The sequence below is a fragment of the Diadema antillarum genome, unplaced genomic scaffold, assembly GCF_040938485.1.
Source record: "Diadema antillarum isolate AM-2024a unplaced genomic scaffold, OU_Dant_1.0 seq00001187_RagTag, whole genome shotgun sequence".
NCBI lineage: Eukaryota > Metazoa > Echinodermata > Echinoidea > Diadematoida > Diadematidae > Diadema > Diadema antillarum.
The window spans coordinates 203989-348167 of record NW_027271986.1 but is presented as its reverse complement, the minus strand read 5'-3'; the positions used below and the strand labels follow the sequence as shown (position 1 = coordinate 348167).

The 144179-nt window shown below is 38.8% G+C and overlaps 3 protein-coding genes across 3 annotated transcripts in view; 2 read left to right on the top strand and 1 right to left on the bottom strand.

Annotated features, from left to right (window-relative positions):
• The window catches only part of LOC139744546 (uncharacterized), a 14003-nt gene extending 10414 nt beyond the window's left edge, over positions 1-3589 (top strand). The window contains exon 2 of the mRNA XM_071654977.1: positions 2806-3589. Coding sequence (XP_071511078.1) covers positions 2806-3589 — 784 coding nt within the window. The remainder of the gene's footprint in view (positions 1-2805) is intronic.
• A 73910-nt stretch (positions 3590-77499) lies between these two features.
• Positions 77500-106171, top strand: LOC139744544 (uncharacterized). The gene is made up of 14 exons (XM_071654976.1): positions 77500-77518; positions 78317-78409; positions 91536-91652; positions 95365-95484; positions 98134-98268; positions 98829-98960; positions 99536-99703; positions 99939-100457; positions 100962-101093; positions 101722-101844; positions 102539-102718; positions 103331-103517; positions 104322-104566; positions 105274-106171. Exons 1-14 carry the CDS (start codon positions 77500-77502, stop codon positions 105588-105590), a joined length of 2487 nt encoding a protein of 828 aa, XP_071511077.1. The 3' UTR covers positions 105591-106171.
• An 11862-nt stretch (positions 106172-118033) lies between these two features.
• LOC139744534 (carbohydrate sulfotransferase 14-like) lies at positions 118034-135739 on the bottom strand. Its single transcript, XM_071654965.1, has 2 exons — positions 135122-135739; positions 118034-119209 (listed from the first exon to the last, which is right to left on the bottom strand). The coding sequence occupies exons 1-2, from the start codon at positions 135737-135739 to the stop codon at positions 118379-118381; spliced, it is 1449 nt and encodes a 482-aa protein (XP_071511066.1). The 3' UTR covers positions 118034-118378.
• Positions 135740-144179: the final 8440 nt, after the last annotated feature.

Genomic DNA, 144179 nt, shown 5'->3' with positions numbered 1-144179 from the left:
ATGGCGTAGCCGCGTGGCGCGAATCCGGTTGCTATGGAGATGAGGACTGTTAGGAAGACTCGTAAGCACGCTAAATAATATCAACGTGGTGTCTGTGTATCGTAAGTTAATTGTTTGTTTGATTTAAGAACACGACATGTAAATCCCACACCATTCATACTGGAGAAGAGAATGAAACAACCCTGTTAAGGTAATGTTTCCTTCCTGCGATCTTGCAGTATAACGATCGAAGTATGGCTCCGCCCACATGCACAGGTGTATCCAATGCGACAGGTATCGCAGTCCCGCCATATCGCCATGGCTTTTGGGAAGTATTTACACTGCTTTCAAGTCTAATACCTGGAAATCCTGTGAAAAACACGCATTAGTGACCCACAGCTTCCTACATCTCACGTCAAATCATCCATTCATGCTCGCTGTTATTCTTAGATGTCTGGTTAGCATGGAATCATGACAGAGGCTAAAGGGAAAGGTGTTATTTTGACCCCGTCGGCAGACAGGATGTTGTACAATCACTATATGTGACAGGATATTAGGGAATTCTAGCATTGAAACCACATGTTTTGTCTCAGAAGGTGTTCCAAACTATTACCAGGTGAAGTGAGGATAATGATTACTATGGTCTACTAAACTCTCAAACATGACTACAAAACTTGGGAGCTTGGAAGACCTCTCATTTTGAAACCGTCTCTGTCAAGCTCGTATAATAGCTTGCAGGGGATATTAGATACAAAGTATGTTTATCATATTGAAAAGATAAGACAAATCTTGATGCAAAGAAGTTATCATTTACTTTCGTTTTAGTCTTTGAGTTAAAGATATGTCCGCCTACTCAGTAGTACCTCTTGAAATACAGGAATGAAAAGAATGTCATATGGTTGTAGTGTTTATCGCACGGTACAGTTTCCAGACGGTTTAAATGTCTCCTTAACATCTATCTCGATCGTCCGATAAAGTGTGTTTATTTGTAGAAAGCAGGGATGGAATGCCATTATGACATGTCTGTCATATTAAACTATGATTTAAGATATTCTATTAGAGAATAACAAGCTCAGAAAATATCCTTCGGGCTGCTGTACATCGGGCTGTGTCGTACGTGACATCTCAAATATGAAAAGCACGTTACTATTCAATTCAGTGACGATAACCACACTCTCCATAGGACACTGTCGAAGTTCAGGAACGCACAGTGTACCGACATGTAGTGCTATGCATCTGCATATAACTTTGCCAACACAAATGCTTACTGCATTGTATAAAGAGTACATAAAAACTTTGAAGGGTTAAACGGAGAAGCACACTCTCTTGAATGTGGTCATTCCAAATCCTCTGACAGGTTTCAATTCGACTCTCATTATTAACCGCCGAACTTAACACTGCTTAAAGTGTGTCCTCGATTTAGAACGAGTTGGATCTATATGTACTGACTGTTATCCTACAACGTGTTGTCAAAAGTTAGTGTTGCATCAGTATTGCAAGATCAATAGGCTTCTGGCTCTTACACCAATCAATCCGTATGCGTAGATAAAGGTACCTAACCTATGCTTACACTTTATGCCGCGGCTACAACCAATGTCTTTACAGATTATTTTTGTTGGAGCCCTCGAGCCTGAAGTCAGTGAAGACAGTCTTATGTTTCGCCCTTATTGCCACATAAGAAGAAAAGGTTAATACACAGGACAACAAATGACATCATAGAACCAAAATTAAAACGTTTAAACAAGAAATGAATGCCCATATCTTTACATAATATGGGTTTCCTTACTGATATAGTTCAGTAAAAGCCAAAGAAATAATATAAAGCTAAATAAATCAATTGACCATCCTTCCCTCTGTTAATGATCACAGTTTGATTAGTTGGCAACCTTGCCTTGAAGACGAAGGGTTGGGATCTTCGGGGATTGTTATAATGGCAACTATGTTTCGTAAGCCTGTAGAATTTACCGAAAAATTAGCATCAATTCCCACAACTGCGATCTGAAACCTACACACAAGATAACCAAAATTCGTGAGCACCTTCGATTTAAATTTGAAATTTCCTCCGACTGACTGGCGACCTTGTCCCGGGGGATAGACGGGATAGGAGATCCGCGTCGTCCGATACCTGACAGGTGGATTTTGCTGCATCTTTGCTAAATTTAGTCCGTGATTACAAGGTCTCTTCATTCCATGGTGGGCGTCTGACAATTTTTAGTTCTTCATTCCGGAGAGAAGTTTGAATACACGACAATTATTTTGCTTTTTCTGTGTGTGTGTATGTGTGTGTGTGTGTGTGTGTGTGTGTGTATGTGCGTGTGTGTGTGTATATAGGTGCGTGTCGACTTTCTAGGAATCGGAACACGATTTCGTGCTTTCAAGCTTGCTTTAAAATTTCATATCTGACCATTCTGTCAATAAGTTCGGTTCATAGGCGAAACTATCCATACACAACTTACAAAGTGTTACCAAACCTTATAGTCATTACTTACTTTTTGTATTGTGTTACATATTCTAAATTTTCTCTACATAGTTGTATTTTCATCATAATTTGTGCAGAATTTAACATAAAAGAAGATCATGCGAGAGTTCAGCGTTGAAATAACATACGCAATGTATACTCTCCGCACGAAAGCAAGTAACAACTTCAAACTTTGCTAGTGTTATATTCGCTGCTGTCAAACAAATTTTCTATACAACATTAATGGAGGGTTGCGCATTAAAAGACATAGACAGATAATTCAGTTTTGGTATAGGGCATGTGCTGTGGTAAAACACAGAAAAAGATACTTAATCTTTTTTTTTCTTCAATTCTATTCTTTTCTCCAGAGGGACGCAGATACATGCCCCGTTGGATACTAAATATCCGGACATAAAAGGAGCACTCAGTGGACAGAACAGAAATTCAGCCCCAAGTGCACATAACTCATTGCCAAGGACAGGAGTTCCAGGATCTCAGGTTGTGATTACCAACGGGATTCGGAGACCCACCATCGCAGGGTCACGGACGTATGTGGTGCCAGGGGGTCAAGTTCCCATCAGGGGAAGACAAACGACAGGTGTTATCGGACCGAGACCACAGTCTCAAGGGGGTGTGGTGTCAAGACAAACGGGACAAATTGGCGTCGTTTTAAGTCCACAGGTTCATGTTAGGAACCAGCCCAATGGAAGACCAACCCTGGTTAGGACGTATCCAGGAGGGCGTGTCCCTACAGGGGGTCAAACACAGCGCCAGATCCCAGTGGTGTTTCGACCACAGGTGACAAACACTGGTAGGACCCAGGTCCACACCCCGGTCAGGTCATCAACAAGCGTCCGAGTTAACAGCAGAATATACCCACAAGGGAATACCCCCGGTAGGAACCACTTGACACAGTCGCGTACCCCTGTCAGGTCACCGTATAACACGAGAACTCATCACCGTGGTGTGTCGTATTCGCAGACACAGGTGTCAAGTTCTGGCTGGAGGTACCCTACGAGAGGTACCATCCCCCGCACCAGAACCCGTGGAGTGTGTAGATATGTTGGATACTACCCTGCCGAATGTTGTTCCGGCTGGAAACGGATAGTCAACCCATCTCAACCCTGGACATATTCCTGCGAACGTAAGTAGCCCCTCGCATTTCCTTTTTGATTTCTTAGATTCATCTTTTAGTCCAGGCTAGAAGGCACCCAACCTTGTTTTTTGATATATACAATGTTTTTTGATGGTTTCTTGTCAATTCGAGGGTGCTGATTCCAAATCCGATTGATGCCACTCGCGTAACCTTGAGCATTTTCGACAAAATGCAAAAATCCAAAATGGCCGCCAGATATGCTAATTCGGCCGTGATAAACACAATAATGTGCATTATATGACCAATTATTCCACCAAACTTTGTACATTTCTGTTCCTAGAGTTACTCCATCTGCATTTGCAAGCGAATTTTCATTTCATATAGGTTCATTTAGCATTTAAAGCTCATTTTGTTATTCAAAATGGCCGCCATTCCTATGCTTATGTACTATATGAATGGCAAAACATATGCATGGAAATATAGAACAAATTTACTGTATTTCCAGTCCCGTACCTACGCTATCATAAAGTGTTGCATGTGCAAAATGTTGGGTGTCACTTACAATATATAGGGGGCCTACATATATGAGCATTTAATATTCATAAACCTTACGATGTTGAACACATTTTCTTATACATTTCATTTTGTCTCAACAAAAGTCTCAACAATATAAGTTCACTAAACGTCTCGCAAGGAATCGATGTACCATCATATTCTACATGCCGGTTGAATATAAAAATGTAATACTAACACAATATATTAAGGAGCCTAGATACATGGTATTTATCAAATAATGTTAAAAATGGAGAGGAAGCTAGAAAGCAAAGCTTGTAATATGCATTCCCCTAAAACCATATTAACAAAGTACAAAAAAAAATCCTATACAGTAAGTGCAGAGATACATGGTTGCGGACAAAAACACATCGGACATTAATGACACAACTAAAAACCCTTTACACTGTAGATTTTTTTTTCCAGCAAGGAGTTGGGGGGGGGGGGGGGGGAGGGAGCAGTCCTGAGGCGAGTTCGAAATGGATCATAACCTCCATCACTTTGATATGACTTAATTTAGGAGTGCCGCCTTGATATTATCGAGCAAACCTGATTTTCTTCTTGAATTAAAACAACAACAAAAACTGTTGAAGGCATAAACGAAACTGTCCTAATGCAATACCGTACAAACTGTTCATTAAACATCACCCAAGGAGCAATGTGAGATACCTCTTTCAGTTCTCTCACAGTTCCTAGGTGTTGATAATATACACTTTGACATCATGATCTCATTCAGTCTTGTCTTAAAACTAAAACTGTCATTTTTATTGTCTTTAAAGAACCCTTTAATTGTATGTTTAGCAGCAGGCGACATCAGCCCCAAATGTGCAGAATTCTCAGGCTAAAGATGCATATTAGTCCTGCAATTGTTTTCATTGCAACCACATCTGGTGATGTTCAGCACTTCCTCAGGGGTTAGAGGGCGATTACTTGCCATAGAAATAGGATGAAGACATGAAGACTTGCTTGATCACCACCCGTTGAAGCCCTGTGGCTTTGTTGCAAGGCCAGAGACAGTGTTGTAGGTAATTTGGGTGGTATCAGAGATGACATCAGACCAGCATCTGCACCAACTTGTTTTGGGGTCAATGTTTTCTAGTTACAGTAGGGAAATCTAGGCTTGTGGGATTTCAGGCGCATTGATGGCAGGTTGTTCAAGGGGGCATTTCATGAAGTGTTTTGTCAGATCTTTTCTTTTTGACAAACTGTTATAAGCTATTAAATCCTTGCATCTGATTGGCTGAGAGCAAATTTGTCAGACAAATTTGTCAGACAAAACGCTTCATGAAATGCCCCCCCCCCCCCCATGCTATCGTGTTTGGAATGTCAGGGTATGCGTTGACGGCACTGGTGACACTGGCCATCCTTTCCTTCCAGTGTGAGGGAGAGTGATCGAGTGTCAGTGAAGGAGGGTGGACTTCCTTAGCCTATGCTTGGAAGGCTTGCCACAGAGAGCTACCTTGAACATAGCGTTGGCAAGATGGTTACTAAGATGGAAGGCATGGGTCTGATGATAATCTAACAAAGGTTGGGGCAAAGTCTCCAGAAGATGATGTACTCCACTATTGTCTTGAAATGGGTCAGTACTCGGCTCATGTCATCCAAGGACTTTCTATGAGACGTAAAGGCAAGATCATCTGCAAACTTCCTACGTGAAGTGAATGTAATGTCACCACATAGCCTATGTTCAAAAGACCTCTAGTGGAGTTAGTTTACAGCCACAAGTAAGGAGGCCATCTTTCCGAGTCCTAACACAGATGGTCTGGTTACCGAGAGCAATCCTGAATCTGCAAATGCTGAAGATTAAAGACAAGCAATGTGAAGTTGTTATAACACTGCTTTCAGAATGAGGCAGCACTGTACAGATCTCAGAGTCTCCCTCGACATCATAGGCCTATACTCAAACACATTCACTCCGAAAAAACGGTGGTAAAATTCATCTACCATATATAATTCATCTGGGTTAACATTAAAAACTTTGGGGCATTGTTTTCATTTCAGAGATTTGACAACAGGAAGTGAGGTGGTCCCTTTTTCCAATTTCCCCTGCCTCATGTTCTTTCTCGGATGAGGGGACTGAAAAGTTTGTATAATATCGCTTTTAGATAATGTAGAACAGGACAGTTAATTGGAAATTTCATTTGTGTCATCATCTAGGATTCAGCCTTTTAATTCAGTAAATCAGAATGAATGATTTAATGTTGAACATCTCAAGGCAAGTACTCTCTAAAAAAATCGAGTGAAAATATTCACTCTTAAAGGAGTGAATAAAAAAAGAGTGGATTTAGAGTGAAATTGGAGTGCATTTTGAGTGAAAATGTTCATTTTCACTCGTTTTAGAGTGACCTCAGGGATCACTCCAAAATCTTCGAGTGATCCCTGAGGTCACTCCAAAATGAGTGAAAATGAACATTTTCACTCAAAATTCACTCCAATTTCACTCTAAATTCACTCTTCTTTGTATTCACTCCTTTAAGAGTGAATATTTTCACTCGATTTTTTTTTTTAGAGAGTAAGTATCAAATGTTCATATCTAATAATTCCTGATAAACGATCTTGATGTTGGCGTCAATTCAAGTTTTGGTGGATTTTTCCAAATACCTAGGGAAAAATTCAGATTGAGGTAGCAAATTTGGATGTTTGCATAAAAAAAAAAATAAAATAGCCTTTATTAGTAACAACCTTCTGATTTATAATCAGCACACAAATTGAAAAACAGTGTACCTGAGTGACAGAAAAAAAAAAAGATTATTTTTTTTCATTTCACACGCTCTGCCGTTCATATTGTGCAGGGGTATATGAGTGGCATCCATTTTGAAGTTTTGTATTAAGAAGAATATAATAAGCCTAAAAACAATAAACTTTCTGTTTTTTTGCTTGTTTGTTTGCTTGTTTTGCTAGTGGCACTCATCAGATTTGCATTGCACAAGCAAAACTTGATAAAAGCGTAGGTATGTGACTGAAAATCTATTTCTATGCATATTTTTTGCCATTCATATAGTACATGAGTATAGGAGTGGCGGCCATTTTGAATTGAAAATAAGCTTAAAATACTAAATGTACCTCTTCAAATGAAAAATTTCTTGCATGTGCAAGTAGAATTACTCAAGGAACAAAAATTTAAAAAACTTTGATGGAATAATTTGTCATAAAATTGACATAAATAGGATTATCATGGCCAAATTAGCATATCTGGCGGCCATTTTGGATTTTTGCGTTTTGCCGAAAATGCTCAAGGTTACGCGAGTGGCATCAATCGGATTTGGAATCAGCACCCTCGAATTGACAAGAAACCATCAAAAAACATTGTATATATCAAAAAACAAGGTTAGGTGCACTTTCTATGGAGCCTAGCCTGGACTATTTGGCCTAACATAGTCAGGTGCCATTTCATACTTGATAGAGCATCGTAAATAATGACTTGGTGTCTGCTGCCTAACATTTTGACGCTTTGCGTTACAGTGTTACAGTGGTTGCACTTATCTGTGGTGAGAGCGCCCTCCTGCAGCTCGACAGGATAGGTCCATCGAACGGGATCCAAAATTGAAGTTGACACCACAGCTCTGGGTCTCATTGCAAGGTCTATCGGTCACGCCTTCTTTATGCGATTACCTGACCACGCACTTGACTGGCTCGCTCGAATTTCTAATATCAACTTTTAGTCTGACGTTTGAAGGTGTCGGTGGACCTAAAAGTAGGAGGCGGATCGCATAGGTTATCACTTACTGATAAAATACTAATGCAGGATCAATCTGTGATTTACAGCGAGGTAGTGAGTTAAAGAGAATTACAGTTGCTTGAAACCTTGCCTGTTACATGCACAGCAAACGTCAAATAGTTTTGAACCCTAGCTTTTATTTCAGCATCGAAATTGTTAAATTTGCTTATTTCAGCACATCAGTTTATTAAGTCAAAGCAGTTTATGATGGCAAACTGTTATACTTTTTGTTTGTTGGCTTTATGCGTAATTCATGAAACAAATACATCTTACCTATGGTTTGCAAGGAAATTTTTATAACTTTCTAGGTCACCTTGTATATTGGGATGACCTTGGGTTCCGTTTATAGAGGGAAGTCTGCTTCCTTAGACTACACGGTCACGGACAAGTAATTATCCACTGAAGGAAATCCTCTAGAAGGTATCATCTGTCTATGATTGTCAGCGATAGATGAGATGACATATTTTGAAGGAGTTGACCACACAGAATGATGGACAGATATCGTCTTCGGTGCTGATGGGGAGTTACCTGTCATCTGCAATATCATCTTTTAAATAAAGTTTTTTTATGGGCTAATGATGACCAAATAAGTGTTTATGATGTCAAACCATGTCGTTTGCACTGATTCGATCGGACAATGTTATTTCTCATGACGTTGAAGTAAAGGTTCCGTGTGTTTTGGGCAAGACTTTCTTCCTACCGGACGCAAAGTGGCAAATAATCTGCATAATCCAGAGGACGGTGTGATCAGAAGTTTGATCTCATATTTACTCGTGATCAAGTCAGAAATCATGCGCGAGGACTTTTTGTGATCCCTGATATTAGCAAATAATATATATCACTCTCAGAGATCATGCAGCTTCCTAGAATCCGTCGGTACTGGTGGAGGTAGATCAGAGGAAAAATCTTGTCGAACCTTTGTTAACCAACATCCACAAAAAATAGGGAGTGGACGGGGACCAGAACTGAGTAAGGAAACGATTATGTGAAATGTGTTGATAAGAGCAACGATGACCTACGTTAGCATTCGCCATTTGACATTTGTCTTTTTTTGCCATGACGTATAGGCCTTTTTAGTAATCTGGTTGAAGGACCTACATAATCTCTAGTTGTAGAGCCCTGCTGATATTCCTGTCAAATTTTGTCAGTATGACTTCGGTTATTCACAAACATGGCAGCATCGCTTTCATCAATCTAGAAACCTAAATATGAAAACAGTATTGTTAGAATAGAGTTCTGGACCTCCTAGACGAAAGGGTAATTCAAATAGGAGACAAATGAAATGCACAGAGTTAATATTCGTGAAACTTTGACACTTTTATCAGATGAAAATATGGATTTAAAATGAAAGAAAGATAACAAATTTAATGTGAAAAGTAACAATCATAGATACACATGCTTATAAGCAGGAGGTGATTTCTCATTATTAGTCCAGTATGTTCAGTACGAATCAGGGTTCACTACGCTATTTTATCTTCAGTAATGATATCAAAAGAGGCAGCAATTTATCCTTAGGTTCAGAAGAAACTACTTAGTAGGCAAAAAGAGACGTTGTAAGAACATGAATGGACAGGATTGAGAGTAGGAAGATCCGAACAACTTTCATCTCCACCAACAAAATGGGTGTTAAAAACGTGGGCTGGTCTTCTTTAGTCCCGTACGTAGCTAAAGCCGTGGAGAGAGCTGCACGGGAAGTTAACTTCACAGCAGGAGTGGAGTCATGTTAAATGTTGATAGATGACTTAGAAATGTGCACGATGACGTCATAATTGGAGCTTTCTTCACAAGCGCACTTCCATCATCCTGTTCATCTAATGTTCATTGTCAAACACAGTTGTCGGCATTCTTGAAACTCGATTAGCTTTTTCAAAAACCCTCAACATAGCGCAAGCTAATTGCAAAGAAGGCTTCCTTCTGGCAAAACCGGAAACAGTATCTAAGTGCTACTTTTGAATTTTACTGCCGTGGAAATGGCGTGACCCACAGTAGGACAGGCAGTCAAAAGCATCATGAGGAAGGGAGGAAAGCTATGGTAACATTAAACAGTCATGTTGCTTGACGTTGACGAAAGAAACATAGCAAATGTTGTGACAATTCATTCGCTAGGACACTTCGGGCGAAGGTGAACGAACTAATGTAAAGACGAACAGAGCCAATCAATGACTTTCTTCTTTCGTTCACTTTTTAACATCAGTAATCACCGTGGTCATCAAAAATTCCAGCGGAATTCATGGTTGCAGACGAGGTCTTCGAGAATCGAGGATCGTTCTTCTGTGACCTGCTCAGGGATGTATACTGCAGAGTTGTTGTCATGTAGACTTCGTACTCCGAACTTGCTGTTTGGCGTTATCCTTGTAAAGACTGATGCACCTTGACATCGGTTAACAAAGCATGGCAAGTGTCCAAAATGACGTGTACGTCATATTGAAGAAATCAGAAAATGCAAGAAAGAACTTTTGATGTTTTACGATCCAAGTGTTTATTTTCCGAACAATCTTGGGGCAAACAAGATGCAATTCTTCTGTCAAGATGTATAAGGGCGGTTAGTTGAGTTGTGTTCTCTAAAGTGACCGAAGCGGTCAAACGGGTCAAACGAATCAATGCTCATATTTGCAGTAACCTGTTTATGATTATTTGGCAGTGATCAGGTTATGAGTTTTATGCCAATCAGTGGGTTGCAGTATTATGATAGAAAAATTGTTTATTAGTTTGAGCATCAATTCGCTGTTTTTAGACGTCAGTGACTCGCTACTAAAATCAGTCAGTGAAGATTTGCGAGAGTCATAGTTTCTCCCTTATATCTATCTACAATTTATTCGTTTGCCTTTGATCTTATAAAGGAGATAGCCCTATACATCAATCCCAAGTTCGATTTGTGTGTGTGTGTGTGTGTGTTACGCACACGCGCCTGGTTCCAATCCACGCTATAACAAAAGACTGTAACATAACTTCGTTACTTTATGCAATTCAATTTAATTCAATTCATTTATTTTGTCATTCTTCTTTTTCCAACAAAAACATAACGCATAATAACTTTGGAATCACATCATAAACATAAACATTCGACTTTGCAATAGATAAATGATACAGATAAACAAAAGACAACCTTAGCTTCAAAAGAGAAAGAAATAACTCAAAATATGATCATCTTATGATCTCGTTTTCAAGGAGTGCAAAAAAAAATTAGAAAATAAATAGAACAAATGATAAAAAGAGAATGAAATTAGAAATATGCTACATCCATATCATGTCTGTGTATTTATGATACAAGGCATTCAGCATTTACTGACAGTAACGTTTTGCAGTAATTCTTTATATCATTATCAAGAAGCATATGACCCACACTAATAGGCCTGAACCTACGGAGGTTTATTTTCAGCTCTGACCCCCTTTCACGAAGGAGCTTCTCCTCCATTCGAAAGGAGATGGCTGTAATGCGATGGAGCGTTATCCACTGGTGGCAGTAGTCCCCATAGAGGAAGCGATAGAGACGGTGTGTCCGACGGGTAATTGGGAGGCAAAAATGGCTATAATCCGGCTACAGGCATCAATATCGTGGTTGTTGCTTTTTGGTTAGATTAACCATATTTTGAAATCTCCCTTCTTTAAAGTCGGATAATTAATTTGTCGGTGAAATTGTCATTTTTGTAGATGAAGGAACAGATTGGACATGAAAGATACATTCAAGATTTCGAACATCGCATGATCAAATTTACTTGGTCTTGCACGTAAGATGTACTAAATTCGGTTATAGCTCGTTATTCCGAAGGTTCGTTATTCCGAAGGATCTTTATTCCTAAGATTCGTTATTCCGAAGATTCATTGTTCCGAATTTCATTTTCGGATTAACCAATCTTCGGAATAACGAACCTTCGGAATAACGAACAGCACCCCTAAATTCATAGCAACAATGAACTGTCGTATGTGAAGTTTTGACGGAAAAACAATCCCCTCTCCAGTCCATTCTTCATCTTGTTAGAATGTTGGCATGACGAGTTAATGTCAAAGATTAATTGATACTAATTCTGATTAACTTACTTGCAAGCGTAGAGCTGAACAATAAATTTCTTCACTATTATTTGCCTTCCACATCAATTGAGTGTTGCGCGCCCATGAGCACTGGTGTAGAAAAAAAAGCCTTCAATGAAATCGTCTGTGAATTGAGCTCACATCCATGAACAGCAGAGGCACGATTGTTAGGTGTCAACATTGAAACGTGTTTCGAAATAGTCTTGGTAAATAGTGCAGGTGCCGTGATGTTTATGTAGGAAACAACTGAGGTTTACATTATGTTGGTAGATTGTATGAGTGACTGTGAAAGCCCACGTTTAAAGGAGGCATGCATGTATCATAGTCACGCTCGAAGAAGAATGTAGTATGCTGTAATCGTGATTAAGCAGGATATTCCCAATTCGAAGGCACGTAAAGGCTGAAAAGACACAATGCTTGTTTGGCAAACCGATTCATGCTGTTTCAATGCATCGCCAACATAATTTCAGCAACGATCGCTCATCGAAGGATTAAGTAACAAGTTCGCAAGTAATCAACGGCAAGGAAGTAGGATCAGCCATCATGGACGTGGGCTGGAACGCGCTGTGCTAGAGCTCAAAAATTCATCCTCGTAATGACGGGTCTCATCTTTGTAGGTTTCGAGTTTTGGGCCTTCCGAACTTCCAGGCATGTTCCTGTTTCGGTCTCGGGCCGGGCCCACGCTCGATGGATCGGAAAGACCCTCGAGAATGAAACAAGTAAAGGAGACAATGGCAAAATCCGTCTTCCTCGATGCGAGGGCTAAAATATTGGGAGAAAAACCCCTCCTACTAAAAGTGTATTTTCTTGGACTGAAATGCTTTGCTGATTAGCGCGGTCATCACACTCTAAAGAATGTTTGAGCACTAACCAGCATTCTTCAAGCTGAAAAAAAGTGCAAATGATCCGTACGCCTATATAAAAATAATATGAACATTATCAATAATTAATCTCAGAAACGAGAAGGAAATATTTCCGTGGTATCCTGTCTTCCAGATGATGTACAAGATGTTCGAGGTTCACTAAAAACCAAACATGCTTGTTGGTTATCAACTCATCTCGCTCGAGCTTTAATACCACCATATCTACAAGCCCTCCCGATCTCTGTTCCCACACCTCCCCCCCCCCCCCGCAGGAAAGTGAGGTGCTTATTTTATGTGTGTATAACGTGCCGATGTCTTCACAGCAGGTCAGAAATGTAGACTGAAACTAAAGTGCTTTACTTAGTTTCAGAAGGCGCGGTGCTATTCTAGAGGTTAAAGCAAAGCATGGCACGGTGAAAGAAAAAAGGAAGAAATAAAAAATGTCCACCGATGGGACAATTTTGGTCACCATGATCGTTGTCTTTAGAGGAGTTCTGTCGCTGGACACTGGTAGATATTTGTAACCATTTGCCACAACGAAATGGCGATTTGTCCCTTCTTTAATTCCATCGGCCGTTCGTGGTTCAGCGCAGACACGATCACCCGGCAATAATTACATGACGGATTTTACACGTTGTTTAGTAACACACCACTCTATCAATCTGACAGCCTCAGAAAGAGCTATCGGCGTTATAATTATGCTTAGCATGCGACGAGGCGTGATTCTCCAGGTAATTTTTCAATTTGATGGGTATTATGGCTAATGCTTCAAATAGATTAATGATCTGTCTCTTTTGACAATTATTTCCGTCCCGTCCGTCACTCTCGCGCGCTATTTTCCTATTTTCCGTAGTTTTCCGTCCTTGACCAATTTACACCAGAACTTTTCGTTGTTTGTCGTTTCTCCTACAATTGTAATTCAAAGAAAGCTGGACTGATGGATCGATTGCCCTTGAGTCTGAAAATTTACGGAATGTTTTTGAGTCGTTACTCAGTGACAAGCAATTAGGGTGCGGCCGGCCAGAAGACAAAAATGATGCACTGAGACCCCAACGTATAAAACCAAGTACATGTATCAGAGGAATCTTTCACAGGGCTGAATGTACCTGACTCTGGTGATTCGGGACACACCTTTGTACTGCTATGGTGCCATATTCGTTGAATGTAATGCATTGATTCTAAGAATGTAATGTCATTTATTGGTAGTGGTACAAATTTGTCAGTATGACCAAAAAAAAGCCACATTAGTCCATTTTGTGGCAATCGGGGAAAAATGATTGTCCGTTTGGGTAGTGTTCAAATTTCAGCTGTCGTTTAACCACTTTGCGGCGTTACCGATGACCTGTTTTCAAGCATTAAAGGGAAGGTAAACCCAAAGAACAATGTGGATTGAGTGAAAGCAGCAACATTAGTAGAACACATCAGTGAAAGTTTGAGGAAAATCGGACAATCGATGCAAAAGTTATGAATTTTTAAAGTTTTGGTGTTGGAACCGCTGGATGAGGAGACTACTAGAGGATATGACGTATGAGTGGACAACAATACAAAGAAAATATAAAGGAAATTCAACAAAAACTCACTTTTCTAGAATTATGAAAGAGCAATGGACCAACCGCTTTCAGAAAGCAGGGGGAATAATTGCTACCCTTAACATATGTCAATATCAATTAAGTTGATGGAATTTGTAATTTTCATGAAAAATTGATTTTTGCAGAATTTTCTTTATATTTTCTTGGTATCTTTGTCCACTCATACGTCATAACCTCTAGTAGTCTCCTCATCCAGCGGTTCCAACATCAAAACTTTAAAAATTCATAACTTTTGCATCAATTGTCCGATTTTCTTCAAACTTTCACTGATGTATTCTACTAATGTTGCTGCTTCCACTCAATCCTCATTGCTGTTGGGGTTTATCTTCCCTTTAAGAATCTTTGTCACTGAGGTGTAAAAATAGGAACGGATACAGGCTGAAGAAAATAACAGGTTTTTACATGGTCAAATTTGCCAGCTATGTCAGCACGATTAAAGCAAATTATGATATTCTACGTACCATTATTCATTGTTTCCGTGTAAATGATATGCAGTATGTGAAGAATTGAAGATGTCTTCATCATTAAGACAGCTACCCGCTCATGAACCTTGTTGACGGTAACAAACAGGTTATTGGCGGGACCATCAAACGCCAAGAAATGTTGAAGGAACTGAAATAACAAAGACCGACTGGTTGACAAAGCTAGTAACAAACAGTGATTCATGAATGCCCGGGCAGGTTGAACCGTGTCAACGATTCAATTACCGCATCCAAGCAATCCATCACCTTAGGCGAAATACAGTTGTACAATCGCTGCTATGTGGTTACACTCCAAACCAAGAATGCACATTAGACATCATAGAGCTGAATAAGCGGCTTCCCTCTTGGAATATAAATAAAGAGGTAAACCCTCTGTAAATATTCCCTGCAATCATTCTATGAATGTCGCAATCTCCTCGTTTAAAAATACCCGAAATCACCGGTGGCCGAACACGGGTCCTGTGTTACCCATTTGCCAACATTTCCCCCCATTCCAATCCTCCTAATAATGACAAAAATGGGGTAAGTAAATATCGAGAGTACACATTCAGGTCGGGATGTCTAAAACTCTCGTAACCTAATGCCTAATGAAAACACCGATCAACTCGTTTGTGATACCGCGAAAAGAATTGGAGTTACTCTCAGCCCAAAAGACATAGATCGCAGTCATCGAGTAGGTAAGCGTTCATCTGACAAGAAAAAAAGCCGGGGAATCATTGTAAAACTCTGCTCCTATCGAACACGTCAGTTACTCATCAAAAATCGTCGACAACTGAAAGGATGCAATGTATCCATACATGAGGATTTAACTGCAGCTAACGTCAAATTACTCCAAGAAGCGAAAAGACATGTGAAAGTCACATCAGCGTGGACGTCAGATGGTCAGGTCTTTGTTCTCATCCCATCACGTAATGGGACATCCAGCGTGAAACACCTCATCAAGTGCAATTCTGACCTGCATAATATTTAATCTTTTTATCGCATGGATGTATACATAGATTTATATATGGATCAATGTGTGCATAACAGTGAAGTAGTTCCATGCTGACATTGAGTTATAATATAGCGGCACATTCTCATTTTTCAGGTTTTTATTGTGTAAATTTTAGGTATATCCTTTGATGTTCACGTACTATTCTCAGTTTTATGTCTTCCTGTTTTTTGTATTAGTATGTCAAGTAATGTTTGTAGTTCGTGTAATAGACAAATAATATCAGGTACTCAAGGAACAACTATATTTGGTGGTAGATGGGTTCATACAAATTGTGTCAATTTTAACGGTCCTTCAGATGGAGATTTTCAAAGCAGTTCTTTACCAGAGTCAGCATATGTAACAGCTAAAGATGTTAAGTCATTTAGTTATGGCAGTTCTTTATTTTCTTATATACATTTCAATGTGCGTAGTTTAAAAAAGAATTTTGAGAGTATGCAAGCATGTTTACAATTGACTGAAACTCAGTTTTCTGTTATAGGGATTACTGAATCCTGGCTGTTTGACCATGAATCACTTGCATCTATTTATAACATTAGTGGTTATACTTTTATTGGTAGAGGTAGAGACACACGTCATGGTGGAGGTGTTGGTATTTATGTAAATGAAGTCTTTAAATATAAGACTAGAAATGATTTATGTGTTTTCACTGATGCTCTTGAGTCTATTTTCATAGAATTGTACTTCAAACATAAACATGTCATTATTGGTGTTATTTACAGACCCCCTGGTAGTCATTCTCTTTTAAATTTCACAAGTCTGTTGGAACCAGTACTTTTTAAAATTGCAAATGAGAAGAAAGAGTGTTACCTCATGGGTGATTATAATATAGATTTACTTTCTTTAGATTCAAATATGGATTCCTCCAGTGTACTTCAACTCTTTAATGCATACAGTTATACTCCTCTCATTTCAAAAGCAACCCGTGTAACTAGTCAGTCATCAACCTTAATAGATAATATATTTGTCAATGATATTGATGTTGTACATGCCTCTGGGGTAATCACCCATGATGTAAGCGACCATATGCCTATATTTGGATTGACTTCTTTGATAATGCCGGAAAGAATGCATGTTAATAAAAATATACGGATAATTAATGATGAAAATATTTATTCTTTTTGTATGGAATTACAACAGGTAGATTGGAGTGATATTTTGAACTCTAATTCCTGTGATGCAAATGGTTTATATGATACATTTTTTGAAAAATTTGTGAAAATATACAATTTTCATTTTCCTTGTAAAAATATTAAATTTGCAAAGAAAAGGAATGATCGACCATGGTTTAATAATGATTTGAAAAGATTATGTGCAAAAAAGAATTGTCTCTTTAGAAAATTTGTCAAAAACCCTACCTCATATCGTGAAAAAGTATATAAGGAATGTCGTAATAATGTTAATAATGTATTACGGAAGGCAAAAAGAAGTTATTACGAAACCAAATTTTCTTCTGTGAAAGAAAATTTGAAGGGTACTTGGAAAGTGATTAATGATATATTGGAGAGGAATATTAAAGATGATAGAATGAGTTCATTTGAAGTAAATGGAAATATAATTGATGATTCTTGTCAAATAGCTGAAAATTTTAATGAATACTTTGTTTCAATTGGACAAAATTTAGCAAACAATATGCCTCATGTTCATCATAATCCAAGTGAATTTTTACACGGAGACTTTGTAAGTTCCATGTTTTTTAGTGCTGTAACACCTGCCGAAACTATCACTATTACATTAAATTTAAAAGATGGTAAAAGTCCTGGATTTGATGAAGTTGATGCTAAAGTTTTGAAACATTGTATTCATTATATTGCACCCCCCTTGTGTCACATTTTTAATATTTCACTTCAGTATGGTGTTTTTCCTGAAAAATTAAATATCGCTAAAGTACTCCCTATATATAAGAATGGAGATAAGTCTCAATGTTCAAATTATAGGCCAATATCAGTTCTTCCTGCATTTTCAAAGATATTTGAGAGATTGGTATATAATAGAATGATGTCTTTTATTGAAAGAAATGATATTCTTTATAATAAACAATTTGGTTTTCGTTCTGGACATTCAACTTATATGGCTATATTTGAGTTTATAAATAAAATTAGCAATACTTTTGAAAATGGTGATATCGCACTTGGCATTTTTTTAGATTTATCAAAAGCTTTCGATAGCTTAGATCATACTATTCTCCTTCAAAAACTTCACTTTTATGGATTCAGAGGTTCAGTTTTGAGATGGTTTCATAGTTACTTAAGGAATAGGAAACAATTTGTGTATATCAATAACTCATATTCTTCAATGCTTGATATTTTTATTGGTGTTCCCCAAGGCTCTATCTTGGGACCCCTTTTATTTTTGTTATACATTAATGATGTGCAATATGCTAGTCAACAAATATGTCCTATAGTATTTGCTGATGACACAAATCTGTTTTTGTCGGGAAAAAATATGAATGATATATCACATATATTGACTTCTGAACTTCCTAAGGTTAGTTTGTGGTTTACTACCAATAGATTATTGATTAATATCAAGAAAACAAATTATATTATTTTCACAAAACAAAAAAAAAGAATTGATCCTAATGTGCTTAGAATATATATAAATGATATGCAAATACATCAGGTGCAACAGACAAAGTTTTTAGGAGTGGTCATTGATAACACTTTGTCTTGGTCTGCTCATGTAAATTACATTGTTTGTCGAGTTTCTCAAGTTATAGGTGTTCTTAGTAAACTGAGACATTTTGTTTCTTTAAGAATTCTGACAAATCTTTATAATACTATGATATTACCATATTTTACATACTGTAACTTAATATGGGGCACCTGTGCCAAATTTTTTTCAGATAAATTAGTGGTTTTACAGAAAAGAGTCATTCGCATTATTACTCACTCCCATCCAAGAACTCCAAGTGCACCTTTATTTCAAAAGCTTAATATACTCACGCTTGAACAACTTTATAAATTGCAAACTGGATCTTTTATGTATATGTTTTATCATGATCTTTTACCACCTGTATTTAATCAAATCTTTTTGTATAATGCATCATTTCATAATTATGATACTAGATTCTCTCAAAATATTCATTTACCGTTATTGAAATGTGCTGTCTCTCGTAAAACTATAAAATATACCGGACCCAAATTGTGGAATGAAATGCCTTTAGAAATACGACAATCACCTACCCTAAAGTCTTTCAAACGTAGATATAGGGATTATTTATTAAAAGCCTGATAAATGTATAGAATGAATAATTCAAGTGGTAGGTTTGGCAGTGTGTGTGGGATGCTCGTTCTTTGATGATGATGTTTTATGCAATATATATATATATATGTAGTTTTACTTTTATATTATTGGAAATAAATGTTTCAATCTCATTCTGATGAGCTCCCCATCACTGCTAGCCATCCACTTAAAATTACTACACTCTACATTGTCTTTTTGAATTTTTTACTTGTTTATTGTTATTTGTATATTGTGATAACTGATAACTTTGTTTGATTGGGAGAGCTACCTCGAAAGGCCAATGGCCTATGTAGCCTCCTCCACACTCATTACTTGTTATTTTTATGTCTTTTATGTAATAATGTGCACTTTTTTGTATATTTTATATTTCCTATGTGTCTCATGTTTGTCATTTGCCAACATGTGATTCTTTTATTGAGATGTGGAAATAAATGAACTGAACTGAACTGAAACCCAACCTGCCACCCCTTTATACCACCACTCCGCTACCAGCTGCTCAGGTGTACTCCGCATCCTCCGCCGGCCCTCTGATGTTACCCGCTCCGGTCCATTAAGATTCCAGAATACCGCCTTGACATGATAATGTACGGCGAAAGTGAAATCCATTCCGTTTTGGTCAATCACCGCTATCAGGACAGCTGGTATTTGGTCTTCACTTGATTTCGATGCTAACGTTGGCAACTTTTCAGTGCGTCTTTGTGCAGAGGAGCCTGTCTTTGACCATCTGAGAAAGTTAGGTCTGTAGGCAGCTACATGGCAACCATGAGTCTCTGTATGTATGTCAGGCAGTCAGGACTCGGTTGAAGGAGATATCACACCACCTTGGTCATGTTTGGTAGAATCAGGAAGTGGGGAAAACACTATGGCGCAAGATTCTTTTTAAAATTTCGGGGTTTTTTTCTCTCTATCTTTAATAGCAAAAACGCCTTTTCCTTTCGGAGTTAATCACTGTCAATGTTTATTAATTGATGCAATATAGAAATACACAGACATGGTATATATGACATAGTAGCCAGAAGATAAACAAACAAAATTAAACAGTGTACAAAGATGAAAATACACAGATACAATGATGATTAACGCAGATGATGAGACTACCATGGCTATTGCTTGAAGAGATATCAGCCCCAAAATGGGTGCTATGTGTCCAAAATGTGCTGGTACAGTGTGCATATTGCTGGGAATCTTATGCATCAGGAATTAAACAAAATCTATCCCCTGTTCATTTCACAGAGACTCCTATTCGTTTTGAGGGAAAAAAATAACTTAAGTGTTCGGTTTCTTCGTTTAAGTGACTATTGCTTATAGCCATCCATAGTGATTGCTGTTATCTAGTTCACTCATCTTAAATTGCGCGTTCTACCTCGTAGGCCTATCTATTGACCTGGATGCTTGAATGGATTTATGGTTTGTGAGTGGAAAGTTCTTTCATTTTCTCAAGCAGCAACATTGATCTATTATCAGAATACTTATGAGTTGTTTGTGATTATGTCTCTCTTTGTTTTCTAGCAAAACCAGTTATTCTAGCAGTCTGACTGATGAAAGTGAGTTGATGTTTCAGTCTTTGTATACAGTCATTCGGTCAAGAGAGAGCAATGACTTTTTCGTATGTAGAAACAGAGAACAAAGTTGCTATTCTGCATGTTTCTAGTTCTACGTCTCAGTGCATTCTTGCTTGGATCTTTTTGATCTAAGGTGGGGTACTTTATCGCTTGTGCGTGACTGACAACACATGGCTTGCAAAGAAAGACACACGCAAAGACGCGCGCACCTGTCTTTCCACCATTTTATACTTGGCGGAAAGAGAGAATTCCCTCTCTTCAACGCCAACCCTTCGAGGGTTGAACTGTCAGTCCAATGTTTTTGGGGATCAAGAGGTCACAATGAACAGTAAAACGGCAAGACTGCAGTAATCATGCATTTTATTATGGCTCTGTATCGAGATTTTGATTTCAAGCAAAATCCTATCTTTGTTCACTTGTAGCCATTTGCCTAACGGTATGCCATCTCAGACGCTCTGGACGACCTTCCGACTTCTCTTGTTGCTGGGACTGCGTCTACTCTAGGGTGACCTAGACGAGAACAAAATATTTCCTTTTTCAATATGAGGAGCCATGAAAACAATTTAGCCAAATTATGATTGTTTGTCTTCTCCTTAATAGGAACGAAAAGAAATCAAAAGAAAACCCGACGAAAACCAGCAGAAGTTCAAACGAGGTCTTTGCTCCCTGAAGTATTTCAATTTCAGTTTCAAACATGGCGCCATAAACTCGGCTAAGGACAAGACACAGCTTTCCGTTCATGGTCTAAAGGTTTCATATCAAGAACACAAATGGTTTAAAAATATATTTTCGTTGCACATTCACATCATATTATCAGATGCATTTGCCTGCATGATAAGCCCTCCAATAATAAGGTATCCCATTTTCCATGTCTCTTTCCTAAGCTCTATAGTTTCTAGAAGGGAGAGTGCGACTCATAATTTTGATGGTATGAACCAAAGCTCCAGTTGTTGAACAAACTTGAGAAGTACAATTGAGAAGCACTATCAAAATGTCCAGTGAGACAAACTGCGACAGACACATTGATTCTGCAGGTAAACTATTCTAGCGTTATTAGTAGAGAAAGGTATTTTTGTAGAGTTACATTTCTGTCATGTACAGCATTTTGTCGATGTCTAGAATAGGACTTCTATCATTTTGCTAAAGTTATTGTTTTCGCGAAAATAGAAGAACGTACGTGGCATGAAAGAAAAACAAGGAGCGGATGCGGTCAAAAGAAAGAACTCGACCCCAATACTCGTACCAGTAGGCGTACATATTTAACTGGGGAAAAGGTTAGTATAAATATGGATATTATATGAAGACGTTCAGCTACTGTCGTTATTCGCTACTCGACCCAATGCAGATGTGTTTATGTGTGTTCCCATTCTCGTGTTATTTGTATAGCTTTGGCGAGAAAAGACCGGAGTTGTTAGCTAAATCCTGCGGGATGGGAGCGGCGAGCAATACACCGTTCCGATCCGCCTCGAAGACTCGCTGACAGATGGGGTTTGTTGCCGAGAACCTTGGTTCGCTCATATGGAGTTTCTTTTCACCTCCGGACATATCTACCTGACGATTACAATTTCCCCTTTTAAGAATGAAATATACGTTCTATTGTGCATGAACGAAACATGTAATGTCAATTTTCATAGCATGGTATACAGGGCAATATGAGATCGAACGGAAAATGCGGATAAAAACGGTTTTAGAGTTACAGTTCACGGATATGAATCAATGATTTTTTTTAGTAGAAGTAATAAGTGATTTTACCTCTCTAAATATGCTACCACTTTAGACTGTTCGAGATTTCCTTTACCGTGAACGGTAGGAGCTCGTTTTGCAATATTAGAGGTAATTCGATCTATAATTATAACACATTGTACGCACTAAAAGCAGCTCAGTTGCACAGTTGCATCAAGGAGCTACTTGAAGCTCCTTGGTTGTATCATGAAGCTACAAAGTAGCTTCATGGTTGTATGGAGTTTTTCCTCTATTGTCATTGGTACCTACAGACCATCGCTATTCCGAAATTCTAAATTTGGCGCCTTTTCTGCGAGCTCTTCACACGTACGGACAATGGCGCCTGTTTCGGGTGAACTTTTTACCCGCTTCTGTCCATAATTGCTAACCAGCTAGCATGCCCCAAATAGCATGAATAGGGGTAATTGGTGCTGAAAATGAAGACTTCTCGCAACGCTATACCTCACCCCTCCAAGGATTTTGGCAGGGATCTCGCTAGTTAATTTGCTTTGGCTGTAAACGATACCTCGCAAGAGACGCGACAATTTAGCAGACGATCGTAACAATGTACGGCCCTACCTGACGGTTCGGGTTGAATTGCTTTCACACCAAATGGGGGACAATTACAGAACAATGAACAATGAATGAGGTGTATCATCTCCTCGCTTGATTCTTTGGTTGCTAAAGAATTTAAATGACAGCAAACATTACCTACATGAAGAGAATACGACTTCTGGTGTAATGACACATTTAGTACCATGTTATTTTGATGTTATTTAGTTTGATTTAAAGGGATAAAAACTAAACTTGAGCAGTATGAGAGCGCATGATGATAAGCTTCTGACATACTCGGTACATTTTATTTCAGATGTCTACCCTAAGGCTGCGTGATTTCTATCGTCAAACGTAATACAACAAAACCAACAACAACAACAACACCAACCATAGGCACTCACACCAACAGCAACATAGAAAACAAAAGAATTGCCAAGTCAGTTTAGAATCATATGAGTTTCAGTCATGGAGATTATGGAATGAATTTATTGATCTCGTAGGTGTGTATGTACCAGATAGGCCTATACATACAAACCAAAATATGTGACCTTTCTTTCACCTTTTGGACACCTGGGGAATATAGGAGTGGAAGTTACTTTTATCGTTATATCTCTCCTTTCATTGCATTTTCTCACGTATTTTAAACAGACGCGTCAAAGTAAATTTCCTGTTAGACCGAGATCACGATTTATCCTATTTGCTTTCTATAACAAAAGGCGTTGTCTCTGCATTGTATCAAAAGAAATAGTGCGCCCTATCATTTTTCCCTACAATGTTGGAATTTCGGAAATCTCTGACAAAAATCTCTGACAAATATGCAACAAATTTGTGGGTAGGAGAAGTTCTGGCTATCAGAATATTATTATTTCTTATGTGATAGGGGCATTCCTCCTTAATGTAACATTTTTATGTGTTGCACACTAAATGGGAAGACTTACTTAGGAATTCCAAGTGTTATTCCCCCATGTGAGTACGCAGCTCCGTCAGTAAGAATGGATATCATAATCATACACATTTTTATACTTCAAATATTATTATGCATCAGCCCTATCCATCTTGAATTGAATGACTTCGTAAATATGCCAAATAACTGCGTTAGTATATTAATTTCGAGTGGTTCTTTAGATAAAGGGCTTTCGTATTATGAAGACATCGCTGCCATAAGCTTGAAAATGTCGATATTCATTGGCAGGAGCATTAGAGAAATAGAGACTTTATTTACTTTTTTTTTGCATGAACGAAATCAATCATGACTCTATTAGATCAAGCGAGAAGGAACATCATGATACATTTCTTGTGGGCGTTTGAAGCAAAGTACGAGATACCCCATTATGACTGCATCAAGGAAGCTACGAGTCCCAAGATTCATCTTTCGCTCGTCTTAAATCCTCCGGGAATGTGGAGGACATCGACTGATCTTTCGCCGCCGGCATCGAGGGGGTTGACGCACTCCACGATGACCCTGACTCGCAGTAAATCACGGAGTTTAGCAAACAGTATACGACGTCACTAAGTGCAAGCGAATATCTAAGTGCCTCTAAGAGCATAAACATTACGCCGTCCAGGATCAAGACAAAGTGAATCTAATCAGGTTGCTGAAAATTCCTGTCATATGTTTATTACGAGCTCTTCTCCCACAAACGGACGAGCGCGCAAACGGACGCGGGCGAAAACGGACGCCCGCGCAAAAGTACGTGAATATCCAATCAGCCACTGTACAATCATTCTATTGGCTATGCCTGCATCTATTGAAAGCTTCCTATTATACGTGAACTTAATCTCTTCAACGATTTTTTACCTGTACATGAGGGAATGCCTGACAGCCGTGTTACTCACGTGGAAGCCTCCCAGGGATTTAGTCTTCTGTCTTCACATTCGACAATGTTTCAGGATTAAGGCGATCGTAGGAATCTCGGCAATTCAGGACATAGAAAAATGTCTCTCGAGATTGTATGCACTGCCCGTCATTCGATCTGCACCACATAGTGAGATGTAAATCAGTTCGCTCACGTCATAATCAAACTGCACGTATGCCTTTATAACAGAAACTTAAAAATTGTTCCTGAATACTGATGGAAACCTTAAAATGAATGAGACTTGCTTAAGGCTTGCCCAATGTAGCAACAACAAATGCATGACCACACGATTGTTATTATTTTTTCTTTCAGTCAGGGAGGTTTATGGTAAGACCTACGTCGTGATCTTTGGTTATTTCTTTCAAGTGATCATGGTCAGCTGATCGTAATCTGCGATTCCTTCACGCGATATGTTGCTTTTGTTATCTAGCAACAACTAATGAATGCAATTGGTCAGACTCTAGGACAAGATGGGACAAATAACTCTCCTTTATCAAAGAAAATCCTATTGTCATCGTTGTCAGCTTGTTTATGAAATTTGTATACATTAACCTACTCCCTAAAACTATTACCAACTTTTAGGTCCTAACTCTTTATTTATGTTCTTCCGATAGAGAAAAGTTGAATTTACTGAGACACCGGACTATTCATTCTAACAAAATATTTAAACGTACTGAATAGATACACCAGGACATAACATCAGTCCTCATTTTTAAACCTATGACCCCTTTTATCATTAGTTCCCCGCCAATCTCCCTAGCAAAAGGTTTTGTGACATGAGATGGGAGTGTTACATGAGTAGTAGAGCAAGGGGGGAAAAGAGAGCTTCTTTCGACACGGTCACTTGTGGCACTTCTTCGTTTGCTTGTTATCGTTTTCAAGCAGACGATCGTTACCTTTTTATGTTACTCCATCCGAGCTCATGACTCCCTGGAGAAAAAGCGCACTTGCGAATTAACCTTGCCTTCGAGAGGAAGCGCAAATAGGGTCTATAGTCTTGATTCTGCTGAGAAAAAGGAAGAAGAAGATGATGATGATGAGAAGGAGGAGGAGGAGGAGGAGGAGGAGGAGGAGGAGGAGGAGGAAGAAGAAGAAGAAGAAGAAGAAGAAGACGAGAAAAAAGTGATGAGAGCTTTGTCGTAAGGACCTTTTTTACACTTTCCTACTCATTATGTACAGCTTTGCGCAGTGGCAGACGATTTACACTTCATACTTCACCATGTTGATTAACCCGTTCCGTACGAGAAAAAGGTGGCCTGCGTATTAAAGTCTATGGGTATTTCAGAATTCAGTATGAAACGGGTTAAACTCACATTCATAACTACAGGTGTAGGAGCAGTGGTAAACAGTGGTATAGTGCAGACAGCTCTCTACTCTAAAATGTGACAGGTCATACACATGTCATAGGTTCGATTTCTACCCTGGCACACAGTCCTATTATAGCTGTGGAAAGCTCCTCTAAATTTGTTTCGCTTTGTTTTTGACCCTGTTTCGTTTAAATGAATTCTGTTGTTTGTGACTGAAGTGTAAAAAACGTAGGCCTATATAACAGTAGTAAGTAACAAACATACACTACTCAGTGTACATGTGTTTGTTAGTTTTGGGCTGACTTACACAGTCAACTGTCTATCTTGTGGAGGAACTGAAAAAAAAAAACCAATATTGATTTTTGAATGACAAAGGGCGTATCTCTTTCGGTGACATACGGAAGTTGTACCATCTTAGTTAAATACTCTCGAAATCCTAATTTTGTGTCTGATCCCAACGTCACGTGTCCACATGGAACTATGTATTGTATAGTGTTCGTTATCTGCCCGTTGAGAGCCATATCGGGTGACTCACTTACTTTCTATTGGTCGTAAACTCTGAGTATTGTCTCATCTCAAATTTCACAGATTTTTTTGTATCTGTTTGACTTCATTCTTGATGTGTGGGACATTATCAAATCAGTCTCTTATCTATTAAACAGCAAACACTGGGTAGCCTGGATCTTATCTTCAATTATATTTCAGTCAAACCTGCTTATAGTGGCCAGCCTAATAGGGAAATTAAAAAAAACAACAACAACGTGGCCACTATAGACAGGTGGCCGCTAAGGCAGGTTCGACTGTATTCATATTTCTATATTATCAGAGACAAGGCTGAAACAGACTGGTTACGCAAATATTAATATCCATTGATCCATTCTCAATATTCGTTACATGTCAAAAAGAGCAAAGAATGACACGTCTTTCTTCTCTTTTTTTTTTTTTCTACAGCACTCGAAATACAGTGAATATTGAGACAGACGGGTATGCGCTAGCTGCCCTTTCTCAGATTTTTGAATACTATCTTGTCTGCAAATCAAGAGTTTTACATTCAAATTTGTCCTTATTCTTTAGTTTTCTTTCGATTCCAACCTCAGCATGCATATATTTCAATGCCATTGAAATTGTTGGGCAGAAGACGTGATGCGGGTGGGATGGGAATTGAGATCGACGTATTCAAACGGGCAACCTTCGGGTGAATAGAGCTTATAACAAGGGGACAATATAATTTCTCTCATATCACTTCTATAACATGACCTTAATCGGGCATTTTTTTTTTTTCGGCAACAGGCTGAATATAATGGCCCTGGCTATTTCGAGATTTCGGCTTTTGTTCAATGACAAATTCCAGGTACAACGTTCCCAAACAGCTTCGCACAAATTGGGATGACCGTCCGTCTTGTTGATTCGTGTGCGATTAGAGCATGGATTGGATTGCAGCTGACACAATGTTAAGTATTCTTTCTCAGGATTTAAAAAGAAAATACGAATTGATTAAAAACGAATTTCTCGTCTTTCTTGTCTATTTCTCTCGAAAAAAAAATTCTCGGGGGTGAAATGGATCGGTTCTAATTATAGATTCATTCATTTATTGTTATTATGATTTTTTACTATCATCAGTTGATAGTCATGTATGTACACCGCACCAAAAAGATGATTCTTATGGGTTTTTTTCAGCTTGGGTTAAATTCATCCATAAATTGTAAGTGTGGCCAGGTATATATTTACCGCACCAGCTGTGTACCTGTCTGCGCATTGTGTTCTTTTTTTTCTTTTTGTATGTTTTTAACTCGTCAGTCGTAGAGTGCAGTGGACTACTTTTTGATGTCGGAGCTGCACTTTTATTAAAGCCACTTCTTTGGGTTTTGAAATTACAGATGTATATAAATGTGCTGGAAAATATTAGCCAGTCGTAAATAAGTGTTCAAATGGATTGATGGTAGAATTATCGACATTACCATTAGAGCGCCGTAACCATCAATCTCCAGTTATTATTAAGGACACAACATACATTTGCGACGAAAATATAAACGCGGTGTGCTGCGACGTCGGTATACAATGTATGGTTCGCCAGACCTCCCCAGTTGCGGAAAATGTTTGGTCAGTTTGATACCGCGTTTTGAAAAGCCATGGCGTGATGCCTGAATGGACGATAGGAGTCTTGAGGGAGGATAGTAAACACCTTCTCAAACGATTCTCAAGTGTCTGTGGAATTGTATCATTCTTTGCCACCAACATCTTGGGGAGGTCACACATTTGTGGAACATTATGCACTGATTGCTCGTGCACAAACATGTTTTCACGTAGCAAGTAAAGGGCAAAAAGAGCAAATGAAGGCCTAACATGCGATATTACACACTCGCTGCATACTTGGGAATTGTTGAATTGCATCAGCATGCTTTAAAGAACTGCAAATGGCGTGGCATTCGTTGAGGTAAACATGGGAATAATGGGGGTGGATTCTCGCTCGCTTTTCGACATAAAAGCCTGAAAATGCATGATGTAGTTACCTAAATAGCCCCTTTTACCTCCTTGCCAATAGATGGACCCACCACAGACATAATGACACATGATTACAGGCGATGTATCCACGGGCATCGCTGTAGGGCCTTCAACTTACATACCTGCACGTGTTGCCATTACAGGGGCGGATCCAGGAATTCCGTAAAGAGGGGGCGTGTTTGCAAAATTAAAGGGGGGGGGGGGCGCACGCACCCCTCCCCCCATTTTTTTTCTTTTTATTTCTTTTGTTTCAACAAAAAATAAAGGGGGGGGGGGCGTGCGCCGGTTGCGGTCCTCCCTGGATCCGCCCCTGCATTATAAGGAGTTGAAGTGACGACAGAATGATATTCGCTAAATGCGTGCAAAACCACGTTCACGTAATAGAATATTATTAAAGACGTAAATCTAAACTTGTAGTGTTAACTTTATAACAGTGGGGCTATTTGAGAATACACAGTTTTAAGGCACCTTGATGACAGGGCGAATTGTTCTTTTAAATAAGTAGCGAAACAATGTTGCGACCTCCCAGAAAACGTATTCATAATAGCTCTTTCTCTCTGTAGAGGACACTCTCGAATAGAGTGTAAGAAGAGGTTACGCAAGGTGCATCACATTGTTATTCTTTGTATGTTGTACCTAACTCCCTCTCATATTGTCGCAGACAAGGACTTTACGCACAAGCTGAATTTCGATTTGGAAAGGGGCTCAGTTATTTCAACGAAAGAGCATCATTGCTAAAACACTGTTTCCCGCGAGTGTGTATGGACTATGTGCAGGACGCCATCATGCAGATTGCTTCAGACGGGCGAGTAAACCCTTTCCGTGCCAGGAACTGTGGATAGTGTGTACATTGAATGTGTATAAGCCAATCAACACTCAAAACACATAAAGTGTTAAACCCAACACTCTACTTGATACGTAACTGTAAGGAATATTACGGGAAATAGGGACGATAACATAACTGCCTTACAGACCTGATAGACTTGTGTTCGTTGACAACTCAACAGAGAGAGACGGAAGGTGCGTATTATTTGTTTGATCGTGTGTTTAGTTGATTCTTTCATTTTTCATCCGAGAAGATGGCTGGATAACCAATGTACAGTTTGCACTGACTGGTATTACATACAGTGTATTGTTCAGTTAAACGTGAGGCGGGACTACTTCACCAGTGGGGTGTTTCATAAAGCTGTTCGTAAAGTTACGAACAACTTACGAGCGACTGGTGATCAGTTCTGATGTGCTATACTTATCATACTTTCCATAATTCAGCACAAGAACTGATCACCAGTCGCTCGTAAGTTGTTCGTAGCTTTACGAGCAGCTGTATGAAACACCCCCAGGTTATAAACTCTACTCTTTGCGATGAATGACTACGTGAAGCGGGATCTTTAACATTGTTTAACGTGCATAATTTGTGACTCTCTCACATACGGGACCTCCATTAATATGTCACAGTGCATTGTTCTCTACCCATCGTCATTCATTGACTAGACCAAAATATCTCTACAAAAAGGAACAACAGCAGCAGCAGCAGCAGCAACAACAACAACAATACAACAAACGGTCCAGAGGGAGGCATTTCGATCGTTTTCATGTTCCTGCGTTGTCTTGGATTCATCATGAACAGACCCGAAGGTTACCGACGCGTTGCTGCTTCGTGCGGGAAATTAATTCTACAAATCAGTTCAGTCAATGACGTCATCACATCACGTGAAATTTCATCCTTTAATTTATCAAACATCTGCTGCCATGAAAGAAAAAAATCACGACCTCACCCTATTTCCCAACCCCCCCCCCCCCCCCCCCCCGGTCCAACATGGTATCGTCCACTCCTGACCCCAAAACTCGCCAGCATACATGCCATACTTTGCCAGAGTTTTGGACGAAAAAGAAAAAGAAGAAAACGTTCTTTCAATGACAAGTGTCAATTCATATCGAGCGACAAGGAGTGACATGGATGTTTCCCTCGTTGTTGATTATTTTGTTCTACGCCCACAACAAACCTAAAGGCCATTCACATTGGATTAGAGGGCAAATTTGAAGCTTTGATGTCTTAAACCACAAAGGTCAATGAAGGATATTTCCGTCATTTATGAGAAAAACCCGTCAGTTCAGGGCAGCACTTTCTTCTTTTTTTTTTTTTACAATGGTCACTTGTGGTATTGATGGGGTATGACAATTACTTCAAAAGACTAGGAAAAGGCTAAGTTTTATGTTCTGTAGTGGTGATAAACAAACAAGCATAGATTTCATAAATCAGAGGTTATGACGTCATAAGAGATCGATGACGTCATAAGAGATCGATGTTTCTGTGATTACTAAATATATATCATGACGCTGCGGTGCTCCTTTAATCTGAAAGTGGAACCAAAGACGCAGCAGACTAAAGATATGAGGGCGTTCTTCATTTACAACCCCGACAAGAACAGAAAAGAAAGAAAGAAAAAAATTACCTGAATTGAAATGAAGAGATTTATTGCAAAATGAGCTAAGCGCCATTTTTAAACATTTCAAAGTAAATTCATCACCAGATAGACCAAAATAAATCCTTTCTAGTAATGTCTCACTTGCAACATAAAAAGGACTATTCTAGAAGTTAGATTATAAATATCCCATATTTTCTTATTATTTTCTTTGTTTTTTAGCAGCTTTGATCACAAATATCTCAACTTAACAAGAATGTAATTAGCTCGTTTTGCGATAAATCGCTTCATGCTTTAAAATAACTGGATAATATCATAACTGCTAAACAGACTTAGGACCATTAAATCACCGGGTAGTATATAAACGCCTTTGCATGACTATATTTTGAGCTATGCCTTTGTCATATGTGTCGAAAATGAATATTACTTATCTTTCAAACATGACTGTGTGATCGAGATAAGACAACCGTTGAACAGGGAAACGTCGTGTTGCGAGACTAAATATGAAACACACAGTAAGGACGTCGTTCTGAGCAGTCGAGTTTTTTTATGTCTACCGTAGATGGTGTCAAACTGAAGTATTACACTATCTAGCTATAGGGGCGGATCTAGCTTTTTGGTAAGGGGGAGGGTATGACCCAATGACAATTCTCAATCGGCTGACAAGTCCCCCCCCCCCCCACACACACACACTAACAAGATATTCTTTACACTTTTCTATACACATCATATTTTCACTTGGCAGCAGAAGGGGGAGGGGTAAACCTTTAATACCCCTCCCCATATAGATCCCTCACTGCTACCTATATTCTCCAAGGAAAAACGTGTCTTTTAATTTACTTCGTGTTGGTTCACTTTAAGAAGAAGTCAGTAAACGTGTACAAAAAAATCACATCAGATAGCCAAATTCCCCTTGTGAAAAACCAGCAAACCAGCAACCATACAAAACCAGCGCCAAAGATAATTGGTTTTCTCCGAACTGTTCTTTCTTTAAATCTGTCTGACGTGTTGATGGGCGGGACTCTTACTTAGTGGTCATATGGCACTCCCTCGTGGTCATTCACACGCTGACCCCGACATGACACCAAGTGGTCAACACACTCACACACTTACACACAAACATACACAAAAAACGAAGCCAGCAGTGATGTAAATGCAACATAATTCCAATAAAATCAGTCAATCTTTTTGATGCTGCTCAACAAAAAGAGGTAATTCTTCTTTGTTACTTTTATTCTTTTACTCTTTTTGATTTTTATTCTAACATAGTCAGATGAAGCAGCCTCGCTTTTTCTTTCCTTATTCTTGCAAAGAGATGTCAAGTACGATTGTATAACCTATATGCGGAAAGAGGGTTATTTGTTTTATATTACAGATGTTCGATATGACGTACGGCCAAATCATTGTATCATTTTAAGGCACATTACTTGCATGCAATTCAACATTATGGGGGGGGGGGGTTAGAAAGAAGGAGAGAGAGAAAGAAAGGGAGAGAGAGGGGGAGAGAGATGGGCAGGGCAATTTCTGCATCTGGAAGAAGATAACATCTCTCCCGATGACTGCGATTACCGGCGCAGTTCTTCGATCTCAATGAGCCCTGCTTCCGCGGTTTGCCGCCGAAGGAGAACTCGGCTCCCCCGCACGAGCGCCTGACTGACCCAGCCAAGGAAACCCCAGGGCATCTATTCGAGGGATCAAAATTCTCACTGCATTGCGACATGCACCATCGCCTGTCAAAGCTACACAGATCCTTCCTGCATCAGCTAAATATAGATTAATCACCGTGATAATGTAGTCATTCATATATTTCTCTCTTATTTCCACCCCAAATCCGATGCTTGTTTCGCAAAAATATCGCTTAACATTGAAAGTGGTGAAATACCTGCGAGAATTAACCAATTACCAGTGTTGTTTACCGTATCCTCCAATTATGACGATTCGTTTCGTACTGAGGAATATTCGAAAATTTGAGACCACAATTGAACACGGTGCAAAGTACAGATGTAAAGATAAGACATTTACTGGTACTCATCTCGCATGAAGATCTTAGTAATGATAATGAGGATACTTAAGGATGATAATAATTGTGATGATGATGACGGTAATAATGAAAACGGTGATTAGAGTAGTAGTAGCAGTAATGAAAATTATTATAATGGCAAAAGGAAAAAGATGATACTGAGTGGTAGTATAGTATATCAGTAGCAGTAGTAGAATTAAAAGTAGTGGTAGTATTATTAGTAGTAATAATGATAATAACAACTATAATAAAATGATGATGATGATGATGATGATATTAGTAATAGTAATAATAATAATATTAATAATAATGATAATGATAATGATAATAATAATAATAATACGTAGTAATGATGATAATAGAAGTACATGTAGTAGTAAGCATTGAAGTAGTTGTAGCAGTATAGAATAGTAATACAATGTAGCATCTATGTGGAAATTGCTTGAAACAAGCACATCTGAGGTAAAGCTATTAGAGCGCTGTTGATTACTGTCTTCTAATTCTTTCCAAATATGAAATTTTGAAATTATCTCCCGAAATTGTCATTTCTCGAATTTTCGGGATCAAGTGTCGACATCTTGTATATCTCCATATACAGTGTCAGAGCGAAAGGATTTCTGTTCACTGACATGAATGCTTGCCTGGGTGCAGAAAGTGATAGCCCTTTTAACACGTCATGGCTTGAATTAAAAGAAGCCTTTCCAAAGGAAGGATGGTGCCTGATAATTTAGATGAATTATTTCCACAACGGTAATGCCTATGTCAAGCCAGATAAGATATATAATCTGTGAGTTGTGATTCGTAATTTCATCACGAATATTATATGGTAATGTGTTTTTTTTTCTTTAATGTCATTAAAGCCGTATTTTTGCCTTGGCGGAAGAATTAAAATATGAGTCGTCTTTAGAAAAATTTACAGGGTTAGCGTGCGACAACCCGACAACAACTCCATTCATGTTGATGCCCCATGCTACAAAGTAAAATTCATTACAGCTGCTGGACATATGTGTCAGAACACATATAGGACACTCCATGTCTACACCTCCTGATCGTCTCCCTCCTCCATTGGCATCTTCCTCTTAATCTTCACTGACCAGATAAACTGGTTAATTAGGAATGCCAGCGCCAATTAATCAATACTCGTGTTGGGGAGGAAAACGAAATCTCCTAAGCTCATCCGTTAACCATATCACAGTTATGCCTTGGTTTGGCCTAATAACGTTTGGGAGACCAAATTCCCCACTTCCAGTTACAATTTCTGATTTGTCACATTTTGGTCTCTCCTCGACGTCAAAATAACAACAATTTCCGGTCAAAACTATCAGAAATTACAGGCGTAGTCCGCCGTATGGTAATGTTTTCCCTTGTTCGCTGACCATCCTGTCTAACTAACATGGGGGGGGGGGGGATGGGGGCGGTCGTGGAACAGGTCATCCTGAAAAAGGGAGCATGATAAGTGAAGGTAATGAAGATATCTTATATAGGACATATGGGATATATAGCAGTATATAACACTCGTTTGTGAGATATTGTTAACAATGAGATCGATACATAACTTTTGGATACAAAGATGAGATTTGAATGGAACTTCCTATATCGAAGCTCCTGTTCAATATATTGACTTTAAGTGCAACGGCGCAACAAAAAGAGATGTTAATATGTTCAGCCTACCATTCTATGAGCAAATAAAATAATGCATGCATACACATCCTTGCGTCTACCCCATCCCTCCTTTCAGTGATGTCCCGCCCGCTTGTACCCCTTCCATATCCTCTTAGAAATTGACAAGTCGTTTTCTATAAAGAGATCGGGCAGGTTATTCACCCTAGCAAAGACTGGACTCGTCCTCCTTGTAATTAACAGGGATAATGTCTACATATGAAGCAACTCTCTTTCTCGATAGAGTATGACCCGAGGTAACAGAGAGCTATGGAAATGTCGGTCATTAAGATATAAAGCCTTATTTGGAGTAGCGATCTTATTGGCCAATTTTTTGTTGAGATAGAGTCAATTAAGGTTTCGTGAATTGTGATGACGTAATAAAACGGAGACACTTTACTCTCTTCCGTTTCCTCTCAATAGCTTCCGGCTTTGGTTAGCACAATGACCATTCATAAACTAATCAAGAGCTGGAGACGTTTCCGAGAGAAGTATGACTCTTTTCCTCACTTTACTCAGTGTTACCTGAGCAGGTAATCACACTCTCTTGTGCAACAATGCCTGCGCAGTGGGCCCCACCAGTCATTGGTTGTTACACATCAAGACTACTAACAGCTTCCGAAATTACTACAATAATTTAAAGATCGGTACCTCCTACTTCCTACTTTGTATTTGTTTGTTTGTTTGAAAGTTTTCCCGATACTCTTCCATGCTGCTTATCTTATCGCCGAACCATTTCTGGTGAAAGCAAGCTGTATACAGAGATCGGTTTTCATTCTCCCGGAACCGATCTTGCCCAATTTTAAAACTGTTTACTATCCTTGATTTAGATATCGTCATGTGAAATACCATTATTAAGAAAATTTAAATAACATGATAAATTGTACTATTCACAGAATTAATTACCAAGGAGGTGCGATGGGAATTGCAATAAACAATTGTTCAATTAATCTTATTGATTATGCAAGATCTAACTGAAAATTATAATAAGGAGCTATAAAGTATGTCATATTGCGTATACAAATAATGCGTACTGTTTCAAGATACGGGGTAAACGCGCGAACCACTCCTTGACGTCCTTGACGACATACGTTCCATCTCAAATCTATTCCACTTCGACATGGTATTTAGCTGTAGCAATTTCCTCTTTAATGATGATTTATATGAGCTTCAAGATCGCAATGTCATGCTATAAAAAAACAGCGTCTCTATATGGAATTATGACATACATTGTTTTGTCAGATGGAAGAGACAAAATAAAGTTTGTTATGTCTTCATCCTTAGATACTATCTTGACATGACATAGGCACCCAAAGCCCGTGCCAGGCCCAAATTCCTTACTGACATTCACTATCAGTCGGTCCCGAATTGTGTGTGTCGATAAGAAATAAAAGACAGATAAAAGAGAACATAATCTCTTGCGCGAAAGACGTGAGAGCATCCATGGCCTTATGCCATAGGTAAGAATAAGTACTAGCACAGAAATGGAGGTGAATCATAGGTAAACTATTTACGGGCGTACATCATCCTCCAGTGAACGTTACCATATGCAGACAATGAGGTGTGATCCAATCCATTGGAGGGTACAGTGCAGTTTTCGGTAGCTTGTGACCCATCACGGAATATCTCAATGTTCCCTAGGGCCGTCAGGAGAGGCAGTACAACTAATTATTTTCCTCATACTGACTTTACAAAATGTCAGCTATCTGATTGAGATGCATCGGGGGATGAATGGACTTTTTGATTCGTCATTTAGATACTAAGTTCAGCAAACGTATATTCCTAGAGAACTGCTTTCATTTGGTATATTATCAGCTGATTACTGTATCCCCTCCCTGAAAGATATCAAGGACGATTCTTAAAATCCAATATGCTTTTGCAGTCATTTCAATATGCTTAATATCATTATGTTAAACTAACTATTCTGGTGTACTACTACAGTGCTTTATACCAATCAAGATCTTGTAAATATTTCCCAACATTTTCATTTGGATTCTTTCCAATTCTTTCCCGTCAAAAGTTTCCCCAAACGTGAATGTTCCCTTTCCTTTTTCGCTCCTAAGACGCTAACATTTTGTGCCAGGCTTACATCACTTTCCTCTTGCGGTCTCTTTTCACGAAGAATGTTTGCGTTTCTACTTTTCCCTCCGATCTATTGTCTACATGTCTTCTCTGTATAGAACCAAACCCCTCGGGTGTGGTTGACATTTATCCATGCTCTCTTTTCTGTGTTTGAGAGTAACGACTATCCTCACAGGCGACCTTTGTTCGAGTACTTATTTTGCGTGATAAAGACGACATTTAAAAGACAGGCCTCTCCCAGGGTCGTGCTATACGTTATCAATCCGGCGATACATTGGCAGCACTTATTTACGCACCACTCGAGGAGCATGAGTTACATGGAGATTAATACCTTTTAGGACCACGGGAGTGGGAGGGTAATACTCGACCATACTAGGACATACTGACAGTGCCAATACCTCAAAATAACTCTGACATGAAGTGTATGAAGCTCGTTTAAACTGTCATGAAGATGGGGGTATTGTATAACCGGTATTACTTTAACGATATCACTCAATTCAAAGACCACAATTATACTTCCCGCTTATCCAATTCTAAAATGCCGCAAATCTTTGATTTGATTTGATTTGATTTGATTGATTGATTATTTGATTGATTGATTGATTGATTGATTGATTGATTGATTGATTCATTCATTCATTCGTTTACTTCTTTATTTATTCATGGTGTTATTTGTTTATGTATTTATCTAATTATTTATTTACTTATTGGTACAGACAAAGACTTACCAGGAGCACAAAAATAATGAAATAGTCAGCTTACGATAGAGTAAGGCAATTTACATTCACAGAAAATAGTTAACCAGATACGAGGTGTACACATGTTGATACAATATGTAGAGACATGATTAAGAAGTCATTGATAGGGATAACATAAGCAGAGTAGGAGGAGGACGACGGAGAATGGGGGGGGGGGGGGAGAGAAGAGAAGAGCGAGAGAGAGAGAGGTGGAAACAGGAGTTAAGTGCGCACATTCGTTTTGAGATTTACATTAACAGAAGAAATTGAATAAGAGGGTAGATAATACACAAGAATTAAAGTCAGTAATCACTACATTATAGATAACTACATATACACTCAGAAAAAAAAGAAAGTAAACACTTTTTCGAAGTCATATTTTTCATAGAAGATTTTTATGAAAATCAATGTATTATATACCATGTCAAAGGTAATTTAATTGGCAATTAAGCTAATAGGTTAATTGAAAAGAAAACTTTACGCATGAGTGAGCACATTCGTTTTTGTTCTCCAAAGTACAAAATTAAAAATTGCAAAAATTGACATGTTCCATTTGCAAATGCCCGTCACGATAACATTGACAATAAAAGACCAATTTTACACAATGACAAACATGAGTGAAATAGGAAAAATAAGTTTTTGTTCTCTTTATCTCTTTATAACCTCTAAGAAAAACAAAGTGGGAAAGTAAAGGGAAAAGCAAGAATTTGTTGTCAAGTCAAACTTCAAATGACATAGGGAATGATAATCATAAAGATGATTAAATGAGCAGAATTTCTTTATTTCTTTCTTTTAATCTAGTGATTTAAGAGTCTATTTGACAATTTCAAGATTCAAACATTATTTACAATTTCTTAATTTGAAAAAAAGCTCAAATGTCTACCATTTTTGTTAGTTTTTACTTCTTCTCTTATTTCATTTGAATTTAGATTTGACACAAGATGCTTTATTTTCCTTCATTATTTTTAGCCTTCATTGATCTTTTTGGCTTTAGAGATATCACAGAGATCAAAGGCTTATTTTTGCAACTTAATTCATGTTACTTTTTGTGTGAAATTTGTTGTTTGTTCTTATTGTTCTATGGGAAAGCACATACGCATGAATGACAACTTGTTCAGTTTTGCAATTTTTACTTTTGTGCCTTGGAAGAGAAAAACAATGGTGTTCACTCATGTGTAAAGTTTCCCATTTTGTTGACCAACCAGGTTGATAGCCAATTAAATTACCTTCAGTATGATATATAATACATTAGCTTTCCGCAAAATATTCTATGACAAATCTAAACTTGAAAAAGTGTTTACTTTCTTTTTTTGCTGAGTGTATGTAACTGCAAAGTGTACGTATGCTATAAAACAAATGTCACATGCCGAATGCAGTCGATATCGCAAATGAAATGAAAATGAAAAGTGACTATACTTTTATACAGTGATATGTTCCGCATGCAGCAATGTTAACGACGTCCAAAAATATTTAGAATTACGAGTAATTTCCTTGGATCAGAAAATTCATAGCACTGTTTCTTATAAGCATACTGTGCTGGCATTGTTACGCTGCTATACCATTTTTTCTCTCTTGTCTGACTTGGACCGCGCCCATGCGCCCCTGGATTGGTTAAAAAATAACAACAAAACAAGTGTTATTTTATTGGAATCCACATACATAGTCATGGTGTATGTAAGGATTTCTTTCCAGCTTCTGAGGTTTCTTATCAGCATCATCAAACGATCTTTTCTCTTACTGTTCAATTCCGTCTCTAAACCGTAAAAATGGGACGCGAATACCAAAAGTATTGATGGAGAAATCCGATGAGATTTCTCGCGTGCGAAGAAAGAGGAACGAATCGACCGCATCATTCCCATGTAAGGATGGTTCATGTACGTCAGCCATCGCATTGCGGTTTCATCTTATGGTAGGCAGCCCATTTCTCTAAATCCTCTAATATGATCTAATAATTGGGCGTTAGAAATCTCGGAGACACTGACGGATGGCGCTGTGTAATGGACAAGTGGGTGAACTCGTGGTTTTAAGGGCACCGGGTTTCTGGCAGCGTAATAAGCTCTAGGACGTAGTTGTCGTACAATGCTATATCCATCAACAAAAATCAATCAAAAAAAAAAGAGATAAGAAAAATGTCTCTTCAGTTAGATGTCAGCAAAAAGAATAATGGCACATGATTGAATAAAAAAAAGGACCTCCAAGAATCTTTGTCAATCTTCAGTAAAGAAATTCCTTACAAATATTAGCATATCTTTACTGCAATCACTGGGAAATATTCAATGAATTCAGCATTTCATCAAACTAAAGAAAGAGAGAGATTTATCATTAATTTCATATTTTCAAGTGTGAGAGGTTATTTGCAAAACTCTTGGGTTTCTTCGGCTTATTCCTCTCCCGACTTTCCGTTTAGTTTGCTAAACATCTCAACGCGTTTTCTTTTCTTTTTTTTTTTATTTCAGCCAAAAATATATTCCAGCAGTTGTTTTTACCAAAGCTCACCGTACCTCGGCATTTTAAAGAATAAGGCCCAAAATACTCTGTTGGTGTTCATTATCAAACAGTTTAGGGCTGGTTAACCCCTGTCATTGGTTGCATGATCCAGACGCTGAGAGCGTGATGGTATTCCGGACCTACATTCGCTGGCGGAGGAATTCGCTGTTGGGTTTAATGTCATACCGTCACTGAACTACTCCGACGTGCTTGGATGAATAACGACATTCTTTGATTAATAAGACACGGCCTTGTCAGTTTGACTAATGATTATGATTGTAATCGCACATTGCTACAATTGACTTTTGACTTCTCTGGAACGAACCCAGCCATCATATCTCTTTCTCAGTACAGTGCATGTATTTGTTAGGGGATGGTATTTCAAAACTGTTTTGGTTGCATTTTACGTATCATAAGGTTTAGTCCTGAGTTGTTAAAACATTGACATGCACTTATAATCATCGTTAATACCCCCCCCCCCAAAAAAAAAAAATATATGTTGTGATTACTATCATCATTATTATGATCATAAGAGTCTTAATATTTTCATTTGTATCACATTCTTCAGTATTATCATTATGTATCTATTCATTTCTTTCTACTTCAATCTGCTAGATTTATTCCAGCAGCTTTTTCTCTCATGTCATGTACAACTCTCATTCGGTATTTTCAGCTTTTGATCAGCTTACCCTAAGGTGACACAAGGTACTAAGAATGTCTCGTGTATTTTCATATTATAACTTTGCGTCTGAAGATGAAAGTGAGGTAATAAATGCGAAGGATGCGGCGAGATTGGGACATCTATCTTGTTGGCCTTCGGACAGAGGAAGCTGGAGAATGCCAGATCGTCGGCAGAGCTCTCAATCCAAGCCCCGATGCACGTTCCCCATGTCCGCTACGAATTAGGAGGAGTACATCAACAGTTTTACAGAGTCTGCTAGCGAGATTTCCACTTCTTTGTAAACCTCGTCACAATTTTAAGTCTCTCATAATGCGTGCGACGCGACGTGAGACAGCACAGACCGGCGAGAACATTATAAAAGAAACTTGAACCTATACCCACAGACGACAGGAATTTTTGAGAAATGTGCAGGAAAGCAAATATTTAGATAATGTGAAGGAAGAGAGGAAAAGTAAAGATTGTATGTGAGAGAGAGAGAAAAAAAACAACCAGTGAAACGGAGGAAGAAACATAGAAACAAAGACAACAAATCTATCCAAACTTAAACCATCTCGTATGGCGTTTGGCGTTATGGTTTTAAGAATCAAGGGACAAATTCGCTATTACTTAAACGCTTAAACATACAAACATCGAAGTACTCTTTCTTTTAATACCGTATGAAACTGCCTGCTAAATGACATCTGTGGATAATCTGAGGACATCATGATTTAGATTAAAGTGTAAACTTCAGCGCGATTCACTTGTAACTGACAAATGAAAAATATGCTAGGGGTGGAGATTACAAAAACAGTCGTCACATCTGGTGGCACTCCGGGGGAAGACAGTCGTTCAGTCAAGACGAGGAGTGGTCCTTGTTTATCATCATTCACTCCAATGGTGACGCTGAGCTCAAATATAGCAGACACTCTGGCCAGCCAAATATAAACCGTGAGGAAGATACTGATGCAAGGTTGTTAATAGATTTACCCACGTCTCCTCCCAGTTCTCCTTCTCTTACCAATGATGCATATTTGTGTCACCCATGGCTTTATACTGTCGACATGAAAAATCACCGCTTAAAGGGATCACCGCTTAAAGGGATGATATAGTTTTGCTGAGATGAGGATTCTGGTTGTAACTTTTTTGCGAGATAATTAGAAACCACTTATGAAACATTAAAGAGCACACAATTCTAAAAGGAATTCAAAGTTTATTTGATGAAAATCGGTTTTGAAATGACCGAGATATTCTAGTACAAAGCAAAACAAAGTGGTCCTAATAAAAGGTGGGACAACCTTATATAACAGCCACTTTATTTGGCTTTATTTTTTTGTATCTCAGCCATTTCAGAATCGATTTTCATCAATCAAACTTTGAATTCCTCTTAGAATTGTATGCTCTTTAAGATTTCATAAGTGGTTTCTAATTATCTCGCAAAAAGTTAAAACCTGAATCTCCATCTCAGCAGAACTAAACCATCCCTTTAAAGGTCATGATCCTCCTGGGTGATCCCTGGCGCCAAAAGACGTCGAATGTTCATCCACGCATTTGTCATTCGCCGCAGAATAATGACTCGATTAGGTTTAACATGAAACCTCCAGCATTTCGGGCGTTTCTAGGAAGAAATATTTTCTTTGAGTACGTAGTATGCTTTTCATCATGCCTTTGGTTGACAGATTCGTATACTTCACATAGCAATGCATGTTTCAGAAATGTGCATGCATGATTGATGTTACTATGAGAAATGAGAAGTAGGAAGTGGTGTGAAGAGAGTGTTTATGACTTCATTAATTTCGTAGTCCTCTTTCCAAGTTCTCAAAAGCCATCAATTTTTATCTCCTTACGATACTGTAACAAACACGTCTACAAATTCACTAACACAATACATTTGGCTGTTGCAGAGGACTTTCAAAGAGTTCTTCCGAACAGTCGGTACGTTTGTTGCGAATTGAATTATTACTTGTTTGGCTAACGAGTGGTAGCGTGATGACCGTGACGCCTTGAAGTCCAAAGGTGAAAGGTGAAAGGTTATAACGATACGCAATACTTCAAAGGCAATAAATGTTGCTAGCGTAAGGGAAATTGCTTCTCCTCTCCGGACTAGGTATTTCTCTCCGACAGTTTTATCCTTCTCAGTGGTATATTTGTCATTTATTCACCCACATTTTCCAGGATGGTAATACATTTTCCTCCTTGATATAACTTGGTGAAAATCTTAGCATGCCTTTGGGTTAACGTTCTGTTTTGGCAATCCTTTGTTCACCATGTTCAGACTTCCCAACATTTCTGACTGAGAATAAAAAAACAAAAGATGATTAAGTTGGCTCAAAAGAAGGAAAGAAAGAGCAGTTCCCATAGGAGTGTGTAGTAGAATTATTCAAAAAAAAAGAAGGAAAATCTCATTGAAACAAGAACTGAGAATGGTCAGTATTCGGACTCTTTCCTCCAAAGTCAGAATGGTTGGGAGGTCTGGATGTTTCTTTCTGGGTTTGTTTGTCAACGACTTTCGGTTCTACTTGCCTTTGTGACGAGCTCGGTCATAACGACCATGTAGACATGGTAGATAAAGCAAACAAGACTCAGTAGCTAAATGACAAAAGACGTATCATATGGTCAGTATTTGAACAATAAAGCAAGTGCATGATGTTTTTATGATGTAGTTACAAAGAAACTAAACGATGACCTGGCTACAAAGAAATACGAACCTTAAAGGGAAAATTCTATCTGAACGGAAGCAGGAAATTGCAGGTTGTTTAGGACCTATCATTGGATAAAAGCTTGTAACAAGATCTCTAGGATCCAATCGTGTCGTCAGAAATTTGGCGGTGATTTGACTTTGGAATCTTCAGGGAGTTTTAGGTCATGCCGAGGTAGGGACATTCTTGATTTTCCTGACTACAATGAATCGTTGAACAGTTGCCAAACCCTGTGGCTCCCACGCAGCGCTCACCGCCAAAGGTTGAGTAAGACTGAATGATCCTTATTCGATTAATTGATACCCCGCTGATGGGATCTTAAAGCACTTATCAAGAATTGATCAGGAGCCAGCTCCAGAAAGATTCATTTTCCCTCTTTCGTGCCTTTCTGGTCCCGCGTGAAGACGGGACCTACTCCGGGGAGGTGGTACCCGCATTGGGCGTTGCCATCTTACGTTCTTGCAGCGCAAAGCTCATGATTGACAAAGCTAGTTAGTGACTGTGGAGTGGATCGTGGGCAGTAGATGACAGTGCTGGCACAGGTTGAGCTGTAAGCCGACACTTTCAGGAATGTTGGATGGGGCTGCCACCACATATGCAACTCATTCTTACGTCCTTACCGACTGTCACCTGTGAACAGTGACGACGTGCTACCTGATCTGTCATGACGGCAAATTCTTGCATCAGACATTACACTTTATTTTTTGAAGCACATCCACTGAATAGACACAATGTCGCAGAATGAATATATCAGAACATGAATATTGGAACAATTTACAAATATAAATATGCTTTTCTCGAGGAAGACGCATGCAGGTAAATGCAACCGTGTCTGTGAATCCCAAAGACATGGTAAAACGCTGAAGGAGTTGAGGAATGTTTTTCATATCAACCCGTAACCATGGCAATCCCAAACCAACAGATTCCTCATGATAACAAGAAAGGTTTTCTGAATCTCATTCACCTACAGTTGTATCTTTAACTGAATGGAGAATTTATAAGGGTTGTAAGAGAAAACAAAAACTAAGAAACCGTTGAATGAATGGCATATAACTCCATCACCGGGGAGAAATATCCATCCTATATGAGAATGAATTACGAAACCCCAACTTACCCCTGATCTTAACGTTTGATATTTACGATGGTCAAATACGAGCACTGCCGATAGATTCTGAAAATATATAAAGTGGGGTGCGGTTTATTGCAGTATCAGTTGCGACCTTTCCTGCAGGCTTCTGGGTGGAGACGTTCGCGTCATCTGTAGGAAAAGGACTTCCAGTTTAAAAGTACGACACAGGTGCAAGGCTCCTGACGGGGAGGGAAAACCTGCAACCTACAATGTACATCCATGTGTTAGATGGTATAGATTAAACCGCACGTCAAAAATGAAAGACTTTTCCTTTTAAAATTCTGATGTGGTCTCGTAGTGATCTTTCCAGGAGTAAGCATAATTTCAGTGAACGTTCTTTTTTTCCACAGGGCCATACCATAGTATCAACACCGCATGATCAGGCACCCTTTAAAAAGTTTGCAAAGCTGGACATGATGATGGTTACAAAACGTCTACTCCCAAGATGCATACACAAAACATAGGAGTCGAACGAAGGACCTCTTGCTCAAGACACTGAACATTGTAATGGGACCAAACAGATATAGAAATAAATATAGAGATGAAAGTACGCTGGAACATCAAAATATTTATTAACAGATGTCAATAGGCTAATAATCCATCTCACGTATACAGTACTCTCCGCGTAATTGGGTAGGCTCGGGCAGAGCGTTTCTTACCCGATTAAGCGGAGTACCCATTTAAACAATACCCGATTACGCGGAGAGTTCTGTACTACCTTTTCCAACTCTACTGTCTACGGGAGATGTGAAACATTGTAAATTGTTTTCGTTACTTTTTAAAACATTCAATGATCACGCCACTTTCAACCGCGATTTTCAGGCACTCATTTATACTGTTGATATTGGTAATGATTTTATGATTCTAGTCTCATTTCTGTGTAGATATGAGGATAGGCTAATATATGCAGAGTCTCCTCGCTGGTACTGGTACGCCATGCCCCTCTATCGCAGTCAGGCTTCCCGCTTCTGTATAGAGAATCACTGCTAACACTGAAAAAGTGGCGTGTTTTTACCATGGGGCTATATGTAGCGCCATGTTTTTGCTGTGGGCCATTCTGTGTATCAATCTGGGTTTTCATTACACCCAACCGGTGAATTTACACCTCCATCAACAACCCAACAGCCTGAAATTTTGATTGCCGAGGTACAAATTTCATATCTTATCTTGATCAGGGGTCAGTCGAAGTACTTGGGCCGCTCTTCTCAGCTGACCTTTTAACCCCAACGAAACCAAAACTTCTAAAAATGTGTGATAATTATCTTCGACCTTGGCACTGAAAAAAATGGCAATCTTGAAGTAGCTGGCGGTGCACATTCGAGGCAGTGAACTTAATAAGGATGGAGAGAGTTATGATTTGATTACACACTGCTCGGAGGGGACGTGGTTTATAGTGATGGGAGTAAGGTGCTAGCTGTTACACCTTGCGGTAAAGTTGTGGTGCTAGGATTAGATATCATGTTCCTCCTTATTTCCTTATCTCCCTCCACCCCCTCCTCCCCTCCCAGCCTCCTTTCTTCCCTTCCTCTCAACCCCTGCCTTTCTCGATCTCCTATGACTTCGTAATATTTTCTCCTGTTATGCGTTCTCAACATTAGGAAAGAAATAACCATTGATAGCCGAGCAGTTTTAATTTCCATCAAATCATCATCAACACACGACTCCTATCATCACTGAAACAGTTGAGTCACCTTTCTTGTAACTGCCTTCAAGTTCGTACTGACAAGAACGCGAAGCTTTGCCAATGTACGTTTGATACGTTAACTCTTAAGATATTAGAACATTCATTCTTTTTCTCCTTTTTTTACAGCTGTATTTTTCTTTCAATGTTTATCTTTCTTGGTATAATTTCAGAAACGTTATTGTCGAATCATTATTTCTTTTCCATTCACAAGTCTCACCAAGCAAGGAAATCTAATTTGAACTTGGATTCAAAAGTGGAACAGTTCTGTAAACTGGTACAAAATATTGTTGGTTTTATGCTGCTCAAAGTGAATCACCGGTTCTCAAAATAAATACCTATTCTTGAATAAGATATTGGTGAATGTTTGAAGATACACTTCTCATTCAATTACATGGCGGATGACGCTAATGCAATTGTGTTTAACAACCAACCTATAGATTTCTTCCTTTTTATGGTCCCTGTGTGGAGTCAATGGAAATTAATGCCAATGGCCCTATTTGTGGCTCAAGTAAATTCAATTGAAGCAACTAATCGCTTTGGGGAAATTAATGGATCGTCAATATTCTCTTCATTCACAACGGAGAATGACAAACGTTCTATTTCAAGATTCACCGTGGTGCACCAAGGGAATTTCGACGGTAGCGCGGCTGAGGTTACACACTGACGGCAAAAAGAGAAGCGAATGATTTGGGAATCTCAGGCCAGTCGTAATGTGCAGTACCGTAACATACATTGTCCTCTCTGACTGTTGCCATGAGATCAAAAGGGGGAATAGGATTCTTTACGACCAAATGAGATCTTTTCGGGAAATGAGGTCGGGTGGATTTAATTTCTCCTTCAAATTCAACCTCATTGCTCGCCGTTTCTTTATTGTGCTTATACGGTGTGTCCAAAATAAAAGATTAGCATTGATTGCTGATTATAACAAGCCGCTTAAGGTGAGTCAAGGATAGAACCATTGGTAATACATCGATTATTATTATTATTATTATTATTATTATTATTATTATTATTATTATTATTATTATTATTATCATTATCATTAATATTATTGTTATTGTTATTATTATTATTATTATTATTATTATTATTATTATTATTATTATTATTATTATTATTATTATTATTATCATCATCATCATTATTATCATCATCGTCATCATCATAACATCATTATTATCTTTCTATGGTTGACATCATTACAACTGTTGGCATTGATTTGATGGGTATTACCATTACAACTACGGGAGTTAAGACAAATAAAATGCTAATGGTGTATACTCATGCAATCATATTATGCCTGGATGTGAAAGAAAACAGTCACAGTGCGTAGCACTAACGAATCATGTTACTCCAAGCATTGTGCACGTTACGGCAAAGAGTTAATCATTTTATAGGGAAGAATAAATAAAAATGAATAAACAAAAGGATTGTGCTAATTAAACGTGTTTTCTCAGTGCCCTCTCATAACCTTCCCACCCCCATCAGGCCCTTTGCACCCTGTACCTCCGTTATTCAAAGGGGATGGCTAGTAACTGATCAGTGGGAATCAGTGGGAATGCTGGGGATGATTGTTCCAATCCTTGTGGGATTCATTTAAGAGTACATCATATATCTATTGTTGTGTGAACATTATTTGCTTCAGAATGGTCTCATATTCAAGTAATGTGCAGTTTCCTGTTTCCAGGTTAGCATGCCTGTACAGTGACGAGGCGATCGTTAACATTTAAGTGCACATTACTTGAATATGAGACCATTCTAATGCAAATCATTTTCACACAACAATAGATATATAATGTACTCTCAAATGAATCCCCACAAGGATTGAAACAATCATCCCCAGCATTCCCACTGATTCCCACTGATCAGTTACTAGCCGTCTCCTTTAACCTCATGGTATAACCATTGCCAACCGTTAGATGGTTGTCATGTGACAGTCGTGGCCGCTTAAAGCTGCAGTCGCTTCAGTATTGATGACCAACATGTGGGTCAAGTTTGTTGATCTGGCCTAAGTCCCTAGTCCAGCTACCTCCGACTGCTTGTCTCGTAAGCCATCATGCCGCTAACTACCGCCGTTGATGGCGCAGCAATTCACATCTGTAGCAGGCGGTGAATCTTTGGGACATCACGGTCAATGTCGGACATCGCAGTTCGTGGGATGGCCAGAGTGTTGGATTGACCAAATAGTTAAAAAATAAGGACAACACGTGAGTCTGGACTACCTAAGAATTTCCACGTACTGACCCGCACCTGATCAAACTGTCACAGCTAAACTTTCCTGGGGTCATTTTCAAGAAACGACATGTGTTCCCTATTTCTACTGTTTCCTTGTCTCGCACATATGGGTTCAATTCGTACGGTCTGCAGCGCCCAATAGTTCAAGTTCCCTGGCGAGAAGTAACCCAAAACCTGGTTGTAATAACATTGCCTCGATGCTTATTGCTTTCTCTTCGTCTGCTTCAGAAAGTGATATTCCCGTAATGTCATATTAGGGATTTTAAACTTGAAAACACGAAATCTATGCCACTGCCTAATTCTGACGATATACTACGTAGAATAAAAAGTGGTATGCCAATGTCGACATATCAAGTTGCCATACTTTTTGCATTATGAACATTAATACACATCTTCCCTTACTCGGCGAACTGGGATATTAAAGAAGGGGCGCTGTATCTACTTATTTGTTCTTCTTAAATCTCTATTGAAACTACATCTCCGAACATTATTCAATTTGTTATACTGCCATTCCCAACTGACTGTGAGAAAACTTGCGGCAGACCACACAACTGGGAAAGCTTTCATATTTTGTTTTCTTGAAGTGTATTAGGATACTATCTGAAACAAACCCATATTCAGCGACAGTTGTTAGATGCTGATATCGTCCTTATAATTTTCATATTTCATCACTATGATTTTAGACCTTACACTATCATAAAACAAACTCCAAAGCTAAACTACGTACTGATATTCCCAGCGTGTAGATGCTCCTCGATGAACCAATACACACCCTCTGATGCAGGTTATATCAGTCACAAAGATAATTTTGTTTATTTAGTATTACATTTTGTGGCTGTGCATTACACAACTAACAAAATGTAGCCAGACGTAATTTTCAGTGAAAGCAAGATGATAAAATAAGAGATTCACAGCTTAAACTAATACCACGACAACAAACTTATTTAGATTATTAGTTTCTGAAATCTAGCACACTCACTGAGCTCATGCTTATGTAGGATTTTTCATGCACACTTTCATACTATACATCACATGCGTAAAAGAATAAGATGGATGTAACAGTCAATCCGACGAATACTGTTTTACTGAAGCTTTCAAAAAACTACTAGTGCTGAATATTATGATGATAAGCTCAATAATCATAGGCAGGGCTCGACACTAACGGTGGCCCGGTGGCCCGGGGCCACCAAAATGAAAGTCGGGCCACCAAATTTCAAAAAAGGGCAAATTTGGTGGCCCGCCTCTGGCCACCAAATATTTTCGAAAAGTACTTGTATGTCAATAAATTTGTAACTTTTTAGCAGTCAAATTTGTTTAAAGCATGGATGAAAAGGACTGAATGAGTGCCTGAGAGTAAGTGTTGCGAGTTTGTTGAGGTTTATTCATGAGTAGATATGTCCAACTTCCAAGTCTTACTATGATAAAACTTAAATATCTGACTCATTAAAAAAACAGAACTGTTAATGTTTTTTATTGGGTTTTTCTTTTGGGCCACCAATTGTTTCTCTGGGGCCACCACAAATTTGAAATTGAGGATTTTGGTGGCCCCATCGGGCCACCAAACAAAAAAGTTAGTGTGGAGCCCTGTCATTAGTCCTATATACTTAGGAGAAATATATTTCTCCCAAAGAAGTACTGAAAAAGGGTAAAATAAACATCAAATATCAAATCAATATATATGCATCTATTTATTATTATGTATTTTGTCAGGCCATCAGGCGAATCAGTTTGTGTGACTTCTCATGGGATGTGTGGTGCCTGATTATATAGAAATAAGAACGGTCTATAGCGAATTTCCTCATATCAGACTGAACGATTCTCAATACAGGGAGGTGTTTCATAAAGCTGTTCGTAAAGTTACGAACGACTTAAGAACGACTGGTGATCAGTTCCTGTGTTGAATTATGGAAATTCCGATAAGTATAGCACATCAGAACTGATCACCAGTCGTTCTTAAGTCGTTTGTAGCTTTACGAATAGCTTTATGAAACAGGGCCAAGGTTTTACAAGTCAACGTCTGCTTCGTAATGATAGCACGGAGCAGAATATGACTTTTATGATGCGACCTGGGAAATAGCAGACAGGTAAATAGTGCTCCCATCTCCCCGATTTGATACATTTTTAGAAAGAGGAAGAAAGGTGAAATAAGAAAGAAGTGACATAATTGTCACACCTCGTCTCTGTGGATGTGGCAGAGGCGCGAATATGATCAAATCATTTCTTTCTTTTTTTCATGGAGTCTGCGGTTTTTACCTTGAGACAGGTATGACTTTCGTTCATGGCCGCGGCGGGCGGGGCACGGTACGAGTCAAGAGCCGACCCGGTCCGTTTGGAGAGTCATTGCGATAGATAATGAACGTCATTAACGTACATTCACTCACTACCGTCTGACCCCGTGGCTATCCCAGACAAGGTTGAAACAAGCACGCGAGAAGTCAACCCAAACGGATAACCCAGGGTTGTGACATTTTCCATTTTTCTTTTTTTTTTCTCTCTCTCTCCAAGTGCGTCGTGTCGGCTGACCTTCTATTACAATGTATGAAACGTGCTGTGGGTATCGATAACCATAGCTGTTGATCGATCAATTAAGTTTGCCAGGTGTAAGGCAGACGCGAAACTCGCTCTGAAGGAAGAGAAACTTAGGAGGGCTCGTGCCTTTGCCCTACTTTTCTCTCTCTCTCTCCTCAGACAAGTTCTCCTGAGCACAACAACATTACAACTGTGTGTACACACACACACACGCACACTTAATTTGTCCAGTAAAATCTAGTCATCAAATTACAGAGTACAATCAGACCAAATTAAACATTTTTCCAAATTTCACTTTTGATGTTCACTGCGAAAGAAAATCAGACATTTACATGTCAATCTTTACACAAATATCAACTTATTCACGAAAATTAATGAACCACTTACTCTACATCGAGATGTATCTTTTTCCCCTCTTCCTCTGCATGCATTTTCTTTTGTCAAGAATATACGTATAATAACATAAACAGAACAGATTCATATTTGTGGAAAATGTTGCTTCATTATAAAGTGTCTCTTTCTATTGTTCTTTTATACGTTGCTCTTCCACAAGAGTCAAATAAAACGAATTTTGGGGAGCTAAATGTGGCTATCAAGTTAACACAGAAATGATACATTGATAATATGTTACGATATAAGTAATCGTTGTTTTCCATTACGTTGGCGCAGTTCTTTTTTTTTTTTCATTCAACTTCGGTCAAAGTCCCTCCAAGTAAAAGTTCAAGACCTCGGAATTCAAAGTGAACGGATGGACCATAACCTTGGTAAGGATTAACATTTAACAAACTTTGCAAAACAAGCTAAAGTAAGTGCCTCGACTGGACGTGTGGACAAATGTGACCGAATATTGCACCCAAGCAAGGAGGTTGAAATTCAAGCAAAAGAGTCGATGATGAAGGGGTGTATCTTTGCGGTGTCATGCTAGACAGACTTTAGAGATGAGAGGGTAGATATGGGGAATGCTCCAAGTAGAAAGTCTGTCTTGCGATACTTCAAGATCCTTTATCGGTCTCAAGGCTTGGAAATGTCACACTCCCCACCATGGATCCGGTTTACGCTTACCCAGCCGCTCAGCTCTCTAAATGTGAGAGGTTGTTGCCCTCTCCTTCGGAGTCTCCTTCCGAGGGAGTGGAGTTACGCCCTGTTTGAAGTGGACTGGTACTATGTCTTGTCATCACCCGGGCGATAAGCTAGACGGAGTATCTGTCTTCGGAGAAGGTGAAGTTTCGCCTCGTTTAAGCTGGACTGTACCTAGTTCTATCACCACCCACACCTGTTGCACACCGTAGAAAGTTACTGATATTCTTGAAAGACGTTTTTCAATGTTTGGGAAAGTTTCCTTCTTTCCCATTTGTTTCTTTTATTCAGCAGCGTAAACTACTCTCCGGCAAGAACCTACGTATACAACAAATACAGTCCACTCCCATTATAACAATCGAACACTGTCAAAACGAAACTCTTGCTACAGCGAAGTAAAAAAAAAAGACCAGGTTAAGAAATTATTTTTCTATACAATTATGTTTTGTTCGGCTATAACGATATTTCGATATGACGAAATAAAACTGCTGTTCCCGGGAACTTGTTATAACGGGAGTTGCTTTTCTTAGAAATAGTTAATAGTGCCCCGGTGAAACAAACAGGAAATGTCAAAATAAATGCCACTGCATCATTGCAATCATCATTCCAGAGAAATGATATACTCCATGTCTCTCAAGAATTTCATCTTGTCCAGAGGGAAGACAGATACAAATATTATTGTTTGGGGTAATCTGCTCACATCGTACTCAAACTGTCTGGGGAATACTGTACAACAAAGAGATATACAAACTATTATACACGTAGATACTGTGGATAGATAGATATATAGATAGGTATAGATAGATGAATAAATAGATAAATAGATAGATAGATAGATAGATAGATAGATAGATAGATAGATAGATAGATAGATAGATAGATAGAGAGATAGATAGATAGATAGATAGATAGATAGATAGATAGATAGATATCATAGATAGGTAGATGGATAAACAAAGAGTGAATAAATATCATTTACAATAGAGATACAAAAGAGAAAGAAAATGTATCTTTCGAGATCACTTTATCATAGTATATGGCAACAGACATACATAGACCATGACCTACTTGTTGAGTTGGGGAATAGGGATGGGGATGGAAGGGGAGGGGGAGGAGGGGGAAGGGGATGGGGGAGGGGGAGGGGTGGGGACTAGTTGGATGTAACAGATACGAGGAGAGGCAGACACTCCATAGCATCGGGACAAGGTCTGTTAAAGTTTTGGTCGCCCACGTTCGTAGGTTCAGCGTTTCAATCCAAGCGGATATTGGATGCAAATCTTGAAGAATGATAGATGTTTAGTGAGATGGATAGAGGAAATCAGGAGGATTGTGATTTCTATTGAGAGAAGAGGACCGCAAGGAAAGAAAACATTGCAATATAAGTCACAGAAAGCAGGTTTAACTGCGCTGAATATTAGTCGCATCTCTGTTTATGAAGATTACAGGTTCATCAGGCGTAAAAAACCCAAAAAAAACATCTGTAGGAGATTTCTATGACGCTCTTGCACGTACTCCCCCACCCTATCTGATTATGATGACGTGTGAAGTCTACAGAAAAAATAAAGATATCCTGGTTTATAATTCAATGAAATCAATACAGTAATATCAATAAATGTAATGGGAACGTTGCTTTGCATGCCGTTGGAAACTGTTTCATTTCACTCTCGCTTTATAGCGTACACACTTAGGTCTGGTTGCTACGCTGAAGTCGCGTGTGGGCACGTGATCAGTGTCGTTTGGTCTGCGCATGCGTGGAGTACGATTAGAGAGGAAATAAATCTAAATCAATGCGATAATCATATCAATCTCTCATCGTTTCTCGCAGAGTCGTAATTATTTTATGAGTGCGAGACAATTGCTCATCACTGAAATGTGTCTATCACGTGAAATTTGGCACACCAGGCGGGAAGCGACTTCTTATAGTCTAGTACTTTTAGCTCCGCGTCACCACCTCTGCGACGAGATGCTGAGACTTCGATCAGCCATCCCTCCCCCGCCCCCCGCCCCTGCGGAAGGGCAAATCAGGATGCGAAGTATGAGTAGGGGATCAAATAAGATATATCATGATAAGTTATAGTACATCGTTTGATAGGAGTGATAGGACCCAGAGGTCTGGACGAACCGACAGCTGTTCTTGGTGTGGCGTTTTGCAATAGTCATAGTCATAATGATAATGATACTTTTTATGGTCTTCTTTATCCAGGGTATAATAGCCTCTTCAGTGTTGCCACCGCTTTACTAGATGGCCCTATCATGATCATTACCTTATAGCTTTGTCAGGCACCCCCTTTTGTACCATGATGGAGAGGAACATTGTGGGTAAAAAAAAGTTTTTTTCCCAGGCACGTGGGCACTTGACGGGAATTGAACTCGGGACCTCCGATTGAAAATCTAGAGCCTCATCCACAGTGTCCCAGATAACGAATCTGGAACCATTGTCAGCTGTGGTATACTAGTATTGGTACGACTGTTCTTTTAAATATGATATCGGCCTTTGACTTGTGCACGCTTGTGGGTACATCCTTATGCAGATATACTAAGCAGATATACTAATAGTCATTAGATCGTGATGCTTAGGTAATGTAGACAGGTCTCTCTGCAAAAGAGCAGTGGTGACTAGCAAGGGGTCAGTTTACGTAAATAAGACCATACTGGACCTTGAGCTTGTAGAGCTAAACATGAAAATGATGTCATCATCAGGGGCGGATCCAGGAATTCCGTAAAGAGGGGGCGCGTTTACAAAATTAAAGGTGGGCGCACGCACCCCTCCCCCATTTTTTTCTTTTTATTTCTTCTGTTTCAGCAAAAAATAAAAAATAAAGGGGGGGGGGGGCGTGTGCCGGTTGCGGTCCTCCCTGGATCCGCCACTGATCATACAGATAATTATTGTCTAAATCTGCAAGAACTGAAGTTAATATCATCCTTAGTAATCGACATGATCTTTCTGTTTTTCATTGTCTTTGTGGATGACCAATATTCAGTCACTCAATGAGGTCTAATGGTGCTTGCTAAATTCTACGGTTGATGGAAATTGCATCCAATAATTGATCAATTATCATTACAAGTAGAAACTTTTGCTCAATCCTAAATTTGACATCCACTGGCAAAATGACGCGGAGGCAAAGCGCAAAGTAAAAATCAAAGTTATCATTTGTTTCCAGTCTTCTATATTCAGCACATGTTCTCAAAACCTACCCACCCTAAAAACTGAAGATAACATATTTGTGTAGAATCTGGGTCATGTTTCAGCATATTATCATGGAGCTACAACCTCCATAATATTATCATCATCAGATATGCCCATATATATACCTTATTGCGAATTGTAACACTATCCCGAAGTATCGGCTGACATCGTCAACAATCGCTTTGGGGAATCGATGACAAGACGGCTTGATGAGAGGTCGGGTTGATGACAATGACGACATTTCCCCAGGTCTGTTGCCCTTGGCAACGTCCGAGCGTTCACCCCTTGGAACGGAAAGCATAGAATTTCGAGGGTGACGAAAACGCATGCCTTGTTACCTGAGTTATTGCATTTGAGACTTGCTCTAGCTCTAGAAAAAGTTGGTCACTGTGATAGAGTCTATTTTAAGGGATGAAAAAGAAGACGGTGAGTGTGGAATGCGAAATTTGCCAGAGGGATAGAGCTCCAATTTATTGTCAATTTGAGAAATCAAGGAGATAGGTCCCGCGCGCATGTGAGCAGTCATTGATTAACGAACGCCTGAAATTAACTTCTAACTTTCTGGCAGTCAGACACTCGGAACATCTGACAAATCGAAATACTCGGAGAGACTCTCTTTCAATGTCTTTGTAGCTGCAAATGATAACAGCAGACAGAGAACCACCTCATTTGTCATTAGCGATGCACCTCCAAAATGTTTTAATCACCTGAATGCGAACATAAATATATTTGGCGACATCAATCAGAACATGATACAGAAAATGTCTCAGTGGAGACCGACTTATGCCAGGTGACTTGAAATAACCGCCCTAAAATAACAGGAGGTCTGTCTTTAGAGAACATCCATGATTGAAATCCACGAGTTTTGTATCAAGCAAAAACTCAAAATAAAGGATCTGTGCATAAAACCGCCATGCAAGGAATCTAAAAAAGGTGTTTACAAACTTATTGGGAGGGAGAATGAAGGAGGTTACATAATGAATATGTATTAATCTGATGCTGAGATAACGATGGCAATTGCAATATAAAACAAGAGCTCAAAACAATCCCCATGTGAATGATTATTCCAAGCGATTGTGAAGGAACGTCACAGTGTGAATGCACCCTCCGGCCCATAGTGTACCTGTGATCACACTCCGAGGATCCGGGTGGCTTATCATTCACCTGTTCGATTGGAATGTGAGAGTCTTGACTGACTGGTCTCCATCAGATTACCTGCACCCCTGGGGGTCTACAGGGCTCCCTCCTCGATGCCCAAATGATAACTGTTGTTGCTGCTCTCTGAAAACAAGCTGAAAGCTGAAAAAGCTTTCAAATTGTGTCCCCTCGTAGCCTTTGCCAAAGACTTTCACGGTGTAGCATACTTCAGCCGTAGGAAACAGAGGGTTTATAACAGGGAGGTGGGTTAGTCTTTCCACCTCCCTGGTTATAAAGAATCAAGCACCAGCGATTGTCGGCTCTGAAAAAAAAAACCAACAAACAAACAAATAAACACAACAGTGTAAGTACCTTTGAGAAAAGCTAGTCACAGTCAAAATTTCGTCAGCGAATATATTGCAAAAATATATTTATTTTGTTAGAGATAATGAAAACAGTGTTTGTATTTGTACACAGTTTTGTCGCTTACAATACGTTCAATGGATAGTAACCTCAGCCCCCGTTCCACTATCATGAACATAATATGTCTAATGAGCGTGGCACAAGAAATTGTTGCTAGTAAAAACGTGAAGATGTCTTGTATTCCAGGTATCTATAAATCCTCAAACGTTCTCATACCTTTACATCTGTAGTCAATTCTTTGGTACTTTTCCAAAAATTTGTAACAGTGAGTGTTAGTTTGCAATAATGTCATTTTTATCTTCAAGAGAAATAACAAAAAGGATAAGTTCGCGTAGACAGGAACATTACATGGTAATTATGTATAATACATTATATAAGCAATCATATCGAAAAAAAATTTACACCGTTTATCTTTATTTATTTCATTATTTAAGAATTGATAACAGCAATGCGATGCAGTAAAATGAATGTAGTAGCCACCTAGAATCAATCAAGGAGATTAACTTTGCCGTATTGGTTTCAACCTCAAAATCTCTTTTGTGAACGAATGTGGGTAAGAAAGGCATCTTCACTAATTTCATTCAACGGACATCGAACAACTGACATGATTAAAGTATCTGCTGATTTAATACCGAGTGCCACGTGTTCAAATGATGTTTAAATCTGTCCGTTTCTCTTCCTGTCCGAAAATGTCACTCAGCTGTTATCATCATTAATTTGGTATCCTTGATGACATGATTTCATTCTCCTTACCTGCAACATCCCGTGGCAATCTTTCCTCTGGACAGGAAGTATGCTGCATCATGGGTAGGACATGGAGAGTGACGGTGTTAGTCATGTGGTTATGACGTAAGACACATTTGCATAACGTTTGATGTTCATCAGGGCACCGTTTCATGAAAGTTGTCAGTCACTGACAATTCCAATTAAATCCCTGGTTTTGATTGGCTGAGAAGCTGTGGTCACTGACTGTTACCATGGTGATTGTCAGAGACTGACAACTTTCACGAAACGGTTCCCAGGTCTCTTGAAGACTAATGCGTGCTCCCCTTTCAGATGACTTTTGTGTTTTCGCCAGTTGCGGTGACTGAATGTGTACATTTCATGCGCACGTGGTTGCGTTTGGGAGTGGGTGTCGGTGTGTGGTTTGTGTACAAAACTATCTAGTCTTTCAGATTGCTATAGTTAACTCGTACATAGTACTGTAAAGCTATTTGTGGTTATATTGCCCCAGATATAATACTGTATGGCCTGTAATAATTGTATTATGTCGTCACTCTCAGATGGCACTGTAAGCAATAACAAGTCTTTTTTTTAATTGTATTAAAAGTAAACATGTTTTCTCTAACGTTGATATGTGTTTACGATTTTACGTAGCCAGATCACTCGTACTTTTTAATAATCATTGCGCTCTCCCACCCCCTCCCCATCTCTCTTGATATAGGTATCAGGTCTACTTTGAATTTAAAAGCAATGAAATGAAACGTCGACACTACTTTGTATATCAGTGAAAAGCGGAGAAGTTCAGCCTAAGTTCAAAACAAAGTCACCCCTATTTCCTATACAGTGATGAAATTTTTGCTCATGATGTTTATTGCACGGCATTGAATTCCCTTGAAAGTTCATGAAACATTTGCGTGCACATATTTGTTTTATCCAATCCGTTTTTGGAGTGTTTGCAGTTAGTGGGGCTAAGGAGATGGTTCGAAATACTATTGAGCAATGTTCTCCTGTGGTTTCGGGTAATTAATGTTCATGACACGAATTCCTCCCCAGTTCATTCGTCATGTTATGGCGTTGTGCTGAGCAGGGATATTATACTTTTTTTTTCTTTAAAGTTTGGTGGTTTGTTGGGTTTTTTTTTGCTTTTAAAGACGAATAATGAATATAATGCTCTCATTTTTTTTAAACAGGGATCATTCATCAACATCATTTCAAAGTACCTTGTGTTTCACATGTATCAACATGAAATACCTAATACAAAAATAGAGCGATTGGACATGGTAATAAAAACTGCAAACGTGACAAAGCGGGAACTGCGTACATATAATTTTACTTTGCACCAGATCAACATCTACTGTTCAAGTGAACTTCGCTGGCGCCAAAACAAACAAACAAACAAACAAAAAACAAGCAAACACACACACACACACACACACACACACACAAAACAACATACAGGTCCCAAAGCAAAAAAAAAAATAACAACAGCAACGAAGGAGAAGGCGAACCAAAGATAACAAAAGTCCAATCTTCGGGAGGTGTGATCATTTCGCAATTATTAGTTAGTTTTACTGCGGTCTTCAATTAACATATCCCTCAATTAATGCTCGCATTAAATTTTGTGATAGAAACCAATGTGAAATTGTAGGGTGATGCTATCATCGCTTCTTGTCTGCGGGTATGGTTGCGATGATATCACCATTCAGCCAAATAATGTCACTCTGTAATCGATAATGCCGTAACCTCCTTCTTGTATGTCCGATATTATTAAACCTTTACCTTTTTCTTCGTTGTTCGTCTTTTTGTTAAAAGAGACCATGGTGACCAAATGCGCTTTGATAGCTTTCCTTTGCCAAAAATGCCTCCCCTCCCCCCCCCCCCCCCCCCATCGTCTTTTGCGGACATGCCAGAACGTTCTGCCGGGACATACCGGTCATTCGATTTGACATTACGCACGTAAGGGGGAAGTCACACCGCTGAGGACTGAAGTGAACTGAAAAAAAAGGAAGTGAGGGCGTCGCATGACAAATCTTATTCACCATTATTTTCATTATTTTCATTATTATCAATAATTCTTAATTTCAGAGAAAAGCTTCAGTCTTACAGGATAAGGACACGTTTTTGTTTCGTATCCCTTTCCGATCTCTGCCAAGAAATCCGTCGATTTCTCAGCGCGTCCAGCTTGAGATGATACCGTCCGCCTCCCTGCGAGGCTGGCGGAAACTCGGGGAGCACAATCACGCTGATGAAGACTTCCGACTCGTGTAGACACGGCTTGGAGCAAAGCCATGTTCTCCATCTTTTCCTGACATCATTTCTTACACTTCAGTCTTGTCTTTACTGCTGTGTTCTCTCAGTATGGCGTAGTGTGAAGTGACGCTTTTCTGCTGGCATCGTTACAGGGAGATTTCTTTGATTTGTGAAACGTGCAGGTGCTCCTCACGCGAACCCATCGACAATAATACGAACCATACCTCAAACAAGCAATCATGATTATTAAGAACACCTAGTAATGGTTAATCCAAAACATCAACGTCAGTGCATGCGAAAATTAGTCTTTTCATTTTGATGTGACGATAAACAAAATCGACTTCTACAGTATGCAAACGAGAGTGGAATGGAAAGCAGACAAAATGTGTATAGTGAACGACATGGGATGAGAACGGTAAGACACGGGGTCATCCCACGAGCTGGACACCTACGAGACGAGACATAGGGCCTACGAGCGAGGCCCACTAGATATGCATAGACAGTAACTAAGACAGGTCCATGAGCTTGAAACGAGGCAAATAAGGCCCACGAGCTTTACGCTTCCCACACTTTCTAGAATAGCTCCGTGATGTAATGACGAGCTTGCTTATTGTATGTATGCTCGTGGGCCTTGGCTTGTTAGTCTAGCATCGAGCGCACAAGCCTCATTTGCCCAGTGTCTGCAGATCGTTGACCGTATTATTATAGCTCGTGGGCTCTATGATTCGTGGGTGTCGTGCATCCGACGACACAATCGGCCAAAATGAGCCACACAGTGGTCACCAAGACACCTGTCTGTTACCAAAAGCTATTGATGTGACCTCAGCTGACTGGCAAAACAGCTTCTTGTACTAGTAATGTATTCTACTCTTTATTGTCGTCTGTCGCCCTTGGCCATGCTGGTGGCGCCATCTTTATTGCTTTCACGTGGTCTGCTATCTCATGCATATGCATGTCGTCACAATGGGAAATCACAGCATGATCATAACATTTCACGGTCGTCGTCATCTGCGTATAAACATTCATCAATGCATGCAGTTTGCAAAATGTTGGCTCCAACGTTTAATACACACTGGGGAATAGAAGAATTCGTGCCATCTACCTGTTGACCTCATGATTCGCTAAGGATGTCGGTAATTGTAACGAAAGATGGCAGCAAAATATTTCCTGGATGGCGAAACAACGTTTGGTCGCCTTCAATCAGCCGTGTATCCTGGCTGTCAGTGAGCGATGAAAGGCGGGAGACAACCCGTCCTGGTGACGTAGGGGACATGTCAGTTTGAAGGGAATGTTAGTGAAAAGCGTCCGCTTGAGAATAGCGATGCCCCCATACCTCGTCCGTTGTCGCAAATAATGTCCCTAGGTATTGACGGTCCCATGTTAGTTGTTTCAGTTGCCACACGTTATCTACACTGATGATTCATGTATCGTATGAACACACAATAATGATCATATAGCACCATAATCCGTTCCGTCATATGGACTTCAATATGCACACAGCTCACACAAAAGGTATACTTATGTAATCATTTGATCTTGTGTTACTATGTGTATGTAATATTTTGGGTTGTTGGAAATGAAATGAAGGAAATACAATAATTAAATGGTGTCTTTTAAGAGGAATTTGATTCAACGTTCACCAGCATTTAGCTGTCTTGGTATCTGTTGTTCTCATCTCTAAATTGCATCTAATTTCATTTTTCTCTCTGAGCATACTTTGCCTATCTAATGCCCTATACATGTAACATTATTCTCAATTCGGTATTCTAGCTCATAGTTGAATCTATTTATTGCTGCATAAATTGATGAATGCAATGTGATAAAACAATACTATACACACTTCTTTTTGTTTCTGTTCAGTTTGACTGACCTCTTTGATTCTAATTGTAGCATGAAAGCCACCCTTGTTGAGATGTTATTCACACTATCGATGCAACCAATTAGAACACCTTGCTTTGCCACTGACGTAATTAGTTCAGCTGAGCTTAAAGTTTATCACAGTTCACCTGCATGGGTGAATTTGCAACTTTGCTGTGCGCTACTGAGAAACGCGTCTCCGCTATAGTATAGTGCCAAAAATTACTTTCATACACCGTGCATAAACAAATAGCCCCACTCTTCAACGGTGACTTAACAAAATATGATAGAAAATTGTGGTAATTTAGTCCGCTTATTGCTATTCCATATCATATGGTTTAACCCATGTAAACAATGGTATCTTTATTTTTCTTTATTCATGAAACAAGGTAGAACCATCAAAGCAGGACGGTCAATATCAGCGAAATCCCGGAAAATGATTACAGATTTTTTTTCCTTTTCTCCTCACGTTCCAGTTTGGTCTCATATTCAGAATAATATTGCAAGTTGTTCTGATACGTCACTTGTCATCCTCTGGTAAGAATAACTTTTTATGGAAATTGGATGTACCACGTGCAGACGTATACTACCCACCCACGGTATCTCTTGAAGTGAATCATGACATAATAGAACCTTACACAGTTAATGGTATTACGATATAATAACATCTTTTTTTAATGTCTCTCTCACGTTCATGAATGCTCGCGAATATAATAGCTTCAATATTGTCCCGTATTCGCACGTTTTCTCTTCTCGTGGAACCCCCCCCCCCCCCAAAAAAAAAAACAAAACAAAACAAAACAAAACAAAACAACAACAACAACAACAAACAAACAGAAGCGAAACATGGTAGTAAAGTTTCCTACTAAATCAAGATCAAGAACACCGATGTGTTGGCTCAGTGAGTAGAGCGGCTGCCCTCACAATCGGGAGGTCGTGGGTTCAAACCCCGGCCGCGTCATACCAAAACACGTTAAAAGATGGGAGTTGCTGCTACCTTGTTTGCCGTTCAACAGTTGAAAAGGTTAGAGCAACGTCGATCTGGCGCTGCTCAGTGGCTGCCGGGCCCACGATCAATAGGGCAAAAAGAATTTCCATTCTTGGACAATCAAATTTGGAGTTTATATCCAAAACAATTATTATTATTATTAGTAGTAGTAGTAGTAATACAGGGTTAGTTCATCTGTCCTTTTATTTGTTGGTCTGTTCTGTTTTCAGGATCAGTTTTTCACGATCTGTCAGCTTTACACGTTTGGCTGTTTGAAGAGACTAATCGTAGCAGCATCTGTTATACATGTATGCACCGTTCTACCTATACACTATTGAGTTCTTACGCTTGATTGGTGAATTGCTCCGCTGTGTGGAGCACAGGTGCACTACCATAAAACGTATCACGCCAATCTACTCGATATCATAGGTTTTTGACGTATATGTGTGTTAATCATGCGAATTACGTGCAATCATTTGCGAGTGACTAAGTTTCTTTCATTCTGGTTTCATCTCGTGGTTGTCTTTCAATGCATGTGATAAAATCTCGACAAAAAACGCTCGGCGTTCATTTCGTATAAATGATCTGTTGAGAGTTAGGTGATGAAAGCTCTGTAGCAGACTTTGTTGTCTCTCTTTCTTGTTTTTTTTTCTCGCAAAATGTGACAAATTTATCAACGTTTTGATGATACGAGCCGATTGGAAAATGAATGTGAATATCGAGTGAAACCAGCTTATTACTAGGTACGGCTACGTTGCAGTGACTTTTTGCAGTTATAGCACACGAAGAGGAAATGTTAAAGGATGCGCTCGTAGCGTTTTCCAAAAATCTTCTTTTTTTCCTATAATTTGCAATATCTTAAGCATTCTTCAGCACTTTAAAAGAGGTGAATAATTCCTCTTCTATCATCGTCTATAATGGTTTATCGTGACCAAACAAACCATAATGCCGGAGATTTGTTTTAAAAGTAGGTCAACTGATGCATGAGTCTCTCCAACGTCCAAGTCAATGTTCAGGCAAAAAAAAAAAAAAACCACCCCAAATCCAATGACGTAAGCGTTTCCATAAAGTGCATATCGTGGAGAATTTCACTCAACAAAGATAACATAATGATGCATGAACAGTGCCTATAAAGAGAACAAGAAAACGGTTTGGTTGCCAGCTCTAGAGCTTTCAAATGATAGAAGTTGCCCGATATATTACTCTTATTAGCTCGTTAAGGATATAAGAAGAATAAACGGGATGATAATTTTCCTCGTGTTTTAGTGGATATAATCGTGATGGAAACAAATGTGAACACAATAAGTCTTCAACGTGAGATGCGATGCACTCAAACATAGCTATGTATTCATCGGAGAGGTTCTGGGGTAGAACCACATGCCTTAACGCATGTTCCAAATTTCACGTGAGGGGTTGATTTACCGACAGATACTGATTAAGTTAGACAACGTCCGATAGAGTGAGAACATCAGGGGGACATACATAATATGAAACAGAAACAACGGGAAAGAAGATCGGGAATTACGGAGAGAGGAAGGAGATAGATGGATAGACGGAGAAAGAAGGAGAAATAGAGATGGAATGACAGATCAGCAGAGAATGGAAATTTACTAATGGATGAACAGATTGACAGATTGTGAGAAGGGACACATTAAAAAAAAATATAGAGATTTTAAAAAGGGGGGTAGATAAATGACTGGAACATGGACGGATATAGGTAGACATAAAGAGAGGGTTGTGCCTATCTGGTAGACAGCCGCAGTATTCTGATAAGAAAATTACTTCTTTCAGTTTTGTAGTATTAGTTACTATAAGAAGGTGAAATGTTGCAGTATAATTAGGAAGGAAGTAAAGAGATGGGAGATAGATAGACGGAAGAACAGATAGATAGGTATAGAATAATCTATTATTATGTATATAGAGAGAGAGAGAAAGAGCAAAAGACTGAACAGAACAGACCACTATTATGTTTTACATATTTGCAATATTCTATGTATGTCATGTATTTCATTTAATTTTGTTATATTTGATGTAATTTTTCATCGAGAAATATGAAAATAAATTGAAATTGAAATTGAAAAAAAAATTGAAAAAAGAGGGAGAGGAGAGTGAGCGGGAAAGAGGACGACTGCGACATAAATGTGGTACGAAGACAAGGGAAATTGATGTTAGCATTAAATCGAAATAAATGACCGTAAGAGATTAACACTGCCGGGTGTACGGGTGCATTAATCAGTCCCTCAGTTTCCTGACGTGTGTTATTCTTCCTGCAGTCGTCAAAAGCAACACATTCCAACTTACTCATGTTTAAAGTATCTCTTCCTTCTCAGGCCGTAGAGGGAGATGTACGTGATCTACATGAGGTAAATGCATGTGTGGAACCTCTTATTCTGTAGAGATTTATAGTAATTGATCCAGTGAGACAGGACAATAATATCACCGAATACAAATGATAATATTAAAGAATAACCATTTGTTAACAGCAAACCTCTGGCATAAAGTTGACCCTTTCATGGATTTGGTCAACATTCATGTCTACAGCAACCCCACTTATTTCAATGTCTTTCATTGCATGCTTGTACTGAATAGGATGACTTATGTTTTCATCATTGTGTCTTCAAGCAACCTGCAGTTTGCAAGTAGAAAGAGAAGCTGAATCGCTTGTGTCTCTCAATGGTATAAAAAAGTAGAGAATGAAGAAAATATGTAAACAATTTAGATGGCTGCAGGGTATATTATCTATTTGATGTATAAACCAATAAATTCACGAGGTATTTTTTTTTAAATCAAAGTGAGGACAAGACATCTTAATTTGATTTTCAAAGGAGCAAGAGGTTGTGAAGAGCTATTATAAGCTGTCTAGTATTTTTGCGTACTGTCAAGATTTTGAGTACCTAGTTGCTTTGCTGATTTTATTTCATCCTCACTTTTTGTTATTGTGAATCACACCATATTACTTTTGTTTTATTAATACAGAAATTGAATCAAATAAAATCATTTCCATGGTTACCATACAACAACTTTCATGACAAGGTTCTCAGCCTCTGCTGCCAATTTACCGGAGAATGTTTCGAAACTTAGCAACTTGTGGGTCAGGAAATTTGGTCACTTTATATCAACCCGAGTTCTTGGCAGTCTTTAGCAGCCCGCTGGCCTGTCAAAAACGATCTGACAAAAACCTCATCGGGGGAAGAAAGGTCCAAACACCCAATCCGCCTACAACTCCGCTAAATAATAGCGAGATATCATTATACAGATTCATATCGAAATGATCAAGCGTAATCGTCACCAGCACGCTCATGACCGGGAGACAATGATTGTGCCCTATGGTGAAAAATTTCTCCATATTATTATGTTCTTTCAAATTTAATGTTTGACATGTTTAAGGGGTGAGGTTGGTGACAGAAGCCAAACGAAATGAGTCAAGAAGAAAGATCTTACTAACTTGCAGGCAAATGCGGCAAGAAGAGCGACAGGTATGATATAAGGAGAAGAGTAAACGACGGAAAACGGGGAGAGACGAACATAATAATAGTGAAAGATATAGAGCAAGAAATATATTAGAATATGAACATGTAGATAGAAAGATGTAAATGTGAATAAACAGATAAATGGGTGATATACATGTACATAGCATATAAATGCAGATGAAAACAAAATAAAGACAATACAAGGATATATGGTATTACGCTGTTGTAGAACGAAGGCGAAGACATGAATAAAAAAATGTGCTATAAGACTTGTGAAAAAAAGAATAGATGGGAAGATAGCTGGAAGATAGGTAAAGAAAGATAGATGGATGAGGCCTAGATGTATGTATGTATGTATATATATATATATATATCTATATATATATATATATATATATATATATATATATATATATATACATTGTATAGATAGATAGATAGATACATAGGTAAGTAGGTGTAAGTAGGTAGGTAAATTAGGTAGGTATAAGGTTGGTTGGTAGGTATAGGTAGGTATGTGGATAGAATGAAATATTTGAAGGCATAATTATACATTTATCATGGATATTGAGGGCTGGATTCGTGGATGAATGGAGTCACAGGGCAGAGGAAGAGTAAATAAAAGAAGAGAGAGAGAGAGAGATAAAGATAGAGATAACGAGATAGAGATGAAGAAATACCCTGGAATGAATGAAATAGCAGAATGAACACAAGGAGGCATAGAAAAAAATCCGACAGAGTCCGTATTACAGCAATTACTTCGGTGAATTAATGTTGATAAATGTGGCATGTAATCTGAATATATGTCGACAGGGTTCATTAAATGTTTAATAGCTCGGAAATCGTACCCTTCCCAGTCGTTTCCCGCGACGCTAAGACTCGTGCGCGACTAACACTCAATTTATCTTGGATTACGTGCTTAGTCTGAAATTATGCCATAGGAAAAAAAAAAGATATGAAAGAAAAAAATCTTTGACATACTTGCACAGCAAACGATTAAGATCGTATCTATCTATCTATCTATCTATCTATCTATCTATCTATCTATCTATTTATCTATCTATCTACCTATAGCAGTGTATAGTCTATCTATCAATCTATCTATCTATCTATCTATCTATCTATCTATCTATCTATCTATCTGTCTGTCTGTCTTTCTATCTATCTATGTGTGTGCGCGCGTGTGTGTATTTTCTTACCAAACCTTGCTGTACCATTAGTTCCATTTGTAATAACTTTTGTTAGCTTTTTGTGTTCGCATTTGAAAAAGAAAATAAATGATTGAAACAATGACAATTGAACCCCTTTGATATGATTTTGTTCTTCGGTGCGATCTTTTACATTTCGCGATGTACCTAGTCAGAGCTCGTGTGTATTAGATTGGGGTCTCTCAGCTGTTAAAAATCATTGCAATTTTCATCAAACACTGCAATCTTCCTTTTTAGTACTATGACTGGTTACAGTTTATCCTGATGCCTCTGTTTCCGAGAGATGAATCAACACGGGATACGCTTTTACCGCTTACATGCCCGAGTCTAGGCATTATCATTAAAGTCGGCAGCTATTTCTGAAATTTTTCCAAGCACGCCTTATATTCTGTTCACCCTCCTTCATTAAAATCGTCTCTTCTTCGGATAAATTCACCAAACAGCCGTGCAGATGAGAAACATTCGATCAACTTTTTTTTATTTTGCTTCGTTTGTTTGTTTCTTTTTTGTGTTTTTGCATCAGCCAGATTGATGAGCTCATTTTTACATCATGCATTTATAACCGCCTTGGTTCCACATTTTTAGTTCAGGAAGTACAGAGAATGAAAATTTGGGAGGAGAAATCACATTCTTGACTGCCGTGAAGATGTGACTTCTCTTTGCAAGAAGGTTGTAAGAACGAGAAAAGGGGGAGGTTCGCATGTCAGTGCTGTCGGTGAAAGGCGGGAGAAACAGCTTGCTTCCTCTCATTACGATGGAGGATGCAGAATGGAACGAGCGAGATGGGCTCAGAGGCAGACTTATGGTATCCTTAAAGGATTTTTAAAGGACTTTGACAACTACAAGTCTTTCGATGTTGCTAATTGTGCAAGCATTGTGAACAACATCAACTTTTCGTTTTATTGTGTGTTTTGAACGAAAGTAACGAGATAAAAGAAACGTATTAAATGGAAATTTTACCTAATAATGTATTGTCATATTCATTATTATGAAGAATTTACAAATTCATACCCTACGATTTAACAAGGCACCATGCGTGCCGTTTTGGTGGATTCAAAGAAATAAATGTCTTGTATTTTTAGAGATATTCCATGCGAGTACAATGATTTTTTCCCAGTAATACGCCTTTTCTATTTTATCATTATCATTACTTATGATAACTTTATGCAAAAATAAGGGTACTCTGTTGTAAAAGTCCCCAGTGCAGCATATGATGTCACTCCCTTTTAACAATTGAACATCTTTGCCATCGCGCAAATCTTGGAAGAGTGGAAATCGAGTAAGCAGTATCAAACGGACGAAGGTATTGTTACTCGACAAAAAGGTTTGTCTGTAGATTGTTCTGTGATGCAAGATTTAGGAATTTTCGACGTCGAAGGTACGCTCGTAACTTTCCAGTTATTTGTCACACCTTGCTCAAACATGAGGTCCCTAGTTAGAGACCCTCAGGTAGCAACAATTACGTCACATGGACCCAAGGCAAGGCACTTTATGGCCATTGTCAGTCCTACCTCAGTTCAATACGAGTGGTGTTCGTTATTCCGAAGGTTCGTTAATCCGAAAATGAAATAAGGCTCGTTATTTCGAAGGTTCTTTATTCCGAAAGTGAAAAGGAGGTGTGTGCTAACGAATCTTCGGAATAACGAGCCTTAGTTTATTTTTGGATTAACGGACATTCGGAATAACGAACCTTATTTCATTTTCGGAATAACAAACCTTCGGAATAACGAACCTTATTCATGTCATTTTCGGATTAACGAACCTTTGGAATAACGAACGTTATGTAATTTTCGGATAACCGAACCATCGGAATAACGAACCTTCGGGATAACGAATTGTAACCTTTCAATACTGGTTGTAAGCAGTCTTTGAGCAGTATTGTACTAAAGTTGTGGAAGGGTTGCAGAGGAGTTGTAGAGAGGTTGCAAGGTATATATTATGTATAAAACTTTTTTTGTTTCCAGACACTGCGCATAAGCTCATACAGTCATACACAATTCATGTTGTCATAAAAGCCGCCAGCAGCAGTATGGGAATGTCCACTCGAGGTATTTCCCTTCTTCATGCACAGTGCATTCATAACCTCTTTTCAAGACATCAAAAAAAAAAAAAAAAAACCGGTTGATACATGATACATTGATATCACATTATTGTTTAAGAATGCAACCCTTCAAGAAAAGAAGAAGAAGAAGAAGAAGAAGAAGAAGAAGAAGAAGAAGAAGATATAGAGACGAGGAAGATCATTATCTCTTGAAGTAATCAAAATCGTCTGCAAGGCACACGATGGGGAAAGACTGCCTATCAACACTAGGTTATTGGAAGGGGAAATTTGGCAAAATTGAATCACATCATCCCACTTCTTCCCTTGCACAATTATCGCCTGGAGTCTTGAAGAGCTCTTCATTTACAGACTGATTTACAGTCGGTTGAAAATGTGTTTATTATACAAGTGCAGTGCAAGTGTTTGAGTCGGATTCGATGTAATTTCTACCATTTATTTCCATTCAAAATCTGATTACTACCCATGACGTCATATGATTCATGTGTCATCAACTTCCACAAACAATGCTGGGATTGAAGTAATTGGATTCGTTATTAACATAATAACATATTTCTAATGAAAAGAAGAAAAATGCTCCTGTCTTCTCCCAAGAATAGAGCATCATATTAGGCGTTTGAAACAGAGGATAACAACAGTATGACCTTCCTTTACAGCGTTAGGAAAGTTATTAAAGATGATGTTCGTTGTTGTTGTCTCTATTCTTCGGGGCCCCATTTCATAAAAAGGTGTTAGGATAGCAACTCTTGCGGGAATGGCCATTGTTATGGTGACGACAAGAATCCAGCTTCCTGATTGGCTGTTGCTATGGGTAGTTGCCATTCCAGCGAGAGTTGCTATCCCAACATCTTTTATGAAATGTGGCCCAGGAATCTCACTATTTGACAGGGAAGCCATTGGACTGTTTGTCTGTTTGCTTGTTTTTTCGTCCACGAACCGTCCGACCCAGCGAAGTTCAGCCCCCAGTCATGTACACATACCGTCTGTCCTTGCACCTTGTCCTGCTTTTTTTTCAATTTTTCTTTTCTTTGCCTGGATTACATTCTCTAGACATCAGGGAAATATGGCTAACATGTGTTTCGCTATTTCGCTTGTGCGTAATGTGTGCAATGTGACATGCGGTTTTTGAGATGAATTAGAGCCAACTAATGGCAATGACTGATGAACTTTGACCCTTAACCCTGCCGTAACCATGATCGGACGTCATAAATCGAATCATTCTTTTTGTTTGACGATAAATTCTGATTGTTTCGGGATGTTCTGCCGAAATTCTGTGAATGCGTGACGGATACACACTCCTAATATGCCAACGTGGGAAACACACATTACCATAGTTACCAATCTGAAAGTATATTCTTGAAGTTTTGTGAACATACGAAAAAATAACCGGCAAACTTGTTGGAGGATCAGGCTTTGATACATATTATTGCTTGATCGTGATATGTCATTCATGTATTTATTTTTTTTTATATTTATGGAACCGACTGGATTGAAGTAATCAGCAAGCCTATACACAAGCACGAGCAAAAACGCAAATTCGTGCGTCCGACTTTACCTGACATAACGCCAAATTTGAAAGAGAAAAATGTCACTCTAGCTGCGTGTTCGAGTACAAGATATCGGGGACCATAATGATTGCAGATGCCTTCCAAATCACCACAACCTTACTTCAGTTTTCTGAGGAACGTTTCTTTTCTTTGTCCATGATATCTGTGCCCAAATAATCAAATGCTACCTTAGTCAATGAAATAGGTGATGTTCGTTATTTTGAAGGTTCGTTGATCCGAAAATGAAATAAGGTTTGTTTTTTCGAAGGTGAGTTATTCCGAAACAAACAAATTTCCTGCGCCTTGATGTTCGTTAATCCAAAAAAAAAAAAAAAAAAAACACGAAAAAAAAAAGATTTCGTTAATGCGAAAATCAAAAGAAGATGGGTGCAAACGCATTTTTGGAATAACGGACCCTTTTTTCATTTTTGGATTGGGAATGAACCTTCGGATAAACGAACCTTCGGAATAATGAACTTTATTTCCTTTTCGGGGTAACGAACCTACGGCATAACGAACTGCAACTTACAAGATCGCGGCTACGGCAGTAACCTTGAATAGGCCTTGACGGGTAAGGTGTGAGCTTGAAATGTGCTTGGTTAAATTAACTATCTCAGTCTCGTCGACAACATGGTTACATAGAATGTCATAAGGATTTCAAAACGGTGATTGTGAGAGGGTTGATATTTTGAGGTTAGATAGATACACTGTATTCTTGCCCTTTCAATTTCTGCCACCCTGCTGCTGTCGCTGTCGTGAAGGGAATACTGTTAGACAGGGCAGAGCCAGGCAAAAACTGCCTTTTTTTCCAGTCAAGGTTTTCTCACTTGTTTCTGGTACTTTAGACCATACTTAACAAAATAAGCTTCTGCGCCATCTTGAAATCTGTCCCGAATCCAAGATGGCCGCCAAAAATCCAAAATGGCCGCCAGAGGACCTAAAAAGTGCCTTCTGTGGTTAAGATTTGTCTGGGGATGGGTTTTTTTTTACTCTATTTGATGATAAATGGTAAGAGAAATAAGATTCAGTGGATTGAAATTAAAATCAGTTTCTTTTTTATTGCGAAAATCCAACATGGCCGCCAGACGCAGCTCCCGAAATTAATAAATGTCATAATAACCGGAGGGCCAAACCCTAAAAACTCGCTTACTTAACGAGTGAGTTCCACTCTCTCTACAAACTAAGTAGACCATGCTTAGTTTCAAATTCTATTGTAAAAAAAAACATACCACTGGTCTACCTCAAAAAATTTATTGCGAAAGCCTCCAAATCCAAAATGACGTCCAAAATGGCCGCCATATTTACTGAATTTGCTATTTGAAATATAGAATTTGATAGAAACATCAGATTTCAACAAATGTGATGTCATATGAAAGAGAATAAAATTTCCTACAAGTTGATATCATTTTTGTGGGAGATTGTGATAACTGGATTGAGATTTTAAGGAAAAATACTCATTTTTTGATATTTTTCTGAAAAAAGGAAAATCATGAAAATGCTCGATTCAGCATAAATCAGAAAAAAGACTGAAGGATTATCTTGAAACGTTTTTAAGAATTTTTTTTTAACATATAATTAATATTTGGAGAAAATTAGGGGTCAGTACCATATGCGGTTCAGGAGTTATAATGTCTCAAACTTGAAAACTCACTTTGTAAAAATTTCCACTTTAGCTGTGACAAGACCTTGTTGGTCGTAAAGAGGGTCTGCACGCACCAAGACTACTACACGCACCACTGGCACTGACGCTTGTAGGAGTGCCAGTGGTGCGTGTAGTAGTCTTGGTGCGCGCAGACTTTTTTGACAAACAAGAGTTTGTGCCTGCAAACTAACTTTTCATACCAAGTGGTAGCTCAGGTGACGCCGATCGCTATCATTTCAAAGTAGATTGTTCTGAGCAGATGAGATGAAGCAAAAAATGTCTTTCAAATAGAGGTAGAAGCTTGAAACAACCATGCTATAGAAAGTTTAAAACAAAATTTGGATCAATCCCTCAACAACTTCAAGATTGCAGGCCATCAAAGCTGACATAGTTTATTGCGCCAAATTAAATGTATTATTTTAATTTTGGTACAATTTTGTCTTTTGTGCTATCTATTTATAGTTTTATATATTTTGAACATTGTAGTGCTATTTCAAACCGTCATGGGTTTTCATGGAGATATTTTTAAAACCAGTGATATTCTACTCCGAAAAAGAAAAAAAAATCGAGAGGAAGTTTCATTTTTGAAGGAATTAATAACGGAAATCAGAAAATTTAAAGTAAAATTGGAGTAAATTTTGAGTGAAAATTTTCATTTTCACTCATTTTAGAGTGACCTAAGGGATCACTCGTCACTCTTTGAGTGATCCCTGAGATCACTCTAAAAGGAATGAAAATGAACATTTCCACTCTAGAGTGATCCTGATATCTAAAATGTGAAAGCATCTACCAATGGCATTAGTTCAATTCAATTTTGACACTATAACCCACATGAAATCAGCCTAAAACGATGTAAGAAAAATCTATTCACAGTGAATACACTTTCAGCATGCTTATTTGTAAATTCAATTCAATTCAATTCAATTCAATGTTTTATTTGATTTTTCGACAAGAACATATAAACATCACTTCTTCTTTTTTGGTAACAGAAAATCAGGTGCTCCAAACTATGTAGGATGAAAAGAATACAATAATTGTAGCACCTTACAATCATTACAGATTATCATAAAACTCGAGTGATTTGAAGTAAGTAAACATTGTGGATAATTCGAAAAATGGAGGGACCCACTAAAAAGACAAGTCTTGTAGAATGTGGGCCCCTCAGAAATGTGAATATACAGCATGAATAATCATTTTGGACGGTGTTATTTGAACAATATACTAAAAAGTAATTTCGCACAACACATTTAAAAGCAACTTTGAGAAATTGCCGCCATGTCGGATTTTTCGGGGGGGGGGGTGCTTGGATCAGAAGGGCTTTCAAGGACATGTACGGATCAGATATTATTACACATATGCCATCATCATTCACGTTTTTACAACAGCAGAGTAACATACAAGTATACAAAAGCATATCTTTGATACAGAAGCATTTCTTTTTTAAATCAAAGATCGGGCCTTACCCAAACACTAAAATGAGCTCCACCCCCCCCCCCCCCCCAAAAAAAAAAAAATAAATAAATAAACCCTCAATATTATGGTTTAAACAAGGACAATATATATGATAGACAGCAATACAAGAAATTCTAAAAATATATCAAATTATCAATCAAGATTTGACTCTGACGCAACACACTAAAGGTGTCGTTTACCATTGGAAGAGATATCACATTCGATTTATATGTGCAGGTTAGTTGTATCACAAAACATTCTACCATGTAAAAAAAAAAATGTATATATACATATATATAATGAAGCCTAAAACATACGGAGATATCACCATTTCTTTTCAAGAAACCATAACATTGATAACTGTTGACAGCTTAGTATAAAAAACTAGAAATGTCGCTACGGCGACTGGTATACCTCCGCCATAATGCATGGTTCTCCTAATAGGTCTATAGTACAATGTCTTGACAATGTGTGATGACAGTTTCACACAATTGGCAAAATATTAAAATGACAGGTTTGCCACAAATCAATGTCTTGGCAATGTGTGATGACAGTTTCACACAATTGGCAAAATATTAAAATGACAGGTTTGCCACAAATGTGCTGAATGTTCACTTTCCTAGAACTATATAGGCTCAATTGGATGAATGATTAAAACGTCAGAGTGCAGGTATTTGGGGAACTGATGATTTTTACTTGACTTTTGACCCTTTTATAAGTTTATGCATTGAGTAATTTTCAAGGTATTGAGAAAAAGTATAATTTCAGTATCAAATGGTTAAATAGCATTATCTAAACCTGGCCTTTGACCTTTGACCTCACAGTTCCAAAGAGAATCACTGTCAGGTAGAACATGCATAAATATGTAAGTTTCATGATGATATCTTGAGTTACTTTCGAGATATGGAGGAAAAAGTGCAATTAAGCACTTTCACTTGACCATTGACCTTTTGACTTTTGACCTTTTGGCAAAAACTTCCCACAGAATATATATTTGGTAATACATGCATACATCAAGTTAAAAAAAACAAACCTTCAGGCATTGCATAAATATAAGAAGTGATATTTTGAGGAGTTGACCTTGACCTTTGATCCCCTGACCTTTGACCCCCCCCCCGACCTTTGACCCATGACCCCCAACTTTCCTAGATAATCACTGCCCATCGGTACCAGCATATATATACTAAGTTCCATGAAGATACCTTTAACCATTTGCGAGATATGGAGAAAAACATGAAATTTCAACCTTTTTTCACAAAATAACCTGTGACCTTTGACCTTTGACCCCATGACCCTAAAATCCAAACAAAGTATTATCCCCCAGGATATACCCTCATACCAAGTTTGATGTAAAACCACCACACGGTTCTTGAGATATCGACAAAAATAAAACGGGACGGACGTCCGGACGTACGTACGGACGGACGGACGGACGACCCGAAAACATAATGCCTCCGGCCACTTCGTTGGCGGAGGCATAAAAACATATCAGAACAATCTACTTTGAATTAATAACGATCAGCGTTACCTGAGCTACCACTTGGTATGAAAAGTTAGTTTGCAGGCACAAACTCTTGTTTGTCAAAAAAAGTCTGCGCGCACCAAGACTACTACAAGCACCATTGGCACTGCTGCAAGCGTAAGTGCCAGTGGTGCGTGTAGTAGTCTTGGCGCGTGCAGACTCTCTTTACGACCAACAAGGTCTTGTCACAGCTAAAGTGGAAATTTTTACATAGTGAGTTTTCAAGTTTGAGACATTATAACTCCTGAACCGCAAATGGTACTGACCCCTAATTTTCTCCAAATATTAATTATATGTTAAGTAAAATTCTTAAAAACGTTTCAAGATAATCCTTCAGTCTTTTCTGATTTATGCTGAATCAAGCATATTCATGATTTTCCTTTTTCAGAAAAATATCAAAAAATGAATATTTTTCCTTTATATCTCAATCCAGTTATCTCAATCGCCCACAAAAATGGTATCAACTTGTAGGAAATTTTATTCTCTTTCATATGACATCGCATTTGTTGAAATCTGATGTTTCTATCAAATTCTATATTTCAAAAAGCAAATTCAGTAAATATGGCGGCCATCTTGGACGCCATTTTGGATTTGGAGGCTTTCGCAACAAATTTTTTGAGGTAGACCAGTGGAATGTTGTTTGTTGCAATAAAAATTTGAAAATAAGCATGGTCTACTTAGTTTGTAGAGAGAGTGGAACTCACTTGTTAAGTAAGCAAGTTTTTGGGGTTTGGCCCTCCGGTTATTATGACATTTATTAATTTCGGGAGCTGCGTCTGGCGGCCATGTTGGATTTTCGCGATAAAAAAGAAACTGATTTTAATTTTAATTCACTAAATCTTATTCCTCTTACCATTTATCATCAAATAGAGTAAAAAAAACCCATCCCCAGACAAATCTTAACCACAGAAGGCACTTTTTAGGTCCTCTGGCGGCCATTTTGGATATTTGGCTGCCGTCTTGGATTTGGGACAGATTTCAAGATGGCGCAGAAGCTTATTTTGTTAAGTATGGTCTAAAGTACCAGAATCAAGTGAGAAAACCTTGACTGGAAAAAAAGGCAGTTTTTGCCTGGCTCTGCCCTGTCTATGTAGTTGTCAAACTGGATACCTCTCTCTAACCGTGACAACAACCTCAATCCTGCTGTACTGATCACCAAGCTGGGGGGGGGGGGGGGGGGGGGGGGTATAAACTTCATTCTTCTAAAATCATCATTCGTGACGGGACCTCTTCAAATTCGTGTTGTTGGATTCATCTTAGAGAAGTACACATGTGAGGTAGTCTGGCTCTTTGAATAGATCAGATGTGGCATTGAATTCACGAGGGAGTGGCCCTGTTGTAATAGAAGGGCCGAGTGACTGAGGGTGGTGGTTAGGGTTCGGTTACCAGACTCATAACTTGGATTATAGATCTTCCCCAAAGGTTGGTTCGTGTTCTAGACCCCGTCGCTACCAATCTATTTCACATCCCCTTCGGCACTTTTCATTCCAGGTAGACATATCTCCAAGGTGATGTTGGTTATTGTTTTCCTTATCGTTTCTCCTATTCTCGATTTCTACACTTCTCGATGACTAGCTGGACTCCCAAAGGTCATTGCCCTGAGACAATGAAACACGTGTGATTCAAGTGAACACACCATTAACTTTACAGTTTGTTTGTTTTGCAATTCTTAGGCAAACTACAAATTGAGCTGACAGTTTAACCGTTGTAAACCATCCCAGATGGGAATGCTATTACACAAAATACAATGATTGTTGGAATTACGTTTTGTGTGTCTATTTTTTTAATTTATCTATATTTCTTTCTCTAGCTGTAGTCCATGTTTGTTCTATCGAATGGCATATTCATATGCTTTCGATATTATTTTCATCATAACCCAAACTTTATTGGTTGTTCACATCGTCTTTAATTCTTTAATAAGTAGCAAATATATTTTGGTAACACAGCGGATTGAGAGCAGTTTATGTTGAAAGGTTCCATCCGCGGAGATGTAAGCAGGATTTAAATATGTTTCTGGAGTTGTCATCACCTCAACGGCGTATTTCGCTGCGGTTAGAGACGGTCACCGCAAAGCGAGAAACATGATTCGATGAGTAGGCGGTGGCAACATGGTACCATCCGTGACAGGTCGGTGAAGGGCGCCACGCACGAAGCCGAGACGAATTCTCGGATGCGCGCCGTGAGTCAATTGCGCTTATCGCGTCTCGGGATCTCTGATTGGACACCCACACCTTGAGAGTTTGCGCAGATTCTTCCCCTTTAACCAAAACTGACAAGCTCCTTTTGGTAAGACCGTTCTGTTTCGGCACGGTTTGCAGACACTTATTATTAAGCTGTCGGAATCATTCCGCGGTGGAGATCTGCTCTAAAAGATCCAAATGTTACTGGGTAGATTTTATTCGATTGACGTTTTCCAGGGTTCTTGGTAATCAACATACACTTCTCCAGCGGCAACCCCTGCAGTGTATTCATGACATGTTTGTTTTCTTACATTCATGTCACTAAGAATACTTTCAACAGAAATGTGGGAAAATGACACATGATCTTAGACACAGAAATCGGAATAACTCAAGAAAGTATTACGATCAACCAGTGTACGTTTGATCAGGAAAATCTCATAATTTGTTTAAGCGCAGCTGCGCCATTTATTCATGACTCAGTAATTGATGCTACTTCCTTGGTATATTATGTATCTTTTTCTTCGGTTTTCTTTCTTTTTGTTGGATGTCGAATAGAAAATAAATGGAACTGAACTGAACTGAACTCTTTCTAATATGTGACATAAACTTCTGGTGATGTGTACATGGATTTGTTGTTCCCGATTTAGTTTTTTTGATGACGTCATACATTGTGAATGTTATAAGTTTCTGTTACACTCTTACACCAAATTCTGACAAGAATACATATTTTTATCTTTACCTACAGCACTTTGTAAACGGCCTTGCAAACACGGAAAGTGCATCGCCCCCAACACGTGTCAGTGTAACAAAGGGTATCGAGGAAGCTATTGTGATAAAGGTAAGTTATTTGTTTTATATATCTCTTCATTCGTTTGTTTTTCTCTAACACTCAAAATAAAACACTTAACTGCTGTTGATAACTGCACTATGTAACTATAATATTGACACAATCATGCAAAATCATCATTTTAATGCTGATTAAAGCACATTTTGTTCCGATGCTCTCTTGAGCTTCATTCATCGCTACTGTCAAGTATGTTTCAAGTAGAAATTATGATGTGTCCGAGCGAGGGCGCTCCATTGTCCAAAATATCAATCCGTTAGTGACAGACTTCAGCACATGTTTGGCAGGTTTTGTTCTTATTGATTGTTGATGTTGCTTTTTTGTTTTTTTAACACACACACACACACACAAAAAAAAACTCCTGGCAAACTCAGGTCTAAGAATAGAGTTACCGAACTTAATGATGATCATGATGATTGTGTCACAGTCTCGTTCGAGCATGGTTAACAACCGTTGTGTTCACAGATTCGGGCTACTTGAGGTTGTTTAGAACCAATCTCCATGGCAATGAAAGGCTATGACGTCCTCGGTACTACCCATATATCCCGTATATAAAATTTTACAGTGTCGTAACATTATGATGATGATGATATCAGCGATGAAAATCATGAGGATTTGCATCTTTAGCAATATATCAGTTCAATATTATAGTCGCAGGGCTAGTACAGGTATAGTAATCATCTTAACTTTTACCATTTTCAATACCATTATTTTCAACATCCGTTAATCAGTATCATTGTTATTGTTTCAATCCTTATTATTGATATCGTTATTATTATCATCATTTTTATTACGTTTACCATTATTACAAGAAGTAGTGTAATCTTTATTGTGGGAGTCATGTATCCCAATCTTTGTGAAGTTGTTTGCTCTGCTTAAAACTTATTTCTATTCCTGCAAACTCGGACTGTAGGCCCCGTTTTCTTAGCTCTGTCATCACCGAAAATCAGATTTTCGGCTGGTCTTGAGTCAATGTTTATAAATACCCCTTTGTTTGTCAGTCATCATGGCCATACTTAACTGCTAAAAGTGAGTGTACTAGAAATCCAGGGGGATGATAGAATGCCAAGTTTAGGATCCTTCGGCGTTTCTGCGAGCTGTCATAAATCGTGAGTCCTGGTACAAAAACAGAGCCATTTAAACAATTTTCCATTTCTTTTCTTCAAAATAGGCATTAGAAGAGATTTGTGAAGGGGTGGTGTGCGGTGGGCATGACCTGCTTCACTTCTGATTTTACAAGCTAAGACAGATAATTGCATTCCCAGAATACTTTGCGTCTCTCTCAAGTGCATTTTGTATATCAGGGATTCAGAGATTTAGTTTAGTATTGCCTTTCAACTTTCTTTTACTTTTGAAACCCTATCGATATAAATCTTTCTTTTTTATATTAGCCAGTCCTTTTTTTTTTCACGCTCAAACAATTCTATATCTGTGCAAATCTATGTACCTTGACTGACCCGTTGGCTGTATTGGCTTTGCTCACTTGCCTTCGTGTCATGTCTGTGCCTGCTACTATTTTCACATGGGAAAATGACGTTCAACCATGGTCCTTTTTATTTCATTTTGATTTTATATCTATAAGTACAATGTTAAGGAATCATTAGTGTTAATGCTATTACCATCAGAAGCGAGTAGGTCCTACATGGCTTCATTGTTCTTATAATTTTGTTTGACAGTTGTATATTTTTCTTTTGTCTCATGTCATAAACTAAGAACCTTATCTCTCACAAAGTGAGCTTTTTTTTTAACTGTGCGAGGAGATTTTTCAGTAGAAGAAAAGACAACTGAAACATTACTACAGTATACATAACTACTGCGTACTATGTTTCACAATGTTTCAGTTGCACTGCTATAAAGGAATTTCATCGTTTTGATATTTATTAGGAGATTTCTATTTATGACATTTATGAGACGAACAAAGAAAGTTAATAATGCTCTTGCTGTTATCTATGTTTTGAGCATGCCATTGTGGAACAAAATTTTCTGACACAATCATTAACAATAGCCATCTGAGCAACGTTATCTATTATAGGTATAAATTACTTTATTCCATATCTCTGCTACACGCGGGCGGCCAGGTCAGTTGTTCGAACGTAGGTGGGGTGCTACTCTTCTACCTGCACGAATCAAAGGTATCATAGTTGTACCATAAATGAAAGCGACTTCCTTTTCGAGCCCAGTTACTTTGTTGTCCTTACAGGCACTCAATGTTTTCTTGCTGTTGTTGCTGACTACGCAGAGTAGGAATCCGCCTGAAAAGCTCAGCAAAATGCTCTTTGTAAACATCTTATTTTTATTACTTGTTTATAATTGAGTGCGCTAAAAAAAGACATAATCCTCGTTATTACTATCTTAAGTATTAACATCATCAATGTGATTATTGTTATGATTGATTTTTTTATCGTTATAATCATCTCCACCTTTATTTTACTACTGATGTAGGTCCGATGAAATAGTTTGGATTGTTTTGAAGTGATGGTCCTATCGAAAAAACAGACTTCTCCCTTTTAGAAATCATCGTACATAAACGGGAATAATGCATTAGATAGGTCCTAGTCACTCAAACAAACACGTACGCCTGACACTTATATCCTTAGACATTCGTAGGTGGGCAAGTCTTGACACCAGCCATTTGATACCTGAGATAATAGATACAATTCTTTATTAATGCACCTGGATTGGCCATGGATTTGGATTGTAATCTTCCAAAGTTCATGCGATGATGGTTGAGCGAAACTCGTCCATATGGAACTCTGCGTGATGGAATGTTCCCCTCTTAAGAAGCTGTCATTCATAACAGCGTCTGAAACCTGATGGGTTCTTTCCTAAAAACTTGAGTAGGTGGTCGCCAAACCGCAACTGGTGACTTCTATGACTGATTGTCGCTGTATTTTCTAACGCGTCATGTGAATTACAAGAAAAAACATTCTGCCTCGTAAAGCATCACTTTAGCATTGCGTGAAATTTATCACATCAATGCTTCCAGTCAATCATGTATCTTCGTTCATCTCTTGAATGTGCCTATTTCCTGTTTTTTCTACATCGACACACGGCCGTTTAAAACATTACAACAGCGACTAAGTTTGATACAAATTACGTCCTGTCGAGTAGATAAAAGCTATGTATTTTTACATCCGCAAAAAAACTGAGCTACTTATTATATAAGGAAGTACAACTTTCGAAATGCGTGTGAAAGACTAGCATGACAACGACAAAGTAAAATACTGATAAAACTTTAAAACATATGCGTATCTCAACTCTCCTACATTATGACGCTGTAACTGACGGTTAAAAACGAGAAGTCGTATCAATGTGATTATCAATAGTTACAAAAGTTGACTATTCATATTGTATTTTGCTTCAAGAGTCTCACTATAATTTTCTACTACATTATGCTTGCATCTCCGAGTTTCCATAACTCTCCACACGAGTTGTTTTCAAAGTCTGATTCTATTCTTTGAGATTTGTGTCTCCGTTTTTTTTTTTGTTTTTTTTTGTTTTGTTTGTGGGGGTGGGGTGGGTATGGGGGCTTTTCAACAGCCAAGATCATAGCTTGGGTGGGTCCTGTGTTCGCCAAGGATTTTGAAATAATTCCTAGCCATAAACCTGATCTTAATTTTCATGGTCTTTCCGGTTTGGAGAGTTCACGTTTGGCATGCCACTAGAGACGGAATTCCGATGCCATGCTCTGACGCCTCATGGCTGACATGATCAACTTCTAAAATAGACGTTAAGACAGGAGGCTCGTAGCATCGCCCGCCTATTCCGTTTCTGGGTTTTTTTTTTTTTTTTTGGTCTTCATTTTTTAAAGCCAATTTCTGAGAAATAAAAGCCAGCTAGACAGAAATTTTGCAAAGTCATGATAGACCTAATAATAACTTGTAAAGTGAAAAAAAGGAGATATCTCCTGAACTGTCCCAAGCGACAAATTAAATCTTCAAAGAAAGAAAAAAAAAAAGCTATCCTTCTTCCTATCAGATAAAACGTCATAAACTGATGTCGTGAAATGTTAATGTTTACATCGTTGGTACATAGAGGGCACTTGACGTATTGAAACACGGTATTATGTAAGCTTTACCCTGGAATCTCGAAGTAGGAAGTAGCTCCCACTCTTCGATATCGTTTTAACTTTCACTTGTCTCTTGTCAAATGCTTGTCGTTGAATTTACTTTGTTTAAGCCAACTCATTCAAAAAGATTCAAGTCCATCCAGACTTTTTGTGGAAGATTGTTTCGGTCGTATTGTGATTCATGGCTTTTCACCATAGGTGAAGATTATTTCAGTGGGAATGGTTCGTCATGTTCGTGGGAACCGTATCTATCGTTGATGGGGCATTGGCATCACTTCTATTCTGCCTTACGCATTAATTTTAAGTTAATTTAAATTTATTCAAATTTAATTTAGTTTTGGCAAAAGTCAGTGATTTGCCTCACATGAAATTCATGCAGTTAGCCCTAATTTCAAGTATAACATACTTTTGTGAGATTGCATTGTCGCATCACTTAATATCGATATGTTCTGCCAATATTCCTGCGGCTCTCAGCGTCGAGAACTCTGGCTTCTTACAACTCTCTCCCAAAATCACTGGCAAATATGGAGTTTAAATGTTTTTGCTCTTACTCTCCATAGGAGTTGTTCATTGTGAATGGACTAAGGAACTAGACTGGGATTTAAACTCTAACTTCAATCCTCATCCTATCCACTATAAAACTGCCTGAGTTGTAGGCAGCTAGTGATGAACTTGTAAATCTTTTACATCTTCTTTTTTTGTGGTCTTATGGCAAAGTTTCAACAATAGTCTTTGTTTTGATAATCATCGTTGCTAAAAAAAAAAAGGAATGCCACCATGGTCATTTTACAAGACGCAAGGAGTAAGACACCTCTTTCTCTAATTCATTTCAGAGGCAAACAAAATCATTATTTTACACTGCCCGAAAGGTTCCAACGAATGACCCAAAGTACCCCGACATAGGCACAATCTTAATATCATAGACTGATGGGCACTGCATGATTACGTAACATCAATTAATATAATTATTCAAAAATAGCCGGGTAATTTCTGAATACACCGGTGAGAGGAAATTCTGCGAGGTCGTATTGTGAAGACACCTGAAATTGGTCGATTTAAGTGTTCGTCAAGTTGTGTGTGGGTGTTAGCCAAAAGTCTGGAAATTATGTCAATAATGTCATATGCAGTAAAAAAAAGTGATAAAACATCCACAGAAAGTACAAATGATTTCTATTGGTATCAAAAGTTTAAACCAAAATAATTTGTGGTTCCACAAAAGAACAACGGAAACCAGCGAATTCGCGCTTTGCACGATTTAATGCTTATATAAAATATTTCTTTATAGAAATTATGAGCATTCATTATATCGGTATGGAGGACAAAAACATATTTGGTGGTCTGTTGTTCCTGACTAAATTCTCTCTCCACTTCTTACCTGTCATGAAATTGTCATTGAGCTGTCTTAATAACTTATGTGAAAAAAGAAAGAAGACACAATATTGTTAAGTACAGGTCGGTGGGTACAACGAATGAAAAAAGAAAAGCCTTGAAGAACATCGTCAACTTTTTTTTTTCAGGTTATGGTTAATTATCCTATTACCACGAAATTTGATCATCTAGAATTTCTGCAGAATGAAGTCTTTTTGCCGATAACAATGCATGACGTCAGAATACGGAACACGACCACTCTGATTTCTATGACAGTTAGAGGAATATAATGACTGCTGACAGCTTTGATGGCGTCAAAATAAGAGACATCAAATAAATTGCTTAATGAACCTGCCAGACACTCTCTTTAAAGGCATTTCAGACTTTTTGAGTCATCTAGGGAGGTGGCCTGTGCGATTATCATGATTATAGAGGGAAGTCTGCATAATGTGTGCATTAATGTCTGTAGCTCCCCATTAGTTGTCACCTAGCTTCCGTAATAAAATCACCTGTTCATTGAAAGCCCGTCTATAGAGAGGTACATTACAATCAAACTGTCTCTTAATTTCATAATGAAGGACGCAAATTCATAATGTTGATAGTGATAGTTTTGACAGTGAAATGATAAAAGGTTATGTTTCTCGAGAAGTCCTTTTCATTACAATGCTCAAGACATTTTTTTTTCTTGTCTAATTTCCTCATTTTCAAATTACTATCCAATTTTTTTCAAACACGAGACGGCTTCTATAGCTCCAAGACATCCAATTAATAGATTAAGGTTACACAATTGCTTACAGTGAAGTTTTTTTTTTTTTTTTTTTCAAACCCTAACATCAAACGGTGGGATTTATCATCTAGTAATTCGAATCACTGAAGATGAACAAGTTTCTTTTTTGTTGTTGTCGGTATGATGGATAAAAAACGCCAGTAATGATGATGAAATGATTATCATTACCTTCCATACAATTACAAATATAATTACAATTGCAATTAGCATACCTACTTTTATCATCATTGCTATCGATATTATTGATGGTAACAAAGGACAGTTGCTTGCCCTTGATCCCCTCATGACAGTTGATCGATCCCTTGCCTCTTCATGATTGACACCGGGGTGCGGCGGTGACGTAACAACAGGGAGGTCTCTTTCCACCTCCCTCTCACGTGTCATTACAAAGGCATTTATGACACCTATGAATTATTGTTCACAGAATCGAATTAAGCTGCGAAATGTCAAACGAACATAGAATTTTATACATATGGGCCCATACATACAGTTTATGGTTTCTCCGTCTTTTCTGAGGGCCTAGATATACCTTTAGTTTTTCTAAATTGTTCAAATCGTCTTTAAGCATTCTAATACGATATATTGTCAACATTTGCTATGATAACTGTTAGTGCTTCTGCAGCATGTGATCTAGTTGTTTTCATTATCTGTATTTCAGAAGAACCTACTTCTTCCAGGAGTAGAGTATTTTGTCTTTTCTTTTTGTTTCCTATATTTTGGTCCTATGTTGTATCCGTGCTCCTTATGTCGATCTTTATAATCTGTTCAATACTGGGATCCACGACTAAAAAGTTTGCTTTTAACAGTTTAAGTAGGTTTCGTTGTATTCTTTAGTATTTATGCTCAGATCAAAATTGTCATAGATTGACTACCATGTTCCTAATGTCTGCAATAATTTATCGTACATCTTAGCCTGATATGTATTTCTTTTAGTTTGTTATTTGATGTAGGTCGATTTTTTTTTGTCATTGAAAAATATTATAATAAATTGAAATTGAAGAAAAAATGAACATGATTTTGTACATACGAGACATGCAGAATCTCATATGTGTATGTAATTATAATCATACAAAAAAAAGGAGAAAAAATAGTGTCAAGACGTGAAGACAAACACACTGTTATTGATGTGTCCAAAAAAAAGAAGATTTTGGCCCTTAATTTTGTTTCTCGAATCCACAGCTCGTAGTGAGGCTATGTATGTCCTTCAGTCACGCATATCCCCTAGATGTATCCCTCACAGAAACATAACAGGAAATTTGTCGGACTTTTGTCATTGTCATCAGAAAAAAAAGAACCCGTAAAGGATGCTATTGTGATCCTCGGTTTCAAACATAGCTTCAGTGACTACTATCTCATATCTCAGTATCACTATACGGTCCTAAAAAATACAGTAGTCAGGTAGTGAAGAAAGAATAGCTAGAGGGTGCAACTTACATTAGGGCCTAAAAGGCCTCTCGCCATTAAATAAAATGGACCAGCCCTAGTCTCATCAATTTGTCGTTCCAAGGATTCCCAAATAAAAAGTAAAAAAAAAAAGAAAAGAAGCCGCATCAGCCAATGAAGTGTGCTGGATTGGGATGGACCCATAGAAAAAATAGTACACCTCAACTGGACATGCTTGATTTTAAAGATAGAAAGACTATAGTACTTTCTGCATAGATTTCATGTTGATCTTTCAACAAGTGTGTCTATAAAGGATTACTCACAGGTCTGGTATGGTGTCTTTAAAGAGAAGAAAAAACATGTCAAACTTTATGAAAGTATTAAAAGTAGGGCAATTCCGTATGGGAGGGGCAAAAACAGCAAAATTCAAAGTAAAGTAAATGCTCAGAAATTTAAGTTTCCCATACAGACGGATTGTTGTATTTACGGAAACAAAAAACCCTTTTTCAATAACTTTTCTCATTTTTGTTGTACATATACTTTTAAAGTTGGAAGACTTTTTATTGTATTCATCTAGAATTTGACAATATCAAATGAAAATTTAAAATGAAACAACTTAAATATCTCTCTTCTTTATCCATACTTCCACATTTTTCTTGTTATGCTTCAACAATCACATTTTATGAAGCATTCAGTCACTCTCATTATGATATCTTTTTGAGAAATTTTCAAAATCTACTGACAAATTAATGTAATTCCGTTACTATGAAACTGAAAAAAGTTTTCTCCTGAACAAAATAATCACTGATTATTTCTCCACTTACAAATTTTTCTATACATGTGACTCCCTAAAAACTCACAAAACATTTTATGAAATATCTCCTTTAGTTCTGATGTAATTGTGGTAACGGAATTACACGCAAATCTAATATGGAAAAGAATGACATAACCTACTTTCATGCCAATATGTATGTGAACTGTTCACGAAATAGCTTCAGGGCATTATCCTTGAGCTTAATGTTGTTAGTGATTGGCAGTAAAGGAGTGAAAGTTTAAATGTATGGTACACTGACATGACTCAGCATATATAGCTGGATGCCTTTGACAGTGAGCCCTGACATCAGTGTACATGCTTGACAAGACTACTTGTGCTCGAAGTCTCCTCCCTACTTTCATCTTTTAAACCTCATGTACAAGAACTGCATGGAGACTGTGCTAACTGATGGTTTAGGTTTGCTAAAGATACTCATTCTCAAATGTTAAAAATCATACTGAATTCTGAGATATCAATGTATTTTTTCTTGCTAAAAGAGTCTCATGGTTTGATACAAAATCTAAGTATACTGCTAAGGGACTATTGAATGAGTGTGATGCAGCACAAATTGAACACAGGTTAAAATAGAAAGAAGAGGAATGACATAAAATTCCTTTTAAAGGAAAAGAGAGCACTGCTACTATAAACAGAGAGAAATGAACAGGAGAATTTTTGTGAGGAAGGATCATATCCATAATATGATAGAAGTCATAAATTGACATGGGATGCCCACTGAATGTGACACCTTCGATCTTTCTGTATGCTAAAAACATTATTAAGACTACGTTGATAGTCTGACCATTTATTGAACATGTCCTGTCTTCATCCTCAAGTCTTTTATCGTTAATGGTAGGTGTATGACTATGACCTTCTTTCATCTGTTTCTTAGATCTTTCCTCCACAGAGACACTTATTTTGATTTCCATGCCTCTTTGATAGAGAGCATCTGCTACGCTTTGAAATTTGATCTTTAATCCTTTCTTCTTAAAGGAATAAAGACAAAAACACCATTTGTGATGAACATTGTATATTATCAAATCGGTTGTTGTCATACAGCTCTTAAATGTAACATTTATGCCTACAGCGCTGTATACTTCCCGTCCTAAGAAGATTTTAAAGTCAATGGGCTTCTGCTTCTGCCTTTATTCTTTGTGTTACCACTTGCTGTACAATCCAGTTTCCTTAGTGCCATTACAGTTGCTTTCAGGCAGTCAAAATACCACTTACTGCAAAAAAAAACAAACAAAAAAAAAAGATGCACACTTCTTGTGAGTGAATATATGGCAACACTCAAAGAGAGAAAATTGTCAAAGTCAAGAAGAAAGACAGAGACAGGAAACTTGTAAGAAATTAATAGGGCAAGTCATGAATACAGTCAATGATCAAATTACTATCATATTACTGAAGACGTCATTTGGAAAATATGTGTGGTCAGAAGTAGATACTAAAATTGTTCACAGGTTGAATAATCTGGTTCTAACTCAGTGAGCTGCAGATGGATAAGAGGCCCTCTCATCTGTAAAGATGAATTTACAGAATTTGGTGGACTTACTCTAATGGTTCAAAAGATTGTAGTTTGTTAAAAACTTGATTTAGTGTATTCTATTTCATTACATTTTAGTTTAGTTTATTTTTGTAGGCTGAAGTAGGACTTACATTGTAAAGTAATTGATAATTATCAAAGCATGCACTACATAGTATACCAGGAGGCAACTTCAGCCATTTTAGTAAAATGTCACTTTTAGTGAGGAAAACCAAAACGTATAATTACTAATGATTTAACATGGGTGCAGTAATAATCATATATTAGAACTTTCTTTTTAATTTATGATTGAATTGTAATTTGTTGTGTTTGTCATTGAAACACAACTGCATCTTTTCCCTTAATAACAAATCAAAAGTTGCAAGCATCCTTTTCCCTTAATAACAAATCAAAAGTTGCAAGCATCCTTTTGTGTTCATCCTTGATATTTAAACATTGTGTTCAATGATGGGTCTGCACACTGTGCTCTTGCACTGTAAATTGGCACTTTATGATTTAGATTTACATTCAATGTCAATCCGGACAGTTTTTTTTTTACTCTTTTTGGGTGCATGTGCATATGTGACCGTGCACCTCAAAACAAACAAAAAGTCGCCAGACATGAATTTTTAGTTAAGACCATATTCTGAAAGAGCAGACTTTAAGCTTTAAAATGATGTATAACTCAAATCAAATGGACTCTTCTAACCTATCTAAATATTGGAAAGAAAGCACAAACTCAGGAAAAGCGTGAACTGAGAAAAGAGGCTCTGAAGTAAAGTGTCTATTCAAGCGCTTAATCTTTACCAAACCATGCTGGCTGTGTGATGAATGGGACAAAAAACAGGAAGTAAACCACCAGAGTAACAACAATGAAGGGATTATCAGATTAAAGTGAAATTAAGCATGCCTCATTAACACATTCTGTCCATAATCAATGCCAACTTTCAAAGCAGTAGCACTATCTTTTCAAAAGTTATTAGAGTTGAAAGTGAAGAGTGTGTAAAGGTTTTTCAGAAATGAAAAAGGGATTCTAAAGACACACCTAATCACACTATTCTACCAAAAATGTTCGAGATAAACTGCTAAAAAAACACACTTTTCTGCCCATTATATGATACCAAATTTTAGCATTATGTAAAAGAAGACCCGCTCTTTCAGAAAATATGAAAAAATCAAGTTCGGCTAGGTTGACCCATTTCACTTATTTTCAGTCCTCACGCAAAATCAGTGTGTGCGACTTTATGTTCGTTTTGAGGTGCACGGTCACAATGTACAACAGTTGTAACTAATTCACACATTTTATCAATAATTGGCATATTTAGGAACAAAAAAAAAACAGAGAAAGGTTTCTTGCATGATACTAACAAAAGAAATACAAGAAAAATATTGTTGTATTGTTGACTTGATTTATAGAATTGTATTTGTGTAGGGCTATTGTAGCGTAATTCCGTTACCATGTGTCTTAGATGTAATTTTCCTACAGATTGTGAAATTCTTAGCTTAAAAGTAGGCAAATATTGATGGATGTGGTACTTACAAGTTAAGAGATCTTGATTGACGTAGTTAAAACTTCAAATCACAGTCGTTAGCATGAACATTTTATGTTGTTGTTGTTTTTTGACAAAAGAAACTCATTTGGCACCTATAAACTTGTAGAAGTTTTAGGTTAAAGGCTAGAAGTACTTATTTAGTGGTTTTATTTTAGTTGAAGGCATAAACAATCTTTATCAAGACAATTCAGAATACATGAGTACAACGAATTTGTATTTTTTCCAGTGTATTTCAGAAGGCGTAATTCCGTTACCATTTGTGTAATTCCGTTACCACTGACTTTACGGGGGAAAAACCTGCTGCTGAGAAAATGTGATAAATATTTCAAAAACAATCCAACTAGATTGAAGTTGACACAATTAATGATGAAATCAGACAACAACCTATAGTGTATGTGTTATAGATTTCAGAGAAACTCCTCCCAAAGTCAGGGTTGAAGTTATGACTCAATTTTCTGGTAATTCCGTTATCATCACACATAGACCTCCTTTGTAACCAACCAAGTGAGAACATTTAACAAATTTGTATTTGGGGTGATAGTGTGAGTACCGCTGCATCTTTTAAATGTATCAAGAGAAGGCAAAGTAATCAATCCAGTGTACAGGGGGAAAGAATATGAGCCAAAATTCTCTGATCTGTAATTACGCGGTAACCGCGGAATTGCCCATAAATGTTTACGGTAGTCAGTACAGCCCAAGTTTTTTCGAATAATTGAAGGCCGCAGAGTGGGCAATAAGGCCGTCTCTTTTCCTTTCAATCAATAGTCGTTACTAGATCTGAGTTTATTGGGAGAAAAGGAAAGGAGGACGTGGGAACTATCCGGTGTCTGATCTTGACTCTCTTTCGAATCATGTTTGTTTACAAGAGAGGCACATTGGTACATGATCGTCGTCGTGCGATGGCCCCATCTTCTACCGGTGATGATTTATGTGTAGCCATTTAGAACCAAACCCTTCACGGTCCATAATTCAGTGCCATGCAACGTGTCAGAACTTACCCAGACTCTCGAGACAGCTGCAAACGGCTTTGGATGCAGCAGCGTCAATTTCTTCATCTTGAATACACAATGGTCATATAATTCACAGTTTCATTTTGTTTTGCTATTTTGTCATTAACAGTCCCCCTGTCAGTTTCATTTTGTTTGGCAAATACAATCTTATTGAAATGGATTATGAGACAATGTAGAAACTGTACATATAGCCGACCTTGTAAAACGACAGTTCGTTTTTCAGTTTTATTTATCATTATTTTTTAGTCATTATGTATTTTTTTTGTTACTGTCATTATCATTATTATCATGATAAGCATTATCCTCATCGTTATTGTTATCATCATCATTATTATTACTATTATGATTATGATTATGATTATGATTATTATGATTATTTCTATTATCATTATTATCAACATCATCATCCAATTATCAGCAAATGAAACACTAAGATTGTCATCATTCATAGTAACCATCACCAATGTTATTTTACTGTCATAGTTAATATGATTTTTATATTTCATTTTGTGGGTTGTCTTTTTTTTTCTTTGTACGGTTTGGTTCTCAGCAATTGATTATACCTTTGTTACGCTATCACCCATAATGTGTTTTGTTTTATTCTCTGCCCGTAGACGTCAATGAGTGTGCCCTCCGTCCGTGCGAGCATCGCTGTATGAACACACCTGGCAGCTACAGATGTTACTGCGAGAGTGGATATACTCTGCTAGAAAACAACAGAACTTGTGTAGGTACGTATACAGAAACAACGGTGGACTCGTCTGCCCTGCTTACATTTCACGGTGCGAAATATGGAAAGTGATACCTGTCGGCAATTCTTTTTCGAAAGCTGTCTGTATGGAGACTTATGATTGGACCACCTGTCACTGCCTATTGTGGCAAATTTTGATTGGATCCTGTGCACATATCAATTCTTCTTTTTTTATCATTACTATTCAATGATGCTTCGTGACTTTTCCAGAAGAATATGTCATACCATGTGATCAGTATGAATTTTCAATGACGTTGTATCGGCTAATTTATAAAGAGCAACATTTTGGTTAATGTGTTTGGATGGACTTTAAAATAGATCGATACAATCCGTAGGTTTACGGCACGGTTTTATCAGACAGGTTTGCAAGGATAGTTCCCCTAGTTCTATTCTTAGACTTTCCATATGAGTCTTAGCCTTTATTTCACTCTCATGTACTCTCCTTCTGGAAATAAAGCCACAGATTCCGAGTTTCTGTCAAATTTGAGGGCTGCTTTATCCCGGAAAGGTTGAACTCGATTGAGCGGAAGCGCGCCAAAATCTGCCCTGACAAGTGTCTTGGTTGATATCTGCTTTGCATTACGAACGCACGTTTTAATCGACCCATTTACGTGTTGATACGTCCATGACAAGGAAGGTTGATACAGGGAACAGCAGACGTCAGTAGATCTCGATTCAAATATTTTAGCATTACCACAATATCGTGTGCCAGCATCATTTTCTTCAACATGGATCTCCGCTTTGTGTTTTGGATGATTTATCAAAATAACTAGATTTAAACAAAAAGAAGCGAAAATGTTTAATTAGAATTATAGTCAAAAGCCAAAGCAGTTAAAGAACTTTAAGACTGAAAGATGCCATCAAGTAAACGTTGAAGGCCTCTCGTGTCTCGCACTGACTTGCATTAAAACAAAATCTTCAAGAAATTTCGATTTCATTCAGTTCAGTTCATTTAATTCAATTCGTTCATTCATCCCATTTTCTGATAAAGCAATACAACTGTATTGAATATGCCAATGCAATACAAAACACAATCAAGTACGTTTGTATTGTTTTGTAAAATACAATACAAACGTACATACATCCATTATTTCCCTGTGAAGTGTACTCAAGAGTAAGTTATGTGTACATTTCTTGACACGATTCAGGAAGTGTAAATATTAGAATTACCTCGGTATTGAAAAAACCCCATAATTTTATGCATAATAAAGTGAAAAAGACGATGGCGTCATTCCCCTCTAATTTGCATAAATATGTGAAATCATAATTCCATGAGAAATCATCATATCTATCAATAATACAACTTTAAGGGCTTGATTTTTATAACTATGCATGCATGATAATCATAAATATTTTGATATTAATCTGAAGTAGGTGTAAATTTCTCTTTAAAATCCCATCTTTTAATGTCCCACAAAAATGTAATGACCTTGATGTTACAAACAACTATACTTGTCCAATAATTGCTCACGTGGCTTGTAACGCTTAACGTCCCTCGTCATTGGTTAATAAAAGGAGGGGAAGGGGCACTCTATGAGAGCTCTCGTCAATTTGATGTCAATTTATGGGAAGGTCGCCATGATATTATCAACCACCGGTGATCATCCTCTTTTTACTGTCCATTCATCCAAGAGGTTAAACGGTTCTATTTCAAGTTGGATAAATAGAGCAGTCGACTTAATATTCACCCTGAATATCAAAGCTACGGAAGAAGTGATAGAATGAAAATCAGACATATTTCCCTCAAATCGTTGTCGTTTCCACACGATGGTAGTTTAATTCGTCGAGGCGGGATCAGGAAGGTCGTGGTGCGCCTGAAGTAGTCATCGAGGGGTTCATACAGGTTCGGTCTGTCCATTCCGATGTGGTGTGAAATCGAGCCCCCTTTATTCCCTTTCCTCTAAATCCTTTCAAACAGCTGTACCGGACCAGGAAATGGGAAATTGGAAGGTTATGATCTGAATGTCATCCACGATGTCTTCTGAAAGCTGGACAGATGCGAAATATAGAATACATTTTTGTACAAGGAAATCCATTTCTGTCTACTCCAAATTATCATACAAAATATAGGTAGCCTTGAGAGTTTCTGGTTTAAACTATGGGCATAGTGTCTCCAAAATAGTAATATTCACTGAGGGGCGAAGTCCCGAAGTGAATAGTACTTTGGAGGCACCGAGGCCCTTAGCTTAAGTTAACCAGAAACTCGAAATTGGACAGAGTGCATTATTTGTTTTATATTTGGGATAAAAAAAAATCGAAGGGAAATGTGATGCAAGAAGCCATGGGGTGGATGCTATGTTGTGAAGGGATCCTATGCAGCGACCGTACCAAGTAGGGTGCGATGTCAATGTGATGTCAAAATTGCTTTGTTAAAATTGTAACATTTCATAGCATGGCTGTAAGAAGTAGGGTTGTGACATTATTTCACAAACATAGTAGATACTATTTGGAAAATGTCATAAAAAGTGACGTCATTTTACACATAGTACGCCATGGAGTGTAAATTATACCAACATTCTGACCTGGCTGAAAATACCTATAATCACGTGAAGCTCTTTCCAGTATTCACTACTAATTGCTTCAAATGTAAGGCAGATGAAAGACTGCGAGTTTACGAGGATTTAGGGCGACAGTGCGATCACTGCGCCAGAGAGACGGGTGGAACGCCGTGCAAAGTGTTCATCGCTACGTGCGTTCAGCGATGGTCGCTCTTCGTGTGCTGTAGACTGCATCCATCGCTTTGGAAGATCCCTTGCCAAGACCTAAATCAAATGAAAGAGGAGAGAAAGTAGGACTAGTATTAGCCTTTTGTCAAGGCCCTCTCGCTGTATGGTGGAAAGAGCCTAGCTGTGTCGCTGAGGCCCAGAGCCCGGCTGGGCTCGCTTCGCTCGCCCATTTCAGCGAGAGGGCCTTGACAAAAGGCTAGACTAATATAAACTAATGTCAAGAATCAATTTGGGCAGTTCATGCTGCTCAATCAAATATCAAGTAAATAACTGCATAGAAGACATTTAGACAACCTTTAACCTTGCATAGACACGATGAACTCAGCGATTACTCACTGATGGCACGTGGGAAGGGTAGACATCACTTGCAAATCAAATAACAAGACACTGTCTGAAGACGACATGCGTGCTGGAGCTGAAAATAGTCCGATGGGAGAAAATTGGTTTTCATCAAACTAGACAACACAATGCTTACCAGTCCTAAAATGTATCGTCAAAAGTCGCGCTATTCTTGCTGTATCCGAACTTACAATTGACACCTAGAATTGAATATCTTAATTTCCAAACTGACATTTCGTCATACTTAATATGCACCTTGTTATCATCATCAGGTAGGGCCTACCTCAAAGGTAGGCTCCAAGTTATTCTGCAATGATTGATGTGGTAATGAACTCAATGTCCAAAGGCTGGGTGGTATGATATCTTCTCTGATTGATGAACTCACGTAATAAACTATCAGCCATGAATAGGCCTACACATTTAGAATGCAAACAGACATTGGATCAAATTGTACACGCAACATGCACAGACAAAAATGTAAAGACATTTTTTAAGCATTCGTTATCACTTTAACCCTATTAACTTCCGACTTGTGTAATTTCCCGTAGGGCCGACACATAACACATCAGGTTCTCCTAAGGTATTTCTGACCAAGATCATTATTTTCTCTTACCCCCCTTTACACAGCCGATCATCGCTGCAGCAGGAGTAGGTGTGTATATGGTTGCCAGAGACACAATTACTACCACACACGGTGTCTGTGTCCAGCGGGGATGCGAGTTGCTGCCGATGGTTACAACTGCGAGGGTACGTACATCTCGAAAACCCAGTCCTATGACGATGAGAACAGATCGATGGGAGATTAGCAGTTACATTATTTGTCACACCCTTGACGTATTGCATTCAAGATGTTGTGCATACCAGCATTGCAGTAGATTCAATACAGGGCGAATCCGGTTCTGGAATGTCATGAGTTATTGCCGATAACATGCCCTCATCTATTTTGGGGATTTTTAACATGAAGTTGATATATACAGTGCGTATTAAAAATTAAAGTAATCCAACATTGGAGGGATACTATTTTATAATTGTTGGCTATGGAGAGCGCAATGTTCGTTTTGAGGAAAGGAGAACTCTTCCTCTTTCCATTGATACCTATTTTTATTATGTTGACAAATGTCATGCATGACTGAGCACATGAACCTTGGAGACAACAATGACAAATTTCACTTTTTCAAAGTTTGGGTATTATTGCGAAGGGACAGTGCATGTCTCACTGCATAGATGAGATCCGTCAATGAAGGTGGTCAAATCATCAGGCCAGTCTGCACGACTGCAGGTTCGTGTTCAGGGTTTCTTCTAACCATTTATGGTTCATAACCTTCAACATGGCCACATTGTCGATAACTTGGTCCTTCCCACAAAGGCTAAACCATTATCTATTTTTCTCTCTTCATATTCAAGACATTGTCGCAAGCTATGTGTTGAATATAAACAGAGAAAAATGGACTGTGTTGGATGTCCTCTGTGGGAGTGACCAAATTATCGGACAGGTGGCCATGTTCAAGGTTATGAACCATAAAATTTTAGGAGAAACCCTAAACACAAACGTAATTGCGTAAACACAGACCTGCATTCGTACAAGCTAGCCTACATTGGCCACTTTCATTGACAAATCTCATGCATGCAGTGAGATATCCATTGTTCCTTCACAATAACACGCAAACTTGGAAAAAGTGCAATTTGTCATTGTTGTCTTTAAAGCTCATGTGCTCAGTCATGCATGACATTTGTCAACATAATTAGGTATCAATGGAAAGAGGAAGAGTACCCCTTTCCTTACAATCAACATTGTGCTCTCCATAGCTGACGATTATGAAATAGTAGTCCTCCAAAGTTGGATTACTTTTTTTATACGCACTGTAGATTACAGGTAAATATCGTTTGAATTGATAGCGTTTTGTTTTGACGCAAGATATTCTAAGCTATAGATATCTTAATACGGTTTATTTTGATGTCCATGGTTTGCTAATACTTCAGTTGGCCATGTCATTCTTCACTCAAAAAGGGCCAAGTTATTTTCATAGTCTTGAAAGAGAGAGAGAGAGAGAGAGAGAGAGAGAGAGAGAGAGATAAGAAAATATGTAAACCTTCAATGTCATAAGAACGTGTTTTTTTAAAGTTTTCAATATTTTCCAGTGTTTGAAATGTCTTCTTCTTTTTTGGAAGTATGACAGTGGTAAAATTTTGCTGCGTGAAGATAAACAAGGCCATGTCTGATTCCTTTTGCATTCCAATCTCATATATATTGTTCCCGAGCGACACATACAGAAAAACCAAGGAGGTATTAATTTCGCCTAGAACATCCTTGGATAGACCATCCATTTTCTTCCATAGTAAGCCCCCTCCTAATGTTGTGATTAATAGTTGGCGCACTTGCCTTTTCTTCTGAGCGTCGAAGTCATGTTCTAGTGTCAAATTCTTGCTCCATGACAACATGGAACAGTACGTGCATTGTTTGTCAGAAAGTTTGGATTCGAAAGGGAAGAAAACATCGATGAACTCCAAACGTCCCCAAAACAACAAACAACTGGAACAAACATTTTTTGCCCTCTGCATATTTCTTTAAAAGAAAATGTCAGCTAAACGATCTATTCCGCGGAACATTTTTTCTCGATGGTGAGACATGTTTTATCTCACTTTTGGCGCATGCTTGAACCATGGACCCTACCCATGCTTGAACCAGCTGTTGACCTCCCAAAGTCGGTGATTTATATGCCAAGCTCTGGTCTGTTTGTACAACCTCTCATTCTACGCAGCCCAGACTTTTTTGGACCCGTCTTTTGTTCTTCGCAGTTGCACAGGTGCAGACACTGGAGACGTCAGTCAAACTTAAAGCTTTTACAAACGAAAAATTATGCCAGAATTGGTAGAAAAATCGCCGAAATTACAAAAACCTGGCCCAGCCACATACCATTTCTGAATGTGCGCTGCCGAGAGATTTAACAATTTCTCTAACACATTACTGATGATGATGATGATGATGATGATGATGATGATGATGATGATGATGGTGATGATGATGATCCACAGCATATGTATATAACGCCATATATCTGTTATAGAGACATCCAAAGGTGCAGATGATGGTGAGAATTAGGGTTTAGGATTAGGAAGAGGAGGAGTGGATAGGAGGAGGAAGAAGGAGGAAGGAGGAGGGGGAAGTGGAGGAGGAGGAGGAGGGAGAGGAGGAGGTGGAGGAGGAGGAGGAGGAGGAGGAGGAGGAGGAGGAGGAAGAGGAGGAGGAGGAAGAGGAGGAGGAGGATAATGACAATAATTATAATATGTATACTGATGGCAATGACGAAGTAGGCGTATGTTATCGATGCCTACTGTAGTTTCCGCTAAAAATGATACTTTAGACCTACTCTGTACACGGTTTTATATTCCCTCCAGATATCAATGAATGCGAGGAAGGCTTGGTATCATGTGGACGAGGCAGACGATGTAAGAACACGTATGGCGATTTCATGTGTATCTGTCACCATGGTTACCGATTCAACTATGTGAACGGCAAACTGACGTGTGTTCGTGAGTATCCCTCAAAGCCAAACTATGAGTAATAACCGATGCATAATAACCGATGCAGGGTGCTGTAAGTGACTGATTACCTCATCTTATACTGTTCACATTATCTTTTAAAATCACTTAATTTTTTATTGAATAAACGTATTTAGTTATGTAAAGGTAACTGGATTTTTTTTATGTCGATTTGATTAAATATTTAGTATCGTCAAGGAAGGCCTACTGTCATGTTGTTGCCATTATGTAAAATATGTAGACAAAGTTATACGATAACCAATATTCTAATAAAAGACCGACACAGGTTACAATGTAGCTACTGCAAACATTTTGCCTAAAAGAATATACCTGTACTGGTATCTACAATATGCATGGTAGCAATGACTGATGAAAATAGAATGCAAACAGATATTAGACGCATGATCGTAAGTGATCTCTTTAGTAATCAATTGTTGATGAGATCCTTAGAATATAATATACGTCTACCATGAGAATAAAGCATCGAATAATTAATGAAAATGTGATCACACCTTCTTCGTCTGCATTTGACCGATCTTCATCAATCTCAGCCGAAGACGTGTGCAGTAGCGGCCACCACGACTGTCACCGACATGCCACATGCTCGCTGACTGGAAATGGAAACTACGAGTGTACCTGTAACATGGGGTTCATCGGGGATGGCAATCAATGTATTCGACTACGTAAGATAATCAGTGTCATCCATGTTTCTGTTTTCTTTTATTATACGCTTACAGTGGCAGCTTACTTACTCAGTACCTATCAAAAAATAGAGAATACTTCCGGTTATGTTTGATCCGAGCAAGCACAAACAGCTGCATTTTTTTTCCACCCGTGATACTGAGTGTAGCCCTCTGTACATGTAAATGACAAATTAAAGTGGTTGAATTGAGACATATGACATTTGTTTTCTTTCACTATGTTCTTATGGTTGCTGTAATATGCCGATGAACTCCACTATGGCAAATCATATATGGCATGTAACAATATAATATAACAAAACAGAATATTGTTCAACGCAGTGCTCTAAGAAAATAAAATGTGCATCTGTTACGTCATGATGAAGAGTGACTCTTTCTTGTATAATTACAGGTATCTCAACAAAACATTCTTGTAGACAAATTCTTTGGTAGACATTTAGGCATCACAATAATTGTCTGATTTGACTCTATGATTATTCACAAAGTTTCATTTTTAAGTCTTTCGTGTGAAAACACAAGGATGTGGAGGATCTTATCTGATTTGCTCATTTCTTCAGATCCGCACACCTGTGATGATAGTCCGTGTTTCGAAGGCGTAGAGTGCACGGACCTCAACATCCTGCCCGGATCACAGCCAATGATCTTTCCCCAAAGTGGCGTCCTCTACCGCTATGAGTGCGGGGCCTGCCCGCCGAATTACTTCGGTGACGGAAGAACATGCACCCGTGAGTTTCCTACGACATAATACAACATTCACAAGCTTGTCTTCTCTATTTCTGTGTTGTTTTCCTTTATAAGATAAGACTGAATAAGTTTTCGGTTCATGTAGACATTGTCTAAAACAATGAGTAGAATATAGAAAGCAGCTGGCTAAATATTTTGCTTTCGACGAGTTTGCTTTCAGGAGTAATCAATATTTTGTCATAATAGATAGCTTTTTATCTCAAATCAATATTACAGCTTACCCAACGTCGCCGCCACCAACAACTACCGTAGAGACGACAACAACAGTCGCCACAACCACAACCGCAGCACCTACAACTACGCCACAGACAACCACCACTCCTGCCCCAACAACAACGGAAGAGGCTACAACAACAATAGAATCAACAACAACGCCGGAGCCAACAACAACACCTGAACCGACCACAACACCCGAGCCAACCACAACACCGGAACCTACCACAACGCCAGTACCGACCACTACCATTCCCACCACACCCCCCACCACTCCCGTTCCAACTGGTCTGACTGTGTTAACCCTCGATGGCTCCGCCCAGCAGGCCCTGCTGCCTGACGTCCAAGTACGGGTCATCAGGCCAACCGTCGCAGACTGGCCGGTCATGGAGATGAACTCGACGACGACGTCGGACGGTCAGGTCTGGCTGAACATCCCCGAGGAGGAGCCCGTGATCGTGGTCGCCAGTAAGAAGGGATATCTGGAGACATCGTCCTCGTACAGATTCCAGCCAGGAGAAAGTAAGATTTGAACGTGGCCAAAATTGCCCTTCCTTGAGACCCGATTGCATACGCAATGACGACGAAATGACCATCAGATCGCTATAAATATCCAGTTTTGAAAGAATAGGATCAGATTCATGATTTCATATGTTCTACCACTAAATTATGCGGTTGACAAATGGTTTTGAATGGCTTTCCCTGTTTAATCATGCTAATTGTTGACACATACACATTGTGAATTAATCAATGGATGGTATGAAATATTTCTCTCTTGTTTTCTGACCGTTTCGTCAAAATCCGTCATAAAATGTCTGGTTCAAAGTACTCTTCACACAAAGCTTGCGCATGCGTTCATGTTTTTTTAATTACTAAATATCTAAACACGGCAATACTGAAGCAAAGTAAACCAAACTGACAATCCTTATTAAGATAGAGGAAATGTTTTTAACGAATATTGAACTCAATAATTATGAATGAAGTCGTTAATTGTGATGATATCCCATTTTCATGATCACTTTACAGAAAATGTCCTGCCGATTACTGTCAACAAGCACCCGTTGAGAAAAGAATTTCCCTGGATGTCTGGTATGGATCGGCTGGTCGAGTTTTGGCCCGGTGAACGCAGCCTTCCCTACAGCGTCGAGATCCCTGCGGGTAGGACTTCTTACCATAACTAATAGCTTTCAATTTACACCATTTTAAGCGTAAATATCTACGTTTCTCTGAAGTTTTTACGTCACAAACACATTTTCTCCTGTATCTTATACGTGTGGCTGAAACAAGAGCACTTACTATTGAAATGCAGACGTAGAAAAACTCGTTTGTTGAATATCATTTATGCAGGTTCAGGTACATGTCGATCAACACTGACCGTTCATTGTGAAGATAAAACATAAACACTTAACGGTCATCAGTAGTATCTACTCTAATAGCTACTTTTCATGAAATTACACTCAATCAATCAATCCGATAGTGCGGTTTAATGTTGTTGTATTGTTCCTTGATATTTTTTTTCACTACCACGTACAATCATGAAAGTTCTCTATTTTACACGAACCTTGTTTGCTAAAGGTAGCAAAAATGATATCAGCTAGCTTTAGATCTGTGACGCGAACCCTTCGACGACGCAGGCTCCTGGGTTGGACAATGGAAACAGCTGTATCCGAGCATGTACAGAACACCATTTTTGGCCTAATTAGCGTTGCCCTAGAATTCGCGTCGCATATCTAAATAACTAAAAAGTTATCACTTGCATTGCCCTTGTTCATCTGGTTCCTTACAGGTGGGTTGGACCTACCAGAAGAAAGTATGTTCGAGGTTAAGTTCACCGGGGTCAATACGAGTAACCCGGTAGAACTACGCAAAGTACCGGAACTCATCGGAGCAGTGGAAGGCCCTAATTCAGGTAACCATGGTAACCGTGCTAATCATGGTAACATAGCCGCTATAGTCCGACTTCTGCAATTCAAACGTATCTTTAGATTAGAAGCACAAAAAAAAGAGACGTAGTACAGAGATTCGATAACTCATTACAAAATCCTCGGAAGCAATAGTAAATTTAGGGATTTTTGAAAAATGAAGGTTATTGTCTCATTGTCAGGTGATCAGAATGGCGCTCAGGAACAGCGGAACGCTGTTGACTGCTGCATTAAAATGATGTTCGTTATTTTGAAGGTTCTTGATCAAAAAATAAAATACGGTTCTTCAATCCGAAAATGAGAAGAAGGTGCATACTTGCGAACCTTCGAAATTAGGAACCTTATTTCGTTTTCGGATTAACGAACCTTCGGAATAACGAACTTTAACCAAAATGCTATCCTTCAGAGTGTCGATAGCGTTAAGTTGTTGTTTGTATTCTACCGTTTCGTATTTCTAGACTTTCGTGCGTGAAATGAAGACGCTCATAAATATAAATATGAATATAAATATAAATATAAATATAAACTATGAAGCATGAGTATTTGCTAGAGTTGTGAAATGTGAGTTACAACGAATAAGTCAATCGGGCCGAACGCTGTTGGTCAAAAAATACAATTATTTAGTCGCATATGGCACGACGGTGAGATCATTACTAATTCATGTTTTCTTTCCGACTTCAGAGGTGAAGCTAACAGGTCTCGAAGCGTTCTCGATGGCAGAAGTAACCGTGGTCGATACTGAAAACCACGACCTCGTCGACGTCATGCTCCCATTCGAGGCCGAGTTTCCTCTCAACAGGAGACCACCCGGAGTTCGCCACGGTAGTCGACTCGGTGCTTGGTACTTCGATAGAGAAACTGGTGCGTAATTATACTCTATCCCTCATACATCTCAACAACAATATGACGTATTTAACTATCACAAGCAAACTAGCTGACAGAAATCGGTGTCTACATGTGCTTTGAATAGTAATTGATAAGTACAATCCATGCTATAAACCACTCACCAACAGCGCTGGAAGAGGTGTGATGTATTGATGAACTACAAATTGTATCACAAGAAAGTTCCATTTCACGATGAGCTTTTTCATACCTAGATTAACAAAATAAGCAAAAACTATTACAAATTACGAGAAATCGCTTTGAAACAAGTTAAAAGCTGGGCTTGAATTGGATCGTGGTTAAGTAAGATGATAACATATTCTATCATGGAAGACATGAATAATTCCTTTTTATTTTGTTTTGTGCTGTGTAACAATATCTCTTCAAAGTTGTAGGTTTTATACAAATGTGTATTTTAAACTGTGTACTTGAGATGGTTGCAAAACCGGGGTGAAAAGAAACCCCCCTCGGGTTTTTGCACAACTGACTGGCTGGTAGTATGCGAGTGTGCGTAAATTTTATATAACAGCAAGCCCTGATCACATCGTAAATATAATTTGCATTGATTTTGTGTCTCATTGGATGTGAAAGGGGTGTGGAAACAGAACGGTGTGGGCAGAGTGAAGAAGACTCGGACTGGTGATTACGTGTGGAGTTTCCAGGCCCGCCATTTTACCTGGTGGAGTGCCATGAAGCCGTGGCCGGAGACCTCGTGCGTCATCGTACGAACGTGCTACGATAAGAAGTGCAATCGGGTAGCTAGCTACGTCCCCGTAGAGTGAGTATACCCACTTTGCCCTTGATAAATCTTCAAAGCGTCAGGTCGTCGGGTATATTCTGAAACTTTGCCCTTGATAAATCTTCAAAGCGTCAGGTCGTCGGGTATATTCTGAAACTTTTGGATGTATTTTATATCACGATGAAATAAAACGTCAACCAAATTTTATGATATATGGCTGTCTACCTTTTGTCCACTACCGTGGACATTTTCAAACCGAATCATTCATTGTCACACCCAGATCCTCGTCTCCTGTGCTCTGAGATCACTGAAATATAAATCAAAACAGGATTATTCCCCCAGTCAAAAAAGAGAGAAAGAAAATAATTTGGTTAAGGCTTGATTTTGTTGTGATATATTCTATTCTATAATAATCTTTCCCTAACCGTTAAAAGCAGTTGTTCAACTTCTGAATGTTTTAATGTACATGTATTACTATAGCAGTAAAAGGTATGGGACAGATCGAGCTGCAGAGAGCCCCGCGGAAATGATAGTACACGTCATGTACATGTTGCGTTTCAAAGAAAAACAGAATTACGCCATCTAGTGGTCATTCTCACGAAGTGTGTCACTTCTGTGTATGATAAAATGGCAAATGCCCAACTGCAATGTGAGACCTTCTTGGACATGAAAACGCATGTTGTTATTCTTATATTCAGCCATAATTTTCCCAAAAGACGAATAGATGCAGAATAACTTTAATTTTATTTGGCAGATGGAACTTATGAAAACCAGTAAGAAATAAAATGGATAATGTGTGCTCCAGTTAAGCATAACGAACAACAATTCTGCTTTCCTCGATAGGGTGAACGGCATCGACTTCTCGTATTCGTCGACAAGCACCACTGGTGAAACCGGCAGTACGTGTGTCCAATTTAAGCTACAGGGCCAGGTTCGCATTTCGTCACCCTGTTCGAAGAAACCGAAATTCCGGCAGGGCGTGCCCGGCGGACCGTCTTACTGCCCCGCCGGCTACGACACGCAAATCGTACGACCAAGCGACCCCGGTGAGACGGTGCCATGTGAAGAGGTGGTCATCGTGGTTAAGGGTAAGTTCTTTAAACATGTAGCTTTCTAATCTCACCAACTAATTACCATAGATATCAAAATATTCTTTCGTCAAGGTAGGCCCCTTCGTATAGAGAATTTACTTCAGACATTTCATTGATATTCATCTAGCTATTTTTAAATTACGCGTGAACTTTAGATTTGCCCCTTTGAAATAAATCTATTGTCGTCGTCGTTATTCATGTGTAAATGTTGCTGCACAACGCAGTCTGTGGAATTAGCCGCGAGTATTTCCATTATAGTCTGATAGAGAGGGAGAACCACACAAACACACGCACACAAACACACACGTACACACACACACACACACACACACACACGTACACACACCATCTATTTGAATAATACGGACCCTTTGCCACTTGAAAGTGTAAAATTAATTGTTGGAACCTTTAAATAAATTAGAGACAGCAAAATGGAGGAATTAGTAATTGTTGTAAAAACATTGAGTTATGTTTGTTGCCACCTTTTATGTTGATGTGAACGACTAAATATATTTTCTCTCTTTCTCTCTTGATCCTATATATCTAACTTTATATCTGCCTATCTATCCATCTATCTACCTATCTCTCTATCTTTTTATCTATCTATCTATCTATCTTTCTACCCATCTATCTTTCTATCTATCTATCTATCTATCTATCTATCTATCTATCTATCTTTAATTCAACACTTCTTCGTAATCCAGACGTGAGAACCACTCATTGTGACGCGCCGGAAATTCCCAAACATGCCGAGCTGAATTCTTCAGATTACCGCATAGGAGGAACAGTGTCATTCCAGTGTACCGAAGGCTACAAATTGGTCGGAGAACAAAAGAGGGCGTGCTTGCCCTGTGGGAAATGGAGCGGTAGTAAGCCGGTTTGCAGACGACCGACTGCGGAATACACGTACGAGGTTATTAGCACGAACTATGACCCTTCAAGAGGGGTCGCCAGCAGTGTGTTTATTCGAAATCGAGGAAGCAGCAGTAGCAGTATTTATTATTCCCGCCCATCCGTATGATCCTCCTAGTATTGCAGACGTTTGGTGTTTTTCATGTTGTGTTTATTTATTTCGCGTCGTTTGCCTCAGCTGGCAAACCATTGACGGACCTTGTACTATACGGGCCTCGATCAAAATCTGAAATGACTTAAGTATGTCGTCATTCACAATGGCGGAACCAGTCTATTCACAGCCATGAACATGGACAGCCTGTTGAATTGTGAAACACTCGGCTTATCATCTGAAACTCAACTCAGTCGGGAGCTTCACAAAGATGCTTCGAGAGACGTCAGTGTGCTCGCGGCGATGCCAAATGTCCGAATTCTTCCTTCTCACTGACGAGTGTTTCATGAAACCATGGCTGACTTCTTTAATAATCAGATCATGTAACACTTGTCATAAGCGTGTCCTCAGCTGATGTCATTTTTGCTTTCAAGAATCATGTATAAATGATAATCCTCAGGAAGGCTAACATAATGTTGCATCATCGAAAGTCAGAAATCATCTTCTCGTACCGTGACGAGACATTGTTGAGACGCTTGAATGATTCACTCGTGTTCGTGTAGCCGGCAGAGCGTGTTCTTGTTTTAAAGGAAGAAGAGAAAGAGAAAAAAAAAATGGGGCCCATACATTAAATAATTTGCCCCAGACAATACTGATATAAAACAAATAAATCTTAGAGATATTAAACAAGAATATTAAATAATATAATGATGTCTAAACAAGGGAGCTCAGATCGTCTCCACAGGGAGGTCACAATGGGTGTCTCCGCAGAGGAGCGTGTCCAGGACAAGCAGATGTAGAGCCCGAAGAGGGCACAATACTACGCATGGACTTCTGAAGATGACATCTGGTGTCACACGGATTAAAGACGAAAAATGATATACTATGCAACGAAGTGAATTCTATGTTTCTATTAGTACCTGAATTATCTTCTTCATAATCGCAAATCTACAGCTGTGCCATTTGTGGGTGATTGCATCTCATATCCACACAACGTGAAGGAACGCTGACACCTGCTATGCATGGGAATTCGCCAACTGACAAAAATGATTATTGATGATACATGTACCTCTATCATAATATTGTGTGGATAGTGATGGCGCCATCTACGGGAAGAATTAAGATTGTTGCACCAAGTTCCGCTACGTTAACACTGTGGACACCTCTGTTTGATGCCAGGGTGCATTATTTTCCTAAACAGCTGCAGCTTATGGTGAAAATGGACTGCTTTCGATGTGATAAATCTGTTAACACAATATTCTGTTTCTCTCTTCAGTCTGTATAGTAAGATTTTTGAAAAGGATATGATTTTTGTTGTTGTTGTCATCGTTACCTTACATGCATATTATTATAATTATTCATCATGGTGCTGTACAAACCTACATGAAATGCCATTTACAATTTGCCCTTAATATTGAGTAGTGTTTTTGGACATTTTAAAGATTTGATACATTGCGTGAAAAAAAGAAAGATGTATGCTGGATTACTATTATATCTTTATATAATGAATGATTAAGTGAATTGAATTGTCCATCTTTCAAAATGTTACACGCTAACTCATTGAAATTTTGGAAATTGAACAATAAATGATTTATGAAGTTGAATGGATGATCTAGCAATGCAAAATGCTAAATGATTGTGAATTCTTTGAGACTTGTAGCATATATAATACTCATTTATATCTATTTTGTAAATATTGAATTTTAGAATACATGTTATGTCTCATCAACACTTCGAGCAGTTGTTCTTTATTAATTATATTTAGGAACAACAGTTATGGAGTGTTGGAATTAGAGCATCAGATATTTAAGATCGCTTAAAAATTATTACTTTTTAAACACTTTTGCTAAATAATCTTGAGGACCTTATCACAAACACAAATCAAATTTCTTTTTCTTTCTATGGACCACTTTACGAAGCAGAAAAAATAACAATGAACTAGTTTAGTATATACGAATGAAAATGATAAAAAGTTCCCAATTTTAGATCTTTCCACTGTTTTTCGTAATTAATGGGACCCTCAACTACGTTACTATGATAAAGTTGCAAATATAAAAAGCCGAGAAATTGGAGAAAAAGCAAAGAATCGGATGACTGTGCATATTTGATATCAGAAATAAAAAAAAAAGTTTACTAACATCAGTCTAACTTTGAAGTTCAATAATGATTACATATATATATATATATATATATATATATATACAGAATATATGCAAATTTTATCTGCAAAAACAGATTTTCACTTTTAAAGTGGGGTTATTACCTAATAGTGAAAATGAAATGATTTCATGAATACTGCTTTGGTTACTTCGTTACAAAACACGGACTATTTTTGAAGATATCAAAATTATCACATCCATTTTATTATTTCCTCTCCTCAGCAGCTATAATCTCAAATATCTAAATTTAATACCTATGGATTTAAATGTTTTTGAATTCAAATCTTGTTTATAGTATCAACGTCGTGTGCCCGGAAGAACGATGATGTTATACACAAATATGTATAATTACATAATCATGTCAGTGAGGGAGGGGTTTCTTGAATGTGTTGCTATCATGATGGTTTTTTGGACAAGTGTGTATGAACTTGTTTGTTTGTATCTTTAATCTGTTGAATGCATTTAAGACTACAAAGCCAGTTCCCCAAACTGTGTTTGCTGATCGCCGACTATTCATCATGTGTGTCGTAGGCGTCAGGTTTTCGCGAAATTAACACCGGACATTTCAAATAATAAGAGAGTTCGGAATCTGAAAGCTGTGGTGATATCATAAATATTAACCAACAAATAAAATGTTTGTACCTCAGCAAATTTTCACGGCGACGGGTGTCAAGTTATTTATGTTTGGGCGTGTATGACAAACTTAATTTTCTTTTCGAAAGGATTTCTATTCGGAATAAAGTGAATGATTATAATAACTTGCAATATAACCTGTCTACTCTTGTTTGTCGAGATATGTCAAGCTGAAGAATTTTTAGGATATTGTTCATGACAAAGCAGTGCCAATGACTTTTTTTTTGGAAAGCAGTATATCATTGATATTTTATCGAATCTTTGGAAATAAAATAACGTTTACGATATAAAAAGAGATCACGTTTTCTATTTGTTATTGACTGATCAATGTGTGCGTTATGCCTTGTCAGGAAGCGATACATGTATAAGCTGCTAGCACAGGGTGGCCATTTACGCTTGAACTTTTCTCCTACAAAATGACACATTTCATAAGCGATTGGATCACTCCTAATGGCAAAGATAATTATTCTAATCAGTGTGCCACATTTCCCAGCTGCTTCCAGCACGGACACTTTTATCAGTTTAAAAGGAATCCATCGGTTACGTTTCTTCCTGCTTTAGTGACCCAAGAGTTGCTGATGATTAATTTTTGTCTCTCGGAGAAAAGAACAAATTCCTAGAAGTATCAACTCTTATAGCCACGAGGGCAGCTTCCAGTAAGATTCAAATATAGATACAAAAAAAAAAATATGTGAATAATATACACACATATATAATTTAGGTACGATGTACATACATATCAGCAGTATCGCCAGTGGCAGTAGATTGGGCAAACATTACAAAACAAATAACAGCACGACTTTGGTGATGTGTATAAAATGGGTTTGTGTGGAAATGGGTCTATACACTGTATTACGGTTCGCCCTTTTCCCTGCATGAGGTTCGACATGTGTCTCTTTTTCGGTTGTCCGCGATGCATGCATTTTGTGCAAAGTGGATTTGCTTTCTGGTCTGGTTTTGTGCTAAAAGAAGATAAAAACAAAAGCAACTGTACGCGATGCTGAATGTAACTTGTGAATAATAATGCTACTTTTGACCTGTCGGTATCATTTAGTATTTCTTTCTATTAATGGGTGCGGTTAGACCGCGTAAATTAGGTATACAAAAGAGGAAGGTACTAGTATTATTTTCCGCTGAATTATTACTTCTGCACAAGCAGAGAACCAATAAATTATATGGGGGCTGCAGTATCCTATACAATTATTATTCTCTGTCTGTACAAATGCTGTACTCCGTCACACAGGCTAAAATGTTTTACACTACATGTATTTCAAATGGCTGACCATATAGACCTGTTGTAAATGTGTGGCACTATTATTAAATACATTTGCCCTGCCACATCGATATAATTTAATTCTACCTTAATAAGAAAAAGCTATTTCTATGTGATGATTCCACAGGCTGCTGGGTTGAAAGCCCATCATGTCATGGGGTGATGTCGGGTGTCGTGAGGTATATTGGATCATGGACCTACTACCAGCTGACTACACATGGACTAGAAACGAGGGTCTTTCTTTGATCCCATCATCACCGCCGCCACCTGATTACGTGCATCTAAATGAGTACATTCAGGTGCTTGGATAATGACGATTGTGCAATCGTGCAGTCACTGACAAAAGAACCATTTCCCTCAATGCGGTTTTATTTTGCTGAGGTGCCTTTTCAGACTCAACTGCCTTTGAATAAACACCGATGAAAGGGGGCAGTAAACCCGAAAACATGACAGTTTTCCTATCACAAAATTTAAAGTTACTGGAGTGGACGCTTGTGGACAAACATGTAACAGGGTTTAATGATAGGACATACATGTCATTTACGGTTATTGTCTATGTTTACTCTGGAACAATGTGCGAAAAATGGAGAAAATTAGATTCCAAATCACAACCAACCTGTCAAAATAATTGCTTTCTCTTGTAATGTACGCGCATTTCGCAAATGAAATTACGTCAGCGATAATTTCCCAATGTACACTACAACTGCACATGTATTTTTCTTGAATTAAGAAAATTACTATCTTCTGCGCATGTAGTTTTTAGATTTCTCAAAGCGTCGTCTTGTATTTATCCAGGCTGGCTGTCGGCGGTGATGATAAGATCAAAGTTGGAAAGCACGCGTAAAATGCTTTTGTGACGCTTTTGACAGAAACAGGTGCATGAATTAATTAACGAGCGATGAGCATCCATGTGTAGTAGGTCCATGATTGGATAGACGGTGAGCTAGAATAAACAGAGCTACGTAGGTTTTGTTGGGCATTCATTCAAAACATTCCTCGGGTCTTCGCACAGGAATCCAAGGTATGCCGGTACTCGTATTATGTTTTGGCGCCCTCTTTCTAATTCCATTGAAAATGAAAGCAAAAAGTCATGAAGGTAAAGAAAAAACATCGACTATCCAGTACAATTACTTTCAAGAGAAGAAATGCTGGCAGGCAGAGTGGACTTAGATATGACGGCTCATTGACCATAGTCTATTTTCGTTCATCATTTTTGTTTCCAATTCCCTTTGAATTTTGAATTACTTGCGCTCCTTCGTGCGTCCACCAGTCCCGCTCGAGCACACGCATAGAAGGGAATACAATCCAATTGTAATTGCCACATAGTTTAGGAAATAAGCATTGTAATTCTCACACAGTTTAGGAAATGAGCTAGGGAGTGATAACTCGTAATGCTCTTATAGGATTGTCTACTTATCTGAGGTAAACAATATTTCAAAGAGGAATTAAAAACGCGTTTAAAACGTATCAGCCGTTAAATAAGAATGGCACCATCGCACAAAGGGAGGGAGAAGCCGAACAGACTAAAATACAGGTATTTTTTTTGCACTTTTTTTCCAACGACCCTTGGGCATCTAAGTCATCGAGTCCTGGGAGCATAGAGCTGCTGATCTTGTCATCTTAATTTCATCGCATAAAATTATGAAATGGATTAGATGGAACTGGTTGGATTCACTATAATTATTATCTGAATAAGATAAAAAAAAAAAAATCTGTTCACCTGAACGAGAAAGAGGAACTTTATTCTTCTATGTGTTGCCAATTTCAGAATCAGATATAATTCAGCAATTAATGATTAAGGGACTCTGGAAGGTCCTTCAACCGAAAGATTATACATGAACCACAAAGGGCTGAAAAGACAGGTTTTTTGTTTGTTTGTTTGTTTTTAGAAGACGAGAACCTTCTCATGGAATATGAAAGAGCATATCATTCTAAAATGAATTCAACGATTATTTGATGAAAATTGGTTATGAAAGGGCTGAGATATCCAAAACAAAGTAATCTCAATCAAAGGTATAGGACTCTCCTTCTATTAGGAGCACTTTGTTGACTTTTATTCTATTTTGGCTATCGCAGCCATTTCAAAACACATTTTTATCACATAAACTCAGACTACCTTTTAGAATTGTATGCTTTACAATTCACTTTTTCTAAAGTGGTTTTGTAAGTATCTCGCAAAGAGTTAAAAGCTGAACTTCACCTAAACCATTACTATACCATCCCTTTACCCAGCGTTAACGAAAAATCCGTGCTTGGCGACTTTTGGCGGTTTTGTGATGTGGGGTCACATTGTCGTCATTATGTACGATAGCGACAGGAAAGCGAGCAAACCATTCTGGGCAGAATAAGGTAAATTCCAGGAATTTCTCCTCTCTAAAGGCAAACGAAACATTGAGATGGTACGCATGAGCTGGTAGCTGTACTCAATCTCAAAATAATGTTTGCTAGAAAAACAGGGGGCATTGGAATAAGTGAAGATTAACCCCTGGGTCACTTTGAAAAAGGAACGTCTGTAATAACCCTGGTTCCATGATCGTCGAAGTTTTGAATCGAAATTAGGCAGACTCTATCCCGATAACAAGATGTCATCCCCAGATGAGACCAATCTGGATCTGAAGTAAAAAAGAGACCCCTAGAATTTGACACTCCATTAAAAAGTTGGCTTTCAAGTTTGTTTGTTTGTTTGTTTGTTTGTTTGCTTGTTTGTTTGTTTGTTTATTCTCCATTTCATATAAGAAAATACACAAAACGATACATATTCTTACATGAATCAAAGAAGGATTATAAACTGAACGGATTGCCCATTTCAGATTCATTATTATAATGATTCTGTTCTTCCATGGGGTCCCATAATGTAGTCATGCAAAGAGTAAAATCAAATGAACATATTTTTTATCCTCAAAATAGGAGAAAGTTACAGAATCTGAACATTTCCTTTGCTTTCATAGCATAGTGGCATCGATCACATACACACATCGATCATGTATGGTTGACATACGAATAACAAACACTTGCAGTACACAGTCAGACTTAGTAGTAATACATGTACATGTATATTCATTTCTCCCGTAATTGGAGTTGACTTAAGCTCTGCTCTCATTTATGTTTATGAATTCTTTTTTCTCCGTGATGTCATCATTACGTGCTATGTCATTGAACTGCGGACACTAACAGGGTGCTACGTGTGAGTAGATGGCTGGCGACGAGTATAATCTGCAACGGTAACGCCACGTATATTAATTAGCACGACCGCCATTATAGAATACATGTACCGTCCATGGTGATGTATACCTACTCAGATTGGGGGGGGGGGGGGGGGGGGGGGGTTGAGCCTGGTAGCTGCTGACAAAATGAGGGAGTTCAGCGCAGGTAAAGATCAAATTCCTCATTGGGTTGCAGTTGGTAACACCTTAAATATCCAAGCATAATTCCGAAGGTTCGTTATTCCCAGAAAACACACACACACACACACACACACACACACAACACACACACACACACACACACACACACACACACACACACACACACACACACACACACACACACACACACACACACACACACACACACACACACACGCACACACAAAATCCCTGTACCTCTTAATCCGACATGAATAAGGTTCGTTAATCCGAACATTGTGGCTTTATTCGGAAGGTTCGGTAAAGGCATAATTTACCATTTGCAGATGAAACAAAAACCCAGCAAGTTTTAAAATGTGAGTTAGGGATAGAAACAACCAATGTAAAATTTGAACCTGTATAATCGATGTTAAGTATTGTTGAATATACAAAATGTGAAAAATAGTTATAATAAAAATGTTGCCAGACTAAACCATCAACAGTTATGGTCTAATGAGAAAAGTGCTGATATCTCCCTATATTTTAGGCTTTATTGCAAAAAATTATGTGGTAGGATGTTTTGTGATACAACTACAAAATATGCATCAAAAGTGATATCTTGAACATTGTATTTTAAATCACTGCTCCCAAATGTAAACAAGACCTTTAATCTGAAAATGATATAAGGTTTGCTATTCCAAAGGTTCGCTAATCCAAAGAGGGAACAGGTTTTTTTTTTTTTTTTTTTATTCCGAAGGTTCGTTAATCCGAAAATGAAGAGAAGGCGCGTACTAACGAACCCTTGGAATAACAAACTCTATTTCACTTTTCATATCAACGAACCTTCGGAATCGCGACTTTGTTGCATTTTCGGACCTTCCGAATAACGAATCTTCGAAATACATCCGTAATGACCCTTCGGAATACGATTTGTAACCTCCTCACATACGCGCACCCCCACCCCCCCCCCCCCCAAAAAAAAAAAAACCAAAAACAAACAAACAAAACAAACAAAACCAAAAAAAAACAACAACAAACAAACAAACAACAACAACCAAACAACCAAACAAACAAAACAAAACAAAACAAAACCCAAACAAAAACACAACCACACACACACACTCACACACACACACACACACACACACATGTGTGCAAATTACCTTAAACCCACAATGATATCACTGTAAAAACACGCCAATACAACAACAAATTCAGCTTAGGCGACGGATTGCTCAAAAATTGAATATTTATTTCAACGAATGGAGTCCCATTCTCATGATTTCTGGTTGTCAGTTGTTACTGTCAAAGATCTGTTAACATCATCTGTAGTAAACTGTTATAAATCAACCGAATGCTTGAATTGCAGATTATCGGTCCACTTATTTCGGTTCTTGAGCGTGTTTAAATTGAATCATTGCTAAAAGAATAGGAAACACTAATGAACAGTTTTATTGCTGCTGCAGCAACAAAAACCTAGAAAGTGAACAGTAGCAGCGATTTCATTATCTCAACTCGTTTCCGATTTCCATTTCCTTGAAGGAAACCCAAACCCAGATGAATTCGGATTGAGTGAAAGCAGCAATATCAATAGAGCACATCAGTAAAAGTTTGAGCAAAACTGCGCAATCGAGCTTAAGAGTTTGTGCTGCAAACTCTCAGTGTCGCCATCGCTGGATAAGGAGATTACGGTAATACAGTGATGTAATGTATTGACAACAATAAAAGATATAGAGAAAATTCAATATATTTCAACTGTTCTAGCATAATGACAGAGCACTTGCAACCTCTTGCGGAAAGCAGGGGAATGATATTACCCAGGGTCTGTATTACACGTAACATAATCATGACAGTAACAAGTTGATAGAATAATTATGTACTTTCTATGAAAAAACGGGGATTCTCTTTATATTTCTTGTATATTGTTCTCCATGCATGACGTAATGAATTGTAGTGGTCTTCTTATCCAGGGATAATGGCATCGAAACTTAAATAATTCATAACTTTTGAATCGATTGTCCGATTCTCCTCAAACTTTTACTGATATGTGTTCTATTGGCACTGCTGTTTTGACTTAATCCATAGAATATTTCGGTTTGGATTTCTTTCACAAAATGTATACGGCGGCGTTGAAATCATGTAAAAACCATTAAAAAAAAATATATCGCTCGTGGAAATTATGCCAAATTAGAGGTAATCACTTAGCGAGGCTTCAGAAAATCAAAATGCTCTACACAGCAATTTTTGTCTACCTCTTTTCTAGTTCTTTTCTGTCGATGGTGTTATTATGCCGATAACATCGCTAATAACGAATTCTGTTTGCATTAATCGCGTAGTCAACAAAATGCGTGCGACAAACATTCAGATCACCGACATGAAGACACTATATAGGGGCCAACGAGGAATAATCCATCTCCAATGTAAACTTACTGAACTTTGCTGCTTAATTCTTCGACGTTTCAAAGCGCACAGCGACCACTACACGCTTAGCTAAAAGATTTCCATTCAAGCTAGCATAAAGCATACTGCTTTTCATGACACCGAGAAATATTTACACATTATTACATGGCCAGAAATATTTTGGTTAGTATAACAGAAATAGAAAGTGATTCCGACATCTTTTGATTACCCATAACTTTATCATTCCATCTTTGAAACGTCTCAAAACCAACAAAGATTAATTAATGAAAACTTTCTTGAAAGTTTACATGGGCAGCAAGCATGGCCCTCTGTCGAGATCGACCTCGTGACAATTCTGCACCGATGGGACACACAATGAAATTAAATACTGTTGTATAAACCGGGATCAGTTTATAATAATGATATTATAATAATGTCTTCTTTATCTAGGGTAGCCTCTTCAGTGTTGCCACTGCTCTACCAGAGGGCCCTGCCATTATTATTACCAGCGTTGCCAGGTACCCACTTATACACCTGGGTCAAGAGGGACATAGTGGGCAAACTTCTTGTCCAATGACGTAAGCACTGGGCGGAAATCGAACTCGTGTCCAACAGGGAGTCGGGAGTCTTATCCACTATGTCACAGCGCCCCCTTCGTTGGTGCTCTGGGAATGACCTCAGGTATCAATATTTTGAAGGGAGTACAATCTTATTAATGGTTAATACATGTACACTGGTTATCATTTATTAATCATATAATAAAACATCATTTTCTTTAGCCTTCGAAATTAAATCGAAATAATGATGTTGAATTTTACCCGTTTGACAGGGAAAAAATAATATTGACGGATGCTATATTATTCATATTTTTTTAAAAATCACAACAAAGTTGATAATGGCCTCGTTACTGCCATTAACATTACTGAAATTATACATGTTGATGGCATTTTTCAAACGTAAAAATTATCTTTGTTCTTTTTTCTTTGCGATGTTTCCCCCGGTGTTACTCCAAAATATGTTGCTAATTTGAAGAAATAAAATCACAAATGCTGAATATAAGGGTTTGCACTGTGGTTTTCCGAACTGGTCGTAAAGCGCCCTCTGTCGGTGCATAGACACATAATACTAGTACTCGTCCAGTCAGACGGTGTTCAGCGTGTTTGACGTTTTACTGTTCGAGCAATTGACACCCCCTTATCTTTACCAGCAACTTGAAAAGGGTGTAAAAATACGTTGCTAGTTTAATAACTCTCTCTTCCAGAATTTATTGGTGAAATAACATCTTCATTGTGCGTATAAAATTCGCAGGACACGGATAACACTGAAATTGACTTGGAAAAATTTCTTTATGCTGGGGTGACTCCGAAAATAATCGACACAATACATACATATGTAAGTTAGACGCTTGAAGAAACAAAGTTGTACAATAATGTACGTAGGAAGAACTGTACATGTACACGTAGCTCTTAAATCTCGTAGACGCTTGTTAATCGAGGAACATGAAAATTAACCTCTAATACCGCTAACGAATAAAGCACTGTTTGTTACGACTCAAATACTATACATTTGCATCATTTCATCAATAAAATGTTTTTTCCAGAGCATCGTTGTAAAATGACACGCGAGAGTCGATCGTGCTTCAAGCACTCATGTCGTGCGCTCATCGACTCACACACATTACACAGTTCATAGACACGAACGCTGTCACAGGTGTTCTCGGTTGACGCAGGCGGTTATACGAAGACAGCGCCATTGGAATGATCCTCATAATAACATTTAATTGCTCTCATTCACAGAGTTGACTAGACTTGCTTGACCAGCGACTGGTAAAAGTCGTTCGTAGAGTCTCCCCTTGCAAGCCTTGTTACGACGATAATAGAGATGTTTTCTTTAAATAAACAAAGTAGAGGGTACTTCACACAAAATCACTCATTTTTCGTCGATTCACTGGGCGAACTCTGCATATAGCTCCACGGTTGACAAGCTCAGTTGAATACAAGCGGAAAAAAGAAACAACCAAACGTTGCCATTGCATATTGCGCAAAACGACAACGTAAATTGTTTCGCATATCTCATGCGTATCAAACATGTAAGCGAAAGAAACAAAAAGCGGCTAGATAAGCGACACATTACGGATGGAAATAATTTACGTAATTGCGAACGAGCCTGGTTGCTTACAGTACATTGATATTTCAACGAGTCCCATCAAACCAAGGTGCCACAGTGTAGAATATTATAAACTATGACCGACAGCGTGTGGTAATATTTTCCAAAGTACATTTTTTTTTTCCTGGTACAAGACTGTCTACATGATTGCATTGGTATCCATCAGCTTCTGCCATATACCTTATGGAGCGGGACTCATATTAATGGAAAGAAAGATAATCCCGTTGTCGACTAATTGCCATCTATCTATCACATAATATACGAGTTTGATGGGTCACGCATTGCCTCAAAATTCTTTTATTGGCTTGCACCCAAATCTCTCCATATTTTCATTTGTTTTGTAACTGTTTGTGCAGTTCCCTAATCTCTTCAGTCCCGTTCTCTTTTACTTTATCCTATCATTAATGCTCTGAGTGCTGATTGGCTCAGAAAGTCTCGTAACATTGTACACGCTGTCCAAAGTCCCTGGAACAGAAAGAGTTTAAAGTATTCTTAAACATGGCGTGAACTGTTACTTGAATGTCCTTGACAATCACGATTTCCGTACTGTCTCAGGGGAAAAAAATACTTGAGTTGTGACACACCATCTTATGACGAACTTTGCTTCATACTCATACTATAGACATGATACTTACAGGGAAAAAGTATTCATTTCTTCCACCACACAAAAACACTGTCGTTGCTTTGAAATCGATAAAAGATAATGAAAAAAAAAATCACAAAGGCATCTTTGGTAGTACAGTAGTCAACATCCCTTGAAATTCATGTCTAGAATTAAATTCTAATCTCAATCTAGTCTCTCATAGATACAAGCTATTTCTTTCTCCCGGGTCATAACCGCTTCGGTCGAGTGACTTCGGATACCCGGGGCTGATATCCGAACAGCATGAAATCTCGCGCATATTTGTCTACTACCTGCTTCATATAGACTTCTTTGACGTTATTAATCTCTCGCTCGAGTTTATCATTCGTTGTGGGTTTATACCAACTCTGGCGTTTGGGGAAATATGCATCACTTTGTCCTCGGATCTTATCCAAGACCAGAGAGGCGTCCTCGGATAGTTGTTCAAAGGATCCGATAAAGTCGTACTTAATGGCACAGGGCTGGCACAACTCATGCATCGGCCTCCAGTGCGGATCCATTCTCCGCGTGTCGCTATCCACGAGAAACCGTAAGAATTCCTCGAAGGTTATCCTTGACTGATCGGCGCCCTCAATGATCGTGCCAGGTTTTCGATACTTCGCGATAATCTTCGGCGCGTATTTCGCGTTATACGTGCCGATATTCTCACCAAATTTATTTCGGTACGCAGACAGCAATCGCTCCGTTGGGTCTCGAACAAACATAAACTTGTAATAGTTTTTCAGCCTGTAGGCCACCTCCTCGTCATTGAACTCCGTCAGGGTGACCAGATCCTTATGATGGTCCATCTTCATAGGAGTTTCCAGGTCAGGTACCTTGCCATTCATGTACTTGATAACACGCTTCCAGTTGGAGCACGCCACCTTCGGTACGAAGCAGTAGATAAACTTGTGCGCGTCATCCACGAGAAGTTGCCCATACAGAGTCCTCCTCTGTTCACTGTTTAACACATCCACGTGGTTGAGGTCCTCCACTGCACATAGGGAATTCATGGTGGTGTTCCGAATGTTTCGTGTGACCTGCAGCACATAAATATAAAAGAAATCCATGGTTAATACTGACAATTACAGAAGAAACACTGCTTGAATTTGATTGAAGGGATTCAAGAGAATTCTGAGCACTTGTTAAAGTAATCATATTCAGAAACCTTGTACAAAGGTGTATCGAATAAAACAAGTTTGTACATGATAGTACAGTAGTACAAATATCGATTGATTGGTGTTACCATACCAATACTGTAACTGATAATCTTGCTGTGGATTCATGGTTGCGTAATTGCAATCTTGTAAACTTATAAACCAATAGAGAGGGGTATTACGCAAACGGACCCCAGAACTGAAAGGTTAAAAGAACAATTTATCTGCGACGCGAAAACTATGGTGTTCTGCACATAAGCACGAAACCTGTTTTCATTGTCCGCGTCGTTATGATGTAAAGCTCGCTGATAGACCATCCACAAAATCACCTTACGTGGCCAATGAAGAAGGCAAAATCTAAATACGGTATCACGCCAAGGTAAACGCACCTCATCGTCAAATTTGCAAAATTATTGCGGCGGAGCTCGACATGTTGGGCCTACTTTTCTTCTCTAGTGGCCCAAACCATTTGAAATGTTGGTTGCCCGAAAAGGAAAAAAAGAAACACAGAAATGCATTTTGAATCGTAGTAGCCTAATTTTGCCACCAAAATGTGTGCTTTTTGAGAGTTGTTGGCCCGATATCAATTTTTAGTGACCCCGGGTCGCCGCTAAATTCGAGCACTGTTATTGATTGTCATTTCTCGTCCATCAAGAAAAAAAAATTAGCATAGTAAAATGTTTCTCCCATATCATGGACGATTCTGTAAACTGCCGCTTCACGTAATAATTGCAATCATCCATCGGTGTAAGGTCAATCCTTATAACGCTTTCCGCTTTGTAATGGATAGCGACTCGGCTTCCATGCAGGTTCTAATAACCCGTCGAAATGACATGCTCCCCACACAGTTACTACGTAGGTGCTAATTGCGTGTTCGGTTCCAATCTCAGGCCTGGGAATTACACTTTTGAAAAGCAGCAATCATCCGAGGAATCAGGGAGCACCAGTACTGCAATTTACTCATTAGACGGTAAACGCTGCACCTCATCGACCAAGTACACTGTGATTGGTAACGACCATTACTGTCATGGATTAAATTTCCGTCATAGAAATATCACACTGGCACACAGTCCATTAAGTATGAGCACACTATCCCAATGACGTACATAAGGTAGATTACTAGCCGCAGAATCATACGTTGAATGAGCTTTGGTAATGACTTTGTTAATGATTTCTGACAGGGAATAACAGTGATACATGTAGGCCTACTAGAACAAAGAAAGAAAGAAAGAAAGAAAAGAATATGAGAGCCATCACGTGGACATAGATTACTTCAGCTTCACCTCTAGAAATCACCAAAATTAAAGCACAACATCATCAAGCCAAGGTGGGCATTACTGTTGAGAAGTTCAAATGACTGACTATACTGAGCTCCAAGGAGCGCAACTGATGTGTTGATGTATGAAGAACAACGGAAAAAAATGATAATAAGAAAACGCAAAGCTAGACCAAGCATACCAATTACTAAGATCGTTTGATACACGGACATCATGTAGTAGTCCTCAACTATTACCTTCACCACGTGACTGTGACGCGACATGAACGGTGTTTGTGTATTGGGGGGGGGGGGAGGGTGTCATTGATCTGTTAGCAAAATAGCATCCATCTCATTTGGTTTTGTTTTGTTTGATTGTTTGTTTCATTTACAGCTGAGAAGATGGCTGGATAGCCAGCCATCTTCAGCTGCAATAGATGGTCTTCCACTCAGTGTTTAGAATAATTATGTTATTATTTCTGCTAGCGCTGATTCTAAATTGAAATATCTGGGGAGAACTTCCCCTTTAAAGGGATTGTATAGTTTTGGTTGAGACCTAATTTCATGTTTCAATCATTTTTTTTTTTTTTGTTGAGATAGTGAGAAACCTCTTATGAAATATGAAAGAGCATGTAATTTCATGAGGAATTCAATGTTGATTTGATGAAAATTGGTTTTGAAATAGCTGAGATATCAAAAAAAGAGCGATTCTAATAAAGTGTGGGACCCACATTTTATTGCAATCGCTTTGTTTTACTTTGTTTTTGGATGTTTCGGTCGTTTCAAACCCGATTTTCATCAAATAAACTTTGAATTCCTCTTAAAATGGTATGCTATGTACTACTTCATAAGTGTTTTCTTGGTATCTCACAAAAAGTAAAAAGCCCAATTCTCATCTCCACCAATACTGTACTATCCCTTTAATAGCTAAGCTAACGATCTCAAGCTTCCATATAAGGGGGGGGGGGGGGAGGTGAAAAGCCTCTCCATTTTTCTACTTTGTTCTCCAGGCTTCGAGAGGTAGTCCGGATTACTGACAAGCGTGACAGGTGCTTTCCTTTATGGAGTCAAGGTTATCGGTCCTTCTGCATAGCGGAGAAATATATTTCAGCTGAGGTGATAAATATTAGCGTCTGGATGAAAACGAAAGAAAGAGAGGGAGAGAGCGAATACAGTATAAAAGGTAGATAGGAAACGAGTAAGCTGTATTATAGGCTAGAAAAAAGACATGGAGAGGCGTCTATATAGTTGGTCTTGTTTGTACAGGGGAATGTTTCTCTTACGTGATGCAAACATGCAACGAATATCACAATGTATTATTTCATCTTCTACTTCACGTTATTCTTAGCATACGCACCGGTCCGTAAAGTTTTCCTTGATCAAGCCGCACTGAGGAGCGAATCATAACATACATAAATTTGCCCAGTGTTTATGAAGCCTACCACCTAAAATACGGAAGAGGAGAAAGCGGCTGGAACTATCTGTCTGTCTGTCTATCTGTCTGTCTGACTGACCGTCTGTCTGTCAGAGAACTGTTACAGCTAAAAGCGTCACGATGCCTTTAACCAGGGAGTCACCTCCCTGCTTTAACATCCAAGGCAGCGGGTGCTTGGCGTGTAATCAATCATGGTAATCGGATGGCGTCGTTGCTATGACTACAAGCTGCGGACCATCTCGATGAGCGATATAAAAAGTGCAGGTTCCTATTGATTCGGGAATGGCACGTGTTTTCACCAATAATTTCGATAATGGTTGATAGTCTTGTGTCCAGACCGAGCCTCGTAAGGGTCTTTCTTTTTTTCATGGAAATCTGTGTGAGCTCGTATATGCACAACAAAAAAAAACCTAAAGTAATTTAATAAGGCTATAGAGTATCCCTTCACTACACGCTTTCGCAATATCTTTCAGATTACTTGAGGAAACTCAACGCAGACTGAGTGAAATAAAAAGACCGTTTGTGTAAATCTGGCTGTGAAAATTTAAGAAAAGTCGAATTCATTCAATGCATATGATTTTGCTCCTCTCAGCGTAAAAATTCCTCCTAAAAGAAAAGTTTTCCACCGACCTTGTTGGCCTTATATACATATTGTCCTGGGACATACAAACCAGGTTTTCTCTCATGCATAAATTAAAACCCGACAACCTTTCGTTCGTGCATGGAGCTACAACACGTACAGTGTAGCTCCATGATTCTTGCTGTTACATGGATGTACATGGCTCTGAAAAAGACTATTATTATCAGAACAACATGAAAGCCTCGACCAAAGTGTATATCATTTTACTGGTTGGCTTTCATCCACTACTGTAGACTTTCTAAAGCCGAATGGTTCTTCAGAGCCTCTCTGGTCATGCTTTGGGATCAATGGAGCATAGATAGGTAACAATGTGTTCATTAACTGTAACCAGAGTCCATAATATTCACAGTAGGATTAATCTTTTCTGATTCAGACGGCTTCTTTGACCTTCCTTGGCCGAAAATAGGTTTACGAGTCAATTATGTGGGCATCATCCTTTCCTACTCGATGTTATTACGACCAGGATTAGACCTCCCGTTTCGCCACTTAAGGTTTTATCATACACAATCACTGCAAAGAATTTTGAAGAAGACTCCTGTACGGAAGAATCCTTCGGCTTTTAGAAAGTCTACAGCAGTGGGCGAAAGCGGGAGAGTCATAAATTACCTTATTTTTTATTTGAACGTTAGTTGAAGCTTTTGTTTGTGATCTTCGGTTTGTAGTTTCCTGCTTTCTGATTGGCTAAAACTATACAGCCATTGTAGTTTACTGAGTTATTTATGGCTCGTGCGGCCCACCATTTGGCGCCAGACTTTCAGCACACTCTAGTGTCATTATAACTGTCTTCATCTTTCTTTTTCTCACTCACTTCACATGCAATGTATTATATTTCAGTTGTTCATGCATAGATTAACGTCATATGGTTACATTTCTTTTTATTTATGCATCTATTCACATATCTACCTATCTACCTATCCATCTATCTATCTATGCATCTATTTGTGTCTATCTATCTATCCATCCATCCATCTATCTATCTATCTATCTATCTATCTATCCATCCATCTATCTATCTATCTATCTATCTATCTACTATCTACTTATAGCTATCTATGCATCTATCTATCTGTCTTTTTATATATCAATCAATCTAACTAGCTATCTATGCATCTTTCAGTGTCTATCTATCTATCAATCTATCTATCTATCCATCCATATCTAACTGTGTCCATCTTTCTATCTGTTTATCGGTGTCTATTTATCTAGTAACGTTTTTATCATTCAATGTCTTTCTATCTATCTAGGCCTATATTCGTCTTTTCTTTTATCCGTCTGTCTATCTGCCTGTTTGCTTACTGTATCTATAATTCTTTTTTATTCTACAAGTAGGGGCCTACACACAAAAATACACACAAACCCCAACACACACACACACACACACACACTCAAACGCACACACACACATTTTTTTTTCAATAGGCACACACACACACACACACACACACACACACACACACACGAGGCCATTAAATTGCACATGGCCTTTACTCGGATTTACCTAAGCTTCTTGACGTCTTAAATTGGTATTAGAAAGAAACTCCCGAATAGTAGCCTACAGTAGTCTGTGTAAGGACACCCGTAGTCCCATTCATACAATGCTGTGTCTGGGTATGGAAGGTCAGTATATTCTTCTTGTAGTTATGTGACTGCAGCTTGTCTGGCTGAGCCCCAAAGAATGTTGATGAGCAGGGGAGAGAAGTAAACTGATCGACGTCCCAAAAGGTCAATGGTTTCAGAAGTGGATCTGCTATCGGTCGTCTGCCCCGTAGCTCCAGATATTTTGAACGTCTTGAGTTTGCCCCTAGCGGCCAAATACATTCTTTACGATAGCAGAGGTATTACACACCAAAAGCATCTCACCCTTGTCAAGACGCCATAACGTCCGTCTTGCAAACCCACGCACACGGGGTGATGCATGTACCGAGTAGGGCTATGTGTGCAGCTTTGCGTCCAGTTGAAGTGGAAGAAAAACTCTCACAGCCCCGCAATGCTGTCAGGTTAGCTACCTTTACAGCTACACAACGTACATTAATTTTGCCCAAAGGCTATAACATAACAACATCCGGGATATTCCCAAGAGTTCTAAGGGATACACCTATTATATTTATATAATCTCAATGGGCAACAATTATTTCCCAATCAGGACTTTTTCATATTCTTTGGTCAAGACTCGACGAAATTGTTGAATCAGGAATGTGTGAGAGTCGAAGACTTGGCAGTTCTGTTAAAGGGCTGATACAGTTTCGGTTGAGATTGGGCTTCAGGGTTCGAACGCTTTTTTATGATGATTTCATTTTTTTAGATAATGACTAACCTATAGTGAAATATGACAGAGTATAAAAAAAATTGTAAGAGGAAATCAAAGCTTATTCGATGAAAACTGGTTTTGAAATGGCTGAGATATCCAAAACAAAGCGATCCTAATAAAAGGTGGGACCCATCCTCTATAGGATTCACTTTGTTATACTTTGTTTTTGGATACATCAGCCACTTCAAAAACCAATTTTCATCAAATAAATTTGGAATACACTGTACCTCTTAAAATTTCAACATTTCATAAAGTGGTTTCGACGTATCTCGCAAAAAAAAAAAAGGAGTTAAAAGCTGAATCCTCACCTCAACCAATACTTTAACCTTTTGAGTTTATCCGCTCATGCTAGTATGAGTGTATACCCAAGGTACAGGAACCTACCATAGCTCATCGTGTTCTACGTCTACAGCGGATCTTTTCAGGGATTGTAAACACAAGGCGATGGCATCTTAAAGGACAAGTTCACCTTCATAAACATAAGGATTGAGAAAATGCAACAATATTAGTAGAACACATTAGTGAAAGTTTGAGGAAAATTGGACAATCGATGCAAAAGTTATGAATTTTTTTTTATTTTTGTGTTGGAACAGCTGGATGAGGAGACTACTACAGCTTGTGAGTCATATGCGTACAACAGTATAAAGAAAATGTAAAAGAAAATTCAACATATTTTCACTTTTTTTCGCATAATAAAAGAGCACTTGACTTGCCTCTTTCTAAAGGCAGGGGGAATAATATTACCCATAACATTTGTCGGTAACGAGTCAGGGGAATGTGTACTTTTTTCAAAAGATGGAATTTTGTGAAATTCTCTTTATATTTTCCTTATATTGTTGTACGCATGTGACATCTAAGTTATTCATACACTGCAGTAGTCTTCTCATCCAGCGGGTACTGCACAAAAACTTCAAAAATTCATAACTTTTGAATGGATTGTCTGATTTTCCTCAAACTTTCAATGATGTGTTCTACTAATATTGCTACATTCTCTCAATCCTTATGTTTATGAAGGTGAACTTGTCCTTTAAGAGACAATCCCCCATATAATCAATCATTCCAAGCTCTCAGGATCGTCAGGATCGTATTTAGCCAAACCAAATCGTTTGGATCAAATTTGTGACTTCTCAGTACATTTGTATTGACATTTGAGGATTTCATGCATATAATACGCCACAATGTACATTGAATCACACTGGAAAACGTACAATACCATAAGATACTTTGCTTCCTGTATATACAGCTAATGATCGATAACCTAAAGAATCGCGTAGTTTCTTATAATATCAATATTTCTTGGAGGTAACAACTGGAAAGCGCGTGGCAGTAAATATAGTCACAGACGTCTCGGAGGAGACTAGAATTGCTGAACACATATATGTGAACACATATTAAATATGGCGTAAATATTCTAAAGAGAATGGAAAACGCCACTAAACACAAAACAACAACAACAACATATTGGAAGGTTCTATTCACATCACGTTCTCGCACTTGCCTTCCTGACACGCACACCACGAACACGAACAACTATACGGTCGTCATGGAAGCCTAGTCGTGACGGAACAATTGGGGACGATTTCTATTCATCGAACAATATACAAAAGGCCCACTATGGCAAAGCAGATGGTTTTACTGCCTGATGGGATATTCAAGATTCAGCTACATTATCTACGGCGAGCTGGAGCCGTTTCTGCGTTCATGGTAGTCTAGCTTCTGGACTCTTTATACTCGTAGGGGTGATTCAGTGTACGCGACAAGACGTATGAGGGCGTGACACCCGAGGATTGCGATACGCCGAAAACTGCGATACCCGAGAAAAAAGACCACAGTCTCTCGATTATCGCAATCAGAAAATTTGCGCCCTCTCTTGGTCGCACCAAGGAAAAGGGGACGGAGCCCAGACTACGTTCATGGCGACAACGTAGTCCATTCAAGGCCATAAAAACGGGATGGAAAGAAATAATGATGTCATAGTCCTCCATTACGAAATATTTAAACTGAAAATACTCGTCATTCTAAAACACTAAAAGGCGAATAATTACTATATGATGTGGGTAACATACAATGTCATTGTTTTGGAACGGTAAAAATGAATATCGTAATTACATCACCCAAAGGAGAAAAAAGGCGACTTTTTTTATTCACTTTTCTTCGCTACATAATTTCTTTTTCTATTTTGTTCACTCAGTGTTGTGTAAATTCACACCTACATTCATTGAATTCAACTCCCACATCTTTGAAGCACGCCCAAATTTCCGCATTGGCCATTTCAAAGCAACAAGTTTGCACAAGGACAATATCAGTGTAAATATTAGCATAATATTTCAAGCGCACACGACATACTCACATTGCCCCCCCCCCCCCGAACCTCTCGGCGTTTACTGTTCTGTGGAAGCACTATTTCATTCTCCGTGTAGGTATGGTAAGGGGAATTACAACACTCATCAAATAGCCCTTTTCACCCCTTATTTGCCTTCAACGCAGTTATTCGACGGATTGTGCGCTGCCCATTCTGCACACGAAAAAGAAAATGAGAAGACAAACACTCATACTGGTTTGCCTGTAGACTGATCATTTCTGGCGTAGATACATGGAGATGTGGTGCACAGCTTTGTCACCGGCTCTGAATCAAGTGATGGTACAGTATTGGTTGAGGTGAAAAAAAATCAGCTTTTAACTTTTTGCGATACTCAGAAATCACTTCATAAAATGTTGCAAAGCATACTGTTCTGCGATGAATTCCACCGTTACTTGATGAAAAAAAAATCGGTTTTGAAATGGCTGAGATATTCAAAAACAAAGTAGAACAAAACGATCCTAATAAAAAGGTGGGCCCCACCTTTTTATTATGAAAGGATTGCTTTGTTTCGGATATCTCAGTCATTTAAGAACTAATTCTTATCGAATAAGCGTTGAATTCCTCTTAGTATTATACGCTTTCATATTTCACATTGAGGTTTTCATTATCTCAAAAATCATAAAAAAATTTGAAACCTCAAGCCCCATCTCAACCAAAACTGTACCATTCCTTCGACGTTTCTAGGATTAGATGCGACGAAGTGACGAATCAAAAGGATCACAATTTGAACTCAAGGAGAAGAAAAACTAAACATGCCGATGCTTCTTTTTTATAATCACATTAACGAGACTACCTAACCTTGACCCCTGACCAAGAATTAACCTTTAACCTTCAGAGAGAAAAAGATTTGATTCCAATTATTTATAATTGATGGCATCACCTAATAATTGGTATTGGACTAATACTTGGTGGAAGTTATGACCAGAAAGCAACAATCGAGCAAGTTAAATTTTCGTTGACATTTGACCTTGCCCCTTATCCCCTGTCATGACGGACATATCCTTTTTTTCTTCAATCTACAGTATCATGTATACCGTCAGATAACATTTCACCGGCCATTCAAAACTGAAATTCTGGCGAGAAACTGTACCTTAGCAAAAAGTACAGTGACCCTTCATCTACCGCGAGTCCACTACATAATATATTGTACTATCCTGTATGTTCAAGCATAGTATTATATTTTGTCAGTTCATTTCAATATTAAATCTCTTTCAGTTTTGAAATATCGCAAGTGGACATTCGCTGCTAAAGTAATGGCTGGAAATTGCTACAGTTCACTGACCGCCGAGCTTCAACATTGTAGGATTATGATTAAGACATCTGAAAAATCCTTTGAGCGGTTTTCACTTGACGTCAGACAAACGAAATGCTTAAGAGGGTTAACATGAGATGCTGATAGGGAACAAAGATCAAGTGTTACCTCGTAACATACCAATCATACTCTTTTTGTTCTCTTTTCCTTTTCCAAGGAGAAGGTGTGTATACACTAAGATACCTTCCGCGCTCTCTCTCCCGACAATAGATCCGATATCAAGCATAACCTTGCGCATCAGTGGAGTGTTACTTAAAATCCTGTGCCCCCATCCCCCGGATTTTCACTGAACTGAAGCTCCACAATCCTCAGGTCACCTTTGAAAGATACGAGATACAGACGAGATCCCCCCTTCCCCTTTCCATTCTCCAAGCATTCTACAAAATTCGTTCAAATAATATTTATAGCAACGTATACAATGTATTCTGACATCGCCGCGTCATATTCGCGATGAGAAACATTGCGATGTATGAATCATTGCCTGCAATCATCAAATCAACATTGTAAGTCTAACTCGATATTGATGAGAAAATGACTTCCATTTCATTATCAAAAAGATGGATGTTATTCTCTCCTCATTACAGGTCATATTTTCCATAAAAACGAAATATATGACTGTCGCTCTAAATTTGAGCTTTTTATAAATCATGCGATACCACAGGCAGCTTATTTGTGTACCATGTCAATGGTAATACTTATATTCTTGAGAAGATGATTCTACAAGGCTTAAGATCTTTTTGTATAGTGTCAATGATATCATATTCTAGAGAAGATGATTCTATGAGAGTTAAGACATTATCGTAATTCACGGAAGTGACTTACGACCTATTGGCACATGAGTTTGCTATGCAAGGCCTGCATCACAAACAAAAGTAGGAACTGTTTCCAGGAAATAGGTCGTTAAATCAACGTTCCGAGCAGAACATCAGGGGCAAAGAGTGCAAAAGTGCTTTAAAGAGTGAAAATAACCTGGAAAGGATGAACATGGTAAACGTGTCTCCCGTCTCACACAATAATTGCTCATAAGCGCAGTAAGCATTTCGCAATTCATCTCTATACTATTTTTTACTAAGACTATCTTACCTTGACAATAACGTAGGATTGACCTCGAACCTTCTCTACTGAAGTGAAACAATCATTTTCCAATTAATTTCCATCTAATTTTCATCAATCACGCGTAATAAGAAGATCACATTAAATACATAGAAATCGCGGGTTCGATTCCAGTAACCAGGGTTATAATGGTGAAGCATTAACTGTTATCATAATTATCATTAATAGTGACACTGTAATTGTAGTATAGTAGTAGAAGTAGTAGTAGTAGTAGTAGTATATAGTAGTAGTAGTATAGTAGTAGTAGCGTAGTAGTGGTAGTAGCGTAGTAGCAGTATAGTAGTAGTAGTAGTAGAAGTAGTAGTAGTAGTAGTAGTAGTAGTAGTAGTAGTAGCAGTAGTAGTAGTAGTAGTAGTAGCAGTAGTAGTAGTAGTAGTAGTAGTAGTAGTAATAGCAGTGTAGAAATAGAAATGGCAATGCTAAAAACATTAGTGGTATAGGCCTACCATTTCGTATAGGTTTATAGTGGAGTATGCTACAGCAATGATTCCTATTGTCATGATAGTTGTTGACATGCTCACATATCTGGCGGCGGTTCCATTCCATCACACACAGCAAACCTGAGGTGAATAAATTTACAGCGCCACTAATCAAGGGGAGAAATTAGTCTCCCTTCCCATCTTACGTCGTTTTACAAGTGAGTGAGGTGTGTCTTTTGTTCGCCATTTCGCTCAAGGGCGTTACGTGGAGTTAACAAAGTTCTCGTGACACAGAGGTAACAAGCAATTGTCTACGAAGTTACATTGTATGTCCTTTTCAGTTTCAAAGAAACCGTACCACTGCCACTCGGCCTCTCTGCTTCAAAATAACCCGACTTCCGAAGTTTTTTTTTATCCAACAACACTAAATTAGTCTACGCCTATTTACTACCTACCACCAGGGAGGTGGGTTACTCCCTGCCACCACTGTGTACTCGCTGTGGAAAGGTGTGGTCTTTAAAATAAACTGTCAGTCTGTACTGGCTTATTCCAATAAAATATGCATCCATACAATGACGCTTCAAAAGATTTTGTTTCATTTAAATCCTGGTTGTTGTTGTTGTTGCTGTTGTTGTTGTTGTTGTTGTTACTTCGAATACACATTGGTTATGCTTCCATGTAGCTGACTGCATGACTCACAAGAGCCGAGTGGTGAGAAATCAAATATATATATTTTATCCTCCCTTATGAGATAAAGCGGTCACATATTATACAAAGTAAATATCAATCATTGGAGGCAAACGGAGCATAGAATTGAGTTATTGTGGACTACAGGGACACGTGAGGTAAACCAAGGAGGTACTAGGCAACAGTACCTCCTTGGGTAAACAAAGAGGGACACGCAAATGGCGTCGTTGTTATGTGATCTCGGAAACCGTTAGGTATAGGCCTGTTCGATAAACAGCTTAACTGCATAACTTCTTCCATTATGTTTCAATAATCTCAATCTCACATCAGAGAAATTGGGATATAGCTGATTAAGATGATCCCCTCCGTTTAACACTCACAATCCCACGTCCATGCTGCTGCCAACAACACACGGGTTCACCGCCACTCTTCACTCTTCTTCCTACTGTTCTCTCCCACTTTCCTAACCTCTCTTTCCTCATCCCACCTTTTAATTCAATATGACGTCAAGCATGCAGGCGTTTGAGAAAAAAATACAGTCGATTCACCTCCTCGCTTTACTTTCGATCTCTTGGCATAATCGATGGGAACATATCGCGCTCAATGGCACTTTTTCTTACGTACTCCTAGGTACGTGGAATCGTAATAGCAGTATACGTGTATGGTGCAGCAACGCGGAATTAAACTAACGCGGAATGGGAATGCACGATGCGGTCCGTGGGATGGAGTTGGATCATGTATCTACAGCCTTATTGTAGCTCCATGGTTGGCTCAAGGTGGTACGAGGAGATACTGGTACATGTACTTAGTACCTCCTTGATTGGATCTAGGAGGTAACGAGTACCTCATTCCTTGGATGTTTCTACGCCTGACTCTTTGTGGCTCTGCAAGTCGGAGTATTATGTTTTATTGCTGCTAAAAGTACCGACCAAACAAACAACTTTCTTATAGCACCACGGCTCAGGGCGTTTAATAAGGAGAAGATGGATGGGCTGTCGAAATCACAAGCGTTTCCACTTTTAAAATAGCATGACAGATTGTAATTCGCAAAGTCCACTACACCAGCATAACGAAAGTCAAGAAATCGCTTCACACTATATGCCCTCAAAATGTCTTCGTTGAGCTAATCTTGATTGAACATCACATTTATAGGTGTGTTACGAAACAATTTAACAAATCAATCGAGCCGAAAATAAGAATCAATTTAGTTGGTAAATAGCTGAGTTTATCTGTTTTCAGTTTTCCCTTCCCCTTGTCCTTTTTAGCCGGTAGGTTTTGCAAGAAGCTGGAATTAGACTTGCTAGAATGCTCAAACGCGGAATTCTTCCTCCGCATTTTCCGCATTTTATAATGACAATAAGACAGAGAAGCTTCCATCGCGGCTGACTTAAAAAATCAAAGATCTCCCATTAAAAGAAAAAAAAGAGAGAATAAAATAAAAACTAGAGATTATGCAGGACTTTGGCACAAAGATTACTGTCCCGAAAAGTTCAAAGTGCTAGATAAACATTGGCCCGACTTCTGTAATACAGGATATGGATGGTCGGTCTTAGACGTCAACCTAATTTCGGTTGGTCGCTCTCAAACGCTCAAAATGCTGAGCCACCAAGACAAAACACACAAGCGTAAATCGGAACACAAACTAGATTCAGGGGTTAAAGAAATCCGACTCCTACTATTAACCCCCTGTATTCGGCGACTTTCGTCACTGACCCATTATTTCAGTAAAAGGGCGTGGCGGTCCGCCATTGTTATACAGTTTATTGTTTGCCAACACCATGATATGGTAGAAACTCCAAGTCACCTGTCCTTTCACGTACTAGAGAACTGTCCGTACTACTTGACAGCCACTTCGGCTGGCCTCAGTTAACTCTCCGAACGAAGGCCAATTTAAAACTTCCACGCAAACAGCTTGACCATTTACCATTTGCACTAGTTTTGAAGGAACTATAGGTGCCTACAATGTAAATGCATGTTGACTCGTCTTGGTTTTGGACTTGAACATCACTTGTGTGGGCAACTGAATATGCACATCTCCCTAAATTGATCCTAACTTGCATATTTCCATTTTACTAATGTAATTTTCAAAAGACACTGTATGAAACACGCTCATTATGCTCAGTCTACGCGAAAAAAACCCCAACACATTTTAATGTTACTTTAAAGCAACGACTGACAATTGATGTCATCAACAGAATCAGGGTGTGGGAGATTTTCTGTGAGTGGATTCAAGTAATGTAAAGAAAAAGAGCAGAAAATCATTAATAAAACATAATACACGTATTTAGTATTTGTTGCCAAATATTAATGATAACCGGAACATTACAAAGCAGCACACATCAACACGCATTTGCATTTACTGGCCCTTTAAAAACGGCTACGTGTCTTTCTCCAAGGACACGTAAGTATTCTCAAGGTATTCGAGGATTATTAGCTCACGAAACAATAGGACTGGTGGCATTCTTTGTATTACTCTAAACGAGGTGATTTGAAAAACGTCATTAATGCCACACGACTTCTGCCCAAATGACGAGGGATTAGCATTAACATCTTTCCCTCGTGACCCCCACCCCATCCCCCTTTCATTCGCTGCCGCCCCTCCCTTCTCCAACCACGCCCTTTCTCCTCATTTCCTATACGTTCAATTCTTCACGTCTCTCTCACACACACACACACACACACATACTCACTAACACGCTCTCGTAATACATATCAGCCACTCCCTCTAGCACTGTGTAGGACGAGTGTAAACCATCCAAGATTACTCGCAAGCATGTTAACATTACCGATTAAATTAACATTCCGTTTACATAATCTATTATCCCATCCACGGGACAAAAAGTATACATGGCTGGGCAACGTTTGCTTTGGATCTCTGTGTCTGCCAAACCAGAGAACTCAAAAAGAGGTGTGGAGGGGGAGGGATGGAGCAGCTGCACGATACTCACGAATGACTGGAAAGTCTAAATATTCGTGTTCAAACATTGGGAGTCTATAGCAGAGGGGAGCAGAGTTTCAGTTTCCACGTTAAATTGTATAATAGGGAAACTCCCATTCTTGTTCCAGTCAATTTGAATTTATATAACGAGCGGATGGATACAAACATAACAGTGCTGTGCTAGCTACAATCTAACTGTATCTGTAATCAATGAGGTACTAATTGAGGATGCCACGTAACTTCTTGCTGTAATCACGCAACTTAAAAGTATGGGGGGGGGGGTTGGGGTTGGGCGGGGTTTCGCGCACTAGTGGTGATGAGAAAAAACATCAGCAACTTAATCGATGTGATCAAGTCATCGCCTCGAAATTCCTCAATGGTTTTATAATGTATTTGAATAAGTGTTTTGTACAATATATTCCTCCCCCCCCCCAAAAAAAACCCCCAAAAACAACAACAAAAAACAATAACACATATACACGAGGTCATAAATACGAAGATATTGTTGTTCTACTTTATGATGTAATGTTATGTAAGTTATCTAAAGTTATGATGCAAAGAACTTACTTTCTCCCTTCATTAAAGATACAGAAGATTCATGGGCATAATCAGGATGATGGGGTAGAATTAAAATTTGTCTTTCAGACACCTAACGGCATAAGTCCTTTGTACAGACGGTGATCGTTTGAAGAAGTTGAAGATCAGCAATGATGCATCTTCCATTCAAGTCCTTACCCGACCAAGGACAGCAACAACAACAGCAACAACAAATACATCTTTAACGTCCAGGTATAAACACAATACTGACTCCTTAGAGATGTAAGGTATCATGCTTCTCTTTTGGGTGACTTCATCTGTTCGTCTCAACGCAAGCTCTCATCGGGAGGAATTTTAGGCTGTGCTGGCATCCAAACCCAAACGGACAAGGGAAGATCGAAACCTCACACTTAACCAGCTTCCAGCACCAGTTCCCGATTACGGCAATTGCTTAAGAGACTTGTTATTTAAGCCAGCGTTCCCCCAGTCACGCAAACATAATTATTGACACTCAACCAAATTCCTACCCCCCCCCCATTTAAATAAGAGCAATACATGTGATTGTTAAAATAAACTATAGCCTTTTTCTCTGAAATCGATTTGCTGGTGCTAATGCCCCTTAACAGGAGAGATGGTTACACCAAAACAGGTCGAAGTAGACAAAGGGAGTTAATAAACACCAGCAATGACAGATGATGATGATGATGGTACTAACAATAGCGAAGCAAAGGGAAAGTTTTGATAGTCGTAGCCAAAGAAGAAATCTTCATCAATTGGCGACATCTTTACCTCTATAGAAGGCATCCTGCAGGCGCTGTCTAGCCGTCCCTCGGAGTCGGTGTTTACAACGTAACCTCTCCCGTAAAGAGAGGGCTTGGCGCAGCCTTTCATCCCGTTCGGTAGCTTGATGGCCGGAGCTCTCTCCCTCAGCACCGCATCCACTACCACACGGGCTGGCCGCTTCTCCTCAGCGGCTTTGGCTGGAGGGTTGGGAGCAACAGGTCTGTCTTGAGGCTTTGGAGGGGGTGGTAATCGCTTTGCATTCTCCTTCTGTCTCAATAAATCTTGCTCCCTTCTGAGTTCCGCTCTTCGAGCTGCTTCTCTGCGCTCTGCTTCCTTCTTCTCCTCGGCCTCCTTCTTGTCTCTGGCTCTCTCTGCCTCGCGAATCTTAGCGGCTTCCTTAGGATCGTACTCGACGACCACCATGGGTTCTTCTTCTCCTTCTTCGGAGGCGTGGCTCTCGCCGTCGGTCCCGGCGCGCAGGTCGACGTTGATGGAGCCGGTCTCTCGATACGAATCGAGCGCCGGGACGGCGATGAGGAGGAAGCCGAATCCGAAGACGAAGCACAGCCCAAGAAGATGGGCGACCGTGCGACTAACCCGGATAGTGTAGTACTTTTTCACCATCGTGCCGGGCAGAGCAACTCAGGAAGTCATGAAGTTCTGTTTAGGACTATGACACTCCCCGAAAACACTGGCTTTCTCTTTTGTTTTCCTTTCTTTTCGAAAGTTAAATCGTCCCGAACCCCTCTTACTGTCAACGACAGCAAATTTGCTGGGCACCTTTTCTAATCCGCCTTTGCTTTTAGCCGTCCACACTGGAATAGCCTGGGTTATCCATGAAAGATGGATCAATCTATTCTGATGTCCGTGCCGCCAGTGGACTGGAGAAGTAAGACGACGTAACTAACACGCCAACTAACATTCCTGACAGACTGACCAACATCAATGAGCCTTGTCTGTACACTCCCTATGTCTGGTTTCCCTGGTTTGCATACTAGTACTGTATGCAATTCTTACGGGATTCTTTGTCGAAGTCGTGTTTGCTGTGGCTTTTGTTGAGAGACACTGAGGGTTTCTTATTGGTCACTTGGTCAATATAATCCTTTCCCCCTCCTTTTGTTACGACTGGACCGAGAAGCGAAACACCTCATTGCTTCAATAGGTCCAGTGCCTTCAGCACTGCAACGGGCCAGTGATCTGACAGAATAAGGTGCCTAGGGGGTTACCGTGGGTTCTGAGAACAACATCACTGAATTCGGTAAGAATTACGAAAAAAAAGCAACAAACATGCATCTTCTCCGCCATTGTCCATACGAATCATAAGACTCGCATTCGATTTTTTTTTCCCCTCGGGAGAGATACTATAGATCAAAAACTTGCCGCTTCAGAATAGAATAGTTTAACCGCAGCACGCGTGTGCAGTTGACCGTTTTGTCTTTACCTCGATAGCAAGCAGTCACTGTTACATATTCCTCCACAAGTAGGCCCTAAACCTTCATTTCCATTTCCATTAAATTATATTATGCAAATGTACGTCGATGCAAATACCCTGTCGTGAGTATACGTTCCTAAACGGCACAAAGTCACAAAAGTTGGCTTTCGAAAATAGAATAAATTCATTCCAAAAAAAATGCAAGAGGTCTCATTACATTCAAACCTTCGTTACAAACGTGAAGGATTTTAACTTTTCAAGGAGTATTAGATCAAACCCCATTGCAAAATTCGGAGACGATGATCACTACACCACCTGGGGTTTCTAAGCATTGCTGATCATATTATGCTGTTAAAAAGGAAAGTCATTGAAGACTTAAAGTCTTCAATGACTTTCCTTTTTAACAGTGAATCAATAAGAATGAGTCGTACCCTTCTCATCGAAATATTGCAGTCTTGTAATATCAAACGAAAGATAACTATATAGGTGGATACAACCTCCTGCTATGGGTTCCACATATTACATTGTAAAGGGATCAATGCCTGTCTGAACTCGAGCGACGTCATCGTTTTCATTGTACGCAAAATAGAGAGTGGACTGCACAACACACTACAGACACACTGACATGACGGACACCTCAATTGATACTAGTACACAACATGACCTGCATTCCGGTATAGCTTTCAGGGGACCTACAATTGGGATTCCAGCAACAAGTATCGAGAACAAGGAAGGTCGGGGTTGTAGGTGCTGAAGTTCTCCAAACACATTATTTTTCTTTACACTTGTGTGCACAAATGAATTATGGAATTGTAGTTAACGTTACCGCATCTACAAGTTTGCGCGAATGTGTAACAAGTATAGCAACTATATACTGGGCACTAGTAATTGTAAAACGACCCAGCAATCCCCTAAAAAGCTGCATTTTAAGAACTTAAAAAATTCATCAATTTACATGAGTTCTTCGCGCATGCTAGCAACAAGAGATTATTCATCTGGTTCGCTGTGTCAAAAGCTCTATAGACAAGGTGAGAGTGCGTCGCCTCTTGAATAGTCTGCTGCACAGAATAAGTTCTATTATTAAAGAAAAATAAAAACAAGCAGAACAAAACCGAAACCTTCGTGGGTTCTTGTTTGCCGGGTAAACAAACCATGTCGTTGCAATACAAATTTACTGTTTAAGCTTGACTAGAAATGGAATACATCTGACGGGTGGACCAACATACGACCTGAATATATACTATATAAAATATATAATGTCTCTCTATATAGCCTATTAAATACCGTTGTTTTTTATATCAATTTCACCTATCACAATTGAAGGAGTGGTTTAGGTGAGGATAGGAGATCATGTGTCCAAGGGAGTGTCTATTATGTGTGTGTGTGTGGGGGGGGGGGGGGTCCACTCATAATAACAGAGCAATAACGGTTTCACTTTTAATACAGTGATATACCTCGCTAGCGACCGATTTTCTGGGAGCAGGATTTTGCATGTCATCAATTATTTAGCGTCGATTTTCATGTGAAAGTGGGCAGGTCTAAATTCATTGACCAATCACATTTTTATTATGATTTATTCCTGAACCGATTTGAGAGTGATGCGCTGATCTGGGGGGCGTTTCATCAACCAATTGTGGCGAGCCAATGGAGTAAAATGGAGTCAAAAGGGGCCTGAGATTTCGATCCTAGCAGAATCTTTGTCAGAGGCAAAATGACCTCATGCGATTGGTATTAGAAAGCAAAAATAATGATTTGCAGAATGTTAACCAATACTTCAGAAACCTTCATTACTACCAGGTTAATATCGGGATAGCATGAGACAAAAAGTTAACACTTTGTGTCCACTGTGGAGCTACTCCAGTGTAACAGTGCATGACGCTTTCTTCACGAAGACATATGGGAGCTGCAAGGGATCGCTTAACTAGCTCTACCTGACCAGCTCAAAGTCACCATCCTCTACCAATTATAATTATATCGCCCATTCAGCGCTGGAGTAAGCCTCTATACCGCCTGGAGGATTTAAGTGCAACGACATCATAATGAGGTATTAGAGAAGGCGCATTCATGTCTATGCAACAACAGAATCTAAATCGATACCCTGGAGGACAGAAGAAAGGCTGCGGGTCTTGTGGACACCACAAAGTTCTATAATGGTCACAATAAAATCCACACTAGACACCTTTTCCTCAACCACTTCAAAAGATGTAAGACGGCATTCACAGTCACAAGCTATTCAGAAGAAGCTGTAGAACGCAGTGAGCTGGCCATTTCTTCATTCAAATAGATGAAAATCCTGACACTCGCTTTCTGACATGTCTGAGTACGATGTGCCTGCAGTACTTTCAGTGATTTCTTTCAAAAACTACACTAAAGATCATTCCTTTCAAAGGGGGCCGATCGACCAAGTGTAGAAAATATTCTATACAGTAAGTAAAGTAAGTATGTAAGTATAAACATAAATCGTTCGATAGTCCCATTATACTGGAAGTAAAGTATTATCATTCAGTGATTCTTCTTTCTCTCCGCTTCTGCGAGCATTTTCGGCATTATCGCGAAATAGTCCACCACTCCATTCACCGCCATTCATTTCGTCATAGCCGGGGACTTCTTTCAACCTCCATAGACTTTGCGCATAGTGGAGACGCACACGCAGAACGACAGGGGACCGATATTACGATTTGGCTGCATTTTCGCATTTTTCTTCATTTTTCGTTCTGCTACCTCCCTCTCTCCCAATCTCTCTCTCTCACACACATAAACATACTCACACACACACACACACACACACACACACAATTACACACTCACATGCACACATACACAGACAATCATGTGATAATGCGCTATATAAATGTTGTGAATCATTATTATTATCTAAGCAAACAGCATGACGTCCCTGAAACTTGAAAGGCAAATTATGTGCACATTCCCTATGCCATTTTACTGCTTTTGTGACAGTTAAAAGAAAAATTTAAGTCAGGTTAGAGAGAGATCGTAATAAAAGGCGTGGCCTGTAGTCTTTTATTAGTATCACTTTTTTGGGATATCTCAGCCATTTGAAAACCAATTTTCATCAAATAAACATTGAATCCTTCTTAAAATTACATGCTCTTTCATATTTCATAAGAGGTTTCTCATTATCTCACTTAGGAATGTAAAAAACATGAATCCCAACCTCAACCAGTACTGTACAGTCCCTTTAACCACTTCTGTGCCAGGGACTTTGGCCAGTCTGTACATCACTATCTAATTTTCTGTGCCAATTAGCACCAAAGTACATAAAGGGTTAACCCAAGAAACCTTTACCTCTTGTCGATTCATGGTGCACTCATGACTGAGTTCATTCTTGGCATCGACGTTGAGGACGTAGCCGCGGCCAAGAGGTGAAGTTCTGGCGCATCCTTTCATCCCGTTCGGTAGTCTGACCCTGGCGGCCGGGACAGGATTTCTCGCTTCGGGAACAGGTTTCCTGACTTCGGGAACAGGTTTCTTGACCTTGGGAACAGGTTTTTTGACACCGGGACTACGTTTCCTTGCAGGCTGCTGCACCGGGCTGTGGGGATGAGACTCTTGACGGACGAGAGCCTTCCTCTGGGGAGCCTTTGGAGACTTTCCGCTAGATTTCGCCACCGATTTCTTGTTCGTCAACGCTGGCTTCTCGTCCGCAAGATCGGGTCCGTCCAGGACTAAGACACTGTGTCCGTCATCTCTGGCATCCTGCTGCTCGACGACGGGTGGACCGCCGAAACCGTCGCGGAGCTCGATGTTGGAGCTGATGGCTTCGGAGTGCTCGGGACCATCCAGCGACGGGAGGGTGAGGAGTATGAAGCAGAAACCCAGCACGAAGGTGAGCGCCAGAAGGTGGGCAACGGTCTTCCGCACCCTACACGTGTAGTATGTCATAGCCATGGCTTGCACCAGACATCTGCTTTCGCCCATCTGAATCTCAAAGCAGATTGCTCATAGACAGTCTTCACACGCTATCATTTCGAAAGAATGTCCGCCTTATTCATTCTCACACACCTGAGTGACCAATTCTAAAAACGTTCTCGTCGATTCACTCCACGCAAGTCACAGGTTTTCCTCGGATATAACCACACTGATTATCACTACTATGTGCCAACAGTCTCAAGCATTCCTTCCACTACAACAAAGGATGACATTTATTACTATCTTTTTTACGTAACCATCGCTTTCGTGTCGACTTAGTCCATTCGGCCGTAGACTCCTTCAGTATAATGTGCCTTTGGTGCACAGCCGTTTAGTTGGATGGCCCCAGTGTGTACACACTGAAAGTCGTCGAAATGGCGTATTTGAGTTCTTCCTGCGGACCATTATCCTTTTTTTCAAGCTCATCGGACTGGAACACAGCGGGGAAGCCTATACAAACTGTACCTCCTGAGAACACCGTCCATTCCAATGATGCGCCAAGATTATCACGTCACGTCACTGGATTTGCATTGGATTGTGTCGTCTGAATGGGCGTATCCCGAACAAAGTGCTCAGTGCAATGAAAGGCGAATCTTGTTTGTTTAAATAGCTGCGAATAGGGACCAGTGAGAACAGCGTCTTTGACACTGTCCAGTGGAAGAGACCATCTAGTCTGGATGACTACGCCAGGGTTTTTGCGACACTTTTTTTGGCAAATGAGTAGCGAGTGTCGTTAGTATCACGGGTGATAGAAATAGGTCTATTTACTTAATAGACCCATCAACTCATTCACACATTTTCCTTTCCTGAAAGACAAATATAACCGAAAATTCCAGCAACGATATCACACAAAAATCGTCCTCTGCATAGCTGTCAATCAATCAAATATGACAAGGTTGTACAGTACAGCTTGGCTTGATTTCACTATCATTGTGTTATGCTGAATCGTGGATTTTGTAATACATGTGATTTGATTTGAAATGAAATTCTTTTGAATATGGAATCAATAAAAAATATGGAAAAACAAAAAAAAAAGTTTAATTAGCGTTGGAATCTAAATATTTGCCGTCCGATTCACTCCATAACACTGGTAATGAGGTCATTCATTTTTCTATTTTTTCCCCACAAGAAACATCTTTCAAACAAACAAGCACAGAATGTCTTAGATTCAAGGCTGTTTCCATTTTTTTTTTCGTCCTTTTGTTCCTTTCTTCTTTTCTAGAAGATGGCGGTCATTCTAAAAGACAGCAATGATGTGAGTAATGGGAGACACCATCTGACCATGATGTCTGACCATCGAAATTTTTAGTTTAAGGTCAGTGGCAAAATGACGAAATACGGTCCAACCCGCAACGATCAAAATCACGTTCGTTCACCCCTTGTCACACGTTGACGTTAGTTGCTGCCGTATAAAACTGATTTATCGTGAAGTGCGATTTCAGACCACTCCAAGGTTGGATTTGAAATATTCAAAAAAGAGAGCAGCGTCAAAATGGTAGGGGTTTCCTCAACTTCGCACCCTAAAATAAGAAAGCATGAAGCTACAACGGTGTTGTAGCTCCATGAAGAAAGGGAATTTTTGATTTTCCATGTTTCAAAGATTCGGGTTAATGATGTCATCACCCAACAGATCAACAGATCTCCCACTGAACTGAAAAAAAAAAATCACTTAGTGTTCTCTTTTTTGTGTGTAAATTACTAGAATTCATCAAGAACAATTATATTTCACATCAAATTACTGCATAGTCTCAAAGAATGCCGAAAAACTTCTATTTAAAAAAAATTGCAGCTGCTATAAATAATTGAAAAAAAGACAAAAACATGACAACAACGATTACATGGCGTATATTTCACCAGTGGTCCATCAAGTATTGAGATGATGAATCACTGTCTTTTTAATTCATTCGTGATAAGAAATGAAATCCTGAAATTACACAAATTCTTCATTGGAGGTCTTCGTTTGATGAAACTTGTATCACTCTGCAAAACTGTTCATCTTATTTTACTCCATTTCTCTTTTTCACAAAAAAAAAACATGATGTGGCACATTAATATTGACAGGAAGGAGTAAGTCACGTGACAGGGAGAGAGATATAGGAAGAGAGAGAGAGAGATGCGCTGATGAAGATGATTGAGTTTTATGCGCAGTTTGCTCACAGAAAAAAAAAAAAGAGAGAGGTTGGTATATTTGTTGAATAATTTGCAGCATACAAAGGGTAAATATTTGCTAGGTCCTCTTTCCGACCTCCTTAGGACGAATCCAGGTTTTTTGTTGTTGTTGTTTTTTTGGAAATCGACGTATTATGACATTATGACGTATATTAGTTACCAGAAATGATTCATCTGCCTCGATATCGACAACTAGACAGACTACATTATACATGTTTGTGTGTATTATGCGTGTAAGGAGGACAAAGATCAAATAAAAGTGAGAGTTCTTCAAATAAGGAAATAGGAAATGAATTTGCAATTTACATGGCCCTTCATTTAACAGTTTGATGTAGGTTATCAATCCTGACCATTGATTAAGTTAGTGATCAACCCTCTCAGCAAAAGGGAAATATTTTGCAATTTATTCTCTATCTTCATATCTTTACAATATTCAATCAATATACCAGTTGTATCCGTAGAGGTCGCTTTAATTGTTTCGTGATGCTTGTGAGACACGTCAACAACTGAAGAGTTTTATAGCAAAAAGAGCTAAGCGCCATTTGTAAACATTTCAAAGTAAGTCCAACAGATAGAGCAAAATTAAACCTTTCCAGTAACACCTCACTTGTGACATAACAAGGAATATTCAGAAGTTATAATTAAAAAATATCCTGTATTTTCGTATCATTTTTTTTTTTGTTCTTAGCAGCTTTAATCACAAATATCTCAACTTAAGGAGTTTGTTCGTTTTGTGATGAAACTCTTCAACTAAAGCTATCTATATACAATCTTTCTCAATATCATATGATAGAACAATACAAGTGGAAGCAGTAAATAGTTACTCACTGTATATGTATTTTTCCAAGCCATCGGCAAATCCAGCTAAAGGACGCTAATCTATTTCAATGAAACAAGGAGGAATTGATCCATCACAATAACTAGTTTAGCTACAGCCAGGATCCTCCGGCATCATGGCCCTTCATTACATATTACAATTCTAGGAAAAAAGATTGATTGCTGATGAAAAGGGGTAGATAGAGGTGGATTTTTGAGCCCCCTAAAATGACACAAGACACCTTCAGAGGCACCATGAAACTGCCAACGAAAACTTGGTGCTATCCTCCATCTCAAACCAAAGAAGATGATAGAGAGATGACGGAAACCCGCCACTGTATCTCGCCACTGAAAACCCGCACGAGGCTTCGGACCTCTCGTTAAGCGTGCAAGTATAATGTCGTCATCGATTATCTTAATGAGGGCAAACAGATGCCATTTCGAAAACATTTCTGAGAGATGAATGCACACGCGCGGACTGTAACTGACTATGCCACAAAAACATATTTTGCCGTATTATTAGATTAATCAGATCAGGGTCGTTCGGGATCAAAGAGGATAGCTCTCAACATTAAGCCACCTAAAACGCTGATTTCTCTTAAATTTTGTCTGAAGATTTGATGTAACTCTCTTTTTTGTTTTCATCAGACACCATTCACACACATGCTTTGATAGGCCTACATGGTTTGAAGGTGGTCCATTATCAGATGGTCTACC

Bases quoted from the DNA above. Each gene is read 5' to 3' on its own strand.
- LOC139744544 (XM_071654976.1), top strand. The intron at 78,410-91,535 runs GTAAGTTATTTG...CTCTGCCCGTAG, and splicing joins AGGAAGCTATTGTGATAAAG to ACGTCAATGAGTGTGCCCTC. The intron at 98,961-99,535 runs GTAAGATAATCA...TCATTTCTTCAG, and splicing joins CAATCAATGTATTCGACTAC to ATCCGCACACCTGTGATGAT.
- LOC139744534 (XM_071654965.1), bottom strand. From the start codon at position 135,739: ATGGTGAAAAAGTACTACACTATCCGGGTTAGTCGCACGGTCGCCCAT. The intron at 119,210-135,121 runs GTAAAGATGTCG...TATGTGCTGCAG, and splicing joins GCAGGATGCCTTCTATAGAG to GTCACACGAAACATTCGGAA.